The sequence below is a fragment of the Lotus japonicus genome, chromosome 4 (assembly GCF_012489685.1).
Source record: "Lotus japonicus ecotype B-129 chromosome 4, LjGifu_v1.2".
In the NCBI taxonomy this organism is placed as follows: domain Eukaryota; kingdom Viridiplantae; phylum Streptophyta; class Magnoliopsida; order Fabales; family Fabaceae; genus Lotus; species Lotus japonicus.
Window position 1 is genome coordinate 54,998,725 of NC_080044.1, and position 120,651 is coordinate 55,119,375.

Genomic DNA, 120,651 nt, shown 5'->3' on the forward strand with positions numbered 1-120,651 from the left:
AAATATTGATATTACTTATTTTAATTATTAATTACTACATGAGGGAAATTTTTAAGTAATAATAATAATTGAAATTGACAAACTTTACACTAATAACAATATTACATAGTTAACAGTAATTTTTTATACTTCTTTCTAATTGTAAAACTTTCTAATTTTTTATATATTAAAATTAAAATTAATTTAATAATAATTACTCATCATAAGTTGAGGAATTAAAAAAAAAAACTTATTACTATTTTTTATACCACCTACTAAAATGTAAAAGTAAAAGTTACTTTGAACCTCTGTATTAACATTTTCCTTTGTATTAAATAAATTATATTAAAATATTCAAAATGAATAAAATTGCCTAAGTCATTAGCTATTCAAACACCTACTAAAATGTATAATTAAATTTAAATTTTGTTATAAATACACAAAAAAACAAAAAAAAAAATCATTTGCATTATATACATTAAACTAAACTAAAACCTGATCAATAATATTTTCAAATTAATTAGTTATTCAACTACCAACTAATTTTCATGTTTGTTATATAAGGTAGAATAGAACATGAAAAAAGACTCCTGAAACATAACTCTTTAGTTCTCTAAAAAAGCGTGGAAAAAAAACGAAACAAGACACTCTAATAAACAAAAACTTCACTTTTATTTCAGGTAGGGAGGTTAATACGAGATTGTGTAATGATTTAATAAAATATTTAATAAGATACAAAAATATTTCAAAAAATATATATTAGTCATAGTCATTTATTTTTTAATTTAATTATCATAAAAATTTTATTAAATAGACTAAGCAGTAAATTATTCCTACCTTTGTACTAAAATAAAGGAAGCAATAGAAATTTTCTTTGTAATTAATATATTAAATAATAAAATTAAAAACTAAAAAAAAATTGTATTGTCAAGTAATTCAACTACCTAAATTGAATAATAATGGTTATAAACTTAAAAATCGACTTGAATTTCGCATTACGAAAAATAAAAAAAATTAAACTTGATTAATGATAAAATAATGTTATCAATAAATAATTTAGATAAAATAGTTTAAATTTTAAAATGACGCTATAAAGTATTTACTATTAACTATAACGTAACGTTCAAAAAAAAAACTACAATGTATGTGTGTTTTATTTGAAGAAACAATCTCAATATAATTTTATGATCTTATTATATATTAGTAAAATTTATTTTGAGCAAGCTTAATAGAGAAAAATAGTTATGACCAAAGTTGAATAAATATAAATTTATTACATAATTCTTAATCTATTTAATTTATATCTTATTATAGTTGAAAAAGATAAAATTACATTATTTTACACGATTTTAACATGTGTAAAGCTGTTTGAGAAATTGTGATTGCCCTTTTAAAAAAATGACTTTCTCCTAAAAAAGTACAAAAAATGGTAAAACAACTTTTTTGATGGCATTAAAAACTTATTGCTTAATCTTTTTTTCAAATAGACTGTATTATTTTTCACATTATTAAATAAATAAATAATTAAATTTATAAAATGATCAAACATGTGTAAACCCGTTGGGGAAATTGTGATTGCCGTTTCCAAAAATGACTTTCTCCGTAAAAAGTACAAAAAATTGTAAAACAACTTTTTCGATGGCATTAAAAACTTATTGCTTAATCTTTTTTTCAAATGAACTATATTATTTTTCACATTATTAAATAATTAATTAATTAAATTTATAAAATGATCCAATGCTGATTATTAAATATTAATTATTAAATTCGTGTAATATTAATTATTTATAAAGAAAATTTATTGAAAACTCTTTATTGAAAAGTATTTTTTTTCAAAATTATTGAAATAATAAACACAATTATTATTTTTTATTTTTAAATAAAAACCATTTTAAATTTATGTAATAATTTAAACTGTAATCATTATTATATAATGTTAAAAAATGTTGTAAGTAAACCCGTGCAACGCACGGGTATAATACCTAGTCTCTATATAAAGAGATACTTGGGCAGAAAAATAAATAATTCTGATGCACGAAATTGGACTTCCTTTTGGTCAATTTCTCCTCCATTTACTATATTCTAAATCATCCTTCACTTCACTAATGCATTAGTGAAGTGTGGGAATCATACTTCTGTAAAGTATTGTCAAAGATACGTTTGATGTGTTAGTGCAAACCACATCAAGGAATTCAAAGTATCCTGAAGGGAATTCGCCGGTTTTCTCACTTGCATCCAATACACAGTAATTGGTGGGGGCGAATTGAACCTAAAGGTTAGTGCTTATGCACGCTTTGAATCTTCAAGTGCTTCCGTCGTCAACATCTTCATCAATCCAAGAGTTGCAGCATCTTCCCCAACAGATTATTTCCCAACAATCTTTAGGTTCAAATTTTTGTAATCAATGGCTGCATCACTCAAAGACATGACGTCTAATTTTGTGAAATTGGACAAGTTTGATGGAGGCAACTTTAACCGATGGCAAAAAAAGATGCAATTCATTCTTACAACTCTGAAAGTGGTGTATGTTCTGAACACCACAAGACCAGAAGAAAAGGAAAATGAAACCATGGCTGAAACAAGAGAGAGACAAAAGTGGGACAATGATGACTACATCTGCATGAGCCACATTCTCAATGGAATGTCAGACTCACTCTTCGACATCTATCAAAGTAGCATTTCTGCAAAGGAACTATGGGAGAAATTGGAGTCAAGATACATGCAAGAAGACGCTACAAGTAAGAAATTCATTGTCTCTCAGTTTAATAATTACAAAATGATAGATTCTAGATCAGTTATGGAACAACTGCATGAACTTGAACGCATTCTCAACAACTACAAACAGCATAACATGCATATGGATGAAACAATTATTGTTTCTTGCATAATAGATAAACTTCCTCCATCATGGAAAGATTTTAAAAAGTCCTTGAAACATAAGAAGGAGGACATATCTCTTGAGCAGTTAGGAAATCACATTCGTTTAGAAGAAGAGTATCGTAAACAAGATGATACTAAAAATCAAAATGCTCATGAGAAGGTCCATGTAGTGGAGGAAGGGAATTCTAGCAAGACTCCCAAGAAAGGAAATCGAGATTTTCACAAGTCTCATGAAGATCACAATGGCAATAACAACAAAGAAAAGAAAAGAAAAGGTAGTTGTTATTATTGTGGAAAACCAGGACACTTTAAAAATGAGTGCAGGATCTTAGAAAAGAAGAACAAGAAAAAGAATTCAAGTGCAACAATAGACAATCTGGTTGCTGTTATTTCTGAACTCAACATGATAGAGGATGTTGAGTCTTGGTGGAGAGACTCTGGTGCTACTCACTCTTAAAGATGTATTTTATGCTCCTGATGTTAGGAAGAACTTGATTTTTGTACATTTACTTAATAAGTATGAGTTCAAATCTGTATTTGAGGGAGATAAATTTGTCCTCTCCAAAGGGGGTATGTTTGTAGGGAAGAGTTATCTTTGTGAGAATATGTTCAAGTGTAATGTTGTTAATAATATGTAATAATAATAATATGATATTTTGATTTATGTTTATATTGTTGAGTCTTGTGATTTATGGCATATGCAACTAGGACATGTTAATTTTAGAAAAATTAAATGATATGATGATATAAATCTATGAATATGGTTTTAAAGTTGTTTTCATTCTTCAAAACTTTAGAGGTTTTCCGCTGCATGTAATGATCAATAATGACTACCATTTACATTTGAAACTTGTTAATGTGTAATAAATTTAAGTTATGTTTGTGTATACCGTTAAGTAACTTTAATTATCTGAAGCAAACATAAAACTGCATGTGGTGGTTGTTCAATACTTTTGTTAGTGTGTGAATGTTCTTTGTGTTTAAAAATATGTGTTACAGAACACCTTTAATAATAATAATTGTGTTAATCTGGCAACAATTCAATGATGGTTTGGTGGTTATTCAGTGCTGATTTATGTAAGGTCACGTGGGTTCGATTCCAAGTGACACCGTTTTGTTAATCTTGAATTCCAAATTTAATAAAAACCAAAAGTAAAGAAAGTGCACCATGTGGGATTCAAACCTGCACCAGTACGGGTTATGATAAGCAATGCTACCATTAAACTAGCCATCCAACATGCATAGATTGTTGATATTGAAATTATATACCATATACATTTTACGAAACAGGTGTTCAAATTTCACCATTTTTATGTGTATTTTGGTGAAAAGAAAATAATGTTTTGCAGATTGCATTATGTGGAATTACGGAAATTATGATAAAATGTAGTTTTATGTCTCTAATTGTTTATGAAACATTTATTTTTGAAATTATATTACGATTAATTTGTTAATCACTAGTGTGGTCAAATTTGTATGTTTAATCAATTCCAAATTGTATGGTTGTTATTCATTTACTCATAATTATGATTTTATAAATGATATGATAATATTGGTTTATGAGTAAATTGAATTTCATTATTATGAGACAGTTAAGGATCGCCCAAAGGTCGATTATTTGTGGATAGTACATTATTTATATGTGGATGATATGTTAAACTTTGGCACTGATTTAAATAAGGTAGAAAAGACTAAATCTTTTCTATCCAATAATTTTGATATGAAAGATTTAGGTGAAGCAGATGTGATTTTAGTAATTAAAATCATAAGAGATGGTGAGTGAGAATATTGGTTTATTCCAATCTCACTATATTGAGAAAATGCTTAAGAAATTTGATCATGTTGATTGCAAATCAAATTCTACCTTTTTGACTTATAATGGTTATCCTTCAGTTTGGAAGGATATACAAATGTCAGTAGCGTAACTTATGTAGACGATCATGCTTCCACTAGTAGATGAATCTTCAACCTTAGTGGATGTGGAGTTTCTTGGGGTTAAAAGAAACAAATTTGCATTGCCGACTCCACCATGGCTACAGAGTTTATTGCTCTTGCTGCATGTAGTAAAGAGACTGTAAGACTAAGAAATTTATTGTATGAGATACTTATTTGGCCAAAACTAATGAGACAAGTATCCATACACTGTGATAGTTAGTGCACACTATCAAAAGCATACAACCAAATATAAAATGGAAAATTCAGACATATTGGTTTAAGACATAGCTATGTGAAGGGTTTAATTTCAAATGGAGTAATCTCCACAATGTTCGTAAGAACTAAGAAGAATCTTGCAGATCCTTTGACGAAGGGTCTAACAAAGGAAATGATGTTGAAGACATCATTGGGGATGAGTCTCAAGCCCATATCGAATTGATCACCAATAGTGGAAACTCAACTCACACTTAAGTAAAATTAAGTCTTGAGTTCAATGGTGAAAGTACACTATAAGAGTGATTGCAAGTACTTAATTATCGATACATCCCAAGAAATAGAAGTACTTGGACCATAAGAATAAAGTGGTAGGATGAAGTTTTCTTCTTAATAGACATATAACATATATTTGTTGGAATGCATAATTATGGGTGTATTTCTGATATAGTCTACCTATATGAGAATGAAGTGGTGCCGCTTCATAGAGTTAAAGGACTTGACTCTTAAATTCTCATGAAAATGATATGTGACACAAGGCCTTATTGAATGTGTCAAATTTAAATTATTTTGATAATACCGAGATTTCATGTGTAAGTTATGCACACTTGTTACATTGAATAGTTGGTTCAAAGCTTGTCTACCAATTTCTATTCGGGATAAGTGGAACCCATCTCTTACTAAGTAATGGTTCAAATCGTAAGATACCATTATCTGAAACCATGATATTTCTAGAAATATGGATTTAGTTATATTTTGTAAATGGTGGGGGATTGTGAGAAATATTTCCAAAATATACCTTGGAAATATATATTATATTATATTACTTAATGTTCGCAGTTATGTTAATATGCTCGATTGGTCTAGTGGATAGACCACTATCATACTTGGGCAGAAAAACAAATAATTCTGATGCACGAAATTGGACTTCCTTTTGGTCAATTTCTCCTCCATTTACTATATTTTAAATCATCCTTCACTTCACTAATGCATGAGTGAAGTGTGGGAATCATACTTCTGTAAAGTATTGTCAAAGATACGTTTGGTGTGTTAGTGCAAACCACATCAAGGAATTCAAAGTATCCTGAAGGGAATTCGCCGGTTTTCTCACTTGCATCCAATACACAGTAATTGGTGGGAGCGAATTGAACCTAAAGGTTAGTGCTTATGCACGCTTTGAATCTTCAAGTGCTTCCGTCGTCAACATCTTCATCAATCCAAGAGTTGCAGCATCTTCCCCAACAGATTATTTCCCAACAAATGTGACATATAATTCGTGCAGACTCATTTGACCCAATTTATGCAGCAGATTCATATGTCAAACAGTGCGAGAAATACAAAATTCTTGTGCCATTGCTGTGTGAAACTGCCTGGTAAATTGTTGGCTTAATTGCAGTTTTGGTCCCTGATGTTTGACCTTTGTGCAATTTGAATCCCCTTTGTTTAAAACGAGCGATTTTGATCCACCAGAGATTAATTTGTGACAATTGAGTCCTTCTGTTAGTTGCCGTCCAATTCCAAACTGAATTTACACGCGTGACACTCATTAATGACATGGCCTGACATATTGTACCAATTAGATGCCATGTAGATAAAAAGAATTAAAACATTTTCTATCATAAAAAAAATGTAAGAGAAAGGGAAGGCAACAGATTGAATCTTCATCTTCATCCTTATGCTTATCTCCATCTTCATAAACAAAACGCAAAAAATCATAACTCAAACCCAGAAAATTTAAACCACATTAAATCACCCAAACCCACAAAACTAAAGTCTCCATCTTCCACATATTATTAATAACCTCAACATTCCCAGCAAAAAACAAGAAAAAAAGGCAGGAGAGAACCCAAATCAAAACCCTTTTCCCTTGCAATCGAACCCAGTTGCTCACCCTTTTTTCGTTCAATCAAAACCCAGGTGCAATCGAACACTAATCTGTATCCTCTGGATATGAGGTGAAACCTAGGTGAAACCCTTCACCACCCTCATCCTCTTACTTTCCTATCTGAGTTTTGGCTTGGGTATTTTCTGGAAATGAGGTAACATTCATGGAAATGGGACGTGTTATGAAGAGATTGTCATGGTGACAGCGGTGAGGAGCTTGACGGAGAGTGCGGCGGCAACCAGGGGTTGTTCAATGGTTGCGAAGTCCCGGGACGGTGGTGCAGGTGTGACTTGATGTGGCGGGCAGAGTGGCGCATATGGCAGATCCGGTTGGAGCTTTGAAGGATTTCGACCCGGTTGGAGCTTTGAAGGATTTCGACGCCTTCGACACAGTGGATGACATCTCCGACGAGGTCACTTCCGCGATCGGGATTGATGACGACAGGGATCTGGGTTCGGTTACACTTCATGGGTTACGACAAAGATTGATTTTGGCTTGGCTGGTTGCGGCTGAGAAAAGGGGTTGAAGGTTACTGGGTGTTTGCAAAGTGAAGAGAAAGGGGTTGATGATGGGTTTAATTTCATTTTTAGTTAAATTATATTGTTTATGTTATTATTTATTTTATTTATTTGCTGATGTGTCATAATACATCTGGTGTAATTAGTAAAAAGGAATCAAAACAAGAATATTCTGTTTGGAATTGGACGGCAACTAACGGAAGGACTTAATTGTCACAAATTAATCTCTGGTGGATCAAAATCGCTCATTTTAAACAAAGGGGATTCAAATTGCACAAAGGTCAAACATTAGGGACCAAAACTGCAATTAAGCCTAAATTGTTCAATTTTCCCATTCATATCCAGGTTTCCCTGGTGTTTGGAATGTGTCTATTTTAATTCCATTATTGAAAATCGCTTAGCTTGTGAGATCCTTGCTGCTGTAAGTTAACTAATTTGTTAATCATCCAATAAAAAGGATAATAGCAAACCAATTAAAAAACTGAGAACACTTATCTTCTTTGCAATCTTGCACACAACAAAAACTATAGCAAGAACAGGACACTATGGTGATTCCTGATTTTAGGAAGAAGCATTAGATTAATGTGACCACTCAAGCAAGGCCTTATTACTCATGGTTTACAACAAGGCTTCTTTATGTTCTGATTTCTTAGTAACAAGCCAAGTTCTAGCAATGACATGTGAAATTACAGAAATGAGAAAACTAGTAATTTGAACCACTTCACTACTTGTGATGCTCCACTCTTAAGGAATCTAGGTAAGACTTTCCATCAAGTTTGCGAGCAAATAGGTTCCTGAAGAACTCCTCGAACCCAATTCTTTTGAACCGTGCTGGTGTTTGTTCAGTGATCAAGCTTGCAGCGGGACCTATCTCTCCATCATGTCTTGGTGTGTAGAATGTTGCAACTGAAAGCCTTTCTTTTCCAGAGTTCACTGTTGCACGATGCTCAATACTTTTGTAAATCCCATTAGTTACAATCTGCCGTGTAAAATATGCACAGAAAAACGTAGAATACTCATGAGTCAAGTGGTCATACATATTCAAGCAAAGATAATTTTTGGTTTGGTCTTGTTTTGATCATAGTTCAACTATAATCCACTTTTGGTTTGGATGCCAAATACATATTAAGGTTCTCTCTGTCTAGGTAATATTTAATCCTACGTTCATGTCAAGTAACCAATTATTCCAAAAGTTTAAACTGTTGGGTAAAGGTCACATGAATGATATTATATTACTTCTCTAACAATTCACGTAGCCAAGAAATTTGACCTATTTGATTAAGATCGGTCAACTCATATATTAAATTGATATCGGGAGACAGAGATAAGTTTAAAATTTGAATCGTCTAATACAACTCGAATTTCTTGTCTACGTTAATTTAGTAATTACCTGGAATCTAAATTCTTCCAAACACATTGCATCTGATCAAGAGTTATTTCTCATAGTGTCTGTTTACAACTAAATAAATTCATTTGCAGCTATTTAATTGTAGGCAATATATTGTTAATTATACAAGTGGAATTTCAAGAATCTTCTGATATTATTAAATAGTAATTTATGATACAAGTAATATATTACCTCAAGTACATCCCCAACGTTTACAATGAAGGCATTAGGAAGGGGTTTAACAGGAATCCACATGTCATCTTTCCTTATCTGGAGCCCTTCCACTTCATTGATTTGTAGGAGGATGGTGAGACCTACTCCATCTGAATGGGGTGTTAGGCCAATAACCTTCTCTGGTTGTGGACATGGTGGGTAATAGTTCATCCTCATTGACTGCATCCCATCTTTAAATAACTCTCTCATTTCTGTTTCTTCCATCTTCAGAGCTTTTCCCATATATTCAACAATAATCATAACTAGATTTTTTAGCTCTTGTGAGTATAGCTCTAAAGTGTCCCTGCACCACAAAAAACAGTGACTAGGCATGCAAGCTCTTTATGAATAGTATGATTCCTCCACAAACAAAAAACAAAACATCTCTTATGTCCTTGTGATATTGTCAAGTGAAACATTGTGTCTATCTTTCTTTTCTTAAATATGAAGAGATAGATACCACAAATTTCAACATTAGGGGGAACATCACATGAATAAGTTTTCACATGACAGGATCCTGATCCGGTGAGAGAGAGCGTGAGAGAGAAATCAAACCTGATAGGAAGAGGGAGTTGTGGAAATAAGTGGGGCATTCTAGAGTGCTTAGGAAGGGTGGTCATAAAGAACATATCAGCCCAATCAAGTTTCTGGTCTTCACTGATAGCAAATGCTTGTCCAAATCCCTCAATGTGTTGTGGAGTCTGCCAAAACTTTTTCTTCTCTGACATTGGAAGGTTGAAGAAATCTTGAATCTCCAACTTAACTTTTTCCAGCAAGGAAGAACTAACTCCATGGTTTACCAGCTACAAGAAGATTAACAGTGGGAGAACTTCTTTAAACTTATTTTATAGCATTTAAGTTTTTGTTTAGGAAAACTTACGTAAATAGTTTGTAACATACCTATAAACTATTTTGAGCTTATTTTAATAAATTTCTTATACTGTGCTTATGCAGTTATGCCTACCTATACTTTATTTATTTCCATAAACTTATCAAATTAACTAACTTATGAATAAATGACTCTTTAACTAGACACACCACACCATAAGTGAATTGGTAATTCAAAATTTATGATTAAACATATGTTGACTACTTTTTTGTACATATGTTAGCTACTTAGTATTCATTTGAATTTCTTTCTTTATGTGTTTCAGTTTTAAGAAATTGAAGGGCAGAGAGAGAAAAGAGACCTGGAAGAATCCCCATTCTTTACAAGCACGGTGAAGCTTAGACAACTCTGAGCTCCCAGATTCTGCAGAAAGCAAGCTCTGCATATCAACCACTGGAATCTCAAGGATAACATCAGATTCAGAGATGCCCAAGATGTCCTGTTGTTGAGGCTGAATGTATCTGGGTGGAACGGTTGAAATTTTTTCTTGAGCCAATTCTTGAACTGATGGAACCAGAAGAGAAGTTCCATATGAGTTTTTTATTTCTTCCATGGCTAGGTTCTGGGAGTTGGGTTTGGCACCCCACCTATGGGGCTTGGCACCCCACTTTATCAAATACGGAATTTAAAGTTCCGTATTCTCCATATTGAATACGGAACTTAAAATTCCGTACTGTATTTAAGCATGCGTGTCACATTTTCAACCACTCATTATATACTAAAACAGATACGGAATTTTATTTTCCGTATTGATACGGAAATTTAAATTCCGTATCTGTTTTAGTGGGGTGCAAAGCCTAAGGGGCGGGGCTCCAAACCCAACTCCCCTAGGTTCTCTGTCCTATCTTGTTCTCAATATAATACCTCAAACATTCTTCTTCCCCCCACTATATAGATAGAGGTAAAACCTTATCAATTATTAAACGTAACTATAACTGAACATGTTTTTTTACCGGAGCAATGTCATGTCACAAAAATTTGGTCGGCTAAATATTTATGTCTTCTAACACACCTAACCGGACCACATTCTAGGCAGCACCTTATATCTGCTGATTTTTTTTATCAGAATAATACTAAGAGCAATAAATCAAACTCAACATCACTTAATTATAATGGTTTTAATATCATATCATTAATCAATTATCTCAAAAACTTAAAATTAATGTTGAATAAATAACTCATAATTGATTTAATCATATTATCTATAACTACTACAAAGGGATAACATTTTTGCCACTATTCACATTAGGGTTTTTCATAAATGTTGCTGAGGTGCACCATTAGGAACTTTTTTTGTTACTTTTTGGTTTTTTATTTGGTTTAAATTGAAGTTTTAAAATTATTAGGTTATGCTTCAAAAGTTATTTTTTGTTTGTATTTACTTTGGTTGAGTTTGATGGAAATAATTTCATATTGTTTATTTTTAGCTCTATGTAATAATTCTTTTAATAGATGATATTTGTTAATATTTATTATGTGGATATTAATATTGATATTATAGAGTATTCAAAAAAAAATATTGATAGTATAGATTATTGTAGGCCTAAATAATAGAAATAAAAAATTATGAAATTAAGTATTGAGATTATTATTAATTTGATATATGATACGAAATTAATAATTGTGTGTCTAAATAATAGAAATAAAAAATTATGAAATTAAGTATTGAGATTAATAATCATTTGATCTAGGATACATATTTTTTTAGTTAGAGAAAATATGTATTTCCCCTTTGTGTGTCTAAACTACTACAAAGGGGAAGCATTTTTGCTACTATTCACACAAGGGTTTTTTGCCCATGTGATGAAGGTGCACCATAAGGGAGTGATTAATTTGTTTTTATTCAGTTTTTTAATAAACTTTTTCATGAATTTTTGGGTTGCATTCCTTTTTCATGTACTTTTTCAGGTTTGAACTTTATAGTTGCAGGAAAAGCAGAATTTACTTTTGATGTAACTTTTCCTATGAAGGTGCACCATAAGGGAGTAATTAATTAGATTTTAATAAGCTTTTTGATCAACTTTTTCATGAATGTTTGAGTTTTATTCCTTTTTCATGCACTTTTTTAGGTTTTTATTTTTTCATCTTCAATTTGCAGTGTAAAGTAAATAGATCACTTTATGGCAAAGTTTGCTTTTCCGGAAACTTTTAATGGGATAAAGTGACATAAAATGTGTTGTGTTTGAATTTGGCTTGAAAATTTTGCTATATAAGGGTGTGATATTGGGTTGTTGTTGGACAAAGCTCATTCACATTATCATGTTGTCTATTGTTTGCTATCTGTTATTTGCATTCTTTTTGTATTCTTTGATGAAGAATAATCTTATATTAAATTTTATGTTACTTCACAGGAAGCTGTGCAGCAAAAAGAAGTGGCTCAAAAGAATGGCTATTGCCACAGTGGTAACTGTTGCTGAAATTTTGAAGAATAACGGGCTTGCTGTTGAAAAGAAAGACATCAACAGTTGACATCAAGGATGATTCTAGAGGTAGACCTGTCCAAAAGGCCAAGATTGAAATAGTACTTGGGAAATCAGCAAACTTTGATGAGCTCATGGCTGCTGCAGCTGCTGAAGATGCTAAAAATGGTGATCTTGAAGAGCAGGGCTTATGAAGTTGGTCAAAATTAAACCTGAATCGGTTGAAGATATGTACTCTTATGTGATTTGCAATTTTGTTGTCATTAGAGGACATTTCATTATTTGTAGTGTGACCCTGCTATATTGAACACCAAAATTCGTTTGTTTCTTTTCCCCATATAAAATAGGCAGTTATTGTTTTGATCATTAGTGGATTTACTTTATTTTATTAGAGGAGGGTCATGGAATTTCTTAAGTTCTGAAAATTTATGACGAATCTGTGTTTCTTCAAAAAGATTGCCCTTCAAGCATTAAGAGATGCTTCAGCTACTGAGGCAGTAGTCCGTTCCCTCAACTAAGTATTGATATACCTATCCGTTCTATTTTGTTTAAGCTTAGGTACTTTTTATACAAATATTTGTCAGCTTAGAGTAAACTATTTGCACCATTCAAAGCCTAACAAAGTTATATGGATCCCTGAAATTAAAGATGGATCATTGATACATGTTATCTGGATCACTAGGTGGTTATATCTAGACTATCCGTTCTTTGAGCATCAGGTGAAAATTAATGCTGCCAGCTTCATATCTTAGATTGAAGTGGTGTTTATCATTGATTACCTGCTATGTATTTAATTTTGTGGCCTTGTCAGTGAAAAAACTTTGCTATTTTGGCTTCTGTAGATTCACTGGTTCTCCATTTTTAACTCTTTCATGATGGTCATCTTTCTAACTGGACTGGTGTCAATGATATTAATGGAACTTTGAGAAATGACTATGAAAAGTATGCTCGGGAAGATGATGATTTGAAAACTTTGGTGAGGCTTTTTGACTTTGTTTGTAAATTTTTATTTATTTGTGGAATATCCATTCCTTTTTCACGAAAAAATGATTTGGTCAATTCTCAAAAAATTTCAGGAAAGAGATATTAGTGAAGAATCTGGTTGGAAATCTGTGCATGGTGATGTTTTTCGGCCTCCTCGCTATTTGATTCTTCTTACAGTTGTTGTTGGCATAGGTGCTCAGCTTGCAACGTTGGTGCTTGTTGTCATGTTGTTAGCTATTGTTGGGATGTTGTATGTTGGGTAAGTGCATTACTTATTACTATGTTACTCTGAATAATGGTTTTATTGAGATAGTGTGATTGTGCACAAAAGAGACTTAATGCAATACACATTTGTTATTTTCTTCTCATATATCACAAGTCACAACTATTGTTGTCTAGCTTTCCTATTGACCATATTTTGTTTGCCCATTTTGTTTCCCCTTCATTATTATGTGAATTTCCTTAAATGTGCAGACGAGGAACCATTGTCACAACCTTCATTGTATGTTATGCTCTAACATCATTCATTGCTGGTTATGTGAGTTTGGGATCACAGAAACCAGGTGGTGTTCAATGGAAGGAATAGAGAGGACGCATTGGCTCTACTTGAAACTGCACAATTCAGGGCTTGGCAATGGCTTAGTGGAAGGGTGAAAGGGTTTCATTTCTCAACCTATGAATGGACATCACAACCATTTATCTGCATCAGATCCACTGGTTAATTTCTATGGAATCCAGAGGTGGTTATTGAGGAGATGCCACTGGCTTCTAACACTTCGCTTGAAGGTCCTCTGGTGCATTTCCTGCTGATGTGACTGTCATTTTAATCACCTCCCTGAGCATCTCTGCGTTGGCTTCCAATTATCACCGATTTTCGAGTTGCTCATTCACTTAATGTCTGTGCAATTTACTTATTGTATTCTACCTCATCAATTTCAAGATTACGAGGAAGGATATTTAGTCCTGTGGATAATATGAAATTCAGTCTGTAATTCACTTGTGTATGGCTTGAGCTCACTTCTGCTCCTTAAAAACCTTGCACTGCTAATCATCAGATTCTATAGCTGTAAGTTGTAGTGGAAAGTTAGCGATCTATGTATTAATGTTTTATGTTTGTTGTCTTTTATTATATTTTATTGCAGGATATCAGTTTGGGAAAGAAAATTGTATTGGCTTTTCAGACTCTTGGTGTTGTCTTTGGTGATGTTGGAACAAGTCTGTTGAGATATGTAGATAAAATAAATAGGGATAAATATATTTAGTATATTTTATCTTTTATTAGGATAGATCGTTTCCTTATTTAGCTATCCCTAAACTCTTGTATATATATGTACTCAGCTTCATGGAATAATCAATCAGAATATTTCATTCAAGTTGGTACCAGAGCTTTCTGATTCAAGTTGAAATTAATTGTAAAAAAATTAATAATTTATTTGGTATGATTGTTATTTATTATATTCTGATAGGATGAGTATTCTATTTATATTTATGAAAAACCAAAGTCAAAATATGGACACTTACTTTTATTTTATTGTTAACTTAATATCTTATTGTAATATATTTGGAAAAAAATTAAGATAACATGGTATTTTATAGATATTGTTTTGATATTTTGTTATTTGTTTTTCTTTATATTTTCGTATGAAATTATAATTAAATTAAATTAGAAAAAAAAAAGGAAAAAATAAGATGTGAGGTACAATTTAATTCATTATATTTTGATTGGATTAAGACATTTGAATCACATCATATTATGTTATAATAAAATATTTTGGAAAAAAAATGGCACCGTGCATAGCACGGGTTACTACCTAGTTTCTAACATGCACATTCAAGAGAAAAACACGCCCATGCACCAAAAGTAATATCATAGGGGGACCGAATTGTAAAACTTGGACTTGTTTGAGCTCTTTAAGCATGCTTCCCTTTCTTTTCCTTGAAAGTATGACATCTTCGGAGCTCGTATTCCTACATTGACTTAACTTATCAAAGGGCACGTGTCAGACCCACTAAACATTATGATTCTCCTTATTTGAAGAGATTTGGAAACTTGCTTGTACTAGACCCTGTGCCCGTGCTATGCACGGGGTAAGTTGGTTCCTTGGGGTTTTTTTTGTTTGTTTTCCTTTTCCATAGAGGTTCATGTTTTTTATTGGGTGATTAAGCCTTTGTGTATTAATTCTTGAGGATGGTTGGAGTTTTTTGGTTTTTATTATCTCTATTATCCTATTCCTGAGCTTAGTCTCTTTCATTTTTATTAATATATTTGGATTTCAAAAAAATAAAGCACACAATGGAATATTTTTTAAGTGAATATAGTATAGTTTGTTTTGTTGATAGTTGAATACATAATTATTATTTTTTATTCTGTAATTATAAGATAAATGTTTTCTAATATATATAATATAGAATTTGTATATCAATTCATATATAAGTAAAAAAAAATTGATATAACTCACAAGTAAGGATATTAAATCACTGCATAAACCTGTATAAATTAATGAAGAACAGATATATGTATAAGTTTTGTAGCTTACCAAAAAAAATGTAGAAAGTCTTGTAAAACGTTACTCCGAAAAAGAGCTTTTACCCTGTCATTTGTATAAAAATTAAAGTAGACTACATTGTTATAAAATGCACTTCTAACATGAACTTATATTGTAAAGCAGTGAAGTTTTATTAACATTTGTATTTTTATTAATTTGTACATGAAAATATTTTCATGTATAATGTTCCTCCCCATTTTAACATGAAATTTTTTTCATGTATCCCATTTTAACATAAAATTTTTTTCATGTAGAATAATCCTCATCGTGAGAGCTTTTTACCCTGTAGTTTTTGCCCACCCTCCGATGTGTGATTGCTTCACCATGCAAAGCAACACTTAGATCAATGAATATATTTGGGGGAGAGGACAATTTGAGGCCACAACAATGAAGATGCTAGCCTAACAGATGTACCTCTCATAATAAGAAAAAAAAACTAACACTAAAACTTCCATCTTTTTAGTGACAATGTTATAAGCATTTATTGATTACCCTTCTCTGTTTCTTCTTTGTCCTGCACAATTCAACCTAACCACCATCTGAGAAATTCAGTGTCACCTTATTAGTCCCCCTCCCCCCTCAAAGATTTTTCAATCACATTTATTCCCCATTAGAGTTCTTCTTCTTCTCAATCCATGACAACGACACCTAACGTTCCTGTGAATTTGGTTTCCTTATTCAATTGACTTAATAAGACTATTGTTCATCTAGATCTACTATTCTTTCATCTTTTGGATGGCTAGCAAACTTTAAGTTGTGGATTCATACATCACTTGACTAATTTCCTCTCTTCCTTGCTATCAAGATTCTTTCTTCCAATAAGTAGCTCTATAAGAAAAATTCAAAAACTCCAAACATTTCACGTTGGAGAGTAAACACAATTTTTTTCAATATCTCCACTGAAAGGTTTTTAACCGTATGTACAGTAACTAATGCATTAGAAGAATGAATGAGAACAAAACATCCATATGCATGTTTTGCGGGTACAATAAAAAAGTGAGATCTTGCCACCTCTCCAAATGAGTCACCTTGGATTGAAGCTTTCACATTTACATTTACAACTCCACTAATCGCCACTAACAGTCGCATCTTGAGTGCATCTTGAGTGTTTCGAGTTTCATCTGAAGCATATCCTATGAAAATAAGATTTGACAATGGTAGGATAAACACAGTAAGAGAACAATTATGCGAATTCAGCTTGAGGAAATGTTAAAAGAATAGCAAATTTTACCTTTAATAGCTTATCATGCCCCACAATCCTTGATTTGATGAAGATAGAGAAAACCTTTTCAAATTCATTGGAAATCCTCGTATGTCAATATGGCAGCTCTTGTTGAACAAAACGAACAAATATTCTATAAATTCATTATTCCATAAAAGAAATGTGAGGTTAAGAACTTGTAATGCCTAGAAAGTTTCATATGGAATGTGAATGACTCTTTTTCCACCCTCCTAAAAAACGTCATCATAATATGAACCAAAGTGTTCATGTAGTTCAACTTCAGAATCACATTGTTTTGGCTCTATTTCATGAACTGTAAATTTAAAAAAGCAATGTAAGTCAGTATATAGAACTGATGTGGCAGCAGTTCTACACCTCTAACAAATAAAATTATGTGATTCACCACATCATAGTGCAACACATTTTATACTGCAACACATAATAGTGCAACACATTTTATAACAAAGTTTGTTTCCTAGTTTCTTAATTTAGTAACATTAATTCGCCAAGCTATTTACTAATTGTGCACAGAAGAATTTTGATTGGAAAAAGTTTCAGTTTGATAAAACCATACACCAATCAAGAGGGACCGATACACACCAACAGAGACATATATGCAAAGCAACATAAACATGAAACTTCATAAACATGTTAAGCCCTTAAAATTCTAATTAGAAATTTCTATATAGAAAATCTTCCCTTCAAACTCGTTAAGCAACTTTCTTTTTGTATAGAAAATAGTGGCACTTACAATGCTTAGTTATTAAGCAAAGACAATCGTGTATAAGTTAGACTATGCCACTTGGTCAAAGAATATTTCCAATTTAACATACTCATCGAGCAATACAATTTTTTTATAAGCCATAAGAATAAATGCTAACACACCTTGATCAATAAATGCTTTGGTTAATTTAAGTCACTTACTAACATAGAGAATCAGAGAGCTTAGTTAAAAGTGGGAATACATGACATATAAAGCATCGAGGTTTATGTGATTCTTGTAGCCTACACCATGATGTTTCCTGCCACTTATATTGCCGTTATTTTCCAAAGCTGATCTGGTGCTGCTTCTGCAGCCAGATTTGGAGATAAATCTCATGTATGCTTATCAAGAATGACCTCAGGATCATCTCTCCACTCCAACAATATAGGAAAAATTGCATCAAACACAAACAATTAACATAAAAATGTTAGGAGAATGTTTAGAAACGACAATTAACAAACTCATTACTCAACATATTTTATATTTTATTATACAGATTTTGTTTTCATCCATCAATAGCTCCAGCTACAGCATGTTCATATCTTATAAAGATAGATCAGTGATCACATGGTTGTAGACAGCAGCAGGACACAACATGTTAGGTGACCACAGTACAAAGGAAGAAGTAGATAAACACAGCAAGAGAAAATATTCAAGCTCTAGATCCAACAAAACTCAAATCAAATAAGTAAAATAAAATAAAAAATCACACTTACAACACTTGCCATTGATTGCATCCCATCTGATCAGGTCCCAAACCTCCGTCTCTGCACAACCAACTTCCCTTCCTGCAACCCGTCACACATTAAGACCATCTGCACATTGGACTGTAAATAAATGAGAAAAATAAGATTTGCAAGGAAGGAAAGGAGAAATGAAATTAACAAATCCATCTGACAATCAGATAGACCCCAATGCAGCTAAAAAAAGCAATATAATAAAAGCGAAATTAGCTAGATACTGCAAATTGTGTTCACCAACCCCATCGTCTCAAAAAGAGAAATTGAAACTGCATGTGTAAAATTTGAAACTTGAAACAAATATAATACCCAGAAAAGAAATGGTTGAGAGATAACCTTTCCACCGACATAGATCATCTCCATCTCCCACAGTTGTAGCTCTGATTTGTCTCAAAAGGCTCCTTCTTTACTTTTCTCTCTTCATCTTTTCTATCAGACGTTGTATCAATGCCAATCATAGTCTTCCGTCTTCAAACCTGTCCCACTCTCTCTTGTTATGATATATGAAAACGAAGAAGAATAATAAAATGGTTGAAGAAGATCTTACACTTCTCTTTTCTTAAGGAAGAAGTAGCATCCACTTTGAGTATGTTGCTTTGATATCAGCTGAGAACAATCAATCAAATGGAGAAATAAATAAGGATGGACTCACAAGCGCATTATAAACGTACTCAAAGGGGCAAAGGATAAAATACCTTCTTGAGTGACCCAGTAGCAGGATCATACATGTGCTCACAGATAAACACATGATTTAGGTTATATTTGCTCCACATCTGCATCTGATCCGACTTCAGCATTAGACTTTGCAGCTTTACCCGAATCACAACGTTTGATGTCTAATTAACGATTATAATCTACATGCACAAAATTACAAAAAAAAACTGTGTTTTGTGAGGAACTTCGAGCGGAGGGGCAGAACCGGAAGCCCAAACGGGAGCTTGTTCAGAGACCGCACCGCCACCTTCTCCACCTTACACAGTGGCGGACAAAAATCGACGGCATCCATTACACACCCATTGTTTCCACTGAAGATAAAACGCGAAAGAGCAATAAAAGAAGAAAAGGAGAGAAAAAAGAGAGGAGGTTTATAGGTTTTTTGGAGGGTGGTGAATGGGGAGAATCTGAAAGCCTTCAGATGATCCTAAAAAAACATCAATGAAATATGCGTTAGAGAATAGGGGGACTGCACATAGGCAATTGGGCGAAGGGGCGGTGCTGGAAGAATGCACGATAATAATTCCCATTCCCATTCTATAATCTCTAAACATCAAGACTTCAAAGTCATGGAACTATTATTTAAACATTTTACCTGCATATCTATTCAATGACCCATTGACTTTTACGGCCATCTCATGTGCATATATTCAACAACAGACTTAAAGATTCATAAACTCATGTCAGTAATATCCTTTGGTCAATTGTTATTAAGTCCAACATGTCAGATATCCCATTATTTCTCTATACACGTGTTACTCAAGTTGCATGCATCTAGACATCTAGTCTTACAAATCTTACAATCTTACAAATCTTACAAATGAAGATAAAATGAAAACTTCCCCGTACATCCGAATACATATATGCATCCATCCACATACGGAGCCATGGAACTTCATCCATTTTTTCCGCGAAACAATTCCATGAAACCACGTGTTCAATCCTAGTTTATTGAGCAACACAATTGAGCTTGCATAGGAAGGGGACACGTCGGACAATTCTGTCTTATAAAGACTTCTGAATTGTATCTATATAGATATAGATGATCGACTGAGTCCTACTCCCTCCGCTTTTTAATATAAAAACCAAGCAAACACTTCAGACCATTTAAGAAACTTAGTTAATTTAGGTAATTGCATTAATTTTGTTCTTAATTTATGTAAAATTTCCATAGTTGCCCTCCACTCATTATTCTTAATTTTTATGCATTATTAATGCTATAGAGAGTGGAAATAGAGAGAAAATTGAATAAAAATGACATTTTTGTCCAAAAAAATCCATGCACCACAAACTCCGAGTTAATTTTTATAAAAGGGACCAAGGTGAACCTTCCATTTAATTCTTATAAAAAAGAACGGAAGGAGTAATATATAATGAGAATTTGTAAATTGTTTTGGCAATATAAGACGTTCAATTAATTAGTTTTAGTTAAGAGTGTAAAATGAATGATTCTGTGCCTTGTTATTATGTAATAAATGTAATAAATGCCTAATATTATGATAGGGCTTTAGATTCATGAAATAAACATGTTCATTTGTCTTCAAATGATAACTCAAGTGGTAAGAGATAAAAGATATATGAGTTGGGTGAGAGATGTCCAAGGTTTGATGCTATGTTGTAAAATTTGATGAAACAAATTTCATCACCTTTCATTCTATTTTATTCTCATTCAATCATATCGGAAAATAGAATATGATGATACTTCATCTCATTCCAATGCGTTCATCAGTACCAAACCCAAACATACCCTTAATTAATCAAAGTCTGTTGATATAATCTAAATTTAGCGACTTTTTTTATCAAAGTAGTATACTTTTAAAATGTATTTACCATTCTAGTGTAACTTCTTATTTAATTACCTAACTAGAGTAAATCGTCACTTTAACTGGTGATACTTGTTTTTTTTAATATTTCTTTAGAGAAATAGCTACTGAGGCGACACCTTAATTTTCTTTTGACTTTCTATCTTAGTGACGAAAAAAATCCGTCACAAAATCCTGGTATATTATTTAAAGGAAACAGTGACCGAATATGAAGAAAGAAGTTTTCCGTCGCAAAGTTCTTAATAACCGAATTTACTTGTGACGAAGTTATTCCGTCACAAAATCCTAGTGAATAGTATTAATTGAATTAGTGACGGTGGGTTGAGAGGAGAATTTCTGTCGCAAAATAATTAGCAATAGAATATTTCTTTTTGTAACGTTTCTCTCCATCTTTTGTCACTAAGTCTTTTAAATTATATATCGGGATTTTGTGACAGACATCTTTCCGTCTTTAAAGTAGAAATTCAAAATAAAATAAGATGTCGCCATTGTCAGTGACAATTTCTTTAAAATAAATTAAAAAAAAAAAATAGGTATCGCCACTTAGAGTGGCGAGTGACAATTTATACAAATAGGTAATTAAATCAAAAGCTATACTATAATGGTAAATAAATTCCAAAAATGCACTATTTTGATAAATAAAATGAAAAAGTCAAATTTAGCAGGATGATACACGTGCAATATGAAGGTTGAGCATAATTTTGTGAGGAATGGGCATGATTTTGAGTCAAAGTACAGCCACTTTGAAAGGAGTTGCCATAATTGGCAACTTGATAGGTTAAAAAAGTCAAGTTATTTTCATCAGCTACGCACTAAAATTTGACATTTTCCTTTCCTTTTTGTCAACAAGTAATTTCTTTTTTCAATCACGTGCTACCTAATTTGCTCACGTCTGTGTTATATCTTGCTCATTTCAGCAGAGCAGCATATGCAAAGTCCTACAAATTATCAATTCGAAATTTGCTTTGAAGTTGTTCCAACTTGGGCCTCCATGGTTTGACCCTTCATCAGCGGGCCACTATATACAGGATACGATCCATTTGTTCCAAATAGTCAAATATGCAAAGCATATACCAAGTTTAACGACTTAATTGAGTCCATAATCCGAATCACATCCATAACAGAGTTCTCCTAATATTGAGTATCTCCGCAAAAGGATTCAGAACTAATTTCTAGTTCATTGTAGATATTTACATAAAAATGGTCTAGAGCCTTGTATGTGGCGAGAAAATGAATAAATACCAACTAGGAGCTCATCTGGAACGTCAAGCACGGTACAAGTACAATCAAGGATGTACCTTGCACTCTAGGCTGAGCCTGTCAAGGAATGCTACCACTATATGGCCGCGACTAACAATCAATATCACTCTATAAATAGTACATGAAACTATTATGTCAAAATTATGTCTCACTTGGGCGTTGGAGTACGTTTGTAGGTGCCTCACGCACCCTAGCTTGGCAACGAAGGATGAAAGAGGATCACCAACTCGACAACATAAGAGCTATCAACTTAACGACACATGACGACAAATGTTCCATCAATCTGACAACGAAGATAGGGTGATTGAAGGACCACCCAACTCTACGACACAACTGAGTTGAGATAACTCCAACACTTTTTTGTGTTCGCTATATATATGTTCCTGCCATGAACATTGAGAGAGAGGGTAACCCCTAGAGTATAGAGAGAGATTGCACTAGAGAGAGAGAGTAACTGAATTTCATGTGAGTATTGAGCAAATGAGCAAAAAAGTCTCTTACAATTGGTAACCTCTTCCTATTTATAGAGGTCGGGTTGGGCCTCTATGTTGCTAATGTTCTTAATGGGCCGTATGGGCCTGGCTAAACAAGGCCCAGCCTACTGACCTAGGGACCCGCCACGGGGCGGGCAAGACCCTAGGCGTTGCCCCTCTAATGAGAGGACATGTTTTTATGTGAGAGTGAGAGGAGTGGTTTTTAACCCTTAGATTAAATTCAATGGATTAGATTAAAACTTATTAAAAACCCCCTTCCTGCACATTCCCACACATTTCTAGAAACCCTTATTCCCCTTCTGTGTTTTTTTCCTGCACCAATGCCAACAACAACTACGCACCTCAATTGATGCCACAACCATCGTCTGTGTTACCATGGCCTAAATAAATTTTGAGGCACCAGCAGAACTCTTCATCTTGACCACATGAGATTGGAAGAATAAGACGATTAAAATATAGTTACCATGAAGTAGTTACTAATGAATAACAAACTTTAGACAATTAAAATAGGCTTAAATATGTTGGGGGCCCCTATAAAATAGGGGTCCTTTGGTTTAAGCCCCTACAAAATTTTTTCTTGGGAATAAGCCCCTAATGAGAAAATAATATATAGTGATAAGCCCCTGTCGTCAACTTCCGTTAAAAAATATATGAGTCAGCAAACGGAGCTGACGTGGACCTTTGCCACCTCATCAAGTGGGCCCACAAGCTGCTGACGTGGAAATGAGAAGAGAAATATGAAAATGCCAAATGTGGGATTTGAACCCAAGACCTAGAGCATAATGGGCAACATCCTTCCCACTAGGCTACAAGCTGCATCATTAGTATAAGTGCAAAATTTAATATATATCTTATTTAAACTGAAGCTGCTAATATTTCAACCAAAAATTTAAAAATGTCCTAAGCATGATTTGAACCCAAAACATAGAGGTTCATGGAGGAGGCTCTAACCACTAAGTCAATGCCTAATTTATGCATGTATTTTTAGCGCAAAACTAAATATATATTTAAAAACAAACTGATAATGCTAAATAAATTTGATGTGGTAGTTCTAAAAATTACATTTTTAGGCTCTTATACGCTCTTATATAATGTATCAATTGGAGTTCAAAAAAATATAATGTATCAATTTGAAACAAAATAAAATATTAAATGTAAATAGAAAAACATATTTACAAAACTTTAAAACGTAAAAAAGTTAAATCTTACAAATTTATTAGAGTTCATATATTGACTTCTTTTAAGTACTAATGAGTATATATACTGAAAGAACAAAATAATAGTTTTTTATGATTTAAGTGGGGTTGAATTCTTGTTCTTTTTTTTACATAATATATATATATATATATATATATATATATATTGTTGTGCGCATGAATAACAAAATGAGCCAGTGGCTCAATTGTAAGGACATTGAGTATGATCCTCCATGTATGGTGTTCGAATCCTGATTATGGTGTTTTTAAAAAAAATTGTCAGTTTAAATGAGATATATATCAAATTTTGCACTTGTATTAAAGATGCAGCTTGTAGCCTAGTGGGAAGGATGTTGCCCATTATGCTCTAGGTCTTGGGTTCAAATCCCACATTTGACATTTTCATATTTCTCTTCTCATTTCCATGTCAACAGCTTGTGGGCCCACTTGATGAGGTGGCAAAGGTCCACGTCAGCTCCGTTTGTTGACTCATATATTTTTTAACGGAAGTTGACGGCAGGGGCTTATCACTATATATTATTTTCTCATTAGGGGCTTATTTTATAGGGGCCTCCAACATATTTAAGCCATTAAAATATAAAAAAAAACATGTGAAAATATGATAGTATAATTACCTATACATAAAACTGATAATTGTGAAAAAGTGATGGAACAACTACCTATAGATAATATTGAAAACGTGATACAACTACCTAAATTAAAAGTTGATTTTAAAACTCTTGATAAATGATTTTGCAAATAAAAAAACTAGAAGATTAATATAAAAATTGATATTTTATATCATAGACATTAAGTGGACTGTCATGGACTTAGATTGGGCCAAGCATGCCTCGAAGCAGAATGACCCAAGAACCATGTAAGGAGGCCTAAAATGAAGACAACCAAGCATGAATTGCAGTCCAGATTGATCCCCCTTTTCTCCCCAAGAATAGTCAAAGTAGTTATTATTATTCCCCTTTATTTTTGTTATGTACTAAGATCTACTTAAGGGATAAGGGAATATTCTAGTAAACCCTAGGATAGCATATATGGAAAGATGATGTAAAATAAGGAAATATTATCATTAGTTATCAAAAAGGTGTCTAGTACAGTGAGGGGACCCTCTTTTTAGTGGGTGTAGTCCTTATTTAGAATATTCTTATATTTGAGCCTCACAAACGAGGCCCAAATCTCTATGCAAATAAGACAAAAGGGGATAGAACTGGACAGCTGGCCTGGGACCACGAGGTGAGTATCTCTTCATTGCCCTGATGGTCGCCAGGTGTTTGAGCAAGATCCATCCCGTCATGCTATTTTCAGTATCTGGGCGGGCATTCGGTTAAGGTAGACCCGCCCAGTCCACAAGCCCGCAAGACAAGAAACTCGATGCCATGCCTTAGAGTTGAAGTGTCTTTCAATGTCTTCAAATTCCTTCGAGTGCCACGTGAATGGCGCCTGCCAGCCCACAAGGCACGAGACTCGTCTCCAGATAGTTGAAGTGTGTAACGCCCCGAATTTCAGGGGTTACGGTAACAATCCGATAAAGCAAATATGCAATGTTTTCCAAAAGGATTTATAAAAGCGAGTATTATTTTTTTCTTCTCAAAGAATTTTCAAAACATGACATGCCTAAACCCCACTGTAATTAAATTTACATCAAGCCTTAAACAAGGCAAGTACCCGAGGGTAAAGACGGAAACACACAACCTACAAAATCTAACAAATAGAAACCGACTCAACAAATAATCTATTATGCAATGACACCATAAATCCGACATACTCTTTACGATCTCCACATCAGGAAACCGCAGGAAACCAAAAGCATCGGAACCTACCCGAAACCTCAATTATAAATGCCTAAAATCATTATGCAAGCTTGAACCAATAACGATAAACTCTCTAACCCAAGGCTCTAGCCCTACACCCGACTCTATTCTTCGAGTCTTCCATAGTTCTTCAAGTCATCATCTCCAACTCGCACAAAGGTTAAGATCCAGCGAAGATTCTCCATCTCCTAATAGGGTTAAAGCGCCCAAACAACAAGTAGCAAGCAGAAAGGGTTAACTCCATACAATTACCACATATAAAAGAGAAAATCATGCTATTCCAATTTAATTACATAGCATGGTAATTAAACTAGCAACTTAACTCAAGTTAGATGGCAACTCATCCTATCCGTCATGAATTTAAATCATATATCGACAACGCCAATCACGTGGAATTAAATCGGGTATCAACAACTTGATAACATATATTAACTCAGATATCCACAACTTAACAACCTAGATTTAAATCAGATAATAATAACCTCAACCATATAACATCAAATTAGATATCAACAACCTCGACAATATAACATCAAATCGGATATTAACAAAACCAACAGTATAACATCAAATCATATATCAACAACCTCAACAACATAGGTTAACTCAGATATCAACAACCTCAACAATATAATATCAAATCATATGACAATAAGACCAATAATATGAGTCAATCAATAACATATCGTAAGACGAGACAATCCTGTGGGACAAACCCACATCATCGTAACTTATTGTGCCACATAAGGCGGGACAATCAGGTGAACACAACCACGTCATTGCCGCTTATCGCCACACAAGGCGGGACAATCGGGTGAACACAACCACCTCATTGCCGCTTATCGCCACACAAGGCGGGACAATCAGATGGAAAAACCTCCTGACCGCCACTTATACGCCTCACAAGGCGGGACAATCGGGTGGACACAACCGCCCCAATGTCGCTTATACGTCACACAAGATGGGACAATCAGATGGACACAACTTCCTGACCGCCACTTATTGCGCCATACAAGGCGGAACAATCAGGTGGACACAACCTTCTGACCGCCACTTATACGCCTCACAAGACGGGACAATCAGATGGACACAACCTCCTAACCGCCACTTATTGCGCCACACAAGGCAGGACAATCAGGTGGACACAACCTCCTGACCGCCACTTATACGCCTAACAAGGCGGGACAATCGGGTGGACACAACCGCCCCAATGTCGCTTATACGTCACACAAGACGGGACAATCAGATGGACACAACCTCCTCAGTTGTGAAACCTCACAGCTTGCTCCAAAGACTCTTTCCTCAGCTCAACTCGTTCCAAACCTTAAGAAAAATATCATTTCTTAGTCGCTAAGAAACAATATAAACTAATGACACTAGTCAAAACCGAAAAAGAAGCTTTCGAAGCTTCGGAGTTCGGAAAACAAGACCTTTGTTCGCTAAGATGTGCGTAACTCGAGCTACAGAACTCAGAATGACACGAAACCAAAGCCCAAATTTTGACAATCGAAAGAGCTACGCTATAGCTCAGACCATACAGACCCAAAAATTATTTTTGGACACGGTCCAACTTCTACAAGTTTCGGCCATAGCAAAAAATAGGGTTTCCCGAACTTTTTCTTCGATCTAATTTAATTCCTAGGTATTCTTAGGCGATATCTAGGCTAGGGAAACTCTCAGAAAAAATTATCGGGTCGAAAACTAACACAGGGGTATTTTGGTCAGTATATTTAGCTCGGAAATTCAAAGTTGGAATTTTGAAAAACAAATTTGATGAGCTTGATCCTAACGACATTTACAACAACTAATCCTACTGGCGCTAAGCTCAGTCGAGAGTTTTTGAACCAACAAGCGAAGCTTTTACACATAAATGGGTTTTTCTAGAAAAATGAAGCTCTGCGACGATTCGGCGAGATTCAGCGGAAAAAAACTGGATATTCATGCTCTTGGGCATGTAGGGAATAAGTTTAGACAGAGAAATAAAGTTATTTGGACACTTTTACAAAAAGCTCAAAACTTTGAGCATAGAAAGACATAGAGAAAAGCGATAGAATTTACGATCAGAGGTAAGGAATAGCATCAGTACCTCGAGGTATACGCGTAGCAACGAACAGAGCGACGATCAGGCAAGAAACGGGGAAAATCTCTCCTCCCTTTCTCTCCTCCTTGGCCGCGGCCTCCCATGGGGTTTTTGGGTGGGTTTTTGATTTTTTTTTTCATTTCTCCACCTATTTATAGGAAAGGGAAAATGCGGGAAAATGATTATTTCGCAATTCCAATTTTTCCTGCACATTCCTCCGTGAATTCTAAGAGAGATTCTGGCGACATAATTCTAGAACTCAAAACAGGTTTCTTGGAATTAAAGCAAACGATCCAATGTCGGAATGAATCGATTTAACCCGAAAAAACTACTTTTTGCAGTTGATGTCGGATGAGAAAACTTTCTTCCGAAGAAATATTGAAAACATCGAAGGAAATGGGTGTTCGCGTGTGGAATCTTCAATTGAAACTCCGAATAAAAAAAGTCTACATCGACAGTTTACTTTAAGGTTCTTGAGCTATCAGGGATTCAGTTTCGACAAACTTCCGAGAATTGAAATCGATCGTTCGTACAGTCTAGAGTTTCGTGTCGAAACACTTGTCATGGAAAAGAATAAGAGCAATTCTCATATTCCTCTGAAGATTTTTGGAATTTCGCTTCTATAGTGCTTTAAGAGCAGATTAGCCCTTTACCCACGTTTTCGTTCTAAGGCGGAAGAGAATAAAGCTCGTGCTATAACCTATAGCGACTGTAGTACTATTCTTAGTCATTTCATGAACTTTCTTCTTCATAATACTAATCCAAACATCAAAAACAAGTCAAGTTCCTCTCATGCTTACACAGAATCCTATGCGTGAGTTGGAAATTAATTATTATTTATTTAATTCTAAAATCCTGGGTCTTACAAAGTGTCTTATGATGTCTTCGAATTCCTTAATCCGCCAAACGAGTGGCGCTCGCCAATTACTGCGACCTTTGCCCTTTCCTTTTAACTGTTATATCCTCTTCTTTCTTCAAAAGTCAAACGTCGGTCTTTTCGCTATTTGTCTATCAAACGTCAATCAACCTTCTTCCTTACTGACACACGCTTCCCTTCTTTTGCAAATTTTGTGTCTTCAACAGGTTGAGGGCGGAGACCTTCTGTACCATCTCTAGGGTCCAAGGTAAAGCCTTCATGGGGGAAGATCTCAGTGATCCTATGGATTTCTTTGGCGGCCTTCCTTCCATAAAGAGCCACACTTTTGAGGTAACATTCCCTTGCCACTTCTTGATCAACGCGCAAAATTCCAATTTTGCCATTGCACGCCAGATACTTAATGGTCAAGTGGGCAGTAGAAATTACTTTACACAATTTTTTGAGTGTATCACGGCCGAGCAATGCATTATAATCCGCCCTACAAGCAAGAACAAGGTACTTTACTTGAAATTTCTTGACGAATTCTCCCTCGCCAAAGATAAATGGTATTTCAACATATACTCTTACATTCACTCGATCACCAGAGACACCCACCAAAGTTCTAGGGTAAGGTTTTAAATCTAACTCTTTAATTCCAAGTCGTTAAAATGCATCACCATATATGATGTGCGCCGAACTTCCTTGGTTTAGGAACACTTTCTTGGTCTTGTAATTGTTGACTCTGATTGTCACTACAATGGGGTCGTTGTCATGTGGAATGACATTCGCGAAGTCCTGTGGGGTGAACATGATTGGAGACTGGTTCAACCAACATGCTCCTTCGTACGCTTTATGCACATAATGGACTGCCGCAACATGTCTTTTCCTGGCCTTGTTAGAAAGTTGTCCGCCACCAAATCCTCCTACGATGGACGCGCATTCACCAGATGGTTCTCCTAACTCCTCAACGACTCCTTTGTTCTTGTCTTTACCATCTTGTGTCGCCTTGACAGACTCTTGAGTTGAGTTGTTCTTAACAAAGTTCGTCAGGTGTCCCGCCTTGATGAGGCGGTCGATCTCACAGCGTAACGTCCAACAGTTATCAGTGGTGTGCCCTAATGCCTTGTGGAAGTCACACCACCTATTTGTGTCAACGTTAGCCGGAGTTCGTTGGGGAGGTCCTGGATATTGTACATCATTTGTCTGCCCAACGACGCGCAATATAGTACTTAGAGGGGCATTCGGTTTTGTCAATGGTGCAGTGTTTGGTGTAGCTGTTGGTTGTGTCGCCTGATTCAGCGACGTACCCTGTGCATTCTTGTGCCAAGTGTTGCTCTGAAATCCTTGCCTTGCATGTTGATAAGGTCGAGGCCTTGACTGGCGGGGGGTTTGAGCTGGGATTGATTCTTTACTTGTTTTTGTCTTTTCAGATGGTGCGGCGCCTTGTTGAATGCCCTTTCGCCAATCTTCCCTTTCTTTTTTAGTCTGATCATCCTATTCTATCAAGATAAATTCCTGCACCCTGAATCGTAAATCCATCATGTCTCGCGTTGGACACCTGGTTAAATCACGGTTTAACGAGCCCGCTCGAAGGCCATTTTTAAAGCCGCCAAGGCCATTTTTTAAAGCCGCCATGTAAGTCTTGATTCTCTCACTCGGTTGTTGTTGTATGTTGATCAAATAAAAAATAGTCTCCTTCTGAGTTTGGTTGGCCGAGAACTGAGTCAAAAACTTGGTAGACAAATCAATGAAGTTACTGACAGAAAAAAGGGGGTTCTTTGATGAACCACGTCATCGCCATGCCCTTAAATGTGGATGGTAGTAACCGACACTTCACTGAATCCGTTGCCCCGCCAATGACCATTTTCGTGTTGAAGCACCTTAAATGGTCCATTGGATCAGAATCGCCAGAAAACATATCTAATGTCATAGTTTGTAAGTGTTTTGGTATTTCCATCGCCGCCACCGCAGGCGTGAATGACTGAAATTCCACCACGTTTTCAGCGTCAATAAACTGGCCACGGCAGGAATCCCTTATTTGGTTTAAGTATTCAACCTGAGCTTGCAAGTGCTCATTCTGGCGTTGGACCTCCTATAAAGTATCAAAGACATGTTTCAAGGCCATCAGAGTGATGCTTGTCACCACGTCTTGCTCATTCACAATATCCCCCTTCTTTTTGGGGTCCAGATCTATGTGCATCGGCATCGGAGGACGGCGCTGGACAACTAGATCTGACTTTGCAACCAGATCTGAGTGTCTGCCCGGAGTAGGCTCTGTCGTCGAGGAGGCATGTGACCGCGCCGCCACCGACTGTGCACCATCAGAAGAAGCTTCCTGCTCCGGCTCAGAACATATCACCTGGATGTTGCCTCGATCTCCCTCCAGGCGTCGTGTCGGCCTCCACCTCTACGGCGAGGTTCACGGCGTCCGATGCCACAAGACCGCATCGCCATCAGCTGTAACTCTCACCTCCTTACGTCACGGGTATATCTAGGTCAGAGCCGTAGACGACGCCAATGTTCTGTACTAAGGTCTACTTAAGGGATAAGAGAATATTATAGTAAACCCTATCAGAGCATAAATGGAAAGATGATGTAAAATAAGGAAATATTCTCATTAATTATCAAAAAGGTGCCTAGTACAATGAGGGGACCCCCTTTTATAGTGGGTGTAGTCCTTATCTAGAATATTCTTATATTTGGGCCTCACAAACGAGGCCCAAATCTCTATGCAAATAAGATGAAAGGGGATAGAATTAGACAGCTGGCCTGGAACCACGTATCAGGCAAGTATCTCTCAAGTGCCTTGATGGTCGCTAGGTGTTTGAGCAAGATCAATCCCGCCATGCTATTTTGAGTATCTAGGCGGGCATTCAGTTAAGGTAGACTCGCCCATTCCAGTCGTGCTAAAGCACGTTTCGTTATGGCGGAACAAGCTAGCACAGTTTTGGCTTAGGCAGCATGGTCATGTTGGCCTTAAAACACATCAGCATGGACGTGTAGGAGTGATGCATGGGCGTAGTCTTATATTATTATTCAGCACGACTGTGGTACGGTGCCAGCAAGGACGTGGCACAAAGCAAGCACGATCGTGGCACGAAGCCACCATGGTCGTGTTCCTTTGACACTTCTTCTAAGTCCACGATTGACGTCCACTTTAGTCGTTACATTAAAGATGGGTGAAATTTGTGGAGTGGGTGTTAGGAAATGGATCTTCCTTCTAAGGTTGAAGTTTGAAGGTTTGCAACCCTCACATTGCAGCCATGTCAAGGAAGACCCAGTTTCCATCAATAAGAAGTTGCTTTCATAGGATGAAGATGCACCTTTGAAGGTGCCAAGCCTAACTTCCACCACACTGAATGATAGATATCTTTTGAATAATGTAGCTTTCACACCCCTCTTTGGGGAGAAAAAAGGTGGAAGTAGGAGAGAAATATGAAGAAAAGAAAAATTAAGTGAGAGAGAATAAGAGATGTGATAAATGATAGATGATTAGATGAGAGAGTTAGAAAAAAATTGGTGAAAATGATGCGTATAAAAAATGAGGTGTGAACATATCATTGTTGGTGAAGGGAGATGTTGTGGTAGAGGTAGAAGAAAGGTGATTTTGGTAAGGTAGGAGGGATAAAATCTAGTGTTAAGCCACCACAAGAACTCTTCATCTTGAGAACATGATATTGGAAGAATAAGATGAGAAAGAGAAAGATGATGATGGATTTGGACTCCATTGCTCTGATGTGATGAATGAATTTTCAAGATTGTCGACACTCTATGGGCATCTAACACACTCGTTGTTCTGTACTAAGGTTTACTTAAGGGATAGGGGAACATTCTAGTAAACCCTAGCAGAGCATAAATGGAAAAATGATGTAAAATAAGGAAATATTCTCATTAAATATCAAAAAGGTGTCTAGTACAATGAGGGGACCCCCCATTTATAGTGGGTGTAGTCCTTATCTAGAATATTCTTATATTTGGGCCTCACAAACGAGGCTCAAATCTTTATGCAAATAGGACAAAAGGGGATAGAATTGGACAACTGGCCTGGAACCACGTATCAGGCAAGTATCTCTCTAGTGCCTTGATGGTCGCCAAGTGTTTGAGCATGATCAATCCCGCCATGCTATTTTGAGTATCTGGGTGCACCTTCGGTTAAGGTAGACCCACCCATTCCAATCATGTTAAAGCACGTTTCATTATGGCAGAACAAGCTAGCACAGTTGTGGCTCAGGTAGCAAGGTCATGTTGGCCTTAAAACAAATCATCATGGACGTGTTGGAGTGATGCATGGGCGTAGTCTTCTATTATTATTTAGCACGACTGTGGCACGGAGCCAGCACGAACGTGGCACAAAGCAAGCACGATCGTGGCACGAAGCCACCGTGGTCGTTTTTCTTTGTCACTTCTTCTAAGTCCACGTTTGACGTCCACTTTAGTCGTAACATTAAATAGGGGTGAAATTTGTGGAGTGAGTATTAGGAAATGGCTCTTCCTTCTAATTAAGGGTAGAGGTTTCAAGGTTTGCAACCCTCACATTGCAGCCATGTCAAGGAAGACCCAGTTTCCATCAATAAGAAGTAGCTTTTATAGGATGAAGATGCACCTTTGAAGGTGCCAAGCCCAACTTCCACCACACTGAATGATAGATATCTTTTGAATAATGTTGCTTTCACACCCCTCTTTGGGGAGAAAAAAAGGTGAAAGTAGGAGAGAAATATGAAGAAAAGAAAAATTATGAGAGATAGAATAAGAGATGTGATAGATGATTAGATGAGAGAGGTAGAAAAAATTTGTGAAAATGGTGTATAAAAAATGAGGTGTGAACATATCATTGTTGGTGAAGGGAGATGTTGTGGTAGAGGTAGAAGAAAGATGATTTTGGTAAGGTAGGAGGGGTAAAGTCTAGTGTTAAGCCACCACTAGAACTCTTCATCTTGAGCACATGAGATTGGAAGAATAAGACGAGAAAGAGGATTTGGACTACATTGCTCTGTTGTGATGGATGTGAGACTAATGATGTTCTCAAGATGAATGAATTGTCAAGATGGTCGACACTCTAAGGGCGTAGTAATCTATCAATTATTTTTAAGGCTTTTGACGACAGTGTTAAACACAGTCGTGTTAAAGCACGTTTCGTTATGGCGGAACAAGATAGCACAGTTTTGGCTTAGGTAGCATGATCATGTTGGCCTTAAAACACATCAGCATGGACGTGTTGGAGTGATGCATGAGCGTAGTCTTCTATTAATTATTTAGCACGATTGTGGCACGAAGCCAGCACGAACGTGGCACGATGCAAGCACGATCGTGGCACGAAGCCACCATGGCCGTGTTCTTTCGTCAGTTCTTCTAAGTCCACGTTTGACGTCCACTTTAGTCGTAACATTAAAGAGAGGTGAAATCTGTGGAGTGGGTGTTAGAAAATAGATCTTCCTTCTAAGGGTAGAAGTTTGAAGATTTGCAACCCTCACATTGCAGCCATGTCAAGAAGTCTCAGTTTCCATCAATAAGAAGTAGATTTTATAGGATGAAGATGCATCTTTGAAGGTGCCAAGCTCAACTTCCACCACACAGAATGTTAGATATCTTTTGAATAATGTTGCTTTCACACCCCTCTTTGGTAGAAAAAATGTGGAAGTAGGAGATAAATATGAAGAAAAGAAAAATTATGAGAGAGAGAATAAGAGATGTGATAGATGATTAGATGAGAGAGGTAGAAAAAAATTGGTGGAAATGATGTGTATAAAAAATGGGGTATGAACATATCATTGTTGGTGAAGGGAGATGTTGTGGTAGAGGTAGAAGAAAGGTGAATTTGGTAAGGTAGGAGGGATAAACTCTAGTGTTAAGCCACCATTAGAACTCTTCATCCTAATTAAGCACATGAGGTTGGAAGAATAAGACGAGAAAGAGAAAGATGATGATGGATTTGGACTCCATTGCTCTGATGTGATGGATATGAGACTAATGATGTTCTCAAGATGAATGAACTGTCAAGATGGTCGACACTCTAACACTTTGTTTGTTAGAAGAGAGATAGAAGAGAGAGAGATGCAAGAGAGAGAGATAGGAGAGAGATGGGGGAAGTTACCCTGTTTGGTAGGAGGGAGGAGGGAGGGAGGAGGGGGCTGCAGAGGTGGGGCCCACCCATTTTTTGGGTCTCTCCAATTTGAGGAGAGAAGGAACAGTGATCGTGGGCTGTATTTTTTTTTCTACTTTTTGCTCACAAACCGCCACTATGTTACTTTTTTTCAAAAAAAAAATTTATTTTAATTAAAAGTTAATCTTTTCTCTCTCTTCCACCTCATTATTTCTCATCTCTCTCTCCTTTATCTCTATCATACCAAACAACCTCTTAAATCCACTCTATTTCTCACCTATTTCTCTCTACTCAATCTCTCTCTTCTCTACTCTCTCTTCTCTATCTCTCTCTACTCTACCAAACAAAGTGTAAGGGTGTCTAACACAGTCATTGTTCTGAAAAGCTAGCTGAAAGTTAATAAGGTAGCTAAAAGTTGATAGCTTAAAGTTGAAATGCTATGTAATTGGAACAAACATGTTTGGTAAAACTAGCTGTTGAACAAACTGAAATTGTAAAATGACATACTTGTATAATTCTTTTTATATTTAACATTACTTTATTTTCATATTATATTAAAATTATTTTAAATATTTTAATTTCACTCAAGTTATTTATCATCTTAAAAATATAAAATTAATTTTTACTTATTAAATTTTCTATATTTTTATTAAATAAAATAAAATAAAACAATTCATTAGTAATTTGGAATATAAACTATTTGTTTTATTCCAAAGTGGTAATTATTTATGTGCGGGAATGGTGTGCATATGAGACAAGTGTGATATCTGATAAGTAAATAAGCTAAGAAAAAACATATGAGGCTAAAGGTGAAATTTTAATAAAATAATAAGGATAAAAATGAGAATACATTAAATAAGCTATAAGCTTTAAAATACCTGAGATAACTTATAGCTTAAAGCTTTAAGATCCTTAAATAAGCTTCTTCACCAAACACTTTTATAAAGTTTTTAAGCTGGTCAAATAAGTTTTATATAAGCTAGTCAAATAAGCTATAAACTAGCTGAAATGACATGTCAAACATAGTATTTATCCCCTAAATGATTTCTTCTACTCAGTACTCATCACGGTGAAAATTTGTTTCATTTTACTGCTTTTCTTGCTTGATCCAATTTTTTTACTTTCTTTTGTGACGGGGTCTTTATTAGCCTACTGCTCTGTTACTAAACGTTTATGTCATTTTCCATTTGCTTCCATTAATTGATTATCAACCGGTCTCTGTTAATAATTCTTGGCAAGCTCTAATAAGCATACACTACGCCAGAAATTGCATTTTACAGCGCTTATTTTTTCAATTTTACAACGCTTATGAAGCGTTGTAGAACGTACCGCTGTAGTACAGTCAAGCGCTTTTTTTAGAAAGCGCTGTAGAACATGAGATATCCTACAACGCTTATTCTTATAAGTGAGGTAGTATGTGTGCATTTTATATCGCTTTCTTTGAAGAAGCACTTTAGCATGTGTGCATTCTACAACGCTTCTCTTAAAAAAGTGCTGTAACATGTATGCATTCTTAAAAAAAGCGTTTTAGAATGGAACATTCTACAGCACATTCTTCAAAAAGAAGCGTTGTAGCATGTATGTGTTCTATAACCCTTTCAAAAAAAGCGCTTTAAGTGACATCTTTTAAACAAATTTGCAGGTAAACCTTTTCATGAATCAACCGCTAATTACAAAAATGACTATTCAGATCCAAATTCAAGTATACAACATTTAGGGATTAATACTACTACGCAGAAGTATATCATTTAGAGATAAATAATACTATCAAGCATACAGTAACTTGAAGGAATAGGATTAAGGTCCTTTTTTTGTTGATAAACCAAAGTGTATTTAATCAAAAGCACAAGGGTGCTTAATACATAGATGATCAAAATACATAAGATTAGAAAACTACAAAATGCTTAGCATGTACCTACAAGTAGCTACATGTAACTACAATGTGGTTCTGTGTTCTTAATCTCATTACCCCCATCCTTAAATAAATGATAGGATGACCTATCAGCCACTTTCTCCCAAAAAACAAGAAGAAAAAATCCAAGGCTAACTTCATCCATGATACAGCAGAACCTCCAAATAATGCCAAATAGAACCCATATACATTCTGCTGCATAGAGGAACATTAGAGGAAAAATATAACAAAACACTTACAGGTTGTGTAAAAAATAGGATATATGCTATAACAAAACATACACACACACACATATATATATATAAACACATATTAAAGAGCAAGTCCATGAAAGAGGGACACTGTCCTAAGACAAGCTAAACAAACATTAGTAAGACAGAATTGCATGTCAATGGCAGAATCCTCAACAAGGAAAAAGAATTGGAAGCATTCTTCTATAATAAATGAGGTACAATACACCAGACAGAAGGTAGCACAACTTCCTAACGAGGATAATTGATTATCATCTTTGTGTATTTTGCGAAAATAGGTATTTTGAGTAATCCATTTTAAGAAGACTACTAACCTCTCTGAGGAACTCTTTCAACTGATCATCATGGAAATTCTGAACCGTTAAAACCTTTACAGCAACATCCTGCATTTTTAAAACAATGATAAATGCACCAAAATGGTTAAGAAAAATATAGTAATAAGCTGTATCCAAAATATGCATTCAAGCCTTCAAGGAGCTAATACAAAATGTGTCAATGATTAAATATAATCAAGTCATCTTGGCAGCTAAATGACATCAATACACTAGGCTTAAGAAAAGTAGATACTGAAAGCATTATAATGCAATAGTAATAAACTTTGCACAGAATGCAACAAATATCATCATAATAGAATACTTACTGATCCATGCCATTCAGCGCGATACAGTGTCCCAAATGATCCTGCATAGAGAAAAGAGCATCCACATTTAGAGTCACCATATCTCTTAGGTTCCTTCAAAAAGAACTAGGGGAAGCAGAAAACTTACCAGCACCAATACGCTCTTTAATTCGTAAATCATCCCATGATATCTCTAGCCAGCCCATTGCAAGTGATGGTTCAATATTCAAGTGAATGACCAAGATATTCCCAACACCGTGATTTTGAAGTCTATTGTTAACTTGTTTCTGTTCTGACTCCCTGGATGAGCTCAACACAAAATCATTTTAGTTATTTTTTTACCGCAAAGTTTCCCTTTACAATGAGCTTATTATTGGAAGTTTCTTGTTCTATAACTAAATCTTTACCAAGCCTGGGATATTCATGTAGTGATGCTTCATAAGTTGGAATAAAAGCTTCAGAAACACCTTCATAAATAAGAGGAAAGATTAATAAGCCTAAAGTCACATTTGTGGTTGTTCCCTTTCAAACCAAAAAGGATTAGAGGTGATTTTGTACATCTAAAAGTTTGATCAACTGAAGCATAAATGGAACCATTGTTAACTTTGAGTGAATCACTTTCCTTAGATTGTTGATTTGCCCGTACGCCACCTGTGAGAGATTGAGAAACAACTAAGAACAACTTTAAAGTAGGAATGATCTCTGCAAATTAAGATTTACAAAAACAGAACTATTTGAGCATACGATTCCCTGTCCTCAATAGGTGTCAATCTTGAATTCGCAACCAACTACATTCCAGAAGCTCGGAGAGAAAAAGGCCAAAGAACCTTTAAATTCATGTATCATAAAACTTAGGATTCAACCGAGTGGGAAAAAGCAAAAGAAAGTTTAAATGTTTTGACTTTTGAAATAGGTGAAAATCTGAAACTTTTCAGGCAATGAAAATTGAAGCATGTGCTTGATGATGTAAAATAGCTTAATGCTACGTTTGTGCACATCTGCACGGTTTCTCAAATCAATTGGCAATTTTTTGTGAAATACCACTCATACTAATGAACCGACCTGGTAAACCTATTTATGCCATCCTACAAGTGAGAGGTTGAAGTGATATGCAACTTAATGACCAAGAATGTATCAAGGTTTATATACTTATAAAGATTCTGAACTTAAATAGAAATAGCTCTAAACAATGGAAGACCAAATTCCAAGGTATATATATAAAGCACAACATACCTAAATACAGAGAAGGCGCACCTCTCTGTATAAAGCACATCAAAAAACGAAGATGCAGAGAAGTGAAAAGGAAATGGAGTCAAATAGCGTACCAGAGGAGATTGTGAGAGTTGCGTTTCTCATGGAGAGGTGATTGTACATTCTCTTTTTCCTCTGAGAAAAACCTCAAGAAGCGGAAGAGGGCCAAGAAGCCATCAACACCACCGTCTGCAGCCACCCGCCGCGACCACAAGTTCCGCGGCGTCAGGCAACATAGGTGGCCAGCTGAGATCCGCGACCCGAACCAAAGGCGGCGCGTCTGGCTGGGGACGTTTGACACGGCGGAGGAGGCCGCAACCGAGCACGACAAGGCGGCGGTGAAGATAAAGGGCCCTAACGCCATCACCAACTTTCCGAATACAGCAAAGGAGGAGGCAACGACGCCTCCTCCGGGATCTGACGGACGCATGGGATTTGGGAGAAAAGTGGAAGAGTGGGGTGCGAAGTTTAGGGGTAGTGCAGACTAGTTTTTTTTAGAATAATGAAATTATAAAATATTGTAAAGCGTTTTTTTCATATCAACGTTGTATGTACATACAGGTGCGGACAACGCTTTAAGCTGAAAAACGCTTTAAAGAATGCAGTGTATTTTTTTAATTTATTTTAAAGTGTTTTCTTTTCCGAAGCGCTATAGATAAGTTGAATATTTAAAGCGTTTACCTGTAAAAGCGCTTTAAAGTAGTTCCGTGTAGTATTTTAAAGCGTTTCACCTCACAAACACTTTTAAACAGGCGCTTTAATATCCCAATTCTGGCGTAGTGATATACATCATTTTTTTTCTGGTTACAGTAGGAAAGAAAACAACAACAAATAAAACTACGTAATAACATCCTTGTCAGAGCAGGGATATCACTGTTGGATTAAATATACATCATTTAGATCCACAACAATTGGTTTAAATATCTCAAGTAATTCCACAAGACATTAATGCCATGATATCAACAATCATAAAAATGAGTTACTAATTGCTGAATATTCCTTAGAGACCTCCTCCATTGTCATTGTTGAGTAACTTCATTCTCCTTTATCACTTCCTTTGTTTTTCTAACAATTCAAGCAAAGATCATACGCTGACACGAGCTGGTGTCCCTTCGTCCCAGTTGGTTGTTCGGTAGTAAACGGCATAGAGGATGAGTTGCGCCAACCCTGAAAGTGCTCCTAAGCCATTGGGAATCTAGCATTTAAACATTCCATTAATTAGCATTCATAATCATCAAAATCATTCAATTTGCACACTATACATGTCCAGCAAAACAAGTCTAGTTTAATTTCAAAGTGTAATCAAATAGTTACCAGTTCAAAGAAATTAAAAGTGAAGTTAAACAAAAGTATAGATCCATAGAACAAATTAACAAGAACCAAACATTAGAAGTAGTTAATGATAGATTACCGCAACATTTGGATCCCATTTTAGGCACGCATATGTTGTCCAAACGACTCCATTGACGAAGTTGGTGAGTGAAAGCAAGAAAGGCATGTACTTCACGCTCTTCGTTCGAATTACTTGTCGCTGCTCTTTTTTTGAGGTCAAAATGAAAAGAAATTAAAAGTAAAAAACAGACACAGCTTAAGAATAATTATTATGCAAATTGAAAATAAAACCAAAAAACAAATTTTCGCTAAGAAACTCATGTTATGATGACTTTTTTATGCAAGTGTTCTTTAAATCTCAACTGTTGAGGTTTATTTAACCTTCTAAAGCGGATCATTCACTTTAAAGGAGTCAAATCCCCAATATATATAAATATATCAAGAATCTGAATAGACTTACCATGACAGTGAGGGGTGAGAAGTACATAAGGATGTTGAAGACTATGCATATAATTCCAACAATTAACTTTCTTTGCTTGAGGGAGTGAACAAGGTACATGGTACAAAATACCACTATCACAAGAAAGATGACTTCACCCAGCAGGAACATCAAGATCTTCCTCTGAAATTGTTCAAATTCATCCAGTCCAACCAGAAATTAGGACATTATAATTTTATTAAGTACATGATGATTAGGACTTAAATTAGTTTGAGCTGTTACTCACACGCTTACTCCAGGTTGAGTACACTAAGAAGATGAGAGTGTAGAGGATCTCAATGAAGAAGCCAATGCCATTAATTGTGAGGACTAGAATGTTATTTTTACTCACAAAGGGCATTCCATAGAATGACCACATTGCACAATTCAGAATTGTGATCACATAAGGATCTGGCTTGAAATCTTGCACTGATTTTGCCTTCCATATTTTTATAAATGTAGGCCTGCAAATGAAAAACATATTAGTCATGTTAATCCATATAAGATGAGCGTCGGAGCAACAGTAAGATTTGCTCCATATGATTTTGCGGTCACACGTTCAAGCCGTGGAATTAACCCCTTGCCAAAATGCAAGGTAAGACTATCTATATTAGATCCACAAAGTAGGTTCAACCTCTTTTCTAAACGTCGCACGTAGCAGGAACTTTATAGCACCAGGTTTGTCTTTTTTAGTTATGTTAATCCATCCATCAAGTACACTAATTGATATATATATATAGAGAGAGAGAGAGAGAGATTTACACAGGTGACATGAATAAACCAAAAGAGATGACATTTCCTGCAAATAAAACAATGCATATATTAGAAGGCTGTAATGGTTAGTTTAGTGATGACATTCATTGAATTCTTCCATGTCTTTTGCTTTTCCAAGGGATAAAATTTTCAAGATGGAAGAAGAAGATGCTTATGAACCTACCAATTATTCCAACAACGGTTCTGATTACATCAGTGTTAACCATGGCTGCAACATTCAAAGATGAAACTGAGAAAAGAGGTGAAAACTAGTTGAGAAGAAAGTAAATGAAAATTATTTTCTTGAAAAATTACTTTTGTATTTATACTTTAAGTTTGCGCCAAATATGGGTTACCATACACTTTGTAATTTTGGGTTGTGGAGTGTTAGTTACTTTGACCGCAACAAAGTGGTGACTTGTGAACTTGCATTTTAGCCACAAGAAGGTTCTCTTGCTACGGAATTTACTGTCTAAGCAACTAACTAACAGTACTGGTTAATCCAGCCACAAACATGGGATCATAAGGCTGTGAGTATCAGCTGTATTTTGTTTTCAATAACTTTCAAGGATTGGTTTATGACCTTTTACTTTCGGATTTGGACATGAAAACAAAAAGAAAAGGTAAAATGATAAACGACTACTAACAAATATAGAGATAAAATTCTTTTATTTATTTATGTGCGTGTGTGTTTGGGGGGGATATGGTGGGATGAAAAATAATTTGGTCAATAGTGACATCAATATCAATATCAATATCAATATCATCAATATATATTAGAAATGAACAACTTCTAGCATGACGTGTCGCTCTCACAGGCCAAGTTAGTGACGTGTCGCTCCCAGATTAATTCTCACCTAATATTTTACATGTAAACTCTTTCTCCTCGACCCCACTTGCCACATGTGCCCTGATTTTTCCTTACCTTATTTCTCCTTAATAAAAAAAATACATTTTTAAATTTTAGATTTGATTAGCATTTAGGTTTTTTATTTCTTGATTTTATCTTAATTTATTTTTAGAGTATTAATTAATTTTTATGGTATTTTTATTGAATTTTCGGATTTTTAATTAATTCCGAATTTTATGAGTTTTTATTGTGATTTGCTAGATTTTGATAGTTTTTATCTATATTTATTTAGTACATTTTTAAATTTTAGATTTGATTATGATTTATGTTGTTTATTTCTGAATTTTATCTTAATTTATATTATTATTTATTTTTAGAGTATTAATTAATTTTTATGGTATTTTTATTGAATTTTCAGATTTTTAATTAATTCCGGATTTTATGAGTTTTTATTGTGATTTGCTAGATTTTGATAGTTTTTATCTATATTTATTTAGTACATTTTTAAATTTTAGATTTGATTAGGATTTATGTTGTTTATTTCATGATTTTATCTTAATATAAAATCTGTGATAAGTGATTTAAATCAATAATACATATCATCACCAAAAACCATCTTAAAACCCTGCCTACCTCCACCATCTCCTCCATGCAATTCTCATCCCATCTCTCCACTGAACGGAACCACCCCGACAAAATCGTTTCATCTCTCCACGGAACCACTTTGCCATCGACTTGCAATCGCTTCCCTCCGATTTGCTGCCTTGGGCTGATTGGGAAGGTTGCAGATGGAGGTTTCAAATTATTTTCTTCCTTTGCTTGCATAATATGTTATGGTTTTTTTCAATTTTATTTTACTTTACCTTTAACTTTCATTCACTCATGTTTGACTTCAAGGTCAATTTCGTTCATCACTTGCCATGCTAATTTCAAATTCTTTTCTTCAGGTTTTTTTTATAGATATTCCACCAAAAGAGATTCTTTGGAAGCCATTGATGGTGAGTCTATTTTATATTCTATATGAAATTTTGCAATATTTTGATTTGTTTTTTATGTTTTCTGATTCTCCTTTGTATGTGATTCTATTTTATTCGTTTTTCTTAATTTGCATCTAAAATTTGTGTCCTATGTTATAGGAGGTGAAACATTGATCTGTGTATGTTTTGATTAAATTAATCATTGTCAGTGAAGTGGATTGAGGGAGTGAAAGAATTGAGAGGAGAGAAAGGAGAAGTTGTAGATTTTTTTCCTTGCAACTTTTTTATTTGGTATTTTTTTCTTTTTGCCTGCTTCTTGCACCGAGGAAATTAATTATTATTGTTGGTACTTGCTGTTACAACTACAGAACTACATATCATGGATGAGATTTTACTACTTATCTTTGTTCGCTCAAGCTATACTATTGAGGTTAGACTTTTAAAACTGGTGCTATCCTTTCTAATATGCTAAACGCCTAAACCAATGTTCTAACAATAAATTGATTTCCTTGGCTTCCCTGAAAACATTTGACATGAATTTATTCGTAGGTACATAACGGCAATGAGGTGCATACCTCTTTCTGACTACACTCTCTGATTCTCAGCTAGCTGACGATGAAACATGATTGATGACTCAAGATCTTATCTTGCTCTCATTTCAAGTAAGCCACGAAACATGTGAGACCAGTACTCATGGAGGTGTTTCTCAGTCGATTATATGTATATATTCACCAGATAAGAGATAGAGATGTGTGTTTGGTGTTGCACTACTTTGATGAATATGTATATATTCACCAGATAAGAGATAGAGATGTGTGTTTGGTGTTGCACTACTGTGATGCATATATAGTTTTACTGACTTAGTTCATCAATTCTACATCTATCTATCATCATTACATATATTAAAAGTCACTTTTCGAAGGCAATATTAGATTTTATAATTAATCATTGTTCTACTATGGTTCAATTAATCAAACTTTAGTGTGATTGGAAGACTTGCTTGCATGAGTGTGTAATTATCACATTACGATTTAGTATCAGCATATGTTTTTGATTTGGTTATTGTACTTTCAACAACAGTGCTACATAAAGCAAATAGTTGTTTTAGCCGTTCAACAAATATAATGAGTCTAAAATTTCTAGGGGGGTTTTCTTCCATTCATCTTCTTTAGTAGCATGTGATTAGTTTCCCCTTACAAATAGATCTGATTGGTTATGGAAACCACTGGAAGACCATAGCCAAAAAGTGGCTTCAATTCATTCTTTCGCTTTCATATATGTCTGCAAATTTGATTGCTATCTTTACACTATCATAGCTAGATTGATGTTGCACATATTGCTATTATGTTTGGTGGTCTTTAGTCTATCCTACTCTAACATGTCTATCAATCTCACTTCATGAGTTCTTGATTTTCTGTTACTTAGAATGCAGATACGGCTGGAAGCTGCTGATTTGGAAGCAAGTTTCATTTGAATTAGCATGAGTTCATATTAATTCATGTTAAAGTTGGACAACAATCAGGAATAGCACCTAGGATTGCTGTTGATTTGGAAGCAAGTTTCATTTGATTTTTTAATTAGAAATAAATATTTTAATGATTTAAATTCAAAATGTGATACCTTCTTACTTTATGAAGTGCTTTTTTATGCCAAAGAACAGACTCTGATTGCAGTGAAAATAAAATTTGCATATGATGTTAGGTACTGTGTGGAATTTGTGAGTGTGTTTGTGGATAATTTATAAGAAAAGCGATGGTGATAGTGAGGTAGAGAAATCTGAGAGAGATTTTGATGTAAATGGAGATTTTTCTTTCTTATGAGATTTGACTTTTAATCCTTATCCACACCATTCGAAATTTCCATTATTAATACTATTATTTTCGACACTTATGTCACTCACAAATAATAATTAGGTTCTGATGTAATGTATATTCTTTGTAATGGAGAATTAAGTAGTTGTTTTTAAGAGTCTTTTATATATAATTCAGATGTAAACAATATGCACTCAGCTTTCACTTGAGTACTAGAGCAAGTAAAGGGAGCATACTACGACTGCTTTACTATTCTGAATTTTTTTATCGCAGAAATGCTCCGGTAAGTACAACAAGCTCAAAAGCAGAATAGCATGATGAAACTACTAGATATTATTAATGAATCAAACCTTTCAGTTCCAAACTGTCAAGACCTTCACTAGAAATTTGTTCTAAAGTACGCCCATTAGTACTACTATAAGAGCAAAGCAACATGCTTCTTATATTGGGAGATAGACAAAAGCAGAGGTTGCCTAAGTAAGCTTTCTCACCTGGATCAACAGAAAAAGCAACTGAAACTCGATCGATGAAAGTTGGAATGCCAAGGTTTACTCTTAAAGTCTTCGGCAGGAGGAGGATACAAGAGATCGACCTTGAAACAAGCAAGGTATGGTGGGTGTCATCATCTTCATCGATATTACCCACCAGATAGACTTGAGAAAAGACTTTCAGGTATCCTGAGAGTAAGGAGAAGCTGGATCTAAATGTATTAGAAAGAGTCTAAAAGCTTTTATATATAGGAAGAATATTTTACATGAAAATACTTCTACATAAAAATAAATGTTAATAAGATTTCATCGGAATTTTTTTTGTTACAAGAAAAACATAATATAATATAGTTTGATGTTAATTTTTTACTACATAATAATATAGTACAATTTAATTTTTTTGTACAAATTATTATAGGAGTTAAATTCTCCTACGGGAAGAAATATATTTTAACAAGAAAGTACCTTCATTAAGTATTAATTAATTTATTGTTCTAAAAAAAAGTATTAATTAATTTATCAAATACAATAACAAATTTCGCGGTACATTCTTTTTTTTTTCTAAGATTAAAATGTGTTCTGAATGCTTTATTGGTGATTCTTCATATCTATAATTTGTGTTATTGTCTTTAGGCCCATGAAGAATGTGAAACGACTTCATGTTGATATGGGTCAAACTTAGTTTATTTTATTGTGTAAAAAATGAACTCGCATAATCACGTACATAAAGAATCTTTTCTCTTTTTTTCATTGTAGATTAAATCAGCTATTGTTTATTAGCCATCATTAAACCACATCCCCTAATATGTTTTGCATAATTTGAGATTTGGTTAACCAATTTTTTTATTAGTTATTCAATTGTACGAAGTTCAATCTATGCAACAATGGTTTTAATTTAAGACTTTTTATCCACTTTGCTCATCATTTCACACTCTTCTATTTCATCTGTTGTTTATTATATTTTTAATGATCAAGGTATTAATTGACCTATCAAATATAATAGATGTATTCCCCGTGCAACGCGCGGGTAAAAAACACTAGTAATATTCAAACAATAATTACTAATTACGGCAGGTGCTAATATTGTCAGTAGATTCAATAGAAGCCCAAGATTATTTTATTTGTTTGCTCAATTAAAAGCCCAAGATCAATAGCGATTAATTAAAAACAGAGAATAACTTGCCATCAAAACAGAAAACTAGTATTTATTTTTTCTTGAATGATAAATTCCTTGGGAAAAAGAAACTATCACATGGCATGATGTGACGACTCCTTATATCACTAAATCATCCCGGAAGTGTGGAGATTAGAAGGCAGTGAGCCCCGTTGGTGTTGAGTTACAACGGCGATACAAGAATGTACAAAGTGAAAAATAATTTGGTCAATAGTAAACATAATATTCAAACAATAATTACTAATTACGTCAGGTGCTAATATTGTCGGTAGATTCAATAGAAGCCCAAGATTATTTTATTTGTTTGCTCAATTAAAAGCTCAAGATCAATAGCGATTAATTAAAAACAGAGAATAACGGCCCATCAAAACAGAAAACTAGTATTTATTTTTCCTGAATGATAAATATCTTGGGAAAAAAAAACTATCACATATCTTAGCATGATGTGACGGCTCCTTGTATCACTAAATCATCCCGGAAGTGTGGAGATTAGAAATGAGCCCCGTTGGTGTTGAGTTACAACGGCAATACAAGAATGTACAAAGTGAAAAATAATTTGGTCAATAGTGACATAATATTCAAACAATAATTACTAATTACGTCATGTGCTAATATTGTCAGTAGATTCAATAGAAGCCCAAGATTATTTTATTTTTTTGCTCAATTAAAAGCCCAAGATCAATAGTGATTAATTTTTTTTTTTTTTGCAATAGCGATTAATTAAAAACTAGTATTTATTTTTTCCTGAATGATAAATCCCTTGGGAAAAAAAAACTATCACATATCTTAGCAACATCCTTGGTGATGGCTTATTGATTCTCCTTAAAAATATGGAAGTTGTGTTTTTAATTGGTGTTGACAAAAAGTTCTCTAAATTAATAGAACAAAGCCTGCAACAATTAAATAGTGTGTCGCCCACACCTTCAATGAAAACCCTAAAACAGCCACCACCACCTCCTTTGTTAGGTATTTCCGGCTTCTTCCAAGCAGGGTTCCTCACTTTGTGTGTTGGGTTTTCTCCCTTCTTAGAGTGAGTTTCTTCTTATTAATGAAAGTTTTATTTCCCTTTTCCTCCTCCCTCCTCTACCACCCACCTCCCTTTCCGCCACCCCATCTTCATGTTGAAGTAACAATTGTGAATGAAATAGTCTCACATTGGATATGTAAGCAAGAGTTAAATAGTTTATAAGTGGAATGACCCACTCACCCATTGCCTTAAGGTTTTGTGGTGGATCATGTCCTAGACCACTTATGCTCTTAGCCTCTTAACTCAATGTGTGGGTGGTAAACTCCCAACCCCCTCATGAGTCGTAAGACAGTGAAGAGTTTACCGTTCCAATGCGCCACTCCAACAGTGGTATCAGAGCTTTGGTTCGAGTGAACATGTGAGAAAGAAAGAGCCGATGGTGCGACTATGGTCAACGACGAGTGAAGTCGATGGTGTACGACGGCCGAGAGAAAGGTCAATGGCGAGTGAAGCCAATGATGCAACCATGAAGTGACAATGGTGTGACGACTCAAGTGAAAGGTCGATGGCGAGTGAAGCCAATGACACAACCATGATGTGACAGCTCCTTGTATCCCTAAGTCATCCCGGAAGTGTGGAGATCAGAAGGCAGTGAGCCCCGTTGGTGTTGAGTTACAACGGCGATACAAGAATGTACAAAGTGAAGTGCACAAGGGGAGTAAAAGTGAAAAAAAAGGGGAAGAATAAAAAAAAGGGAAAAATTCCCAAGAAAGAAAAAAATTGAAAATATGAAAATAGATGCACAATTGAAGGGAAGCGTTGATGTAACAATCGTGAATGAAATAGTCTCACATTAGATATGTAAGCAAGAGTTAAAGAGTTTATAAGTGGAAGGACTCACTCACCCATTGCCTTAAGGTTTTGTGGTGAATGTATGTGGATGATTTCCTAGACCACTTATGCTCTTAGCCTCTTAACCCAATGTGTGGATGGTAAACTCTCAATCCCCTCATGAGTTGTAAGACTGTAAAGAGTCTAGCATCCCGCTGCGCCACTCCAACACTTCATTCTCCCTCCTCTCTTTCTTGATGCTATGGCACTCTACCATATTCTTAACCTCCTCTCTCTTTTGTTGTTGAAACCTTCCTTCCCTCCCGCACCATATTTGTCATTTGTTTGGATCAAATGCTAGTATGCACCGCTCTGAGTTGCGTTTCAGCTCCAGCAAAGTTGTTAGGTTTGAAAAGTTGAAGCGAAATAATATCCAATATTCACTTGTCTATGCTTTTAGATTTTTTTTTTTATTGAGTTGTAATGTTTATTATAACTTATGAACATGTTGTGATGAGTATTGCTTATGATGTAGCATTGAGGAATCACTTTATTAGAAGTTGCGACTTTATGTTGTTCCTATGTTCGGCAAGCCTTTGTGCTTTAATGAACTTTATCTTTGACAAAAAAAAAAAAAAGATTATGACAAAGGGTAATATTTCCTGCTTTTGCAACCTGGGTAAGTGACATGGAATTTCTGGAGAAGTTGTCTTTAATCAAGAAAGAATGTTGATCCAAATAGCATTTGAAAGTGGCCTAGAGGGGTTAGTGTTAGCGTATATATGTAGCATAATTTAAATTATTAATATATTTTACGAAAAAAAAGAATGGAGGTTAGTATTCGAAGTAAATATTATTTTTTGCACCAAAAAATAAAAGAAGTAAATTTATTTTAGCTGAAATATATTGTTGGTCCTACAAAATAGGGGTCATTTGGTATTACTCCCTATATTTTTTGGCTAAAGTCCAAAATAGGTGACTTTAGTTCCTACCGTCAATCTCCGTTAAAAAAAAGTGATGAGATTAACATAGCTCCAAGTCTCCAATCAGCATTGGACACGTCATTTAATAGGACTAAAACCAAAAGACCCCCTATTTTGGTGGACTAATTTCTGTTGTTCTTAAAATACTTAACATGAAGATTCAAGATTGATAAAATACACATTTAGGAACTTCAACCCACCGTAATTCAATTAATCAAAGACTGAGATAACAGACCCTTGCATCTTTCAAGACCCAATTTGATTATTGTTAAGAAGGTGGAGGGTTTGAGAATTCGCTAAGGTGGAGATTGTTGGGATTGACTCATTATCTTATAAGTTATTTGTATTTAATTTAAGGGGATTGTGATATGGGTGTAGAAGAATCCTTATACACCCATATCATAATCCCCTTTAATCAAATACAAATAACTTATATAAGATAATTATCTACTCCATTCAAACATAGCTTAAACGAGTTCAAATTTAAGAACCTTAAAGAGAAAGCAGACACTTGATTTGATGAACCAAAATATTCTTTCAGCTTGAGTAATTACATAAAGTGGCATGAAAAGGACTTCCTTTGAATACATCATCTATGAAACCCTTTAGAATATGAATTTGGCTCCTAGTGACTTTAGAAGTAAGTCATCACAACTATTAATAGTGATTGTCTACTCTTAAAGTCAATAAAACAACTAGATCAATAGTTGAGATATTTACTCTTTACTTTAGAGGATGCTTCAAGCTGGTGGAAGGATATATGGGGCAGCGACGAAGTGCTTGGGGAGTGGTTTAAAAACTACATCTGTCGTAGGGTAGGGAATGGGGGAAGTATACTTTTCTGGGAAGATGAGTGGCTAGGAGATGGTCTAAGTTTGCAGCAGAAGTTTCCCAGGCTATTTAATTTATCCCTACAGCAGCGTAGCTTCGTTGCTGAAGCTGGAACGTGGAGGGGTGACTGTTGGGATTGGAACTTGACTTGGAGAAGGGAACTATACTCTTGGGAGGAGGAGATGTTGAATAACCTTATGTTGAAGATAAACTTCTTCAAACCAAAGATTGAGGTGCCAGATGTTGATGGTAAGTTCTCAGTAAACTCAGCATTCCATATTCTTAACGATAGAGATGCTACAGAGGAAAATAGGGTCTTTAAATCCCTTTGGAAAATCCCTGCCCCATCGAATGTGATAGCGTTTGGTTGGAGAGCACTCCTTGGCAGATTACAAACAAGAGATAACCTAGTAAAGAGGAATATCATTATTGCAGGTCAGGACAGCCAATGTGTCTTTTGTAATGAAGCAGAAGAAGACTCAAATCACTTGCTGGTTTCCTGTAAATTCGCATGGGAAGTCTGGTCATCTTGCTACCGATGGTGGGGAATCCAATCAGTAATCCCAAATGACTGCTGTGAACACTTTGAACAACATTTCTACCAGGTTAATTGTACCAAGAAAGATGGCTGGATGCTGATTTGGTGCACATGTATCTGGTCTATATGGCTGATGCGAAATGACATTATATTCAAAAATGCAGAATCTGATTTGCTCAAGGTTATGGAGGCTATAAAGTTTGGATCTTGGAACTGGCTAAGGCACAAGAACAAAAGCTTCTCTTACTCTTTCTTTGAATGGAGCAATAATCCTAAAGAATGCTTGGGTGGGGGACATTTCTATCTAAGTTGATATATGACAGCAAGGATTCTAGGATGAGATACTGGGTATGTAATCTGCATAAATAGGATACATAGTCTGGCAGGGATTAAATTGAAATGCTTTTGGCAGGGGAAATTTGAATTATATAGAGAACTTGTGTGCTCTATCTCTTGTACTTTTTCTCCTTGTATCCTAACTCTTGATGTATTGGGTTGAAGTACCCCTTGTACTTCTATTTAATACATTTCTTTGTCTTTCAAAAAAAAAAACTCTTTACTTTAGAGGAGCCGGATCCAATTACCTGTTAGCACTGTTTACTTTACTATTTGCATTAAATAAATCCTCCCTGGTTGAGGATGCCTACAAATCACAATTGCATTTAATCATATGACATGCAAAAGAAAAATCAGTTTGGGTAGTTGGAACCACCAATCAACAAGGGGACAAAAGGGATAAACTTCAGCTCAAGTGCACCCTTGACCCCAATTGCTTCCATGGAGAAAAAAACCAACCAAACTTCCAAATTAAACTATGTCATGGTAACTCTAAGGGGTTAGAAATCTTAAAGCCAGATGCTACAAAAACAGGAATCAATTTAAGAACAAACATCCAACAACTTTTACAAAGATGTTCTTTAGAAAATGGCAAAAGAAAAATCAGGTCCTAATATTTTTTATCTCACATTCCATACTAACTATGTAGGCAATGTTCCCATTTCTTTTGCAGGCAAGAAAGATTATGAGAACAAATACCTCAGTCACACAGTTATGGATTATTTCTTCTGAGGATTGCACTGCAGCTCCCCGCAGAAGATCTCTTACAAACCTCAAATATAAGTATGCAGTCGGTGTCGAAACAAACTCGCCGGAGGCAAACATCAAAACTCAAAAGTTATAAAAACTATAGAGGAAGAGGATCATTATCTCTTTTTCCCACCTAAAACAGAGCTAAATTTGGGCCGTTCAAGCTAGAATTACAAACCACATAGGAAGGATCAAGAATAACAGTAACAGATCATCTCCTCAGAACAAGAGCCTTGACTCATTAATCTCTGTAATACTACACTTCATCAATTAATTATTCTTAGAAAATCCTCCCTGTCACCGCTTCAAGTTCTCTAGCTCATCTTCTCAGACAATTTCTCATTTCTCATTCTAACTAAAAGAACATAGTAGTAATTTGTTAATGATGAGGGCATGAGGCATTTCTTAATTAGTGGTATATCAATTGGAAAATAAAACTAAAAAATAAAACAGCAGAAGTAATCCAGAAATATGATTTCAATTTTTCATCATCTAATTTCACACCACTTCAATACATAAGTAGATGCTAATCTACTACATATGAACAAAACTTTCCAGTGTAAGCTAAAGCTCACTTATTGAAATCAGCTCGCTGGGGATAAAAAGAGCAGAGAGCTAATTTCATAAATCTCAAACTTAGCAACTCAAATAGCCAATGTATGTTACACTATTTACACAAAAAATAAGTATATCTATATTCACAGGAGAAATTGCAAACTCATTCACCAAACTTGATGCAGGGATCGTTCCCGTGGAACTGAGCAACCTTTCAATCCAGAAGTTGTAGTTTCATTGAAATCCTGCAGAACCCTGATGAGGAACCTTGCTTTCTTAGCAGCATGTGAAGTTCCATCAGTAAGAAGCGAATAAAGCAAAGGCATCACCGTGCGATCCTTCACAAGAACCGCCACAACCTCCGCGCCAACATTGACACACAGTGACAGCAACACAGAAGCTGAATGTTCCTTCCCCGCACGAGAAGTCGCCGCAGATTGCAGCATCATAGTGATCAACGGTAACGCCTTGGCTCGAAACACCGCAAGAGCTCCATCAACATTGTCAGCCAGAGCTGCAAGAACAGCTAGAGACTCAGTGATGAGTTCCTCCTTGTCGGAAGAAGCCAAGACATCAAGGAGAACAGGAACAGCACCAGCTTCAAGCACCTTCTGGTGGTTCCTAGGATGCAAGAGTAGCCCAAAAATCGCAACCACCGCGTTCTTTTTTCCGCAGGTTGTTCCTTCCTGAATCAATTCCACCAAAGCTGGAATTGCTTCTGGGTTTTCCCCAATCAATTTTCTGTATTCCTTCACTGAAGAAAGGTAGAACACAGTAGCAGCTGCAATTTGCCTTGCTTCGAGGGTAACCCCATTTTTGAGAACCGAGAGAATCGGTTTCAAACCTCCACTTTCCATTACACTTTCAGGTCCACTCGAGTGCTTGGTGAGTTTCAACAAAGCAGAAATTGCATTCTCTTGTGTGGATTTATCAATAGCATGAGCATCCTCTATTTTCAAAAGCTCAAGCAGTGGTGACACTGCTCCAACTTCAACCAAACACGCCCTGTTGAAAATGCTGGACCTCGCAAGCACGCGAATTTCATAAGCAGCTTTGTTCTTCTGCTCTGTAGTCCCAAACACGAGCCTGTTAGTGAGAAACCACGTCAGAAACTGCACGGCGTGCGCCGCGGCCGGACTACCCGCCGCGACGGTCTTCGTCATATCCCGGCTCCGGTTACTCGATTTCGCAATCGAAATTCCGTTATCCGAGCAGAAATTCTGGATTAGCCTCTTGAGTGTGACATTGGGGACTAACTCTGTTTTCGCTATGCTCTCCCCTGTTTTGGGACAAGTAGTGTTCCCTGCTTTCAGCCATTTGTGAATGGAGGAACGGTCGTAGGTTTGTCCTGTGGAGACAGTCACCGGGTCTGTCATCAATTCAAGGGAAATTGGACACCGGAAATCCTCTGGATTCACGCAACATGTTGTTGTTATCATCTCCGTGCTGCACCTACCTTGAGATTGGTCAGTGTTTGATGGATTCTGACCCAGTTCCAGAGTTTCAAATATCACTCCCCTGCAGTAGCTTAACAACCCCACCAAGCTACTCAGAATCGGAACCTCTCGCTCGTGAAATTCACTGCTCTCAGACTTGACAATCTCTTGTTCCAGGAATTTTATCTCGTTGTCACAATCAAACCATGTCTTGATTTCAAGGTAGTCGAGAATTTCTCGTATGGAACTCACATCCGGTTCGATTCCTCTCTCGAACTGGTGAAGAACAGAATGAACCATTCTTCTAGCACGCTCATCGTTGGGGTCGACATCGAATTTTGCTTTTCTCGCTTGCTTGGCTACCAACTCAACTAGCTCCTTCACTTCATGGCAAACTTGAAACCTCTCCAAAGGCATAATCACGTCTAGAACAGTGGCCACAGTGCGAATGAGTGATCGAAAATGAGAGGCGACGGTGTGAGACTTGGTCAGAATCAAGAGACGAGAACCTTGTAGGGAACAATCTTGTAGCAAGAAGTGAATCTTTTGTAGAGTGAAGTGGAGTTCTGAGAAGGATAGGACTAAAGAATCAGGGATGAGAAACTCACGTTCTTGGAGGAAGATGAGAATGATGCCAATTTGGCGTGTGGTTTCTCTGGCGTTTCTTCGTTGGGTGGTGAAAGATTGGGGTTGGAAATTGCATATGGTTTGTGAGAGTGATAATAGAGAAGTGAGGAGGGTTGCCGGAGATATGCCTTCGCAGGGTTGAACCGCCGGGAATGAGAGAATACGGCGGTCCCTTTGAGTTGTTGTGATGTTGTTAGTCATTGAAGAGAAGCTAATGAAACAGAGAACACACTTTGGTTGGTTGGGGAGTTTGATTAGATTAGGGTTTGATTAGATACTACGTGGAAGGGTTTTGGTTATTATAGGAAGGGTTTGCGTGTGTTTTGCTGACGGGAGAATTTAGTGGACACGTGGTGGTGTATAAGGGCATGAGATTTGTTTGAGTTGACTAAGGAAGATTCATTTGATTAAAAAGATACGTGGATGTGTGAGATTGATTGTTTTTTTTTTTTAACTTGGATTTTGTTTATTTTTGTTGTTACTTGGGTTGGGGGAAAGGGAATAGGATATGGGTAAAGGGAAGAAGGGAAGCAGGGATATTGAGTGTGATATGATGCTGGTGGGTCCTGGAAACCGACTGGACAGGTGGAGTAATGAAATGCCGGCGTGTGCTGAAGGGAACTTTGACGTCGACGAAGCTGCTGACCTGAATTATTTGAGTGTTTTAATTACTAATTTTTTGAGTTCAAGGTTTAACATGGATAATATCATAATACTTAAGCAGGCTCCAAGTAATCTTGCTTTCAATCTAAATGAAAGGGTACCCATATATATACGTACGCTAACACGTAACAATTAAGGACAGTACTTGTACTTGGTTATTTTTTAGGTTATATACATTCACATTTTACTTACTCTTTTATCTCATTGTCACACATTTTTCTTCATATTTTTTCACATCGTATCACTTATTTTTCTTTTTTCTCTTCTACTAGTGTTTTTTATCCGTGCGTTGCACGGGGAATACATCTATTATATTTGATAGGTCAATTAATACCTTGATCATTAAAAATATAATAAACAACTGATGAAATAGAAGAGTATGAAATGATGAGCAAAGTGGACAAAAAGTCTTAAATTAAAACCCTTGTTGCATAAATTGAACTTCGTACAATTGAATAACTAATAAAAAAATTGGTTAACCAAATCTCAAATTATGCAAAACATATTAGAGGATGTGGTTTAATGATGGCTAATAAACAATAGTTGATTTAATCTACAATGAAAAAAAGAGAAAAAATTCTTTATGTACGTGATTATGCGAGTTCATTTTTTACACAATAAAATAAACTAAGTTTGACTCATATCAACATGAAGTCGTTTCACATTCTTCATGAGCCTAAAGACAATAACACAAATTATAGATATGAAGAATCACCAATAAAGCATTCATAACACATTTTAATCTTAGAAAAAAAAAGAATGTGCCGCGAAATTTGTTATTGTATTTGATACCTTAATTAATACTTAATGAAGGTACTTTCTTGTTAAAATATATTTCTTCCCGTAGGAGAATTTAACTCCTATAATAATTTGTACAAAAAAATTAAAGTGGACTATATTATTATGTAGTAAAAAATTAACATCAAACTTTATTATATTATGTTTTTCTTGTAACAAAAAAAAATTCTGATGAAATCTTATTAAAATTTATTTTTATGTAGAAGTATTTTCATGTAAAATATTCTTCCTATATATAAAAGCTTTTAGGCTCTTTCTAATACATTTAGATCCAGCTTCTCCTTACTCTCAGGATGCCTGAAAGTCTTTTCTCAAGTCTATCTGGTGGGTAATATCTAGGGATGGCAATGGGTCGGGTAGGGTGCGGGTTTTGCCAAACCCAAACCCAAACCCGAAATCAAAAACCCACACCCGCACCCGCACCCAAACCCGAAATGGGTGGTGAACTTAAACCCACACCCGAACCCATTGGGTTTCGGGTTCACCCGACCCGTACCCACACCCGCACACAACCACAAACAAACAGCTGAACCCGACCCGAAAAAGAACCCGAATTATAAAACCCGACCCGGTTGCAACCCGATCTAACCTTGAATAACATTACTTTCTTAGCAAATTTCATTGCTTTTTACAATCAAAATCACCTAAACATACACCTGCTTATTTATATATTTCATAGTGACTCCACAATATTGTCAAGCACTCAAGCTTATTAAGCTGCCCTTCAGCAACCAGAAGTGCAAAAGCACATTGTATGTAAATTCATTAGGCTGACAATTATTCTCCACCATTTTTTTGAAGAGCATGATGGCCCTTAGCAAGTGCCTCAATCATAGTATTATAAGCAATTAAAAAGACAACAACAGTCTTAATCTTCTCAATTACAAAATTCATGGGTCCTTAAACTTCTCAATTACATTTGAAAACCACAAGTAAAATAAAAGTGATAAACTCAACAATTTAAAGTCTTCAACATCAAGCATAAATCCAACACAAGGAAAAACTCAAAGCATACAATTAAAACAACAATCTTCAACAACACCCTCTTCCAAATTAAAACAACAGTTCTCAATAGCTCAATCCAATTATATAAAGTCCACAATCTTCAACATCAACCTGTTATATTCACGTTAAGCAGCTCATTAGTAATTTTTCTTAAAGCAACATTGAAACAAGTTATTGTAATCAAAGTTAACAATAATACTAACCGTGTTATGCATTAAAGCATAGATGCAGTAGCTATTAATCATCAAAACGGTAACTCAAACCATCTATTATTTCAGCTGTAATAAGAAGTCAAAATTAAATAAAACATCGAAGCTTAACATTAATAACATATTCAAAGCAAATGAAGAATAAAATACCTTCGTCATCGGACTCCATTTCATTCAATACCGTAGCATATTCTTGTGCAACACTAGAATTCAAATTCCCTACAAATATCCCACATAGAGTACCAAAGAATGATTAGTTGACAATATATAAACATAATTTGAAATTAAATGATATTGAATTAAAATTTTAAATTTTTACCATCACTCTCATTAGACCATAGCCAACTCCTAGCACACATCAAAGCCTCTACAGTAGTCCAATGAAGTCGACTTCGATGAGGGCTCAATATTCGACCACTAGTGCTGAATGCCGATTCTGAAGCTACTGAAGAGATAGGAATAGCTAACACATCTCTTGCAATTGTTTGAAGTGTTGGGTAAAGTCCTCCATTTGCCTTCCACCAATTTAAAATATCAAAATCAGGCGGTGCCTTCTTTAAGACTTTCTCTCCAAAATAATGATCTAACTCAGATTTAGTATTTGTAGAGCTAGCTTCTTCCTCCCTCTCAACATACGATTCCAATTCTTCCACCAAAGGGTCATCATGAACAACATTAGTATCAATCAATGGAGAGCTTTCAATAGAATTGTTTTTGCTTTGATAATCAGAGAGCAAATCATAACACAAATCTTGGATTCTTTTCACTTGTGCAACTGAGTTGTTAGCATACAACTTTACAAAATAGAACCGAAGCACTACCAACTTGTTCCTAGGATCCAGAACTGTAGCAACTCCCATGACATCATGTATCACACTCCAATAACTTTCAAATTTTTCCATCATCCTATTTGCCATCTCCTTAATCAATGTATTAGAGGAGCTCTGCCATCTAATTATTTCCAACTTAATCTTACAAATCTTGGGAAAATAAAGATTGGCAGTTGGATATTTGGTACCAGAAACCAACTCAGTTATATCATTAAACAATCCTAAACACCCACAAACATCCTTTGCAAATTGCCATTGTGAATTACTTGGCAAACAAGTGTATAGCTTTTCACGTTGAGCTAGCCGAACAAATACATCCTTATATGGTATGGCAGACTCAAGCATCTTAAATGTTGAGTTCCACCTAGTTGGAACATCATTTACTAAGCCTCTAGTACAATTAATTTTCAATTGTCTAGCTGTTTCTTCAAATTTTTCGTGCCTTTTTGGGGTACCATTCCAATACCCCACACTCTCCCGAATCTTTTCTACACCATCCTTCACCACTTGTAGGCCTTCTTTAACAATTAAGTTTAAGATATGCGCAGAACAACGCATATGCAATAAAGACCCATCCTTTATCAAAGACTCCAACTGCAACTTATTCTTAACAAGGTCAATCATTTTATCATTTGCAACACAATTGTCTAAAGTGATTGTAGACAATTTTGAGTCAATGTTCCAGTCCATCAAACATTCGACAAGTACTTGACAAAGTCTTTCACTCGTGTGAGGGGCTGGAACATAAATGAACCTAAAATAACAAGGAACATAAATAACTAACTTACATTTAAAAATTTTATCATACAAAAACAGCTAGTAGGATAAAAGAAATTTAAACTTTATTACCTCAAAATTCGACTTTGTAAAGTCCAAGTGCCATCAATGTAGTGAACTGTGACCGCCATGTAACCCTTTTTTTGGTTGCTTGCAGTCCACATGTCTGTGGTAATGGCCACTCTTCCTTCATGAGTGTCTAACATCTTCATAGTACATTGCCTCTCAATATCATAGATTTTCAAAATCTCCTTCTTGATAGTGTTTCGACTAGGAACTAAAAACAATGGTTGGAGAGAACCTAATATTCTCCTAAAACCAATATGATCCACTATTGATAGTGGATAATCATGCATGACAATTGCATTTGCAATCAACTTCTTTGTTTTCTCTGCATCATAATTTCCAAAGCCTATCTCTTGCTTGCCTTGGATGGCTTTAGGCATGATGAATGTTTGCCCTTTGTTATGGCCTCTCGTCTTAATCAACTTCTGAGTACACCTATTTGCATGACCACGCAAGTGAGTTGTTCCATACGTTGAATTGCCACTAAGATGTTTCTTGCACCACTTGCATACCGCCTTTACTTCCCCATTCACTTTAACCTTATCAAAATCATTCCATACCTCACTTTTTGGCTTCTTTGTTGGAGGTTGTGTTGAATCTGCAACATTTTGCCCATCATGAGTTGAATCATTTAGTGAGGGACCTTCAGGTGTAGGATTAGAAGATCCTTCCAGACTTGGTTCATACATGCTTTCTTGTGTAGGATTAGAAGTTCCTTCCGGAGTTGTGTTCACTTGATCCATTTTCCCTATAACATCAATAACAAAATCAGAAAAAGTAAACAACAATGTTTGATAAACAAACAAAAATTAAACTTATCTCAATTTAATAATTTAATTATATAGAATAGAAGGGATCCCAAGATAGAGTCATTCACAATTTTTAGCACTCAATTATTCTTAGAATGATAACTACTAGAAACAATCAAGTCTTTGAATATGTTAAAGCATTATGTGTCAAAAATTTAGCTAAGGGTTCAGCCGTGGTCAGGTTCAGCTAGTTATCAAAGGTCACTTTCTAATCATCACAATATTGGAATATATGAATTATGAAAGAAAGTCAGAAACAGAATTTGTAGCAGCAGTGTCATATTTAATATGAATAGATGACAAGTACATAAATAGATAATTGTCTTGAACTTGAGAATTTAAATGTTGGGAGTGGCTTAAGTTCCATTCAATATATATAAATGTATACATGAAAGGTACATTTGAATGACTATGGTAGGTACAAAAGTTCATTTAAGTCAAAGGGTGTTCCATCAAATTACTATTAAAGGTTTAAATTAGAAAAAAGTACCCAGAATGCTGGCCTTGTGTTTTATGCACTGAACTTGACTACCTATAGCTATTGGATTAGACCAGGTTTATATCTGTGTGGATAATCCTTCCCATAAAGAAGAAGAAACAAAAGAAAATTTGCTTAGTTAGCTCCTGTGAGTACTTGGTGGAATAATAATGTTCTCTTTGTTTTTTTTAGAATGAAATATATATATAAAGAAGATAAGATAACAGATACAAAGAGGCTGGAAAAAAAAACAGCAACGAAACAAGGGTTAAAACAATGGAATGGACCAAGGAGATTAAACAGAGGTCATAATGGAATGGACCGAGGAGATCAATGGGATTAAAAGTTAAAACAATGACTAGAAAGAAGACTAAAAAATTATAACTATATTTTAGCAAAGTAGAAGTACCTGTACATTCACAACAAGTATGGGTGGAAATTTCCCAGAGGAACCAATAACAGGAAGCTCCACAAACCTAGCTATATGGTCCACTTTTCACGGAGATAAGAAAACATCGATCTACACCAAATGGGTAATATTCAGAATGGTTAGGAGCAAATTCCTACACAGAAACAAGATTGTTAATATTAAAATGCAGAAGCAAATTAAAAAGAGGCTAAGGGGAAACGGTTGAAGGGAAGAGAGAAAACCTGAAGCGGAGGTGACGGCGGCTCCGTGGACGCCTGGAAGGTGGCTCCGTGGACGGAAGAAGGAGACGGAGCAGGACTGGAAGAGGAGAACGGCAGATTCGGAGGAAGCAGAGAAGGAGAAAGCCGTGAACTGAAAGTGGAACCTCAAAGCCTAATTCTATTCTAGTAACATATATATACCTAAGGATATATAAGGAATTTTACTTATACATAACCGGGTTCGGGTCGGGTGCGGGTTTGGCCAAACCCAAACCCGAACCCGAAAACAGTTAAAGCAATCGGGTAAAACCCGAACCCGAACCCGAACCCATTTAACTCGGGTTTTCACCCAAAAAATCGGGTCGGGCCGGGTCGGGTGCCCACGGGTTTGGGCTTCTCTGCCATCCCTAGTAATATCGATGAAGATGATGACACCCACCATACCTTGCTTGCTTCAAGGTCGATCTCTTGTATCCTCCTCCTGCCGAAGACTTTAAGAGTAAACCTTGTCATTCCAACTTTCATCGATCGAGTTTCAGTTGCTTTTTCTGTTGATCCAGGTGAGAAAGCTTACTAAGGCAACCTCTGCTTTTGTCTATCTCCCAATATAAGAAGCATGTTGCTTTGCTCTTATAGTAGTACTAATGGGCGTACTTTAGAACAAATTTCTAGCGAAGGTCTTGACAGTTTGGAACCGAAAGGTTTGGTTCATTAATAATATCTAGTAGTTTCATCATGCTATTCTGCTTTTGAGCTTGTTGTACTTACCGGAGCATTTCTGCGATAAAAAAATTCAGAATAGTAAAGCAGTCGTAGTATGCTCCCTTTACTTGCTCTAGTGCTCAAGTGATAGCTGAGTGCATCCTGTTTGCATCTGAATTATATATAAAAGACTCTTAAAAACAACTACTTAATTCTCCATTACAAAGAATATACATTACATCAGAACCTAATTATTATTTGTCAGTGACATAAGTGTCGAAAATAATAGTAATGGAAATTTCGAATAGTGTGGATAAGGGTTAAAAGTCCAATCTCATAAGAAAGAAAAATCTCCATTTACATCAAAATCTCTCTCAGATTTCTCTACCTCACTATCACCACCGTTTTTCTTATAAATTATCCACAAACACACTCACAAATTCCACACAGTACATAACTTCATATGCAAATTTTGTTTTCATTGCAACCAGAGTCTGTTCTCTGGCATAAAAAAGCACTTCATAAAGTAAGAAGGTATCACATTTTGAATTTAAATCATTAAAATATTTATTTCTAATTAAAAAATCAAATGAAACTTGCTTCCAAATCAGCAGCAATCCTAGGTGCTATTCCTGATTGTTGTCCAACTTTAACATGAATTAATATGAACTCATGCTAATTCAAATGAAACTTGCCTCCAAATCAGCAGCTTCCAGCCGTATCTGCATTCTAAGTAACAGAAAATCAAGAACTCATGAAGTGAGATTGATAGACATGTTAGAGTAGGATAGACTAAAGACCACCAAACATAATAGCAATATGTGCAACATCAATCTAGCTATGATAGTGCAAAGATAGCAATCAAATTTGTAGACAGATATGAAAGCCAAAGAATGAATTGAAGCCACTTTTTGGCTATGACCTTCCAGTGGTTTCCATAACCAATCAGATCTATTTGTAAGGGGAAACTAATCACATGCTACTAAAGAAGATGAATGGAAGAAAACCCCTCAAGAAATTTTAGACCCATTATATTTGTTGAACGGCTAAAACAACTCTTTGCTTTATGTAGCACTGTTGTTGAAAGTACAATAACCAAATCAAAAACATATGCTGATACTAAATTCTAATGTGATAATTACACACTCATGCAAGCAAGACTTCCAATCACACTAAAGTTTGATTAATTGAACCATAGTAGAACAATGATTAATTATAAAATCTAATATTGTCTTCGAAAAGTGACTTTTAATATATGTAATGATGATAGATAGATGTAGAATTGATGAACTAAGTCAGTAAAACTATATATGCATCACAGTAGTGCAACACCAAACACACATCTCTATCTCTTATCTGGTGAATATATACATATGCATCACAGTAGTGCAACACTAAACACACATCTCTATCTCTTATCTGGTGAATATATACATATAATGGACTGAGAAAAACCTCCATGAGTACTGGTCTCACATGTTTCGTGGCTTACTTGAAATGAGAGCAAGATAAGATCTTGAGTCATCGATCATGTTTCATCTTCAGCTAGCTGAGAATCAGAGAGTGTAATCAGAAAGAGGTATGCACCTCATTGTCGTTCTGTACCTACGGATAAATTCATGTCAAATGTTTCCAGGGAAGCCAAGGAAATCAATTTATTGTTAGAACATTGGTTTAGGCGTTTAGCATATTAGAAAGGATAGCACCAGTTTTAAAAGTCTAACCTCAATAGTATAGCTTGAGCGAACAAAGATAAGGAGTGAAATCTCATCTATGATATGTAGTTTTGTAGTTGTAACGGCAAGCACCAACAATAATAATTAATTTCCTCGGTGCAAGAAGCAGGCAAAAAGAAAAAATTACCAAATAAAAAAATTGCAAGGAAAAAAATCTACAACTTCTCCTTTCTCTCCTCTCAATTCTTTCACTCCCTCAATCCACTTCACTGACAATGATTAGGTTAATCAAAACATACACAGATCGATGTTTCACCTCCTATAACATAGGACACAAATTTTAGATGCAAATTAAGAAAAACGAATAAAACAGAATCACATACAAAGGAGAATCAGAAAACATAAAAAACAAATCAAAATATTGCAAAATTCCATATAGAATATAAAATGGACTCACCATCCATGGCTTCCAAAGAATCTCTTTTGGTGGAATATCTATAAAAAAAAAGACCTGAAGAAAAGAATTTGAAATTAGCATGGCAAGTGATGAATAAATTGACCTTGAAGTCAAACATGAGTGAATGAAAGTTAAAGGTAAAGTAAAATAAAATTGAAAAAACCCATAACATATTATGCAAGCAAAGGAATAAAATAATTTGAAACCTCCATCTGCAACCTTCGTAATCAGTCCAAGGCAGCAAATCGGAGGGATGCGATTGCAAGTCGATGACAAAGTGGTTCCGTTGAGAGATGAGACGATTTTGTGGGGGTGGTTCCGTTCAGTGGAGAGATGAGATGAAAATTGCATGGAGGAGAAGAATTCCATGGAGGAGATAGTGGAGGTAGGTAGGGTTTTAAGAGGGTTTTTGCTGATGGGATGTATTATTGATTTAAATCACTTATCACAGATTTTATATTAAGATAAAATCATGAAATAAACAACATAAATCCTAATCAAATCTAAAATTTAAAAATGTACTAAATAAATATAGATAAAAACTATCAAAATCTAGCAAATCACAATAAAAACTCATAAAATTCGGAATTAATTAAAAATCCGAAAATTCAATAAAAATACCACAAAAAAAATTAATACTCTAAAAATAAATAATAATATAAATTAAGATAAAATACAGAAATAAACAACATAAATCCTAATCAAATATAAAATTTAAAAATGTACTAAATAAAAATAGATAAAAACTATCAAAATCTAGCAAATCACAATAAAAACTCATAAAATTCGGAATTAATTAAAAAACCGAAAATTCAATAAAAATACCATAAAAATTAATTAATACTCTAAAAATAAATCAAAAATAAATTAAGATAAAATCAAGAAATAAAAAACCTAAATCCTAATCAAATCTAAAATTTAAAAATGTATTTTTTTATTAAGGAGAAATAAGGTAAGGAAAAATCAGAGCACATGTGGCAAGTGGGGCCAAGGAGAAAGAGCTTACATGTAAAATATTAGGTGATAATTAATCTGGGAGCGACACGTCACTAACTTGGCCTGTGAGAGCGACACCTCATGCTAGAAGTTGTTCTTTTCTAATATATATTGATATTGATTAATCTCGGGTGGAGGTGCAATGTAATAAGTATTGACATGTTATTTTCCTATTTGTAAATTAAGGGTTAATGATGCATTAGCAGTGGCACTTTATTTTATCTTTCATATTATTTTTATAATATATAATATAATATATAATATAGTATAGGAGCCCACTAGGGTGATTCATTTATATTTTTGTTCGCCGCTGCACTCAGGGATGTTTTTGACAATTTAAGTAAAAATGTATTCTCCCCCTCCCATTACCATCTCCCTTCCACCCATTCTAACCGACCATCGGTCTACCACCGCTGCCACCATCCTGTTTCCTTTCCTCCTTCTCTAATTCGACCAGATCTATATAAAAAAAAAATTGAGGGATAAGATGTGGGTGTAGATTAAATCAAATTCATTCTTGGTTGAGGTCGAAATTATGACCGCTAACACATCTTCATCATCTAACCTTCATCCACCCTCAGTTACTGCAGATTAAATGAGTTTTTTATTCAATTCTTCATATCCGTTCTTGGTTGAGATTGACATTACTATATTATCTTCAAGTCAGAAGTTTCTTTGTTTCAATTTCTTATTTTAGATCTATTCTTGGTTGAGGTCAAAATTTCTTATTTCAAATATGTTGTTTTTAGGATCATTCAAATGCAGATCTTCATCAAGATTATCATGGAGGTTGTGCATCGCGATTCAAGTTCTCCTTCTTTGCTATCCAGGTGTTTGCCATTCTGGGTTTCTTCCCAAACCACACCTTGACTCATAACCCAGTTGGGATTTGAAGATTTGAATGAAGAAATTGAAGGGTGATTGTGAAGGAGATTAATCTTCTCTTTGTGCAGCATCGACGGTGGGGAGGGAGGAAAGGAGATGGTGTCGCCATCACGTCGGAACTCTACGACCTACTCTTTTCTCCCTTTCTAATTTTATAAGCGAAGACAGATTTTAGTGAGAGCTCGAGGGTGCAGGGCTGTCGTCGGTCATTGCTGGAGCAACGCCAATGAATTCAACCAGCGAAGAGAAAGAAATGTTGTCAAGAGGGGATGCAACATCGATTCAACAATAGCCTCCTATCGTTGGGACCAACACCACCATCAAATCTAAATCTGAACTAAACAAAACACCACCACCACCACCAGATTTGGACCAAACCACAAAGGAAGAGAGAGATTATGGAGTTGGTGGTCGGTGGAGGCAGTGCAAACAATGGTTGCAAAAGGAAAAGGGATGGTGGTGGGGTGGAGAGAGCTGAGCGATTAAGTTTATTTACCTTTGTACCATTTTACAACTCTTCCAATCCTATCCACAGATACAAAAAATATTTATAGCTAGAATCTTAAATCTAAGAGTTTTTAACTAGTGGTTAATCGATCAGTCGACCAAAATATAAATGGTCCACCCTAGTAGGCACCTAGAGTATATTGGTGTTCAAATTAAAAATGAAAAATATTGGTACAGCCCCTCTTCACCCTAAGTGGATTTGTCCTTGTTTATCATACCACTTCTTAGCTTGTAAGGGTTTCAAATTTGAGCAATCACGTTTGACAATATGGAAATGATACTCTGTTGGATCACTCTTCTATGGAAGAGGTTATGTGGATTCTTAATTTCTCGTCTCTTTTTTTATGGGTTGTACTTTTCTCTTGATTATTAATAAATTAGTTTTTTTTTTAGGCAATATATAATACCCCTAGACTTTTCAAACCATGTTTTCAAGTGGGTTTTCACAATTCTAGAAATACCCTTTAGATTTTAGAATACTATAACTTTAACCGTTGAAGAATTATACTCTCTCCTGCCAAAATGTTCTTTATATATATAGTTTAGTAAGATTTTTGAGTTTAATTTACATAAACACAATGGAGCCAAAAAGAAACTGCATAAATTAAGCAAAGATCAACTAACACAGGATGTACATGCAAAAGAAGAAAACTAAGGATTTGTTTGTAGGATTATGTATATATAGACTAATTATATGATTGAGTATTTCTAATTTTCCTCAATTTTATTACTGAAATCTACATGGTGGTCAAACTTGAATGCGTATAGGTCATTATCACTTGCATCAACAAATCTGTTTGTTCGTTACAAAGTCTGTATTTCCCACTTCAAATCTTAATTGTGGTCACAAATCCATGCAAATGCTTCTTGAATTATATTTGCGAATCAAATTATGACATTGACGAAAAAGATTGAAGCATGATGTGGACCAATGGCATCATGCCTAATCTAACGCGTTTCCTTTCTAGATCACAATTAATTAAACTGAAGAAACAATAATATATAATTACTATACGACAAGGAAAAATGTTGGCCCTCCCAAATCTTAATTAAAATAAAGAAAAAATAGGAGAAGTCATGGTCTCTCTGTGGTTAAGACGCGCGTTTAATTTGTAGAAATTTTTTGACATGGAATTCAACAAAAATAAAATAATTGATTTTGTTTTTTCATTGTTCTAAAACACAAATTAAAATATTTTGATTACGACAGATGCAAGCTGGGAGCTGTCATTTTTATAGGTAATAATATTGCAAATAATTAAGTACACAAATCCAAAACTTACGTTATCTTACGTGCGTGATACAAATTCTATTTTTTTGTAATTTTCCCCATGCGGTTTTGTTATAAATCTCGTTGCCACTTTCAAACTAATTGTACTGCTTCCACTTCATGCTTGAGTAAGGTTGGAAAATCACCAACCCATAACAATCAGTGTCAGTGTCATGATCATGTAGTATAATCCACGCGTTAATAATGATTATAATAACTTTCTTAGCTTCTGGGACTGCCACGTTGATCCGAATTTCGGATTATAGTTTGGAGGAAACTACTAACTTGCTACTAGCACATTTCACACTTGAAAACGTTTCAAAGCGTTTCAGTTAATAATTGTCAATGAGTAATTATAGGAGGACATTCACTACTGATGTGTCGTCCGGGATTTTAATTTATTAAATCTCAGAGATTGTAATAGTTTACTTTTATTCAGTGTTATCATATTCGGATCGGTGATTGACTCGGTCGAGGCACTGGGTCAATGAGTCAATGGTTCAACCACTGGGTCATTAGTTCGATTGCTTGACTCGGTTTATATTAAAAAGTTATAATAATTTAAAATATAACCTTAGTATATTATATATATAAAATAATATGCATTTTTCCTAACAAGAAGCAGTGTTGTAGCGGAAATTTGGATTAGCTTTTTTCCCTCTAGGTCATGTGTTCAAGTCCTAGCTATGACAATTTTTTTAAATAACTCTCAATTGAATATCATTTGACCAAATAATTAACATTGAATGTAAATTAATTACAGTTTGACCATTAAAAACTGTTTTGACAAAAAAAAGGCAAAAAAAAAAAAGACTGACCGGTCCATCAAAAAAACGGCTGAGTCTCCGGTTTATCCCCCGAACCGGCCGGTCCAAAACCGGTATAAACCGGTTTGATTGCTTGACCGATCTGATTAATGGCTCGGACCGGTAAGGGGTTCGGTTCCCAGTTCAACCGGTCGGTCCGAGTTTTATAACTATGCTTTTATCATAACCAATTTCACTTTGTAAGGACGAAAAAAACGAAAAATAAAAGAGAAATATATTAGATTGATGGTTTTTTTTTATAAGCAAATGTTAGTGGTTAGTTGTTAATAAGTTAGAAAATCCCTTCAAATTTCTCTTCCCGGATTCGAACCCTGGACCTTCCCCTCCTTAACCCTTATGTCTCTAGCTCTTACCACTTGAGCTAACCCTCAAGGACTATTAGATTGATGGTTGTAACTTAGAAAGTGATAAAACCCAAACGAGAGCAAGATTATAATTGAAATAAATTCAAGTTTAAAACGCGCTAGGGATATTATTTCGTTAACCCTCCTCATGCATTTCCCCAATTCAGTTATAACTTATAATTAAGGATTCATTAATTTAATATTCAAGGTGCTTAATTAACTTAGATGTCCACTTACCAATAGTTGCATGAGTGTCTCTTCTAATTAATTAACGATAGCTAATTCCTTAGTACCTAATCCTAATTAATTAAAGATAAATCACATTCAATTCAAGAAAACGCCAGCGCACAATTCATTACCTTTATTCCTAAAGACCCTTGCTCAACTCCTCGCCAGTTTCATAGTCTTCCAATTTCCCAATTGAATAGAACGTAGCAAAACAATCTCAGCGCAATAGATTGAATTAAAATAGAGATTAAGTTCAAGAATACCAAAGAAATCCTAACTATAAGTGAGATTTCAGGTTCAATACATCATAGGAAAGAAAACTAATCAAATTCCTAACACAAAAAGGGTTTAGCCTGACATATTCATGAAAGCAAATCAAAATCAAAGCCAAATCTCAATATCTTGTCAATGAATTGAATCACGTAAAATTCTAAGCAAAACCAAAAAACGTAGCTCTCCAATGTTTCACGTCGAAAAAGATACCTAAACTAGGTTAAAAAAAAGACACTTAAATAGAGTCTTGCTATTATTTTACGCACATTTCGTGAAGGATCTTGCACAAAATTGGCGCAAAATATTCTAGTAGTTGCTTCCTTGGCGCGTCTGCACGAGATGCAATAGGAAATTGGTCCAAAACCGGCGCAAAGAAATCCAGATTGTTCACAACTACGAAATTCTTATCTCTCTCCCTTGATTTGCTCCTTGTTTCGACATCTTCTAAAATAACAATAACAATAAAGAAAAATAATTAAAAAGCTAATAAAAAAATAGATTACCTAAAATATAGAAAAAGTTAACAACTTCTTTAAAAGCTAATAAAATAGATTACCTTAATGGAATCTATAAATATCATAAAAAAATACAAAAAAAATACTTAAAGCCACATAAAAATAGTAGAATGCATGAAATAATTCTAAAGTGGTCTAAAATGATCAAAATATCCTAAATAATATATTAAAACTGCATGCAAATAAACTATAAAAATAATTCAAACATCCAAATCATCAACTACTCTACAAACAATCGACACATGTGCTAGTGAAAGCTTTCAACAACGGTTTTTTTGGCTGCAGTTGCAGCATATTTTTGGTAGCCGCTAAAAACTACAGCTAAAATATATGTCAGTTGAATATCAATAAAATGTGAATGTTCGTGTAACATTTTCCATCTCTGTTATGGGTAGGTAAGGGAAGTTGTTTACATGACTTTGTGAAAACACTGTTAGATATATAATTGAATTGTAATTAGTCTGTTAAACTTGTAATTAGTTTGTTAGTCAAAGTTGTTAGTTTGTTGAGGTGTCACGTGACCTGTATAACTGTCAAAGTGTGAGGGTTTATATTGTATAAGTATCCTATTGAGTAATAAAGAAAATTAAGGTTGAAAAACAGAAATAGATTTTTCTTTCTCTCTTCTATCTTTCTGCTATCTCTGACATTTGGTATCAGAGCTCCAAAGGGGCCTGAACCAAGAAACCGCAGTTTCGTTCAAGAAAAGAGAGTGTGTGTGTGAGGAAAGTGAGAGAAATTGATCACCATGGGAGATAAAGATGGTTTTCTTCAACCTTCAGTCCCAAAGTTTGATGGGTACTATGATCATTGGGCTATGTTGATGGAGAACTTGCTCAGATCAAACGAATATTGGAGTTTGATTGAAGTGGGAATACCAGAGCTTCCAACACAGAATCCTACCCCAGAACAGAGGAAGGCTCATGAGGAAGGCAAGTTGAAGGATCTCAAGGCCAAAAATTACCTATTCCAGGCCATTGATCGAAGCATCATGGAGACGATCCTCTGCAAGAACACTGCCAAAGACATATGGGAGTAAATGAAGTCCAAGTATTTTGGATCAACCAAGGTTAGAAGGGCACAATTGCAAGCTCTGAGGAGAGAATTTGAAGTTCTTGGGATGAAAGATGGAGAATCAGTTAACGATTACTTCTCCAGAACCCTAGCTATCGCCAACAAGATGCAGATTCAAGGTGAAACTCAGACTGAGACAGTAATCGTTGAAAAGATCTTGCGATCCATGACTGAAAAGTTCAATTATGTTGTTTGTTCTATTGAAGAATTAAACAATGTAAGTACTCTCACTGTGGATCAACTCCAAAGCAGTCTTCTTGTCCATGAATAGAGAATAAAGGGGTACAGAGAGGAAGAGCAAGCTTTGAAGGTTTCTGGCAGCAACTCTGCAAGAGGTGAGGAAGAAACAGGGGTCGAGGCAATAGGGGTCGTGGCCGTGGAAGATCTTCTTTCAACAAGTAAAGTATCGAGTGTTATAAGTGTCATAAGCTTGGACGCTTTCAGTATGAGTGCCCAAGCTGGGAAGAAGGAGCCAACTATGCAGAGGTTCAAGAAGACACAGAAGAATTGCTCTTGATGGCAAAGTTAGAAGCGAAAGAGAGTCCTCCTGAGAGAAAGGTATGGTATCTTGACTCTGGCTGTAGCAACCACATGTGTGGTGTAAAAGAATGGTTCCATGAGTTAGATGAGTCTTTTAATACTACTGTGAAACTGGGAGATGATTCAAGAGTGAATGTTCATGGCAAGGGGTTATCAAACTTCAAATTGGGGGTTTGACACAAGTGATTTCTGGAGTCTATTTTCTGCCTGAGTTGATGAATAACTTGCTCAGTGTAGGCCAGCTACAAGAAAAAGGGTTAGATGTAGTGTTTCGTAGAGGATGGTGTCGAGTTTATCATGATGAGAAGGGCTTGATTATTCAGTCCAAGATGTCATCTAATCGAATGTTTGGAGTACTTGCCAAAATTGTTTTTCCTAAATGTTTGAAAATGACCAATGAAGATACCACTTTTTTGTGGCACAAGAGGTATGGTCATTTGGGAGTGAATGGACTGAAGGTTCTCTCTCAGAAATCTATGGTAAAGGGTTTGCCAGCGATACAAGAGTTGGAGAGTGTTTGTGAGAGCTGCACCAAAGGAAAGCAACATAGAGACTCTTTTTCACAGAAGAGCACTTGGAGGGCTTCTCAGAAATTGCAGCTTGTCCATGCTAATATATGTGGACCGATCAATCCTGAATCTAATAGCTGTAAAAGGTATTTCATTACCTTCATTGATGATCTTTGTAGAAAGACATGGGTTTACTTCTTGAGTGAAAAATCTTCTACTCTAGATTCTTTTAAGAAATTCAAAGCCGTGACTGAAAAGGAAAGTGGAAAGTTGATTGGTTGTTTGAGAACCGATAGGGGAGGCGAGTTCACATCCAAGGTTTTTGAACAGTTTTGCTCTGATCATGGAATTAAGAGACAACTTACTACTTCTTATACCCCTCAACAGAATGGGGTAGCTGAGAGGAAGAATAGGACAATAATGAACATGGTTAGAAGCATGCTATCTGAAAAGGAGGTTCCTAAGAAGTTTTGGCCAGAAGCAGTGAGCTGGGCAGTTTATGTGCAGAATAGAAGTCCTACCATAGCTGTGAAAGACTTTACTCCAGAAGAAATCTGGAGTGGGATCAAGCCATCAGTACATTTCTTCCGGATTTTTGGCTGCATTGCACATGTGCATATCCCTGAGCATTTGAGGAAAAAGCTTGATGATAGAAGTGTTAAATGTGTGCTTTTGGGAGTGAGTGAGGAATCAAAGGCTTATAGGCTTTATGATCCAATAGCTCAGAAAATCATTATCAGCAGAGATGTTGTCTTTAGTGAAGCTAGTAAGTGGGATTGGGATAAAGGAAAAGAAGATAATTCTGGGTTAGTAGATATGGGTGAAGATCAAAGTGTATTAGAAGATATAAGTGCAACTGCTCCAAATTCCACTTTCACTACTAATTCAGATCCTATTCCCACATCTGCACAAGTTTCACAAGAAGTAGGAACTTTCTCAAATGCTGCAGGTATTTCTTCTTCTGATTATAATGAGGACTTCAGAAATCTGACAGAGGAGGATGAGGTGAGAGGGAGAATGAAAATAAATGTTACACCTCCTAATTGGATGAGGGAATATGTTACTGGTGAAGAGTTAGAAGATGAAGCTTTTAATTTGTCTGTGTTTGCTGCCACACCAGATCCATTCACATTTCAAGAGGCTGTTAAAAGTGAGAAATGGAGAAAGGCAATGGACTTAGAAATTGAGTCAATTGAGAAGAATCACACCTGGACACTTGTTACTCTTCCAACAGGGGCCAAGTCTATTGGTGTTAAGTGGGTTTACAAGACAAAGTATAATGAAAAAGGGGAGGTGGAAAAGTACAAGGCTAGGCTGGTCGCAAAAGGATATGCACAGCTTGAGGGTGGGATTTTACTGAGGTCTTTGCTCCTGTGGCTAGATGGAATACAATTAGAACTATTCTTGCTATTGCTGCTGTTCAAGGTTGGAGTGTGTTTCAGTTCGATGTAAAAAGTGCCTTCCTTCATGGGGAGTTAACAGAAACTGTCTTTGTTGAGCAACCACTTGGCTATCAGAAAAAGGGAGAAGAGCACAAAGTTTATAGGCTTAGCAAAGCACTTTATGGCCTTAGACAAGCACCTCAGGCATGGTATAGTAAGATTGAATCTTACTTTCAAAGGGAGGGTTTCATCAAGTGCCCCTCTGAACACACATTGTTTGTTAAAAATGGTGAAGATGGTTCTGTCTTGATCATTAGTCTTTATGTGGATGATCTGATATTCACAGGAAATAGTGAATCCATGTTTGTCTCATTTAAGAGTTCTATGCAGCAAGAATTTGACATGAGTGATCTGGGTCGGATGAGTTATTTCCTTGGGGTGGAAGTGATTCAGAATTCTGCTGGGATTTTCATTAGCCAAGGTAAATATGCTCGAGAAGTCTTAGACAGATTTGGCATGAATGATTCTCATCTAGTGAATAGTCCAGTTGTTCCTGGTACAAAGCTTACTAAGCAAGGAGGAGGAATGGAAGTGGATGCTACCCATTATAAGCGAATGGTGGGCAGCTTGATGTATCTCACTGCTACTCGCCCTGATCTTATGTTTTCTGTTTGTCTGGTGAGTCGTTTCATGGAGAATCCTACAGAGTTACATCTTCAAGCAGTGAAAAGGATTATGAGGTATGTGAAGGGAACAACAGATTTGGGTATATTGTATAGCAGCAAAGGAGATGACAAGATGATTTCATTTTCAGACAGTGATTATGCTGGGGATTTAGATGATAGAAGGGGCACATCTGGATATGTTTTTCTGCTAGGAACAGGGTCTGTTGCTTGGATTTCGAAGAAGCAAGCAGTGGTAAGTCTCTCTACCACTGAAGCTGAATTCATCTCTGCAGCTTTATGTGCTTGCTAGTGCATTTGGCTTAGGAGAATTCTTGTCACTTTAGGCTTCTCTCAAAGCGGGTGTTCCACCATTTACTGTGACAACAACTCAGCTATTAAATTGTCCAAGAACCCTGTGTTTCATGGCCGAAGTAAATACATTGATGTGAGGTACCATTTCTTAAGGGATTTGGTTAGAAATGGGAAGATTGAATTGATTCATTGTGGCACAGAAGAACAAGTTTCAGATATAATGACTAAGCCTTTGAAGGTTGAAGCTTTTGTGAAGTTTAGAAAGGAACTGGGCATGTGTAGTGCTAGTGCTGTAAACTGACTTGTTAATAGAACAAGTTTAGTTTAAGGGAGGGTGTTAGATATATAATTGAATTGTAATTAGTCTGTTAAACTTGTGATTAGTTTGTTAGTCAAAGTTGTTAGTTTGTTGAGGTGTCACGTGACCTGTATAGCTGTCAAAGTGTGAGGGTTTATATTGTATAAGTATCCTATTGAGTAATAAAGAAAATTAAGGTTGAAAAACAGAAATAGATTTTTCTTTCTCTCTTCTATCTTTCTGCTATCTTTGACAAACACTCTCTAGATATGACCTTTCTAGTTTCTATCAATGTGAGACTTCTTTTTATAATATTTCTTGGTTGTTGCTTCTTCCTCCTGTGACTTTATTCTCTAATTTTTTTTTTGTTTTTGGACAAATTCCTCTCATTTTATTGGCTTTGAATAATTATCGTGCTTGATTTTTTAACATCATATTCATATGATGGAAGGACGCTAGGATAGCCTGTTATACCACAAACAAAATGGGCCCAATGTCTTTGTTTGTGTTTAAAAATTGGTCGGTGCCTTTTCTCAGATATTTTGGTTCAATGGACACTGCTCATTGTGCTCAATGTTCAAGGAGTCCAAAGGTGAAGAAAGTTCTTCAATTTGGCTAAGGTTAATTGCCACATTCTTTTGAGCATAGATGGAGTTTACTAGAAGTTTCCACTGTCAGCAAATTCTTAAATTTTTGGACTCTTGTGTCAACAAATCAGATGAAAACACACAATCTTTTTTTTCTTTTTCTGGACGAAAGCTCACATCATCTAGCAAACAAAGCTTTGTTATATTGCTGGACTGGTCTTTCTTGGGTAGGTTTTCTTCTGTGACTTTTTAATAATATCATATAATGAGGGAGAGATGTAAAATCAGAAGTAATGAACTCCATAATAGTTTGTCATATTATATAGCTGTTTTTTAGTCCTTTATGTTATAACATGACAATTTAGTATGTGATGTGAGAGTATCCAAAACCTTTCACAATTACAAATGGGGTACTTTGGTACTGTTACTTTTTATTGTTCAACGGACAAGATACAAAGCTGAGTTTATTTACAGCCACGCAGGATTCTTCAATGGTGTGACAACAGCTTTCACCTGAAGGTAGTTGAGAAGACTGTAGATCCCTTTCTCCCTTCCAATCCCACTCATCTTGTAACCACCAAAAGGAATTGCAGCATCAAACACATCAAAGCAATTGATCCACACAGTTCCAGCTCTCAGTGCCCTCATCAAAGTGTTGGCAGTGGCCAAGTTCTGGGTGAACACACCAGCCGCTAGACCATACCGCGTTGAATTTGCCCGTCGAATTACTTCATCAATTTCCCTAGTACAAAGTAAAAGATATTAGCAAAAGTCCAAGTAATGTTGCCATACTAGTTTTCCATAAACATCTATCTCCATTTATTTATTTGATTGAAACTTGGTTTGGAACAGAATTGCATCCATATTGAAATTTTAGTAATGACTAATGAGAAACAAACAGTTGGGGATTCAAATTTTACTCACTTGAATTTGAAAATGGTCTGAACAGGGCCAAAGATTTCATCTTGTGCTATCAGCATATCATCCTAATCATTATTAGCATGTGTTAGAAAATGCTCCAATGTAGAAACTTATTGCATTTCTACAAACCAAAACACTTGTGACAAAATAAAAATAATCAGTACCTGAACATTTGAGAAGACGGTTGGCTGGACATAGAAGCCTTTTGACCCCAATCGATCACCGCCACACTCAAGGGTGGCATTGCTTTCAATTCCAGATTTGATGTACCTAAGAATTTTCTCGAATTGTTCTGTATCAATCTGGGATTTTAGCATGGGTCACAAAAGTGTTATTTTTATCAAGAATGCGATGTTCTGTCAAATGTTAACTTCTATGGATACTCAACAATTTGATTTTTACCTGAGGACCTTGTTCAACACCCTTTTTGAACGGATCACCAACAACACGCCTCAAAGCCCGTTTCTTTGATTTCTCCAAGAACTCATCATAGACACGCTCATGTACAAAGGTTCGAGACCCAGCACAGCAACATTGCCCCTGAAAGCATTCAACATAAGGTATGAGCTTCTTCTTAACATTTGGATAATCAAGTTTCAACGAAGTGGTGGAAACTGGTTGAGCAAACCTGATTAAAGAACAGAGCGAAGTGTGCAAGCTCAACAGCCTTGTCAACATCAGCATCCTCACATACTATGAAAGGTGATTTCCCTCCAAGCTCCAATGTCACTGGCTTAAGATTACTTTTTGCAGCCAATCCAAGTACAACTTTTCCAGTATCAGTTGATCCAGTGAATGCTAGCTGCAAAAAAATAGAAGTAAAAAGACATTGAACTTCTATAAGATATGTTGATATAAATGGTTGAGTCTTACTAGACTATCAGTCTATCACTATGCATAAGATAAGCTGAAGGATATACAAACCATAAACAAATGTATGACACTGTTCTAACATAACATGCCACAGTATCAATGTTTGATGGGATTTTGACCGATAATGCTAACAAATATAATCTTTGGACACTCAAGATTAGAATATAGCCATATTTAACATCAAGCCAGGTTCATTCTTGATGCTTTACAAAACTGTAGATTCCATACAAGAGAAGCCTAAGACTTGGTTGCTAATATACCTTGTCCACATCCATGTGACTTGCAAGAGGTGCACCAACAGTCGGACCATACCCGGAAACTATGTTCAGAACACCTGGGGGAAGACCAGCCTGCCCAAAAGTCAGAAGGTTACATGTTAACAGGGGAAACACAAATTCAAATGAAATAGTCATCAAAATCCAAGAACGAAAAATCAACACGGAAGTGAAAATTGAGGTTTACTTAGGTCAAACACTAAGGGCTAGAGATCAGAACATTCTTCTGTATTTCTTTTTGCAGCTTCAGCAACATTATTTCATAACTGCTGAGCAGTAATAAATATAGCGGTAAAACATGACAAATTATACAACAAACATCCCGATAACACTTTTTTGTGCGGTAAAGGAACATTGTCCAACATTCATATACAAAGTAGACTTTGATAAAGCAAACATTATGAGAAAACTGTTTCATGCCCAAATTTTAAATTCATTACATGTAGGTAGAATTTTTTTGATTGAAAAGGTCAGTCCTCTGCACAAAACCCACACCATTCTATGTTTCTAACCTTGTAGGTGAAGAGGCTGTTTTCACAAGAAGAAATCATGATCATTAGATCCTGATGCAGCAAACTATCTTTGCATCGTTGCTTTTTCAGTATTTTTTGTAGGGAGAAGTAGAACGAAGTATCACTAGAGCAATAGTTGGACCAACTAACAAGTGTTCAGATAAAGCCTTGATGACTAGATAGGTGACTGTGTACATGCGTATGGGACATAGGGAGAAAGAACATTAGTTATGAGTCATGAGCTGACCTCATGAAGTAATTTTGCCACAACAAGAGCCGTTAGCGGTGTTTGCTCAGCAGTCTTAAGGACAATGGTGTTACCACATGCTAGAGCTGGTCCAACTTTCCAAGCAAACATAATTAGAGGAAAGTTCCAAGGTATAATTTGTCCTGCTACACCAATTGGTTCATGCAATGTCTGGACATGATAATTTCCATCAGCAGGGACAGTCAACCCATGAATTTTATCTGCCCAGCCTGTAAAAAAATAGTTGTTGGGATGGGTTAACAGAAAATATTTATGAAAAAAACAAATTAACACATTTATCATCTAATTGCTGTGACTGAACCTACCAGCATAATAGCGAAATAAACGCACCAACATTGGCACTTCAGCCTTGGCTGCCTGTTCATAAGGCTTTCCATTGTTCCATGTCTCCAGAGCTGCAATCTCATCGTTGTGCTTCTCAACCAAATCAGCGAAGCGCAGCAATATCCGACTTCTTTCCTAAATCAGTTATCAATAAATCATCATAAATTAATTCAAAGTCTTGCAAGAAAGGGAGGTAAGAAGCTCAGAAAATTCCTACATAAGCAGTCATTCTTGGCCAAGGGCCTTCATCAAAGGCCTTGCGAGCTGCTGCCACCGCACGGTTGACATCTTCAGCATCGCCTTCAGCAACATGAGCAATCACATCCCCTGTGCGCGGGTCATAGGCTGGAAAAGTTTTCCCTGAAACCAAAAGAAATTGCAGATATGGTTCACTCTATGAATTTGAAATAGGGAAAAGCTAACATTTTTTCAACTCCACTCATTTCATGAAACCAAAAGAAATAGCACACAAGGTTCACTCTATGAATTTGGGAATTGGGAAAAGCAAACTTTTTTCCACCTTCACTCAATTCATGCAGGTTGAAATCAAAAGAAATTGCAGTGGGAAAAGCTAACATTTTTCTTAACCTCAACCTAGTCCATGAATTGAGACCCCAAAATCATGTTCAAACACAACATCACCATGATTTTTCCAAAGATGTTAACCCAAACCTCAATTTGGTTTTGGTGTGTTGAAACTATAATCCAAACATGCAATTAAAAAATATTGTTTCAACTGGGGGCATACCTGATGCAGCATCCACAAATTTCCCATTTATGAGATGCTGTGTGTAATTGATTGAAACTTGTGGAGTGATCAATTCCTCAACTTCTGCTGCAGTACTATATCTGTGACTGTTACTGTTTCTCCACCCTCCAGATTTTCCTCCTGGGGGAGACAAAACATCAATGCATTAGATATAAACATCTCATCTCAACACACAGTTACACAATACACATAAAGAGAAAGTGGGGGTTTGAGTTTGACTGTTTGAGTACCAAGTGAGGGAAGCAGAGAAGCAGCTCCAGAAGAAGAAGAAAGAGAGCGAGAGCGAGAAAGCAGATAAGAAAGAGTGCGAGCAGCCATGATCACTTCTGTGTGGTCACTGCTTCTTCTCCTTGTTGTTGTGATGATGATAACAATGAAAAGGAAGCTTGTAAAGAAAATGACAATGTTTGTGCACTTGCTACCACCGTTTGTTAACAGACATCGTTATCGCATGATGTTGTTTAGAAATATAAATAACGTGACCACTCAGCCATTTTTTGTCCACACTCCAAAATTGTGGGGCTTGAAAAGGATAATGAGAATTTATTATTGCATTGAGTTGAGGAAAACAACCGAGATTATAATCATTATATTACCAAATAAAATTGAAAAAAAGAATACTAGGAATATTCTCTTTAATCCTCATGCTCCTGCAGATTTCGTGGTAGATTTTCGTTTCATTGATATTTCTTAGTTTGATTTAGAGACTCTTATTTTAAAAGTCTCTCTGGGTGTTTAGAGTTGTTTTTCTTTGTTATGATTTTCTAATTAAGCATAAAAAATAACATTTTTTTAGCATGTCTCTTCTTCATTTGTTAAAGTTTATATAAATTTCACCAAATTAAAAGTATGACACGAATAAGTTAATAATCTACGTGAGTTTTGATTGATGAAAAAAGAAAATGTTGAAAATAGAGTATTAAGAATATTCATACTAGCCTTTCACGTAGTGTTTGGCTTTGTTTGTTTGTTATCCTCAAGGGAGGGGTTACTTGGAAAATTGGGATGCCATTTGTTGGAGGAAATATCGACAAGCGGTATCATGACAAACAGAAACAGATGAAACCAAATACAAGTGGGGCCAGGACAGGGACTTTAGCTCTACAAATAATCAAATATTATCAGTATATAACTAGTGATAGTGATGGATTGGGCCATTTTTGGATATCGCGCATAAGATGAAAACCTTGAATTGAAGAATTAAGTGGAATTCAAGTGTTTTTACCTTCTTTTTTTTAACTTACTCAATTAAAACTGATTTTATGGTTTTTAAACTATTGTAACAAGTTTCAAATCTATATATATATATGTAAAGCTCACTTGAGCTATAAGTATTAAATACATTAAACAATGAAGTTAACCAAATTAAATTTCTATTTAACATTCAATATAATGTAACTTTTGAAACATGTCAATCTTTTTATTTTTTGACTTTACACATGCCAGTATAATGTAACCTTTGAATTAAATTATGTAATAATTTTTTATTAAATAAATTAAATATAAAGATTAATTTAGCTACCTATACTAAATAATAAAATTATAAACTAAATTTTGAGTTTTTATTTTACATTACCCATTTATTATTTCTATATTTCAAGAAAACAATCATCAACTATAAACTACATTAAATCATATGGTTGTACTATATATTAAATAGTAAAAATAGAAAATATATTAAATAAAAAAAAAACCCGTTTTTTTAATTGTATTAACTATTAATTATAAATTTCAGTTACTTATAAAAAAATATTTATAAGTATTAATTAAAAAATGTTAGAATATTAATTGTCAATCATAAATTGAAGGGGAGAAAGTTAAAATAAAACTATGTAATATCTTGATACACAAAAAAATATTGAGAGTTAAAATTAATTATAATAAAATAATATTTATTAAAAAATAATTAAGAAAATGTTGTCTTAAAATAAAAAAAAGTGGCGCTCCATTAACTATAATATGTGTGTATTCGTTGAAAAAATTCTTTAAATATAATATTTGATCTATTATATATTAGTAGAAATTACTTGAAAAAGAATAACGGAGTAAAATAACTATGACAAAAGTTGAATAAGTTTAAATTTAATAAATAATTCTTTACACTAATAAAATCATTTCTTATTATAATTTTAAAATTTAAAATTAATTTATTGTGGATATAATGTGTAAAAATATGTCTTTATAACTTATTTAAGATATTAAAATTTATTACTTGATTTCATATCTTTCAAATTCACATAATGATTTTCTATATTTTTTAAATGAATAAAATTTTAAGTCTACTTCAGTGCTAATTATTTAATATCAATTACTACAAAGAAATGCATGCGTATTTAATAATAAAGTTGTTTGTGTTGAACATATATGAGACTATTGCTTGGTTTGTGTGTTTGGTGGGTCAAGGGGAAGTGGAATGATTGTCCATATGATTTGGAACAGTTTGCTAGAGGCTTTGAGCGTATCGAATGGCCACGAAAACAAAAGATGCCACGAACAGTGTATTGGGAGCAACCGCCAGCCACTATTTTGAAGTTTAATGTGGATGAGGCGTCGAAAGGGAACCCAATGGTAAGTGGTATTTGCGGGGTTTTGTGGTTACTTTGCAAAAGGAACTGGATGGTTGTGAGCTTTTGACGAAGGTTCAAGTAGTGTTACATGCTTTGTTATTTTTCCAGCAATTTAAATTTTCAAATGTGGTGGTTGAGAGTGATTCATCCTTAGTGGTTGGGTGACTGTCTAGGGGAGATAGGAGGTCATGGAAGTTGAAAAATGTATTTAATCATATAGATCATCTGATTTTTGTAATTCAGTGTGTTGGTGTGGTGCATGTATTGTGTGAGGGAAACACTGTGACGAACTTTTTGGTAAATCAAGGGTGTGGTAGAGAACAACATAAGGGTTTGTTGTGATCCAATGTAATTATCTAAATGAGAAGATTGTTCTCATTTTTATTGCGTTTCAATATTTTTTTTAAATATCAATTATTAATTTGAGTAATATTAATTATTTAGATCTAGAGAACTCTAATTCTATTCAATGAATGTCTCACCTCCATTATTATTTAATTTATTATATTTTATAATTAAACATATTTTATATTTATATTTATTAAAACTATAATAATTATATATAATTTTAAAAACATTATAAATCAACCCGTGCAACGCACGGGTATTATTTCTCTAGTCGTTTGGTATTTGACTATTTTCCAATTTTTAAATAGCTAAATCGGTTATCAAACCAATTGAGGCACTGGTTTAAAATTTAAAAGTTCAATCGTGATTGAACCGTAGTCGAACTGGTAAAAAATAAATAATTAAAAAATTATATGATACTAAAAGAAATAACATTTTGAAATCACTAATATTTTCCTTGAATTTTTTAATGTAAGTGAGTTTGATTTTAGTCATTTTACAGGAAAAAAAAATTAAAAAATGACGTTTAGTGACGGTCAATAACAATCAGTCATTAGAAAAATGACCGCCACTAAACTTCATTTTTCTTTATCGAAAGAGTAAATCAAAATCGCTTAAAAAATCAAGGATTAATTTGACCATTAACCTTATTTTGTATGATATTTTATGTTATATTATATATATATATGATGTTATAATCACAATATTTCAAAAGAATATGTTTATATATTATGTGATTTAGTTTACAATAATGAATATTATATATTATAGGATATAATATTTTATATATTCCATATATAATATTTATATAATATCATTACTTTTGTGAGTATACCATGTGCCCTTAGTTCTGTTTGAGTCATGAAAATATACATCTTGGAGGCGTTAGTTCTCCCATTTGAGTTTTTTTTTCCATTTACAAAACTCTTTACGGAAAATCAAACATGATAAGTAATTACTCTTTATATCTTATTAAAATGTTTTTCAATAATAAATATTATCATATACTAATTAGTTATGATAATATTTTTGGTTTACCAAGGTATCCCCCACAGCCGACAGCCATGAGACTAATCCTTCGAAACTTTGAGATCACATTAAATGGGTAGACTTCTCCCAACAAATGCTTCTCCATATTAGGATAAACACTTATCCTATTTTTTTGAAAATTGATAAGTACTTGTCCATAGTAACATTAAAATAGTCAATATTTGACTTTAATTTTTTTTTAGATTTTATTTTGGTCAACTTTTTATAGAGTATTCTAAGTACTTTAGTCTCAAACAGTCGGACATTATATTTTTTTATAGTTTTTTGTGCAAACTGATAAATACTGAGTAACTAGATATAATACTCGTGCGATGCACAAGTTTCTTTACAATATTTTTTAACATTACAAAAAATTATAATACTTTAAAGGAATAATATAAGTATTATAAAAATCTTGAGACAATTTAGAGTTTTTTTTTTCGTGTGAATAAATACATACTCAAATTTAATAATTAGCATTGAATTACTTTTAATAACTCATTTATTTTTTTAAATTATAAAAATTATGTAAGTTTGAAATATTTGATCAGATAAGTTATAATAGTAACAACATATTTTTGTGCTTTTATCAACAAAAAAAAAAGTAATTTTAAAATTATAACAAGTTGTAACTTTAATAGTTCTTTCAAGAAAAGTTAAATAACGTAATTGTTTTTTGTAATTAGTTTCCTCCTTTTTAATTCATTTTCACTAATATATAATAGATAAAAAATTATATAATTTTTTTCCAAATAATATACAAACACCTTATTGCGAAAATTTTAATTTTAAAATTATTTTGTCTAAATTATTTATTAATAATTTATATTTTATTAATAATTAATATTTCTTCTCGATATTTGTTCATATATGAAAACATTACATTTTTCATTTTATGAGTGTCTAATTTGTTTATAAAGGCAAATGTGGTTTGTTATCATTAAAGATAGTGAGTAAGGAATATGAAAAATGAAACCATGGTCGGCGGTTCCTTACTGGATTGTGGGGAGTATGGAAATGGAGATGTAATGTGTGTATAGATCCTCAACCGTGGTCATTGGATCAAGCGTGGAGACGAGTGTGCCTTGATCATGATGAATCTGCAATTTTATCAAACCAGATGACATGGACAGTGCTCATGGCGGGATGAAGGTTGGTTGGAGGCTCCCGTCGTCGGAGTTCTTGAAGTTAAACGTTGAGGGAAGCTACTGGGCAGAAGGAGATCAGATGGGTGGGGGTAGATCCATTCGAGATGCTGCAGGAAAGTGGATCCTAGGTTCTGTGAATCATGGTAGTGCTTTTATCGCTGAATCTCTGGCTCTCCGAGATGGACTTCACATGGCGTGGAATCCTGGAACGCGTAGGCTCCTTTGTGAATCCGACTGTAAGGTGCTGGTTGATACTCTGAAGCCCAGCCTCATTGCTCATCATGCTCAAGCTGGAATTTTGCATGAGATCCGCGATCTTTTGGACCGGCAGTGCCGTGTAGATCTGTCTTAGGTGCATCGCGAGGGTAATGCCATTGCTGACTGGCTTGCTAAACGGGCTTGTCATGATATTACCCAAGGTCTTGTGTTGGTGAAATCCCCTCCACCGGAGTTGGAAGTCATTCTGTTGCAGGATATGTTTGGTATCGTGTAGTTTCGTTTTGTTTGTTTGTCCTTTTCCGATGTATAAAAAAATATGAAAAATGAAAAGTCATGAGTTTTTTTTTTAAGAGTTAAATAAGGGCTTTTCATTTCTACTATTGTATTTAATGATATGGTTCAAGACTTCAAGTCTCCTTTACATATGTATATTATAGAAGATATAGATAGATTTCAAATATTTTTTCTTAATGATTTTTATTAATAAATATTATTTTTACTTAATTAATCTAATTTTTAATATTGTTTACATATAAATATATTTCTTTGTTTTGTTAAAAAAAAATTAAATTTTTCTTAATTTACTATCAATAATTAAAATTCTAACTATTTTTAATTAATACTTAACAAATTATTTTTTTATAAATGCTATATTTTTAAGTCTCCTTTACATATGTATATATATTATAGAAGATATAGATAGATTTTAAATATTTTTTCTTAATGATATTTATTAATAAATATTATTTTTACTTAATTAATCTAATTTTTAATACTATTTACATATAAATATATTTCTTTTTTTTGTTAAAAAAATATTTAAATTTTTCTTAATTTATTATCAATAATTAAAATTCTAACTATTTTAATTAATACTTAACAAATTATTATTTTTATAAGAAACTCAAAAGTTGGTAACAAATTATTTTTAATTTATGACTTTGTAGTCTTGCTTAATGTGTGTTTTATTCTCTTATCGCTAATGTGATTAATGCTATATTTTCAAGTCTCCTTTACATATGTATATAGAAGATCGATATAGATGGATAGATTTCGAATATTTTTTTCTTAATGAGTTTTATTAATAAATATTATTTTTACTTAATTAATCTAATTTTTAATACTATTTACATATAAATATATTTCTTTATTTTGTTTAAAAAAATTAAAATTTTCTCAATTTATTATTAATAATTAAAATTCTAACTATTTTAAAACTTAACAAATTATTTTTTTATAAGAAACTCAAAAGTTGGTAACAAATTATTTTTCATTTATGACTTTGTAGCCTTTCTTAATGTGTTTAATGCTCTTATTGCTAATGTGATTAATGCTATTTTTTCAAGTCTCATTTATATATGTATATAGATAGATGATAATACTCCTAATTAAGTGTTTTATAATAAATATTATTCAACATTATTATCTATTGCTTTATATAGTTTTTTTTGTACATTGGAAAGATAAACTGCACCCTCCAGGAATTCATCCCTGGACCTCCCCTACCCAACCCATGTCCCCTAGCTCTTACTTTCAATAGTTCGATTTATGATTTTAATATAACAAGAGTTAAGTGAGTCTTTATAAAAATAAAAAAATAAAAAAATTGGCTAAATAAAATTTTATTAAAAACTAAAATCATACATTTGTATGAAAAGTATATATATAGCAAACAAAAAAAAATTTAAAGTATATATAAAATATAATATTTTATGATATAATACTTACTATAGTGGTTGCATTTATTATATTGTATTTATTACGTGTTGACACTCATTCTCTTGAAAGACTTATCTATCCAAACTTAGAAACTAATCTCGGCCATTGTACTACATAAAATAAAAGTGTTAATTTCATAAGTGATAATTTGACCATATATAAATAAAATTACTTGCCTTGAAATCCATATAACAATATATAAGAGTTGAAACACATAACCAGCAGAGCATTTCCAATTTTTAGAGAAATCAACTAAGAAGCAGTAAACAAAGTTCACAAAGCACTAAGATCATGGGCAAAGAAACTATTGTTGCTTCCCAGTATCCTAGTAAATCAGAAGTGCAAGACGATAATTTAGATCAACAAATTCAAAACCTTATGGCATCAGCATCTGATGCCGGAAAGGAGAATCATGCAGGAGGGATTAAGGGAACATATGCATTTCAGGGGTGGTATGCTGATGAATCATGGCAGGGTACACTTTTATATTTCTATTACTAATTAATTGATTTATATGATTTCACATCAAGTTTACTAAAGTGTACGGTTTATATATAATTTTTGGACAACATTCAAAATGATTTTATTTTAACTTACATATGTTGTTTTACTAAACTTTAAAAAAATTAACTATTGAATTAGTTATAGAAAAGTAACATAACAATAAAATTTTAGTGATCCATTAAATTTTTTAAACACTAATTTGATGTTGAATTTTTTTGAAGAATGAGGTGATATTAATTTGAAAAAATAAATTTGTGATTAAATTTGGAAACACATTTTGTGAAAAGAATGAGAGACGTGTAAGAACCAATTTTTCACTCACATCATCATCTCATTATTTTTATTATTATTATTACTATTACTATTATTATTATGTTGTTTTTTTTTTATAGGCATTATGTTGTTGTTGTTATTTTTGTATAACAAATAATTATTTTTGTTTTCCGAAGAAACAATAAAGATTTACTATTTTTATTATCAACATTTTGTACCATTAATTACCACAATATCAATTGTACAGGTGAAGCACACATGTATAAGATGGAAAAAATCATATTCCAAGGGAAATCAGAATTCCAAGAGCTTCTTGTATTTGAGGTAAAAAAAAAATTACATATGTAGTTGTCAAGTATGATAAATGAAAATGATCTTTCTTCAAATAAGGTTATAATTCTTCTAAACAAAAATTATATTTAAGTGTAGGGTGGGTGAATTTCTACATTGTCCACTATAAGTCTATAGGACTCTCATCCAACGTAACTTTATGTATTTCCAACTAAAGCTTAACATTTTATAATAAGTAGTTGATCTAAATGTGTAGGTGTTTGTTCGGGTTTCTGTTTGTGTTGTTGTAAATGGGAAAACACATATATCCGACCGTATAAATGAAAAATCAAGATTTTTTCATATTAATTTTAACGTGAATTAGCATTGAGTTTAATAGAAACCCAAACAAAGCTGAGTCAAAAATACATTGAATTTAGTTTTTGTTAGAGGTGTTTGTTAGTAAATACAACTGTTAAGTATTTTCATACATAAGTCTTCATGAATGTTGTCTAGTCTAATATCTAGGATTTGGATAAGGAGACTTTGGTTGTTAACCTTTTCCTTTAGAACATTAAACATTTTCCTATTGAAGAAAAAGAATATATAGAACTTTCCATGAAGAAAATCAACATTATTATGCAGGGCTACCCAGAAAAGCTACATATAAATAGTTTATGTCATTTTCTATATTAATCAATGAATCAGTATATATGTTTATCCCTATCGCATTTCAATAAAATCTTGATCACAATTTGGAAAAACGACACCCGTCGGTGACGGGTGGTGGATCTTGTGTCTTTGCAGTCATCCAGCCATGGCAAGGTTGCAATTCTTGATGGCTATATTCAGCTGACCGAGAGTGACGAATTTGCTTACCAAGAGATGCTCACCCACCTTGCACTCTGCTCCATTCCAAATCCAAAGAAGGTGGAAAAAGAAGCATTTTTGAAAGAACATATATATATATATATATATATATATAGAGAGAGAGAGAGAGAGAGAGAGAGAGAGAGAGAGAGAGAGAAACTAATGTGCAAATTATTTAACAAATGTTTGATGAACATTTCAGGTGTTGCTCGTTGGAGGGGGAGATGGTGGAATTCTTAGAGAAATATCTCGCCATGCTTCTATTGAGCATATTGATATATGTGAACTAGACAAAATGGTGATCGATGTGAGTCTTTATGTTAACATTCCTAAACATATACTTCCCCTATTAGTCAATGTTGATTTTGATTCCTATGTTAAATTATCAACCTTGTTACCATTTTTTCTGGTTCGATCCCTGATTATGAGGATACAGGTTTATAAGAAGTATTTCCCGAATATAGCAGTTGGTTACAAGGATCCTAGAGTCCATGTTCATATTGGTGATGGTAAAAAGTTAACCCATTTGTTATTTTAACTTACCCTGCAAATGTTGTTACATAATGTATCATGAGTTTGTACTTACCAATTTTTTTTACGAACATATGCAGGAATTGCGTTCATCAAATCTGCTCCTAAGGGAACTTATGATGCTATTATACTGGATGCTTTCGATCCAATGGGTAAAAATAACTTTTTTCCTTCCAATTTGAAATTAGAACTATAGTCCGAGAAGAACTTTCATGGATATTTACCTCAAAAGTAAATGAAAAGTTAAAACAAAGAGAACTTTATGTCATGTAGGACCAATTGCAAAAGAGCTTGCAGATAGTTGCTTCTTAGAATCAGTAGCTAAAGCACTTCGACCTGGGGGAGTGCTTTCTACTGCAGCAGACAGCTTGTGGCATAAGAACTTTGTCATTGCTGATACTATAGCAAATTGCAAGAAGATATTCAAAGGCTCAGTTAACTATGCTTGGACAACAGTTCCTACATATGCAAGGCATTTTCCTTATTTAACTTCACCTTTATGTATTCTAACTCTCCCTATCAAGTGGGGTGTTATCGAACTTAAAGTTTTTATTAATGAGAGTTTTTTTTTCTTTGGTTTTACAGTGGAGTGATTGGATTCATGCTTTGCTCCACAGAGGGACCCCAAGTCAACTTCAAAAACCCAATAAATCCACTGAGTCCAGAGAATTATGGTGTAGCAAAAGGACCTCCTAAGTTTTATAACTCAGAGGTAATCTTTGAAGCAATTCTAGTTCAAGGATTAACAATTTCTCTTCCTCTCCTATAACATGTTAGGATCAGCTTCTATTTCAGCAGAATCAATTCTGAAAGTTTCTCCTCATAATTTATTCTAGATTCAAAATCAATTAGAGAAGAGATTCCAAACATTCACTTAATAACATATTTCTCTATTGCCTTTTGTTTTTGTTTCTACAGATCCATACTGCTGCATTCTGTCTGCCTTCTTTTGTAGACAAGGCTATTGATCCAAAAGGAATTGCAATTAATATTTGAAACTTTTTAGTTTTTACTATGTATCATGAAGAAAAGGCAAGTTGTATCCTGAATAAAAGACTAAACATGTTCAACTATCAAAGGAGAAGTTGATAACGTATTAGATGACTTCTTGATTATCACTCTTGATTCCAATCACAAAACATGTAGAGGGTGAATAATGTTACTACCTGACATAGGTAAAAATTTAAGAATCAAGGTTAAGATATTATTGTCCATGAGAATGAAATTGTATTCAGAACAACCAAAATTGTCATGATATATGTTTGTTAATGTTATTTATGGTGAAACATGATACCAGAAATTCAAATTCATCTAAACAAATTCAATATTATTAACAGCTAAAAAAGACTTTATTGTGTATAAAAAGTACGATTGTAAATATATTTCTATTAAATAAAATTGGTTATGTGTTGTTTTTACAAAATTACCCATTTTATCCGATTTCTTTTTATTTTATCCAAATGACTTTCATTTTTAATACTTAATTCCTTTTATAATATAAATTTATAATTTTAGAGTTTAATGGATATGCACTGTCAGTGTAAAACAGTTTTACACTGACAACCAATCACAACATGCCATATAAGTGAAATAATATCTTTCATCTTAAATTTTAATTAAAACAAAAATATATTTGCTGATGTGGCGGAATTCAATTGGGCGACTGTGTAAACAAAGTTTACACTGACAGTGTATTCCCATTAAATTCATAATTTTAATCTTAATTCGATCAAACTTAAGTTTATCAAATGTTATTTAATTCAACACAAAAACAAACGATCCATGAATTTTTTTTAAAAGCTAAAAAATCAGATAATTCAAAGTTAATTCCATATGCTCCTTTTTGTTTTTCATGAACCTAACACTAAAATATATTGTCAAAATCAATCTTGTAAAAAATTTGCAATCACAGTTAACTTTCCATTGAACAAGAACATATTGGTAGACATAGTGTTCTCTGTATACCCTAGCTTCGATCTACTGTTTGTTATCTGCATCGCTATTCACCATTTCTCATTGAATTTTTATCACTGGAAGTTGCATTATCATGACCAGAGATTCCCCAAAGTTCATAACCATTTGTGAGTCACATTCTTCTAATCTTCTCCAAATTTGTTGTTAGTCGCGCATTATCCACCACCAATACATTGATTTTTTTACAAACAAAAAAATTATTAAAAACATCACTTGACTCTCTCAAAAAAGGAGTGTAAAAAATAAATATGGGTGTAAGAGGGTACGGTCCAACCCGCAAGCCCTATGAAACAACTCAAGCCAAAACAATTGTGGTTGGTTAGGTTGGGTCATTGAATCGGTTTGAATTTTTTCACTACACTCAATCACTTCGGGTATCGAGTTTGATGATTGGAAACTCAAGAAACCCGAACCAATCCAATGCTACATTAGTAGAAATATTTTAGTTAACCCAAGAGTGAGGAGCCCAGTCCATTATGTGTTTAGAGTTTATAATTACACATTTTACTTTTAATTTCGTTCTTTCTTTATTTTTGAATGCACTGAGTCACTACTAGCACATCTCCGTTGGGCCTCTGATCCTAAGGGCTCGTTTGGCACGCCGTATTAGGCATGATAGTATAAGCTTATACAATACATTATGAGTTTATCCATTGTTTGGTGATGACATTGTATTGTATAAGCTTATCCATCAAAGTCCCCTTATACGTTAAAATGACGTATTATTTAATCCATCATGTGAGTGATGGATAAGGCATGATAAGGTTGTGACGTATAAGTCACCATCACCACCACCCTCTATTGCTGCCAACTTACACCACTATTGGCACCACCACCACCACCACCACCATCCGATCACCGCCGCCGCCGCCACCACCGCCCTACCGTCACCACTGGTGTTGCCACCACCACCACCGTCGCCGCCCTACCGCCACCACCACCATAATCGCCGCCACCACAACCTTATCGCCACCACCACCATAATCGCCGCCACCACCGACACCACAACCACCACCCTATTGCCACCACCACCACCACCACCATTGCCTCCACCCTCCACCGTCACCACCACCCTACTAAGCCGCCACCGCCTTACTACCACCACCACACCCTATCGTCGCCAACACCACAACCACCATCGCTGCCACCACCGCCACCACCGATGTTGCCGCCACCCCCACCACCGCCGCCCTACCGCCACCACAACCACCACCCTATCGCCACCACCACCATAATCGTCGCCACCACTCTATTGCCACCACCGACACCACAACCACCACCCTATCGCCACCACCACCACCACCACCACCATTGCCTCCACCCTCCACTGTAGCCGCCACCGCCTTACCACCACCACCACTACCCTATCATAACCACCACCACAACCACCATCGCTGCCACCACCACCACCAACCTATCTCCACTGTCACCACCACCGCCACCAACACCAACCTACCACCATTGCCACCACCACCACCAACCTACCACTACTTCCATCACCACCGCCACCACCGTTATAATCACCTTCATATTTGATTTTTATTTTATATCATTATTCAATACTTTATTAAACATAAAATTGCATTAATTTAAACGATATGGTAAATTATACAGTGTATGTCCAAACGCTGGATAGTATAAGAAAGTTATCAGGGCTTATACTATCAGGCCTAATACTATCAGGCCTTATACTATCAGGCCTTATACTATACGTCGCACCAAACGGACCCTAAATATACCAATTATTACTATGATATTTCTTCATGCCACTTTTAGTCATTTTCTCCCTACATTCACTAACTTTTGCCCTCCATACCTTTATTTTCACGTGTTTTTAAATAAAATTTGTGCAAATTCGAAAATAATATTATTTATTTAACTTAATACTCGACCACCCAATCCGAACCAACCCATTCAAAGTCAGGTTGGTTTGGTTTGGATTCAAAAGTAAAAATACAAGAAAACTGAACCAACACAACTCAAACCCATTTGATTGGTTCGAACTTCTAAATACCTCAAACCCAAATCAACTTGGTCTAATTACGCCTACTAAAATGGCAACATAGATGTTTTCTATCAAACTCATAGAACAAGCATTGTTACACGTTGAAAAATTCTAGCAACATCCTCTTTCCAACATTATGTTCAACACTCTAATTAAATTATTAAAGTTCAAGTGGAATCCACTAAAAGTATGAGATTCACATGAATTTCAACTAATTAATGAAAACGTTCTGGAAAAAAAACACTAGCATTACACATTTACAGAAGAAAAAAAAAACTCATGCAAACACATGTGTGGTGATGACAGGAATTTATATGATCTTTTTGCCTCATTTTACTTGTCGTTTATTTAGGTTTTATCATCTATTAAGTTAATAAATAGAGTCTTTAGTTGCAGTTAGGACTTTCTAGTGTTTTAGAGTCATCATTTCATATTAGTCCATTTTTTGTCTTTTATTGCATTTTAATCCTTAGAACTTAATCCTTTTTGCATTTGCATCCTTGGTCTAGAATGTTAGAGCATTTGAGGGCATAATGGGAAGGAATCTTTGTGATCATAATCTGAACTATCAAAGGCATTATGTGCATTAGATTAGGTGTTTGTGGTTACAAAGAATGGCTTGATTGTGTGTTCAATGTGCAGCTCTTAGTAAAGGAACTTAAAGATGAAATTCCCTTGTCCATGGAATCTTTTTGATGAGGAATAACTAGTGTTGATGAAGAGTTAGAGCAAAGAGGTTTCAGAAGTGGGAAATGAAGGCTAAAAGATCTGTTAGAGAGGAGTTTCAGATTCATATTGAAGGGAATGAAGTCTCATGAAGGCCCTTAAGTGCATGAAAGACTAGAACTTGAGTTGATAGAAGTCGAAGAGTTGTTTAGTGCGTGGCATGTTTCTCATAGCACATATATTTTCTTGAAAATCATACTATTCATATTGAAGATCTATGTGTTGTGAATAACATATCAAAATTTCAGCTTGATCCGACGGTTAACGAAGCCACACTGACAATTTTACGAAAAAAGGTCGGAGATGTCAACGTATGCACGCATGTGCGTGCTAGAAGTGCACGCACATGCGTGCAAAGTCAGTAGTGTGGCAAAAATGCACGCATGTGCATGCCAGAAGTGCACACATATGCGTAGCTCATCAGTTTTCTGTTGTAAATACCCCACTTTGTAATCTTAGTTGATATCATATATTAGGATCTTAGTTTTTCTGAAGTGTAAGATTGTATAAGAGGTTTGGAGTTTCCCTAAGGCTCTTATTCAGGTTAGAACTATGTTTACCTTAGCCAGGGCTAAGTTTCTCTTAGCATTTGGGATGTGGATCCCTTGTTTATGTTTTGAACTTCTGAGTTTTTATAAGGTATAAAGTTTTCATTCTATGAACCCAATTTCATGTTATAATATTAGCTTGAATGCGTGCAAGTTATCTCACCTTTCTTTGCACAAATGGAAGTTTGGTTTAGAAATTGTGATCTGGGATTGCGTTTATTAGAGCATTTTGCGCCTTAGGAATAAGGGCAACGACTAGTAATTGATGGTCTGAAACTAAAATGAACTTAATCTTCAATTAGATTTCTCAAAGGTGGTGTGGAATCAGACTGGTGAAGTATATTGAAAGCTCCTTTTGACGTGAGGAATCAACACTAAGAGAAATAGGCTAGTTCAACAATAGAAAAAATTACATTTACATTCCATATAAACTCATATTTCTTGAAACTTAACTTGTTTTGGTGAAGTTAACCCAAATAATAGCCTCTTAACATTGCTTCTTTCATACTTCTAAATTCTAAGTTCTCTACCAACAAATCATTTATAAATTATTTTTACTTTTCTTTTGGTTTGAGCAATCATTGCTCTTGTAAATCAATTCTTCCCAAATCTGTGGTTCCACAATCTTTTATATTACTTAGGGTGTTCTGTACACTTGCAGAACGCGTATCATGTGTCATGATATTTGGGTTTCTATATTGTATTATTTTCCAAACTTTGACTAGGATGTTTCAATAACCACGTTCTAAAATGAATTATGTCCTTAATAGCTCTTTAGTCCAAGTTTTTTTTCTAACAAAAAATGGTAGAATGGAGAGAAACCACTTCCAAATTCAGTGGCATACTGGGGAGGTTAGCAGAGGCTCACTCCTAGATAGGAGCACTGAGGGATCTACTAGGAGAGTTGCTCACCAATTAAGATTTTACTAGACTTAAGGGATACATAAAAATAGTAAAAGTCTTCTCTAGATTTATTGTATTAATATATGTTATATTGCATTATAATATGTTACTTTCCACATAATATAATCATAGATAATATTTTCTAATAATTTGTGTTATATTATCTATAATCACTAAATTTGAAAGAATGAGTTTATAGTTTAGAACAAGGTATATTATACATATGTCATATATAATATTTGTATAATATCATGATATATATTGTTCTTCCCATGAATTTAGATTATTTCACTTATCGTGTTTAGAGGCGGAGCTCAGCCGTGGCTTGGCTTGAGGGAATGGTGAATGACCATGTTTATTTTGAGTAGAGGGGGTACCTGCATAAGACAGTCCGACGTTCAAGTTAGTGAAAGAGCAAAGAGAGAATCCATGAGTCTAAGAAGTACTCATAAATGCTAAGAATGAATAATATGTTTTGTAAATGAACGATGAAACATGTATTTATAGACCAGACCAGACCATACATGTGTGTTTAGAGTCTCTCCAAGTAAGTGGGAAATCCTCTTAGTAGAGCTTCCGAGCGTACGGTTGGCTTTTAACAGTCATGCTTTGTATACATCTCAACCATTTTACAGGTCGGGTTGACACTTTGCCACACGTGTTGGGTGGTACATTCATAGACCAGATCGTACTAGCTGACCAAAGAGTCTTTCACGACGTTATCAGGTCGTATGACTTTTTGAACGGACGAGAACATGCATGATGTTAGATATATATTATATAGTATATATTTATACTTTTTTAAGGAAAAAAAAATATATATATATATATAAATAATAATGAGAAAACTGACAAGATATACAACCAAACAACCACCTCAACACAATATAAAAAATCCACACAGTAAGGGGCAGAACTTGGTTATGACACGGAGGAGCCATGGCTCCCTCAAAATTTTAGAGAAATCTTATAATCAATAATACCTAAATAAGGGTAACTTTGAAAGCTATTTTGGGTACTTTCATTGGAATTTAATTTTCACTTACTAGATAAGACTTTAAATTGATGTAATGGGAATTTAATTTCCACTTACTAGTAAGGGTATAATTGACAAAATTGACCTTAAAACATGAAAACGCCAGTTAAAAAGGAAAAAAAAAAATTCTTCTAAAACGACACTTAAAAAGGAACGGATGGAGTAATTTTTTTGAATAATATATTATTATTAGTTATAATATTTTAAAATAATAATATTCTATCATTTTGAATGTAAGATATCATATTCAATTTTTTATTTTGTTATATAAAAAATAATCATAGTCATTAAAAAAAGACTTTGTCAGCATACATCTTAATGGTAGAAAAATCACAATTGACTTTTATTAATTATTCTAATGTCATTAAAAATCATTGAATATCAAATTCATAGAGTAGTTATTTCAAAAGAAAGTCACAATTAACTTTTGTTAATTATTCTAATGTCATTATAACTATTAAATGTAATATTAATACATTAATTATTTTAAAAATACGGAATTATTTAATATTTGAATTACTAAAGAATCAGAAAATATAAATATGACATCATCTTGTTAAGTTCAAACGCTGAATACATCGTGTATCATATTTTGAATGATAAAAAATTTCAAGAGTATAAGTGAAGTGATTAAATATTTTATATGAATTAAATTTCAGGAAATCATACTTATACTCATCATGCCTTATCGTCTAATAGTGAAGTGCAAGACAGTATAAGAAGACGGTACAAGCCGAGAAAAGTCAAAGTGTCAAAGGTCGTCCACCCAAGAACAGTCAAAGCTTCAAGACAAAGATCGTCTATCAGAAGAGAAGGGCACACTCATGCAGATATTCATCGTCTATCTCGAAAGCTGACCAATGAAAGTAATGTCTAGAGAAAGAGCAACATATTCATATTGAAATGTCTCTGACATTCCTGAGGAGAAAGTCAAGTGCAAAGAATCACGTGATACTTCACAAAGCACATTGATCAAGGAAACAAGTACAACGTTATCACCATTGAAGTTTCATTTTTCTCTCACCAAAGGACTGGAACGATACTGCATATGCTACCAACCAACTGACAAGAAACACTTTGTAGCATTTTTCCTCAGCAAAAGGACATAGTGCATTTAATGCACCTGACGAAAAGACTGTTTGATCTAACGGCTAGAACTCAAGACGCTCTATATGCTCCAACGACTCTCAACAAACCCTAGAAGCACTTGAAGTATAAAAGGAGGACTTGAAGATTTTCAGAGGCAAGAAATTGAGCTAGAACTTTAATCTGAGTTAAAATCTTCTTCAAGCAAGCAAGAAAGAAAAGTCCTCACATCGTCTGAGAGAAAAACTTAAAAGTCAAATCTTTATACCCAACTCTCTTTAGATCAAGAAAACAAAGTACTTTATGGAGTCAAATCTTATTCAAAACTTTGTAGTTCTCGTTCTAAGCAATTTCTATTATCCCTAACAACTGATGTATTTCGAATTTCTTAATTGAAACAGACATATTATTAATTGGGCAACACAAAGGGCTTGAAAGAGGAACACTGAAGAAGCCTTGATTGGCAGGCTTGAAAAAGGAATGTTGAAGAAGCCTTGATTGGAGAAGATGCCACATGGATAAGTGGATGGGAGAATGCAGCGTGAGTGAACAGTGGCATGTGGTGTTCTTACCTCTTTATGAATAAGCTTTCACCTTTCGGTATGGACAACACTTAATCTACGTTCACAAATAAAAAAACAACAACCAATTAGGCTCTCATTTAGTATATGCTCGCATTCAGTATAGTACAACATTAGAGAAACTCAAACAATATAATAAATCTGAATTTATTCTTATAGCTCAAAGCTATTTGATTGAAAGGGTTGAATGCTCTACTCTGTCTTTATCCCTTATACAATTAAAGACACTGGTCTAATGTTTACTCATATTCACCATTTCTTGTCTTTGATTGAAATTAAAGTGGTGGAATGCTCTACTCTGTCTTTATCCTCACTAAACCGTTTAAATACCTATGACTTCATGCACTTTTGGTAATTGATTTCCAAATCAAGATCTCAATATTTCACATATTGCTATGAAAATTTAATCTTTAACAACTATAAAATTTCAAGCTCTATCACGTTATCTTTAAAATTCTGAATCACAAAGTGCTTTATCGCTAGACAAAAAGAAAGAGTGTGATCAATAAACCAAAAACACAAATGTCACACTTTAGGTTCAGATAAATGCAGGACAACGCAAAATAAAAGAAACAAAATCTTTTATCAACTATAGAACACATAGTATGAAGTGAAAAATATTTAAAAAAGGAGAAGTCACAGGAACAAACCATACACCTTTCTCGCAATCATCCAATGACTTGCAACATGAACATCACAACTCACAAGCTTTGCAATGTTTGAAACATATTACATCCATGCCACCGCCAGCGATGCATAATCTTCCTTTTATAGTCCTAAAAGTTTTCTTGCGTGTGCACGGTCATGCATGTTTTGACAAACCTTCATGGAAGATTTCAATCTCATATATAAAAGAAATGAGCCCAAATGAACAACATAAGGAATATCATCATCAATAACTGAAGAGTCTCAATATATTACATATCAAATTGAGTTGCGAACATACATTGACATGTTTCAAAATCCAAGGTCAAACACTAAAAAAGACTCTCATAGTCCAAAGATGCACTTTCAAATGCATTGCAAACTATAATATGCAAAAGTGAAAACATGCGCTGAAATTTTTAGAAACACTATAAAAAAGACTCTTATGGTCCAAATGTGCACTCTTAAATGCATTACGAACTATGACATGCAAAAGTATAGTGAGTATGGTAGTAGTGAAACAATCAAGTTTCTAAACATAGAATACACGCAATTGTCTTACATGTATAATAATAGCAATGATAAAATGCTTATACAGAACACCTGAAGAAAGAGCGAAAAGAGTGAATATATTTGCATAGCCAGTAAAATGATTATCCAACTTAGACTAAGACTATTACGCAACGCCAGAAGCTGAACATCATAATACATTAGCAACTGGCGCTATTTTCATAACATTAGTGGAATGGATTATTCACATGCTATCAGTATTAATGGGAATGGGTTTTCTTCAAGAAAATATCAAGAAAAAATTGACGTAAATTAGGAACAAAACAAACAAACCATGAGCAAGCACAATATATTGTTTGATGTTTTGAATGTCTGTTTGGGTGAGCAGAGGCCTCGAAGAAGTAGAACCTGCAAAAAATTACCTTCACATTAGAGCTAGTTTGGAACGAATGAGAGGAAATAGATTGCGAGAGTGCACCGGAATTTGAGAAGCATCTGTCTTCATTAGAATCCATATTAAAATACAGAGGAAGTAAGATCATAGAGTTAAGAAGGAAAGTGATCAAATAAACCAAATACCTACTATATCACCTTAAACGACGAAGTGAACTTGAATTCTAAAAGAATCTAAGATCATGAAATCTATGAACCAACCAAAAAATATGAAAAACAACAACCAATTTTGAAACATAAGATTAGAAAGAAAACATAAACACTTCAAGAGTATTGCCACAACCAAAAAAGTAAAGGAATAAGATGTAAGAACTACCGGTGCACCTGCACAATTATCAAATACCAACAGGTAAGAATGTTTCTCAAAGAAAGATCTTACAGGAAGAGCACACCTCAGTCCTCATGCATGTTCGTGAAAATCTGCATGGAAAACAATCATTCATTGAGAAATAATCAAATTAAATGAGCCCACACCAGTGAATCATTATCAAACAACACAATAATTTTTTTCCTACGGATGAAATACAAAAACTTGGAATAAATCATGTGAAAAGGGGCAACACAATAGGTGAAACAGATAAATAAGAGAGAAGAGCTTACTTGAGATAGTCGTAAAGAGCACATAAGAATCTAGAGACCTGATCACGGCCTCACGGGCAAAACCAAGGAGAGCCTGGCGACATTGAGAGGAGATGCGAGGTACATTAATTTTCCATATAAGACATATTTTTTCTTATTAATTATTGGTATCTTAAATAGGAAATATTTATTTGATTTGATATTTTTTGGAAAAAAATCAAAATATATTTTTGCATTTAATATAGTTATAATTAAAATAAAAGTGATTTGAAATTTAATTTTTTTTATATTTCAAATTTGTTATTAAATAAGTGATTTTTCTTATTTTATGGAGTAAAGAAAAACAAAATTTGTATATATATTTTTTTGGGATCATATGGGGTTAAAAGATTTTATCTTAAATTACTATAATTAAAGAGATGAGAAGTTTATTTTGATACAAAATCATGTTCATCTATTATCTATATCTACAAAAACTTTTTTAGATAAAATATTCACAAACAGTGCACTTTTTTATATATGGTGGATTTTTGTTCAATATTTGGTTTTAAGATACAAAAATTAAATGTAGATTTAATAGTATTTTTAAAAGTATGTATTTCAAAGTTAATAAAAATAAAATTTGTATATTTTTTTGGGATGATATGGGGGTGACATGTGGCAAAACCTTCTAGAAAAAAAACCTTCCTTTAGTATATTATATAGATTACTAATTATAGTATGAGAGAGAAAGGTTATGAAGAAAGACATAGAATGAGGGGTGTCACTTGTCGGAGTTGCCACTTTTTAGTTTCGGAAATAGTATATAAGTGTAGGATATGATAATAATGTTATATAATAGTTAATAGTTTATTATATTTTGTTATTATTTATAATATTTTAAAATATTAATATTATTTAATATTATATTATTAGATATAATATTTTAAAATAATAATATTATATAATATTATATAATATTATATGATATTATATTATATTATATAATATCATAACCTCAAAAAATATTATATTATATATCATAGTATTAAATATTTTATTGTCTGACGTAATATGTATTATTTTGTTTTGTTTGGATACGGTGCACTACCAAATACTGGAGTGGTTACACGAGCTTTTTGGTTATATTGCTTTATACGTAGACGCTTTGTTTTTTTCTATGAACTTAGACACTCTTTCTTTTGTAAATTTTATCTACCAAACTTGGAAATTAATTTTTTGCTATAAATAGCACTACTTGTCTTTCAAAGCCATAGGGAGTTATAAGAATTGAAAACAAAAAGGGTAAAACCATTTCTAATTTGTAGAAAAATCAACTAAGAGGCCAATAACAAAGTTCTCAAAGCACTAAGATCATGGGCAAAGAAGCTATTGTTGTTTCCCAATATCTTGATGAGTCAAAAGTGCTAGACGATAATTTTGATCATAAAATCCAAAGTCTTATAACATTAGGACCTGATCATGGAGAGGAGAATCATAAAGGAGGTGCTAATGGCACATATGCGGCTCAAGGGTGGTATGCTGATGAACCGTGGCATGGTAAACTTTTATATTTCTATTACTTGACTGATTTAATTTATATGATTTCACATTAAGTTTATTTTAGTGTATGGGGGTGAAAACTCAGTAAGTTCTCATGTTTGGAGAAGTTTTTTGAAAGAAGCTTTTTGTCAAAACCTAATTATTCCAAAAGTTTAAGTTATTCGGTAAATGACACATAAATTTTTTATATATTATATTTCTAACACTTTTTTATATTATATTTCTATTTTTTATATTATATTTGTTATTTTTTTATGTAAATCATATTTGTTTCTTAAATTAATCTACTTAAAGAATTAACTATTTTTATATTTATAAATCATTTGTTCTATTTTTTATTTTTCATGAATTTTGAATATCTATCTAAAGAATATTTCAGTTTTCTTGTATTCATTAATTTATGAGCCAGCTCACTAACCAGCTTTGGTGAGACGAACATGGACCACTCTTTTCCCAACTCATTTATGATGTGAACAAAGTAGCATCAATCTATTTTTGTTTTGTTTTGTGTGGTGATGCGAACTACACCTAAACGGACTGATCCAATTCTGCATACTGACCTCTAACTAGGAGTATCTTCTTTTTTTTGGGTGCTTCGGAAAATAACTAGGGGCCCGTTTGGTGCGACGTATAGTATAAGGCCTGATAGTATAAGGCCTGATAGTATTAGGCCTGATAGTATAAGCCCTGATAATTTTCTTATACTATCCAGCGTTTGGACGTACACTGTATAATTTACCATATCGTTTAAATTAATGCAATTTTATGTTTAATGAAGTATTGAATAATGATATAAAATAAAAATCAAATATGGAGGTGATTATAACGGTGGTGGCGGTGGTGATGGAAGTAGTGGTAGGTTGGTGGTGGTGGTGGCAATGGTGGTAGGTTGGTGTTGGTGGCGGTGGTGGTGACAGTGGAGATAGGTTGGTGGTGGTGGTGGCAGCGATGGTGGTTGTGGTGGTGGTGATGATAGGGTGGTGGTGGTGGTGGTAAGGCGGTGGCGGCTACAGTGGAGGGTGGAGGCAATGGTGGTGGTGGTGGTGGTGGCGGCGATAGGGTGGTGGTTGTGGTGTCGGTGGTGGCAATAGAGTGGTGGTGACAATTATGGTGGTGGTGGCGATAGGGTGGTGGTTGTGGTGGCGGTAGGGCGGTGGCGGTGGTGGTGGCGGCAACATCGGTGGTGGCGGTGGTGGCAGCGATGGTGGTTGTGGTGTTGGCGACGATAGAGTGTGGTGGTGGTAGTAAGGCGGTGGCGGCTTAGTAGGGTGGTGGTGACGGTGGAGGGTGGAGGCAATGGTGGTGGTGGTGGTGGTGGCGATAGGGTGGTGGTTGTGGTGTCGGTGGTGGCGGCGATTATGGTGGTGGTGGCGATAGGGTTGTGGTGGCGGCGATTATGGTGGTGGTGGCGGTAGGGCGGCGGTGGTGGTGGTGGTGGCAACACCAGTGGTGACGGTAGGGCGGTGGTGGCGGCGGCGGTGATCGGATGGTGGTGGTGGTGGTGGTGGTGCCAATGGTGGTGTAAGTTGGCAGCAATAGAGGGTGGTGGTGATGGTGACTTATACGTCGCAACCTTATCATGTCTTATCCATCACTCACATGATGGATTAAATAATACGTCATTTTAACGTATAAGGGGACTTTGATGGATAAGCTTATACAATACAATGTCATCACCAAACAATGGATAAACTCATAATGTATTGTATAAGCTTATACTATCATGCCTAATACGGCGTGCCAAACGAGCCCCTAGGAGTATCTTCTATGAAATGAGAAGTGATTATGAAAGTTTTAAATATTAAATCAAACATGTTATAAATTAAACGGTTTTCCTTTTTAGGCCACACTTGTGTTTGTCTTAGATCGCACTTGCCAAACCTGTTTCCACAGCTTCTGGTTTTCAAACCCTGCAAAGTTAGCACGAACAAACGAACCCCAAATAACTCCATGGAGCCCTTTGTACGCATCTGTTTTATATTTAAAACGCACAAAACCAAACCTAGAGCATCTCCATTTCCTCTTAAGCCGCTGCAAAAATAAACAAGTATGGTCAAATATATAAAAAAAAACATTTTAAAATATATCATAAGTATAATCCATAAAAATTCAAAAGCAAAACCAATCTTATTTTTCACTATACACAAATACGTTCTCATTAAATGACACTTTTTACTTAAAAAATAATATAATTAGATTTAGCAGTGTTCTTGCATGTAGGGTTGAACACGAGTTGTGTCCGATTAGGATTTTTGGATATGAACCAATCTGATGAGCACAAGTTGATTATATTGGTTTTTCATTAATTTTGTTTTAAACCTACAACAAATCAACCCGACAAGTAACATGTTGAAAAAAAAAACATTTTACTTGTCTATAAAAAAAAAAACATGTTGCATCAATTATTCAGGTTGGAAAAAAATTAAAAATAATAATAACAAAATGGGGTAAAAATTTAGAAATGCATGTGAATATGCACTTCAATTATAAATTTAAACATATTAGTGAAGAAAAATTGTACTATATAAAATAGTTTTGAACTTTTTACATTGTGGTAAGGTTGATTGAGTTCAAAATTTCCAAATCCGACACTCAACTTGAACACAACATGTCCCCTACATTAACTAAATTAGATCACGTAACCCAAACTTTTTTTTTTGGGTTGACCCGACTCATGTGCACATTTAGCTCTAGAGTTTACATATAAGTTTCAGTGTATTCTTTTTAAGTTACATATGTTGTTTTACTAAACTCTTAAAAAATTAACAATTGAATTAGTTTATAAAAAATGTTATTTGTCATGAATTAAACTTTTGAAGAAATAATGTGATGTCAAACTTTTTTTAAGAATAAAGAGATATTTAAGATCTTTGAAAACATATATTTGTGATTAAATTTGGGAACACATTTTGTGAAAAGAAGGGGAGATATAAAAGAATAATCTTTCACTAACATCATCATCTCATCAATAATAATTATTATTATCATATAGTAAAATTATTATTTTATTTTACTATCAACATTCCGTTAGTTATCACAACATCAATTGTACAGGAGAAGCCCACATGTATAAGATGGAAAAGATCCTATTCCAAGGGAAATCAGAATTTCAAGAGCTTCTTGTATTTGAGGTACTTTTTTTTTACATATGTAGATGTCAAGTGTGATAAATGAAATTGATCTTTCTTCTAGTAGGGTCCTGAGCCTTCCAAATAAAAGCTACATTTAATTGTAAGGATGACAGAATTTCTACATTGTCCACTTTAAGTTCAAAGGACTCTCATACAACCTCATGTATTTCCACCTAAAGTTTAACATTTCAGGATCAGTGGTTGATCTAAACATGCATGTTTGTTTTTCCGTTTGCATTGATGTAAATGGGAAATAAATGTCTGAACATATAAATGCAGAAGCACTGCTTTGCTAAATTAAGTTTAACGTGAATCACCGTTTAGTTTAAACAGAAATTTAAACAGATATAATGTGCAAAATTATATTGGATCTAGTTTTTTTTTGTTGTGTTTATTAATAAAAACAACTATTAAGTATTACCATACGTTAATTTTGATGCTGCCAGCCTGCCAGGTCTAAGATCTAGGATTTAGAGTAGGACTTTGGTTGTTAATCTTTTTGTTAAGTCTCAAATTAATTAGAGATATTACCAAGATAGTAGTAATAAATAGGAGGATAATCTTCACCTTTTAAGTTAGTAAGTTAGAGGTACGCTCGGTCTGAATTCTAATACTTTTCCTTCAAAACATCGGACATTTTCTTGTTGAAGAAAATTAATATATAGAACTTTGAAGAAATCGAACATTACTTATGCAGGGATCCAACAGTTCTAAACACAAAAAAAGTTCATGCCCTTTTCTATATTAATCTATGAATCAAATTATTTGCTCATATTTATACCATGCATTCCAATAAAAATCTTGATCACAATTGGGAAAAATGACATCCCTGGGTGATGAGTGATGTACATTGTGATTTTTGCATGCAGTCATCCAATCATGGCAAGGTTGCAATTCTTGATGGCTATATGCAGCTTACAGAGAGTGACGAATTTGCTTACCAAGAAATGCTCACTCACCTTGCACTCTGCTCCATTCCAAATCCAAAGAAGGTGGAAAAAGAAGCATTTTAGAAAGAACATAGAGGGCAAAACTAATGTGCCATATTTATTTAACAAGTGGTTGATGAACATTACAGGTGTTGCTCGTGGGAGGGGGAGATGGTGGAATCCTTAGAGAAATATCCCGCCACGCATCTGTTGAGCATATTGATATCTGTGAACTAGACAAAATGGTGATCGATGTGAGTCTTTATGTGTATCATTTCTAAGTTCCACGTTATATGAACTTTCACAACAATGATTTACAAATAAAAAGAACCTTTCTCAATTTTTTTTCTTGCATATGCATTGCTTCTAATAACATACTCTAAGAAACATACCCTCCCCCAAATAGTCATAGTTGATTTTGCTTAATATGTTCAATTTTTGGCCTTGATTCGATCCCTAATTTTGAGATACAGGCTTACAAGAAGTATTTCCCAGATATTGCAATTGGATACAAGGATCCTCGAGTGCATGTTCATATTGGCGATGGTAAAGAGTTAAGCCATATGTTATTTTAACTTACAAAACAAATGTTGATTTATAATTTGTCATGATTTTGCACAAACGAAAATATCTGACCAATACATGCAGGAATTAAGTTCATCAATTGTACTCCTGAGGGAACTTATGATGCGATTATACTGGATGCTTTCAATCAAATGGGTAAAAAAAAACTTTCTTCCTGTCAATTTGAAATTGAAACTTAGTGAGAGAAGAACTTGCTTGAATTTTTACCTTAAAAGGAAATAAAAAAAACAAAGGTTCAGGGACATGAGAGAATTTAATGACATGCAGGACCTATTGCAAAAGAGCTTGCAGATAATTGCTTCTTAGAATCAGTAGCTAAGGCTCTTCGACCTGGTGGAGTGCTTTCTACTCCCGCAGACAGCTTGTGGCGTAAGAACTTTGTCATTGCAGATACCATAGCAAATTGCAAGAAGATATTCAAAGGCTCAGTTAACTATGCTTGGACAACAGTCCCTGCATATGCAAGGCATTTTCCTTATTTAACTTCACCTTTTGCACTCTAACTCTCCCTCTCAAATAGGGTGTTATGGAAAGCTTTGAGTAATGAGTGTTTTTGTTTTGGTTCAACAGTGGGGTGATTGGATTCATGCTTTGCTCCACAGAGGGGCCCCAAGTCAACTTCAAATACCCAATAAATCCACTGAATCCAGAGAATTATGGTGTAGCAAAGGGACCTCCAAAGTTCTATAACTCAGAGGTAATCCCTGAAACGATTCTAGTTCAAGGATTAACCTTTTTTTCTTCCTCTCTTACAGAATGTTTGGATCAACTTGTGTTTAAGCATAATCAATTCTGAAACCAAAAGTTACACACAGAAGCATCTCCCCATAATTGATTCCGACTTCATAATCAATTGTAGAAGGGTTTTCACACATGCACTTAATAACATATTTCTCTCTTGCATTTTGTTTTTGTTTCTACAGATCCATGCTGCTGCATTCTGTCTGCCTTCTTTTGTTGACAAGGCTATAGATCCAAAAATGAATTTCTATTGACATTTGAAATTTGGTAGTGTTTACTATGTATAATGAATAAAAGGCTACACATGTATCATAAATAAAAAGGCTGTGTAGAACTTTCAAAACTTACAAATGAGGACTTGATAAGGTGCTAGATGATTTCTTGATTATCACTCTTGATTTCAATCATTGAGCATGCAGAGGATGAATAATGCTACTCCTTGACATAGATATAATGTAGAATCAAGGTTAAGATATTAATCTCCATGGGAATGAACCTGCAGTCAGAACAACAAAAATTCGCCATGATATAAGTTTGTTAATGATATTTAAGATTAAACATGATACCAGGATTCATCCAGACAAATTCAAAGTTTTTAACGGCTAAAAAATGCTTTATTGGAACATTTTACAAGTTATGACGGGAGTCAAATATCAAACTTCTGCATTCAGTCACTTTGCAACAAGATACAGATAACATGGTACATTATATGAATGCTCAACATCTCGTATGCCTGGTGATTGGTGAGCAATTATGCAAGTTACTGGTGACAAGACTCTAGCTAACCGCGTGTAACTAGGGCATTGGAAAAAGCAGAACATGTACTGACAAAGTAAATACTGTTTACAAAGGAATTTGATTAGTATCATGATCTTTTGGGTACATGGACATTATGCACAAACTGTAAGGTAGAAAGAAATATAAAGCTAAGAACACTAGAACACCAAGATCAGCCTCTTCTCCAACCGCAGGACGACGTGGATTAATCCAGTATATCTGGATTGAACACCATAAGCAGTATAAGGAAGCTATGGACAGGATCAGTAATATCGACTGATATGACTTTTTCTTTATGGAGTTTGAGGAATTTGCTCTGCAAGGGAATGAAGGAGAGTGAAAATACATCAAAAACCATTCTGTGTCTAAAATATAACTTGATAGTTTAACATTGAGAGTATCAAGAACAAACACCTGTTGAGGTAAAAAAAGCCCCCAATTAGGCAAACACATAAGAACCCCACTACAACAACAGCATCTGGGTTAACTGGTGCTCTACCTTGCCACCAGCCAGTGCTTAAAATCCAAGTGTAAGTGGTTGTTTTCCCATTCTCCTGTAAGATATTGAAGTGTGTCAATCAGTTAGGAGTGTAAGAGCAAGTAAACTTTCAGGATGAATTGTAATAGAGCAGCATTTGGCTTATCTCTGACATCCTGAAATAACTTGCAAACCTGTAAAATTCGGCTAAATTCCATGTTTCTCCCTTAGTTTCCACCAAAAACTAGCCAATAGCACTAGACATGTAAAAGCTAGGGATGTAGAACTTCAAAAATCTTTTGTTTACTTCAAAACTTGGGTGATGAACAAAGGATGGCCAGAAAACAAAAACGAATGAACTGAAAAGAGACAAATATATTAACCTCATGAGACAAGCATACTAGGCAACCCAAAGTTGAAAGCCACAATGAGCTGAGAATCGATACTGTGGAGGCAAATAAAAATCTTAGACCCTTAAAAGATCGTATAATCTCAAGTAGAGTAGCAAAAGAACTATATTCAATTTAAAATTGCATGGGAAACCATTACTCCTTGTCATTCAGATAATCTAGATCAGATTCCAACAAATTCTCTAGCATTCCATGATTTCAGTTGAATAATTTGACCATGGTTCAATATTTTTCTGAAATCCCAACCGCTTAGATTTGGTTACCATAAATATTGTTATCTACTTTGGGACTTAAAGCTCTCATACAGACAATTTAATACAAACAAACAAAAAAGACTGAAACCAAAGCATTTACTCATCATATAATTTAAAGATTGAAATTTTGAAATAACTAAATGTAAGTGACTTGATTTAAAACTTTCCCTCAATAAATGGAGTGTACAGATTACCTCAAATAGATGATCTAGAAAGAAGTGAGTAAAAGACCCAGCTGATATCAAATAAAAGCATTGCATCCTTGTAAGGGGCACCTGAAACATCCAAATAAGCATGTAGTTATTAATTATTGCATACTTATTATCAGTGACTGAAATCAAAGTCAGAGAGAAATGGGGACCAAAAATAGAAACTGAGATTTGAGAGGGACTCACTCTGGAAACAGAGTCAAGGAGGTGTCTTTGAATAAGAAAAGCAGAAATCCAAGAGTAGAGAACACAGAGAGGGAAACCCAAGATGAGGATGTAGTACAAAGGATGGTGGATGAGATCAGCTACAGCAGAGCCTACAGTATCAGCTGGACCACCCAAGAGTGAACCAAGCCACTCAGAGAAAGAACCAATGTCTGGTCCAAAGAAGGAGTTGACTGTGTAGAAAAGTGTGTGGTGGGGGCTGAACCTACCATTGGTGGAGGTGGTCAGAGCTAAGCCGGAGCCCATGGCGTACATCAGGTGAGGACCAGGGCCTGGCATGGTCTCTGATCTAGTTTCAGCTGAAGAAGAAGAAGAAGAGAGATGGACGTAGCTACTAGCTACCTGCACACGAATCAGATCAAGCTTTGGCTAACTAGTTTTCTAAATCCAATACAACTATGTTACTCATTTTTTATTCCTATCAGTATCACCGCTTTCTGTTAGTGTTACCTCACTATTTGTAGCAACTTAGCAGGTAGCAACTACCAAGTAGAGACTTGAGAGGTTGGAAGACTTGAGTTTACTTTATTATAAGGATTAGGCTTAGTACATCAGAAGGCCCATGGAATGGAATTGTTAAGGGAATCAGTTCGAGGACTTGTAACGGGGTGGGTATCCGAACCCGTACCCGAACCCGCAACACTACCCGCGGGTAGTCGACCCGTATCCGTACCCGTTAAGCGTCAAACGGGTACCCGTTTACGGGCCTTAAACGGGTTTGGATACCCGCGGGTACCCGTTAAGCGTCAAACGGGTACCCGTTTACAATTTTTATTTTCCTAAATTACTGCAAATTAACTTTTTTTTGTTGGAAATTTAAATTGATTTCAGATCTTAAATAACACCCATATAATTGAACATTAATTGAGCGGATGAAGCAAATAAATATGAATTAATTTCAATTAGTTTGAAATATCAAGTTCATTAAAACAATCCAAGATTATAAATATTTTTCTCAAATCGAAACTTAATTACCACCATTATACACCAAACTTTGCTTATATTTTACTAAAAAATAATTATAGAATATTGACTTTGAATGGAGAAGAATGAAACCCTAAAATTTTAATTTGGGCTTAAGTAAATAGTAAGGGCATTTATGTAATTTTACTCTAACGGGTACCCACGGGTAGGGTACGCGGATATCCGCCCCGCCCCGTTTTCGGACGGATATTTAAAATATCCGTTTTTCAAACCCGTGGGTACCCGAACCCGCGGGTTATTATACCCGTGACGGATTTTTATCCGCGGGTACCCGCGGGTTCGGGTTTTTTTTTGCCCCATTGCCATCCCTACCCTAATCCATGTTCTTATTCCCCCTCTATACTGTCATACTCGGGGATGATAGTGGAATTTTAATCATAAAATCTCTTCACTCCCCTCATAAATCTAAAAATAAGTTATTTTCTCTCCCCTCCCCTCCTATGAACCAAACGTAATAAGTATTAAAATCTCTCCCCTCCCTTTTCCTCCCCTCCCCTCCCCTCCCCTCCTCTCCATTAAAATCTCTCCCCTTCACTCCCCTCCTTTGAACAAACAGTAGCTTAATGATTCTGAATTATTGTTTCTATGGTCAATGTGGAGGATACCCACTCTTAAATGATAACCTCTAAATTTTTAATTGGACAATATGGGAGGCCAAATATTTTTATTTTAATAAACAATTAGAAAATAAAAGGTTGAAAGCCAATAATGAATATCACGTATTTACAACCAAAAAAATCTTAATAGTATTAAAGAGCATAAAATCATGTTATCTCTAATTGGCTATTCATGGGGTGGAAATAATCTTAAACAAATTTTTTAATCTGCTAAAACATGATTGGTGTAGAGGAAGTTAGTGGGAAGTAAATTTGAATCACTAATTAATATTAGATATTATAGATTAAAATTGTGCTGGGAAAGGAGATCATTGGAAACAGAAAAGAAAAGTTTTTTTAAAAAAAATAAAAATAGAGTAATTATTTTTTGAAACTAAAAATAGAGTAATTATTGATTTCAAATAATGTTGCATTTGGCTGGTATTTAAAAACAGATACCGTATTAATGATTTCAAATAAATAAATAAATAAAGATTTTAAATAATAATTTATATTTGTTAATATCTATTATTTTTTATTTGAAAAAAGTTATAATAAAAAAGAGATATTGTTAAAATGTACTCCCTCCGGTCTTATTTATAAGCAACAAAAAAAAAATTCACATATTTTAAGAAATGTAGTTAAACTAGATAATATGCATTAAATTTGTCTTAAATTAAAATGAACTTCCAAAATTACCCTTTGTTATTAGTGTTGGAAAGTGGAAAAGAGAGAGAATAATTAATGAGACACATTTTACAAGTTAGAATTAATAAGGGCATCATTGGAAAAAATTAATTAATATAGCTCAAACTTTCATTTGGTTCTTATAAAAAAGACCAAGATTTTTCTTCTCTTTCATGCTTATAAATAGGACCGGAGGGAGTATAAATAGTAAAATTTATAGGTGTATGCAATCAGTTGGTATCCATAATTGAGGGAAATTTTCAAAAAAATGAATTGCAATCGGTTTTTTTTTTTTTGAACGTGAATTGCAATCGGTTGGTAGCCATAAGAATTGATTGATAAAAATAAAGAGAGAAGTTGGTGGGAGAAAGAAGAGGACGAAAGAAATCAGAGGACGGAGAGAGAGAAAAAAAGAGGAATGAGAGTTAATTGCACATAATATAGATATATTTTTTTTTGAAAGCAAAACTTTATTGATAGAGAATGAACCAAGAGCAAAAAGATAGCACAAGAACTCAGAACAGAAAAGAGGCAAGGATCCAAACCAAGGAAGGATCACAAAGCCAGCAGAAAAAACAAAGGAGAAAACCAACTGAGGACAAGACAGAAACAGCTAGAAAGAAGAGGAGAAGCCAAAGAAACTATACTAGGAAACTAACAACCAAAAGACAGCAAGAGGCAGCGAGAATGGTCCCAAAAACACTCAGAAATATTGGAAAGAGAAAAGGAATGGAATGAGAATTAATTGTACATAGAAAACATATAGTACTCCCTCCGTCCCTAATTATAAGCTAAAGTTGTAAAAATGTTAGCTTATTAAGAAAGCCTTAATTGATGCATTGGTTTTCAAAAAAAATGTACAACTTTCTATGTTTACCCCTATTTATGATAACACTTTTTCATCATTGTACTACTAATGGTGGTGCTCCACTACCAATAAATGCAAGGGTGAATATGGAAAGAAATATTAACTTTTGCAAGGTTAGCTTATATTTAGTGACACAAAAAAAGTCTCAATGTTAGCTTATAATTAGGGACGGAGTATTAAACACTCAGTGAATAAATAGTTGAGGAGGCCGAGTAAATGGGGGAGAGAAAAAAGGATGGAGATAGTGAGAGAAGAGGGAGAAGGAAGAATGAATGAATAAATTTGAATATAATAATACGAAGAGGACACGTGACAAGCTGTGGTTCAAAGTTAGGGGAATAAAATATTGCAAAATATTCTGGAGCTGAGGTTTTTGATAATTGCATGCTTGGAATGTTACAACTTTAATATATATATAGATGTTTGTTACCATTTTTACATAAGTTTTTTAAGGTATAATTTTTAGAGTAAAATATTCTCCATCCCTTTAGAAATATGAATATAACACTCCCTTAAAATATACTTTTCCATCCATTTAATTAACACTGTTAGGATTTTTTTAAATATTTCTTTAATTAAATTTTTTATATATATTATTTGATAATTACTGAAGTACCATCTTTTCAAATAGAATTGTGCTCCCTTGCTTCGTTCTCTTTTTTTCGGTAGCAGCCCACTGAATCGCTTTTCCGCGGCTTCATCCACCAAGGTGCTTCGAGCACTTGTGTTTCCACCAAGGTGAAGACTCAATTGAACAAAATTAGTTACTGCTATCTTCCAAAATGGGTTGGATGTCAGGAATTGTTCGTTCCTTATAGTAGATTAGTAGCAATGGACAATTTGCAGGGACTCAATTTATGCCATAACTAATTGAATTTAATATTTCCTTGCCAGAATTTGGTCCACTTCGAATTTGAATTATAGATTTCAAAGTTTTGCATTAATTAGTAATAATTCCGGAAGTATATTCTTTAGTATATTTGCTAAAGCCCACACATAATTAGGTTTCATTTCCATAATTTAATTTTTTCATTTTCTAATTTTTTAATTTCCTAATTTATTGAGTCAATAATATGAATTAATGAAAACTCATCAATAAGGACCAATGAAAATCAAACATTTGGAAAATCATTGTACCAACTAATAAATGAAAAACATATGACATTTAGGTTGCAATATGACCCACTTTGGTGGATGGACCTTATATATTACTAGTGGACCAATAAATGAAAAACATATGACACTTTGTTTGCCTGCCTCATCAAGTATACAAAGTTAAGACCTTTTCTTGAGCATACTCTAGAGAGAGGTACATATAACTGATCATGAGTGAAGACGAGTCTCGGAAGGAAGAGCCCAACCTGAGATAGTGTTTGTCCTTGGCTTTTGTTTATGGTCATAGGAAAGCATACTGCAATTGGAAATTGTCTTTTTCTGAATTTAATTGGAAATTTGGAATTAGAAGGAACCAAGCTCATTCTTAAAATGTGAACTTTGTCAATGACATTTGTTATCGTGATAATAGTTGCACCAATAAAATGTTCACCAAGTTCATCCATAATTAACTTGGTTCCATGCATAAACTTGTTGCTTGGTCTATATTTCTCAAAAGCATGATTGTAGTACCAACTTTCAATAAAAGTTTGTGGTTAGGCATTCCTGAACTTTTAGTGACGTTCAAAAATTATGTGGTTAACCACTCACCTTGGATTTCAGAATCCCCATCAGATTTCAAGGCAGAGTCAGAACTCAGATATTCATGTTCTGGTGCATCTATCATCCCAAGCATGTAAGTGTTGTAACAAGTCCAATGCTATAAACAGATTTTATCTTTTTTATGATAAATAAATCTACTGGGAAATTCAGCATATGTTAAATCCTGCCCTTCTCGGTATTTTTCATTAGCTACAAACCAAGCCATAAACATTGTAGATTTTGTACCACTCTTTTCTAGAACATCTCCAACGTCTTGATTACAATCCCTGTTTGCCTTCTTCTATACTGCGGATAACCTTCTTCGTCAATAATGGTTGTGTTTTGAAATTTATTTGGAAAGAATTTAGTGCACCTACCCTTCTCCATGCATAGTGATTTTTTGTTTGCACTACCGCACAGTCCATGTATCATGAAGTTAGAAACTATAGCGTGCAACTTGGGATATACACTGGATCAGAAGCTCGACAGAGATGACTTTAAATTGTCAATTTCGTCCCCGGTCTTCAACTTATGTCAACATACTAAGTTTGACAACGATTTCAGGAAGTTTTCGCTTATATGTGATAACAATTCGCCGACCGCTAGCAATTTTTGATATAGAAGGAATGTCTCTAATGTCAGTAAAAGGAACTAAAGCACGAAGAAACATAGTATTTTTAGGATTTGTGACAACAGACCAACCGTGGTACTAAATTCGTCAAAAGTTTCAGTATAGATAGAGATATTAAATGTGGCTTTTCTTATTTGACAAAAAAGAAACCAACAATTGTAACTGAAATTGTAAAATGAACGGAGGCCAACCCATCCATCGGTTATTGCAGCAAAACCTTCATAAACTTCGTACTTCAACACTAAAGTTTTTCCTAGAGGGTCAACAATGTACCATGTCCCGGCAGTATGAAGTTTAAGCCTCATGACATCATATTCACTAAGCAAACCAAAGTCCTGCAAATTAAAACGAAAACTTTAATTATATCGTAGACAATACAAAATATATAAGAGCATTTTCATAAAAAAATGTAGGCAAAGAATAAACCTTCCCCATATAATGTAGAACACCAAAGTTCTGCATCTCCATGATCAAAACAAATACAATGAAGTGAAAAAATGTACGGCCAAGGGTATTGTGTTGGTGGTTGAACAGTTATGTGCATATGGATTTATATAGCATTGATTATATGAGAAAGACGGGAATATATTTTTGTAAAAATTTAAATTTTGTCAAAAAATTAAACACTGTATTTGTAACATATATTTATTGAGATCGTATTATTAAAATTGGAAATTATTCAAATTTTGTAAAATTCCATTGACTAAGTAATAAGTATAATCAAAATTTGAAATGATTCAAATTTTATAAAATTCCATATTTATTTAACAACTATTATCCGCATTTATTACGCTAAGAATAATGTTCCTTATTCTGCCAGATCAAGTGGCCATGAATTTTTTCCTTATATACTTCCTTCATAAAACTCTAAAGCTGGCCTTGTAAAAAACATTATACGCTACCGTCAATTACTAGTATATTCCAAAATTTAGATAAAGGTCAATTAAAAGTAGTAAATCAAACCGCGTGGAAAAAATTGATTCAAAATTTGAATGTAAAATTTATAATTAATAAAGGTTGTATTCTTGTTTGATAAATAAAAGCTTGGCTTGAAAAAAAAAATTCCACGATCACGTAAATTAAGGCCTTGTTTCAAAATTTGAATGTCATATTTGAGCTGTTAATGGTTTATTAACTTTTGTATTTGTTGATTTATTAATTAATTTATTGATTTATGGACTCATTAATTTTGACCAATGAAAATTAAATAATGTGGACCAATAAGAATAAGTCATGTGGAAATTCAATAGTAAAAACCAATAGAATACAAACATTTGAAAATTATATAGCAATGTGGCTCACTTTGGTTGATGAACTTTATATATTATTAAGATTATAAATTACCAATATATTTTGTGGTTGCAATATATACGAGTCTGTCACAAATTCCATGAGGAATGAAGTAATAGTGGATGGAAAAGCCTGTTATAAATAATGGATTATCACTTTTAGTCAACAAACAATGAAAATGATGAAAGCTTAATAATAAAAACATAAAGACGCAACAAATAATCAAAGGGAGAGTTGAACTTACGAACCGGACTCCTGAAGCCTCATAAGCCGAAAGTCTCACAACAATTTCATGATATTTCCTCTTATATGATAAGAACTCGGCGACCGCTGCCAATTTTTGATATAGAAGGAATGTCTCTACTGTCGGTAAAACTAACTAAAGCATGAAGAAACATGATTTTTAGGTTTCGTGACAACATGAAAGTCTCATTATAAATAGAGATATTAAATGTGGTTTTTCTTATTTGGCAAAAAAAAAATCAACAAATGGAATTGAATTTGTAAAATGAACGGAGGTCAGCCTATCCATCGGTTATTGCAGCAAAACCGTCATGAACTTCGTATTTCAACACTAAAGTTTTTCCTAGAGAGTCAACGATGTATCACGTCCCGACATTCTGAAGTTTAAGCCGCATGACATCGTATTCACTAACCAAACAAAAGTCTTGCAAATTACTTAGACAATACAAAACATACATACATATTTCATAAAAAAAAGGTAAAGAATAAACCTTGCACATATCATGTAGAACTACAAAGTTCTGCATCTCCATGGATGACAACAAATAAAATTTGAGTGAAAAAAAGAATTAAACATTAGGGGTTAGGGTATTTTTTGGTGGTATAATTGGTATGAACATGTGAATTTATATAGTCATGAATGTCTGAAAAATGCGGGATTTTAAATTTTTTTTAAACGATTTCAAATAACAGAACACAAATTCCATGAGAAAAAACATTCTTTTTTACTTATTAGCCAAATTTAACGGTTAATTCCATAAAGAAATTGGGTTAAAATCATATATATTTCCTTATTCGGTCTCATTCATATATATATTGTTACCAAAAAAAATTCATACATATTGACAAAAGGAAAAAAAAACCGGTTAATTGCAAAAAAATAATAAACCGTGCCAAAAGTGTTAATACACTTACAACTTGCTATATTTATTTGATCTGACAACTTGCTATATTTCCTAATTCGGTCCAAATGTTCCACATGTGCCAATAAATTTCAAAATGTATTGATTGAATGAATTAAAATTTGAATTTATTGATTTAGTGAGTCATCAATTTGGACCAATGAGAAGTCATCAATTATGTACCAATCAGAAGAAGACATTTGGAAATTCATTTTAACCACCAATAAAATTAATACATGTGTCATTTAAGTTACTATATGACTCACTTTGGTGGATGAGCTTTATATATTACTAGTGTGATGACTCGTGCGTTGCACGAAAATTTTAGGTTTTTCATTTTTTTATATATGAATGAATTAACTTAAATTCATTTAAATTGTGATAGTATGTATTTTTTTGCTGTTGAAAAAAACGTGATATTATGTACGTTACATGTTAGTTATGTTGTTTAATAGTAAAAAATTTCAATACGTAAACTGGATAATTTACTTGGTAAAAAAGAATAAGTAAATACATGTTCGTTCAATAAAACAAACGTTAATTTTCAAATGCGCCCAAAAAAATACCACAAACATTACCAAAAACTTCCTTATATACTACATTCAAGGTAGAAGTCTGTTTGTTTCTTGCATGATACAATATACAAATTTTAAGACCCCTCTTTGGTCGTACTCTAGAGAGTGCAACGTACAACTGACCATGAAGAAGAGAGTATACATATTTTAAGATCTCTATTTGATTGTACTCTAGAGAGTGCTACATGACTAACCATGAAGAAGAGAAAGAGGAGAGTGCTACGTACAACTTCTAAATTAGTTTACTAATGAATTTATTAAAATAACTGACTATAAATTTGTTTAACTACTTACACCAACAGTGAAAAAAGGTAATACCATGTGATCCAACTATAGTCCATCAATTTGGCATGACATACTTAAATTCAAACTTAAAAATACTTCAATAATGCGCTCATCGTATTTATTATCATTGGTGTTTCTTACATCAGATTCATAGGTGTAATTGTTTTGCTTTGGCAAGACTTCCACTCTCTCAACTTGTATAAGGCTCATAGACTCAAAAGACTCTGAGTTCAAAAGGCTCATAGATTCTGTCCAAGCCTTTGACTCGTCTCATTTCTCCCTTTGAAATCATATGCATAAAGTTAAAAGAAAAGCATGATGGGATGCAAGAATTTTGGAGTTAAGATATGCTCATTGATATTATCCACGTCCATCAATCTAAAGAATCCAACTTCATGCTGCCATTACCATCAACAACATCAGTGATGTCTAACACAACAACAACACATGAGTTGAGAAGAAAAACACAAGAAAATGAAAGCAATCTCAAGAAAGGGTATGATTCAGATCTGATGAGCTGCAGAGTCATAAATTTCTGACCCCTCAGGTTCATGTTCATTCAATCCCTGCACAAAAGGTTGGCTTAGTTCCAACCACGTTTATACCATATTCAACAATTAAGCTCCGACCTATTAACATCAACAAACATATACAAATGTAATGATTACTATATATTCAAAATTCAGCTCCCACATTTTTACATCAGCACTCACCATATTTTTGCTTATTGTGATGATGATACATGCAATAATAGTGCTATAAATTGTCACAAAAAAATTAAGGAAGTACTACGTGCTAAATTTTCAACAGTAGAAGCCAAGAATCCAATCAGCACAAAGATTAAAGAAAAACTAAGAAGTCATGACACATAATCTACTTCTAAAAAATACCCATAAATAAGGGAACCTAATTGAGCTGTAAGTCAACCTCTGTACATCCTTTTAGTGCCCAACAGCTTAAGAACAAAAAACCTACCAACCAAGAAAGCAAAAAGTACATATAAATCTCAAGCATACATCTTATATACTTTAAAAAGTCTATCTATACAAATAAACCTGTCAGCTACTACATATAAGTATCACGCACCATTATACAGGCAAGCAAAAATGATTTATCAGTTTTGTCCCTGCTTCATCCTCTCTATCCTTCTTACTTGTGAATCTGAGTGAATCTTGTGGGTCAAAGAAAAGTCTTCAATCCTAGACAAAAAGAAGATAAAAAATATTAGTGAGCTAGATAAAAAGGTAATACTAATATCTAGCTTTAGATACCGCCCTTATTGTTCCACTTATACTTATATTTAGAAAGTCTGTCCATTCCTTGAAAATTTGAAAGCAAGAAATTAGCAAGGAAACTTACTCTGAAATTTGCAAGGAAAAAAAAAGTTTATACCTTGGAAGGTTCATTATATTTTCCGAAAGCAATACCTGGATGATACTTGGGCCAAACATAACATCCACTGAAAACCAAATAATAAGAAATAATAAGGTATAATGAGAATTACCAAAAAAATGCACTCAATCTTCAATGATCCCCATTCAGGATATCTTAACTCCATGCTTCAAACCTTAAAAAACCTCAAGCTCAAATCAGCAGATGATAATTTCATGAGAAAAGATATTGTGATTGCATGGAAACTCCTCAAACCCTAAGCATCATGAAACTGAAGAGCATGAAACATAATACATTATCAAACAACTGGAAAAAAAATTCCTCCTGGTGAAATACAGAAAATTGAAATAATTCATGTGAAAAGGGGCAACACCGTAAGTGAAGCGGATGGAGAAGAGAGAAGAGGCTTACTTGGGATAGCCATGAACCAAATGTTGATGTTAGTAGCTAACTCAAATTTAGGTGGCCTTAATGAAAATCCACCCCGAATTAACAAAAAGCACAAAACCATCCTAAAAAATGCAATATCAGCTAAAGCAAACCAATATAATAAAGTGAAATCATGATTCTTATAATTGAAAACATGATCCTCTGTTATTCTATCAAAAGGAAATAAAGTTTCATTTTATTTTATCACAATGAAATAAATAAGTAAAATCTAAGTAGAAGCACCATCCACATCATCCTTTGTTATTTGATCACAATGAAAAAAAATGTTTCCTCCCATTATTCCTTCTACACTTCGTTACTAAGGAAAACATCTATTTAAATAGCACACAATGCTCAAGAAGCATATCATCTATATTTATGTCAGTTACTCTAATGTTGCTTTGAACTACACATGTGACTGCTGATTTAGCTCTCACCACACACTTTTCTTCAGTACCAAATATCAGCTCCAATTCCAAATGCACATGCAGCAGAAACATGCGTAACTATCCTTGAATCCACAATCTCAACAAAGATACCCATAAAATGAGCTTAAATTTTCAGTCAAAAGTTCAAACACATATAGTAAAGAATGTTAATTATTTTCTCTCACCCATGATAACATGAACCCTTCTTTGGTTTTCTGCAATATCATAATATACTTAATAAACAATTAACCTAGACTTAGTAGGTTATTGTGAAACCCCATTTGATGCATCTATTATAATAGAAAAGAATCCTCTCAAACTTAATCTCATTTAAGCAACTTGAGAAAGAATTCCTAATCAATCCCTTAAACTTTGGACTTTAATGCTTCTAGGTCCAAGCCCCCAAAACAACATCAGGAGCAACTCCTACTAAATAGACACCAGTTTCGTTTTCTAAAATTGCATTAACACATTACTTGAGGGCCTATTATTATATGGAGGAAGTACAACCAATCCCTTCGCTTGATTTGTTTCTGACAGAAATAATGGATCTTGAATTGGCTGACTATTCAACCAATCCCATCGTGATCTACCACTTCCAATTAGAGGAAACAATTTTCGGCATTCTTCCTTCCGTGTAGTATATTACATCCTGACGGGAAAATCACAAGTGAAATTCAAGTAATGATCCTAATTACACGGCAGTTATAAAATTAAGGAACTATTAGGTATTCCAAAGTATTATCCTAAAATAAAGGCCGTGGAAGAAATTCTTGCTTTACTTTTTAAGGATAAGTCAAGCCTGAGGTGACATACTATGGACTTTGCAGTTTTTATTCAAAAAGAAGATCTAGGCAACAAAAAAAAATGCAACACCACAAAATGTTCAAATGTTCTACAATGTTATAATACTT

At 34.5% G+C, this 120,651-nt stretch overlaps 8 protein-coding genes, 1 long non-coding RNA gene and 1 pseudogene across 13 annotated transcripts; 4 read left to right on the plus strand and 6 right to left on the minus strand.

Moving 5' to 3' along the window:
- Window positions 1–7,897: 7,897 nt before the first annotated feature.
- LOC130715264 (protein SRG1-like) lies at window positions 7,898–10,457 on the minus strand. Its single transcript, XM_057565343.1, has 4 exons — window positions 10,201–10,457; window positions 9,566–9,813; window positions 8,990–9,314; window positions 7,898–8,389 (listed from the first exon to the last, which is right to left on the minus strand). Exons 1-4 carry the CDS (start codon window positions 10,450–10,452, stop codon window positions 8,135–8,137), a joined length of 1,080 nt encoding a protein of 359 aa, XP_057421326.1. The 5' UTR covers window positions 10,453–10,457; the 3' UTR covers window positions 7,898–8,134.
- Window positions 10,458–12,284: 1,827 nt separating this feature from the next.
- On the plus strand, window positions 12,285–12,643 carry LOC130715549 (uncharacterized protein At2g34160-like; annotated as a pseudogene).
- A 3,147-nt stretch (window positions 12,644–15,790) lies between these two features.
- Window positions 15,791–19,842, minus strand: LOC130715965 (uncharacterized). 5 transcript variants are annotated; one of them, XR_009011823.1, is made up of 6 exons: window positions 19,270–19,841; window positions 19,122–19,180; window positions 18,911–19,050; window positions 17,081–18,649; window positions 16,878–16,982; window positions 15,791–15,894 (listed from the first exon to the last, which is right to left on the minus strand). It is a non-coding gene; the product is annotated as an uncharacterized LOC130715965 (long non-coding RNA). The 5 variants fall into 5 exon arrangements; XR_009011822.1 differs by lacking the exon at window positions 15,791–15,894 and having other exon boundaries at window positions 16,722–16,982; window positions 17,081–17,384; window positions 17,996–18,649; window positions 19,270–19,842; XR_009011821.1 differs by lacking the exon at window positions 15,791–15,894 and having other exon boundaries at window positions 16,722–16,982; window positions 17,081–18,622; window positions 19,270–19,842.
- A 20,033-nt stretch (window positions 19,843–39,875) lies between these two features.
- On the minus strand, window positions 39,876–41,746 carry LOC130714792 (bidirectional sugar transporter SWEET5). Its single transcript, XM_057564739.1, has 6 exons — window positions 41,704–41,746; window positions 41,529–41,565; window positions 41,014–41,230; window positions 40,749–40,910; window positions 40,368–40,487; window positions 39,876–40,151 (listed from the first exon to the last, which is right to left on the minus strand). Exons 1-6 carry the CDS (start codon window positions 41,744–41,746, stop codon window positions 40,041–40,043), a joined length of 690 nt encoding a protein of 229 aa, XP_057420722.1. The 3' UTR covers window positions 39,876–40,040.
- A 10,768-nt stretch (window positions 41,747–52,514) lies between these two features.
- On the minus strand, window positions 52,515–54,956 carry LOC130714567 (U-box domain-containing protein 19-like). Its single transcript, XM_057564474.1, has one exon. The coding sequence runs from the start codon at window positions 54,872–54,874 to the stop codon at window positions 52,778–52,780; it is 2,097 nt and encodes a 698-aa protein (XP_057420457.1). The 5' UTR covers window positions 54,875–54,956; the 3' UTR covers window positions 52,515–52,777.
- A 20,320-nt stretch (window positions 54,957–75,276) lies between these two features.
- Window positions 75,277–79,363, minus strand: LOC130713519 (benzaldehyde dehydrogenase, mitochondrial-like). Its single transcript, XM_057563284.1, has 11 exons — window positions 79,158–79,363; window positions 78,907–79,047; window positions 78,376–78,518; window positions 78,140–78,293; window positions 77,814–78,043; window positions 77,040–77,129; window positions 76,535–76,708; window positions 76,309–76,446; window positions 76,071–76,208; window positions 75,910–75,971; window positions 75,277–75,727 (listed from the first exon to the last, which is right to left on the minus strand). The coding sequence occupies exons 1-11, from the start codon at window positions 79,243–79,245 to the stop codon at window positions 75,454–75,456; spliced, it is 1,632 nt and encodes a 543-aa protein (XP_057419267.1). The 5' UTR covers window positions 79,246–79,363; the 3' UTR covers window positions 75,277–75,453.
- Window positions 79,364–83,996: 4,633 nt separating this feature from the next.
- LOC130712986 (uncharacterized) lies at window positions 83,997–84,371 on the plus strand. Its single transcript, XM_057562794.1, has one exon. The coding sequence runs from the start codon at window positions 83,997–83,999 to the stop codon at window positions 84,369–84,371; it is 375 nt and encodes a 124-aa protein (XP_057418777.1).
- A 1,877-nt stretch (window positions 84,372–86,248) lies between these two features.
- On the plus strand, window positions 86,249–89,401 carry LOC130712987 (spermidine synthase 1-like). Its single transcript, XM_057562795.1, has 9 exons — window positions 86,249–86,432; window positions 86,982–87,058; window positions 87,812–87,934; window positions 88,077–88,181; window positions 88,311–88,383; window positions 88,486–88,557; window positions 88,679–88,877; window positions 88,991–89,117; window positions 89,324–89,401. Exons 1-9 carry the CDS (start codon window positions 86,249–86,251, stop codon window positions 89,399–89,401), a joined length of 1,038 nt encoding a protein of 345 aa, XP_057418778.1.
- Window positions 89,402–100,806: 11,405 nt separating this feature from the next.
- LOC130712988 (spermidine synthase 1-like) lies at window positions 100,807–106,487 on the plus strand. Its single transcript, XM_057562796.1, has 8 exons — window positions 100,807–100,990; window positions 104,048–104,124; window positions 104,994–105,116; window positions 105,203–105,307; window positions 105,527–105,599; window positions 105,702–105,773; window positions 105,906–106,104; window positions 106,209–106,487. Exons 1-8 carry the CDS (start codon window positions 100,807–100,809, stop codon window positions 106,432–106,434), a joined length of 1,059 nt encoding a protein of 352 aa, XP_057418779.1. The 3' UTR covers window positions 106,435–106,487.
- Window positions 106,488–106,971: 484 nt separating this feature from the next.
- LOC130711674 (uncharacterized) lies at window positions 106,972–109,213 on the minus strand. The gene is made up of 4 exons (XM_057561384.1): window positions 108,694–109,213; window positions 108,493–108,573; window positions 107,571–107,710; window positions 106,972–107,472 (listed from the first exon to the last, which is right to left on the minus strand). Exons 1-4 carry the CDS (start codon window positions 109,009–109,011, stop codon window positions 107,223–107,225), a joined length of 789 nt encoding a protein of 262 aa, XP_057417367.1. The 5' UTR covers window positions 109,012–109,213; the 3' UTR covers window positions 106,972–107,222.
- Window positions 109,214–120,651: the final 11,438 nt, after the last annotated feature.

What these genes read in the sequence shown, in the direction of transcription:
- LOC130712987 (XM_057562795.1), top strand. Translation starts at nt 86,249, where the DNA reads ATGGGCAAAGAAACTATTGTTGCTTCCCAGTATCCTAGTAAATCAGAA. An exon ending in TGCTGATGAATCATGGCAGG is followed by an intron (nt 86,433 to 86,981) that starts GTACACTTTTAT and finishes TCAATTGTACAG; the next exon opens with GTGAAGCACACATGTATAAG. An exon ending in GGATGCTTTCGATCCAATGG is followed by an intron (nt 88,558 to 88,678) that starts GTAAAAATAACT and finishes TATGTCATGTAG; the next exon opens with GACCAATTGCAAAAGAGCTT.
- LOC130715264 (XM_057565343.1), bottom strand. Translation starts at nt 10,452, where the DNA reads ATGGAAGAAATAAAAAACTCATATGGAACTTCTCTTCTGGTTCCATCA. An exon ending in AAGAATGGGGATTCTTCCAG is followed by an intron (nt 9,814 to 10,200) that starts GTCTCTTTTCTC and finishes ATCTTCTTGTAG; the next exon opens with CTGGTAAACCATGGAGTTAG. An exon ending in ACGTTGGGGATGTACTTGAG is followed by an intron (nt 8,390 to 8,989) that starts GTAATATATTAC and finishes TTTACACGGCAG; the next exon opens with ATTGTAACTAATGGGATTTA.
- LOC130714792 (XM_057564739.1), bottom strand. Translation starts at nt 41,746, where the DNA reads ATGGTTAACACTGATGTAATCAGAACCGTTGTTGGAATAATTG. An exon ending in AACCGTTGTTGGAATAATTG is followed by an intron (nt 41,566 to 41,703) that starts GTAGGTTCATAA and finishes TTTTATTTGCAG; the next exon opens with GAAATGTCATCTCTTTTGGT. An exon ending in GGTTTATTCATGTCACCTGT is followed by an intron (nt 41,231 to 41,528) that starts GTAAATCTCTCT and finishes TTTCATTTGCAG; the next exon opens with GCCTACATTTATAAAAATAT.
- LOC130714567 (XM_057564474.1), bottom strand. Translation starts at nt 54,874, where the DNA reads ATGACTAACAACATCACAACAACTCAAAGGGACCGCCGTATTCTCTCA.
- LOC130713519 (XM_057563284.1), bottom strand. Translation starts at nt 79,245, where the DNA reads ATGGCTGCTCGCACTCTTTCTTATCTGCTTTCTCGCTCTCGCTCTCTT. An exon ending in TTCTCTGCTTCCCTCACTTG is followed by an intron (nt 79,048 to 79,157) that starts GTACTCAAACAG and finishes TGTCTCCCCCAG; the next exon opens with GAGGAAAATCTGGAGGGTGG. An exon ending in ATTTGTGGATGCTGCATCAG is followed by an intron (nt 78,519 to 78,906) that starts GTATGCCCCCAG and finishes TTTTGGTTTCAG; the next exon opens with GGAAAACTTTTCCAGCCTAT.
- LOC130711674 (XM_057561384.1), bottom strand. Translation starts at nt 109,011, where the DNA reads ATGCCAGGCCCTGGTCCTCACCTGATGTACGCCATGGGCTCCGGCTTA. An exon ending in TTCTAGATCATCTATTTGAG is followed by an intron (nt 107,711 to 108,492) that starts GTAATCTGTACA and finishes AATATCTTACAG; the next exon opens with GAGAATGGGAAAACAACCAC. An exon ending in GGCTTTTTTTACCTCAACAG is followed by an intron (nt 107,473 to 107,570) that starts GTGTTTGTTCTT and finishes ATTCCCTTGCAG; the next exon opens with AGCAAATTCCTCAAACTCCA.
- LOC130712986 (XM_057562794.1), top strand. Translation starts at nt 83,997, where the DNA reads ATGGACAGTGCTCATGGCGGGATGAAGGTTGGTTGGAGGCTCCCGTCG.
- LOC130712988 (XM_057562796.1), top strand. Translation starts at nt 100,807, where the DNA reads ATGGGCAAAGAAGCTATTGTTGTTTCCCAATATCTTGATGAGTCAAAA. An exon ending in GCATGTTCATATTGGCGATG is followed by an intron (nt 105,600 to 105,701) that starts GTAAAGAGTTAA and finishes CAATACATGCAG; the next exon opens with GAATTAAGTTCATCAATTGT. An exon ending in ACAGTCCCTGCATATGCAAG is followed by an intron (nt 106,105 to 106,208) that starts GCATTTTCCTTA and finishes TTGGTTCAACAG; the next exon opens with TGGGGTGATTGGATTCATGC.